The 144,179-nt window shown below is 40.7% G+C and overlaps 2 protein-coding genes across 8 annotated transcripts; one reads left to right on the top strand and one right to left on the bottom strand.

The window, feature by feature from the left end:
• The first annotated feature begins 52,170 nt into the window (after window positions 1-52,170).
• On the top strand, window positions 52,171-52,839 carry LOC142845771 (small ribosomal subunit protein eS7-like). The gene has a single exon (XM_075965109.1). It carries the CDS (start codon window positions 52,203-52,205, stop codon window positions 52,785-52,787), a length of 585 nt encoding a protein of 194 aa, XP_075821224.1. The 5' UTR covers window positions 52,171-52,202; the 3' UTR covers window positions 52,788-52,839.
• A 26,876-nt stretch (window positions 52,840-79,715) lies between these two features.
• Lca5 (lebercilin LCA5) lies at window positions 79,716-134,983 on the bottom strand. 7 transcript variants are annotated; one of them, XM_075965103.1, is made up of 9 exons: window positions 134,665-134,983; window positions 119,511-119,594; window positions 107,147-107,501; window positions 103,495-104,024; window positions 87,703-87,840; window positions 86,638-86,734; window positions 85,574-85,716; window positions 84,338-84,461; window positions 79,716-82,359 (listed from the first exon to the last, which is right to left on the bottom strand). In XM_075965103.1, the coding sequence occupies exons 3-9, from the start codon at window positions 107,343-107,345 to the stop codon at window positions 81,479-81,481; spliced, it is 2,112 nt and encodes a 703-aa protein (XP_075821218.1). In that variant the 5' UTR covers window positions 107,346-107,501; window positions 119,511-119,594; window positions 134,665-134,983; the 3' UTR covers window positions 79,716-81,478. The 7 variants fall into 7 exon arrangements, with proteins under 7 accessions (XP_075821218.1, XP_075821221.1, XP_075821217.1 ...); XM_075965106.1 differs by having other exon boundaries at window positions 134,763-134,983; XM_075965102.1 differs by lacking the exon at window positions 134,665-134,983 and adding an exon at window positions 130,874-131,152.
• Between the last annotated feature and the right edge of the window lie 9,196 nt (window positions 134,984-144,179).

Raw genomic sequence — 144,179 nt, 5'->3', positions numbered from 1 at the left:
TGAAAGGTTTGAAGAATATACATCTCTATACATCTAGAAAAATCTAACTAACGTGACTATAAGATTGAATATTATAGATGATTTTATCTATTAACCTGTATTTCTTAATTATACATTACGTTTTTTTTAACTGAGCTGGACAAACACAATACCTTAATGAGGATCAGAACTACATATGCACAGTAAAACAAATTTGACCTTAAATTTGTACTAATAGACCAAGATCCTACCAATGCAAATCTCTATAGCATATCCTCCTTTAAATGTAAACAAACATTTATAAACAATGTTTGGAAATTTGTTGTCTCTAAACTGCTTCCTACTTTTTATGGGCAAAGTAATTTTTGGGGGTGTTCATGGCAACCTTTCGGGGGGTCTTGGTCCATCAAGTCACATTAGTTGGGAAGAAATCTGTAGGTTCTCATCTTGTGTAGAAACAAAAGAAGAACTTCTTTTCCAAAACAACAAATCCTTAGAATCAAATTTTGAAGTCAAGAAATCTTTAAAACATATATGTTGGTTTAGCTTTGCAGCCCCCAGAATCAAATGTCTCTCTGTGGTCAAAAAATTCAAAGAAAACACAATAATGTACATAATTCAGACTCTCTGTGTATATTCCATTTATACATGGCTTACTTTTCTTTACTCCTTTTAATCTATGACTGTCTGTACTCTGTCTTTTTAAAGACTTTGTTTTACTTTTTAAAAAAATAGTTTACTTCTTTTCCAACTCTCTATACTCTTTTTTTTCTTTCTCCCAAGCCTATGTACATTTATCCAACACTGTGACCCATTTAGAGGTGTTTTTCACCTGAATTTGTCTTTATTAAGTATCTGTAATCCTTTTCTGACTAGAAGTGTTTCTTAAAAAGCTAAGCAACATTACTATGACTAAGGCTGCTTTGCTGTTTGGCTCCACCCAGTCCAACATGTCAGAGGCGGTCCATTCATTGCCTCTGAGAGCCATTCTCTCCACCCTAGATCCAGGGTTGGGTAGCAGCAGGACTGTGTTGCCATTAAACAAGTTGTAGCACTCTGCTCACAAACCCCATTTAAATGCTCAGCCTCCTGAAAGAGCTGAGTTCATGCTGGCAGCATGGCCCAGGTAGTCACCAATTCAAAACCTCATAGCTTTTTTTTTCTGCTACTGCTGAATCAGGAAAACCTCTCTTATAGGAGCCATGGTGTTAAGCCACGCTTAACTCTGTTTTTTTGTTTTGTTTTTTGTTTTGTTTTGTTTTTCTGGTGCCTAGAATTCTTTCTCAAACTCTCTCAGGTTTTAAGAGAATTTTAGTTGGCCGTGTTGGCACCAATTTGTTGTAGGAAAGTCACTTGTTTGTTCCCAGCTACTTAGCTCTGAAATAATCACACAGAAAGCATATTATTTGCAATACTTTTTGGCCAATAACTTGAGTTTGTTTCTGGCTAACACTTATATCCTAAACTAGCCCATCTCCATTAATCTGTGTATCGTCACGTGGCTGTGGCTTATTGGGTGAAATTCCAGTGTTTGTCTCTGGCAGTGGCTCCATGGCTTCTCTCTGACTCCACCTTCTTTTTCCCAACATTCAGATTAGTTTTCCCCACCTAGCTCTGTTCTACCCTATCAGGCCAAGCCATTTTCTTTATTAATCAACGGTATTCACATCATACAGAGGGGAATCCCACATCAGGCTGCAGCTTTGGACTGGAAGACCAAATTGTCTTAGAGACATTCAAGTCCCTGAGGCTTCCAAGGTTAGCATTAGATCTCCTGACTGAGTATGCCTGGAACAGCCAGCTTCAAGTGCATTTCCAGTCTAATTTTGACCTTGTGAGAAGGCAGAACAGTGATGGGAGAATTTGGAAAGAAATTTCTGAACAGAGAAGAGCCTGATTTTGGTGGAAGACCTGCTATGGCCATTTGGTTCTGCTCATTCCAAGGTCCCTAAACTGGAGCTCAGATCCCAGGGGAAATCATGCTGCTCTTTCAGTGGGTGTCTGGAGGGTGGAAAAGGGTGCCTGATTGAGGTAACTCTACTGAACTTCGTAAAGTGGAAGGATGATTACAGAACAATGATAAATTACTTGAAAGAGGGAAAAGACGTTCAGAGAGGGGAGGAAGAGAGAGAGAAGCATAAAACGAGGTTGGATTTTGAGACCTTTGTAGCTCTTTGTAATATTCTTGTACCCTATCACAGCCACCAGTATTTTCTTGACACTTTTTCTGTGCTGGAGTAAACAGGAGGTTAGAAAAGGCCGATGGTGGTTATAACCTACATAATGGATTTTGTTTCTTATGGGAAAAAAGTGAAAACAAAAAGGAATTTAACCCACTTATCACTGATTTATAAAAGAACTTTGAAATATGATCTAAGAAATTTTTTTGTACATAAACCACTGGGCCCATTTCTTTTGGTATTTACAGGCTCACAATTCATCTATCTGGCATTCCATGCAAACTACACCCCTGCAAAAAAAAAAAGTTAGGAAATTGAAACAAGCCTGCTCCACTCTCCTTCAGCAATAGGGTCAACTTCAGTGACCTTGGTGCTTCATTCTTTTGTCCCTTGATGCTCTTGGTGGACAGTCCTTGTCTCTCACTTTCTGCAGCAGAAGAATTTTACAAATACGGATAGGAAAAAGATTGTTGAGATAAAAAGTTGCCCCGGAGCACCTAGGAAATCCCAGTGTGATTGTCAAGGCTCCTGTGAGAGATAGAGGAAGGACAGGGCATCAGAGAAAGAACTGACCCTGGACACTGATGTCATGAGATGAAAGTTATCTGAGAAGGTAGAAAAAGAACACATTCTAAAATATGAGGATGATAGACTCCTAGGAGGTGGAAAAGGCAAGGAATGGGATCTCTTCTGGAATAAAGAATGCAAGCAAGCTTAGATCTTGAATTTTAGCTCTGCCAAACTCCTTCTAACTTCTGACCCCCAGAGCTGTAAGATAACCAGTTGATGCTGTTTAAGTGGATGTGTATGTGGTATTTTGTCGCTGCAGCTCAGGGATCTAGGTCAGTGCCGTGGCATCTCCCTGTGAAGAGCAGAAGACACCAGAGCTCCCAACAATGCTGTCAGTTGGCTGATGCCTGAAGGTTCATGAATCTAAACATGGCAGTTCATCTTGAGTCCGTGATGGAGCCATTTCTTTTGGAGCTTGAACGGCCTTGAGGCAGACTGCCAGGACATTCTGTTTCTGAGCCTGTGTGTCACTGCCACACATGAGTTTACATTCCCTCCCGGTATCTGCAGCAGCCTTCCAGGCGTGTGCTTCTATGCCATAGAGAAGCTGAGACAGCTCCTTGAGATATCACGAGTGGTATTTGCCTGGCAGCATTCTGAACTTGGTGATGTAAGTCTTTTATGTAGACTGTCTCTGAATTCTTGGAAAGATTATTCCTAAGAGGGATATGGTTACTCTGGTAACACTTTTTTTTTCATGACTATACAAAAACCAAGTAGGCCTCTTCATTTCTTTTCATAAAATATTGCCCAATCTAAAGATTTTGAATCTTGTCTTCTCTGCAGATATTTATAGGAAAAGTTTTGGCTGGTGAAAACCCACCTACAATCCCATATCAGGCTCTTCTTGCAGAAGCTGAAAGCAGCTAAACGTGAGTGTCCTCAGGATGACATTGTACACGACGGTAGAAGTGTATTTCTGAGCAAAGCACTGGCTTATTTTTTACACGGGTAGCTTAAAAAAAACCTCTTTGGGTATTTCTCACGGGTGGGAAATATTCAAAGCCATCATCCCAAAACATCTCTATGAATTATCATTCAATTTCTGTTCCACTAGAAAGGAAATGAAATTACAAAAGAACACGCGATTTACTCAATGTCATAAAATAAGTAAAGGACAGCGAGGGGATCAAGTGCAGGAACAGAACCTATAGCACTTGTTCTCCATTACCTTGGAACGAGTTGAATCCTAAAAGCATTGTAGAATCCCCTCCAACATACTTGCTGAATAAGTGAATTATGGAATAATTGAAAAATACACCTATTTGTAGATAGACTTCCAGTTAAAGTGTTGGCTCGTGTTGTTACTAATTTTAATTTGCACAGTGCTTTTTACTCTACTGTTTGGTGAGCCTTTGTGAATCGTTCTTCACCCTACACACCCAAAACTTATCTCTTTATTTCTTTAAAGTCTATAATTAAAATATTAAAGGAAGAAATAGTGTTTTTCACCCTCAATTCATGGCTTGAATGCTGCATTTATGCTCTAGAATTCTTAGGCATCTAACTTGCAAAATTCATGACTGTGTTTTGAGCAGCTGAGTGTTTTTTTTTTTATATTAAGAAATTCATCTTTAGGTAGCCCAGAGCTAAGTTGAATCTAAAATGATTAAAATAAATTTGATTTGCCTCCCCTTTTAAAAGAACTTCTTTGTTTGAGGAGTGGTTTGCCTTCACAATTTAGGATAAATATGTCCTTCATCCTCGGGATCTTAAAAAAAATCTCAGCGGTGTTATTTACCTGACCATGCAGTGATGCAAGGTGCGGGCAGGGGAAGGCTAGTCCTTGTAAAATCGAATCTCCCTTTACTGTCAGTACAACCAATGAGGCCAAAGGAACATCTGTCACAGGGCAGCGTTAAAATGAAAGCTTTCCTTTTTCCTGTAAAAGCTTAAGAAACCCAAGAAGTGGGAAGGCTGGTTCTGCGGCAAACTGCTTGTGCGCTAAGAATAAAAAGAGAAAGAAACAGAACAGTAATTGCAAATTGCTTTTTATATTGCAGTTGGAAGCACTTTCCTGTCCAATAATTTTAATAAAGAAATCCCCCCAGCCATCCTCCCGATCAGTGTGAACATAACTCAAGCATTATGCACATTGTTCCCATGGGTTTGTACCTTCGTGCTTCTAAATTGTATCTAGTATCATGCCAAGACCTAGACCATGTTTCCTACCATCTCACCACAATCAGGTATTTACAGTCAATGGCTGTTGTAGTTTTTCAACTCAATGCATCATTGGTAGAACCGTAGACTGGTTAAAATGATAGTGTTCAATGTAAGTTTATGTCATTCTCTTCTGTAAAGTCCATTTGCAACTTTTAATCTTGTTTCCTAGCCTATGGGATGTGGGCCTCTGAGGGGACAGTGATGTAATGAGTTCTCGGCTTCCTGGACTGGCTGTTCCCTGAAGACCTAAAATGTTACACAAATAAATGCACCAACAATTTCCAAATAAAATAAAACAAGCACAATAAATTTTAAAAGAAAAGGCCCACATGACTTAAAGTGGAGGCAGATATAAACTCAGGCAGATAGGCATGTCAAAGGTCACCTTCCAGTGTAGTCTACAATAGCATCAGCAAGCAAAGCAGCCCACCCCACAAACCACGGGAAAGAATGTCTCCCTGTTTCTTCCTGCTTATAGCGATAGCCTTGGGGAAAACCCGATATTGGAGAGGAATTTGAACAAAGCACAGGCTTGTTCTCTCTCTCTCTCTCTCTCTCTCTCTCTCTCTCTCTCTCTCTCTCTCGTGTGTGTGTCTCATGTGTGTGTGTGCGCGCGTGTGCACACCAGCATGCCAGGACGTGAGTGTGAAAGCTATCTTTGCTTGCAGAACAGAGTGCTGTTGCTTTGCACAGATGTGCACATGGGCAGAGCTATCTAGTGCTGAGGTCCTTACGTTCACTGCAAGCAAGGTTCTTTCATGCGCACACACAATTCGATGAATTGGAAGCAAACAAGAGGGTTTTGAAAACGGATTGAATGTGTATGAGCAGAGCTGGTGATTCAGCAGAAGGCCACACAGCAGCACTGGTGAGAACCAGCCCGGCCTAGTGCAGGCTGGAGCAGAGAAGAGCTGGGACACTTCCTGTGCTGCCACCAAGCTCTCTTCTTAAGGTATTTCTGACTCTTTCTGATTTTATCGGGAGGCAGAAACTGTTGCAAATACGTTGCCACCATTATTTTAATTAGATTTTGCAAAAGCCCTTTGGAAAGAACAGATCTCCGAGATTCTGAAAACTGGGGTCTTTGAGGTTACCTAGATAGAGACCCAGCATTAATCTCAAAGCTGGGGATTTCACAGGTATTGGTGACAAATTAATAACAATTAAGTCCTGGGAAGAGATGTGAAAGAAACCAGAATATGTCACTCCAAATATACCTCTGGAAGACAAAGTGTTTTTTAATTCAAGACAACAAAGGAGCAGCAGTAAAGTCTTTTGTCCCCTCTTTCTATTTAAAGATAGGATATAAATTCTCTACTATTGGAGACAGCTCCTCTCAGCTCAGAGACAGAACCCAGGAATGGGCAAGCAAAACTTATCCTGATAGGTTCTTCCCATGCTTCTTGCTGTTAGGTACCTCAAATTGTACAGAAATCCTATTGTTCTATTTTCTTTTGGCTGACACTAGCTGCTAGATGCTCTGAGCATCCTGGCCGTGAGTAATCAGATGCTGAAGAGGAAGAGGCAGGGGGATCATGAATTTGAGATCAACCTGGGGTACCCTGTGAACTGAGGGGCTAGCTCAGTTGGTAAAACGCTTGCTGACAATCAACAGGGACCTGAATTCATTTTCCTGTGCCTGTATCAGAAAGACAGACACAGTGGTGCACATTTGTAATCCCTGCACTAGGGAAACAGACATAAGAAGACCCCTGGACGTTGCTGGCCAGCCAGTCTAGGCAAATTGGTGAGTAGAGGCCAATAAGAGACCCTGTCTCAAAGGTGGTCAGAGGCATTCATGAAGATGACAGTCCATGTTTGTTCTCTGACCTCTGACACAGCTGCTAGATGCACAAACATGCAAACACATACACATAAACTCACACAAAATTAATCTGAGGACTATCTTGTATACAGTGAGATGATCATGATGTAACTGGAAGTTTTGTTTGATTGTTTGTTTGTTTTTACAGCAGTAGATTGGGTTCAGTAGCACCCCCTCCCAGAGCTAGGCTCAACAACCTGCTCCCAATATGCCAACTGGAGAGCTGAATAACGGTGGCAAACCGATTTATTTGAGGATCACATCAGGAATGGGAAAAATAAAGGGGGTCTCATGGCCCCCTCCTCCAGCCTGTCTTTATGGTATTGACATGCATTGTTTTAAGATTAAAATAGGAAGAACTGGATTGGAGACTACAGGGTTTCATGATTAAGCATTCCTAGCCAGGATGTGATCTGGCTGCCCACAGTCTCAGTTCTGGTTCTGTGTAGCAGCCCCCCAAAGCCCTTACCACCGTCTTCTTTTGAGGTGTCAGTCTGGTTCTCAGGAGATGGCTCCCTTCTGCTCCAGGGTGCAGTCTCACCATTATGGATCCTGCCCTCATCGAGAGGGGGAAGTCGAGTGAGGTTCCATCCTCTGGGTTCCGCTCTTCCCAGAATCCAAGGTTCAAGCAATGACTTATGTCTGTGCCTTCCGCCTTGGAGAGGAATGAGATACACATAGACTGACAGTCCATGAATGATTAACACGCAGTGAGTAGGTGACCCACAGTTAAGGAGCAGACACAGAATGAAGGCAGGGATGGCAGACTTTTGTTGTGTGTTTAGTTCTCTTCCAAACCCTAGTCTCACCAATGTACAAGGTCCTTAGGAACTGATGGAAATCAAGAGGAGCAGATGCTTGATGCCTCCTCTGATGTGGGAGTGTCTTATATCAATCTTTTGATTTCATTGGTTAAGCAATAAAGAAACTGCTTGGCCCTCATAGGTTAAACCATAGGTGGGTGGAGTAAACAGAACAGAATGCTGGGAGGAAGAGGAAGTGAGCTCAGACTAGACAGCTCTGCTCTCTGGAGCAGAGAACGCCATCCTCCCCTCTCCTGGGCAGACACACATGCCATGAAGCTCCGACCCAGGATGGATGTAGGCTAGAATCTTCCCGGTAAGCGCACCTCAGTGCTACACATATATTAGAAATGGGCTAGTCCAGGTGCGAGAATTAGCCTAGAAGAGGCTAGATAGAAATGGGCCAAGCAGTGTTTAAATGAATACAGTTTGTGTGTTGTTATTTTGGGCATAAGCTAGCCAAGTGGCTGGGGTGCTGGGGACGCAGCCCTGCCGCTCCTATTACAACACTCCTCCACTAGTATTTGTGGACAAAATGATAGTCAGTCGCAGCACTGTTAAGTGAATATTACATGCATCTGTCATTCATGTCTTTGAATATGCATGCAAAGAGTTGAACACTGTATGCATACATAGTCTTTGCCTCCCCCCGCCCCCACATCCCTGAGCTGTATCTCTGGATACCAGTTCACAGTAGGGCACGGTACTTTTGTGTGAGAAAACAAGCATGGTATCTGAAAGTTCTCAGGTGGTCACCACACGCCAATGGAGTCAGAACAGAAAGCTCTTTTGCTCGTTCAGCTGAATGCATCTTTCTCTGGAACTGCAGGGGCCATTTCAAAGAAAACTCAAGGAGCTCTCAGACTTCCATCAGGAAAGACAGAAGACTTCTAAAGTACGTCCCCACTCACGATTTGGCAGCTCTTTAAGCCCACTCTGAATCCGCTCTTGTTTCCCTGCAGTTGAAGATTTTTCTCAAGTTTTTAGTTACCACCGGTGGCCGCTCCCAAATCCCTGAACACACATAAGACATATTTGAATGAAAATGAAGGCACTCCCAACATTCCATTCTATGGGAGGGAGAGCTCTCGGGTGTGCTGAGTGGAAAACATACATTTCCTGCTTGCAAAGATTTCAGACAGCTGCAGGCAGGTAGAGATCACGATGTTACCACTGCATGCTGGGAAGAAAAGCTTCCCCACCCCCACACATCCAAGAGCACATTCCCACTTCGAATTCTTTTATTTGGTCTGTCGTCTTTGGAGAGAAGTTAAGATTGAACCATGCTGGAAATATTATACATTGAAGACAGGAAAGAATTCAGCTGTCAATAACAAGCGGGCTATTAATTTTGCAAGAAATACGTGCGGGCTCATTTGCCAGTGAATCTGGACTAGTTTTGCTTCATCCCAAAGCATTTATCTAGTGTATTGTCAGGTGCTTCTTTATTCATTTGTCAGGTTGAACATTTTCAGGATAGCCTGTGGATTTAATAAAATAAACTGACCCCTCCCCTTTTAACCACTTGAAGGAAGGAGAGACTTCGTTTACTGAATAATGAGTATGAAATAGCTTACTTAATTACTTTTCCAGACTCTCATCTTCTACATGAATCAAGTTTTTTTTGTAAGTATAATTAAAACATTTCCAAGTAGGCAGCAAAGGGAAAATTAGGATTGAGGAACGGGTAAGCCTTCCTGGCCATCCTAACAAGGTGGTCTACGCCAAGAAGCTTAAGTATTTAGGGGAATGTGGCATATGATCTATAATTTTAAAAACACTTCATCAGGCAGTATTGTATCAATATGACTTTATTTCACTCTAAACTGACCTTTGGGGTGGGTGATTATTCAAATTAGGAATTCATGCTCCAACAATTGCTATTGACAGCGTTTAACCAACTCACCAAATTCCAGCGTCAGCTTTAGGTGTCTAGCTGTGCTGTGTCTTTGAACCAGAGGTTTGGATGGTGTCGTGAATGTTAAGGAGGCTCTATTTATTTAACTCCAGCAATCAGAGATGTGTGGATTGGCAATAAATGCTTTAGAGGCCTTCTCATCGTCTCATGAACAAGATACAAAATCTGGTGAGGTCCTGTTGATTTCCTTGTAGCTGCGTGTCTAGGATAAGGTGAGGAAATCAGCTCCACATGGGGAGGCAGAGCAGAAGTGGTAGACTAGGTCCTAGGTGAGAGGGGGATGCCTGGTGTATATATTGTCTGTAGCCAGCCTGAAGCCCTCGAGGTTACCAGCAGCTAACAAGGCTAGCAACATTGAGACCGTGACTTACTAACCTAGCTCTCAGAACATGTGGTTGACCCCACAGTGGTCTTCTAATCCTTTATTCCCATTTCTAGGAAAGGGTCTGACTTCAAGACCTTGAGAGCCTTTTCTGTCTTCAAACTGGTATGGACATTCCTGCAAGGCAGGCCCAAGAAAGTCTCTTAAGACAAAGAATGGATTTTATCCTCTTGCCGAATGATGAGAGCTTATCTGGAGTAGGGCTTAGAAATTATCCCTGCTCATAATTGTCATTAATTAATATGTATAACCATGCATAACATATATTTTGATTGGCATATGAATGCTTTCGAAGTAGTGTCTCATAAAACTGAACCTTTACATTAGCAGATTTTTCTTTCTTAAAACAATAATGTACCAAATTTAAGCACTTAAAAGGGATAGCAATTAACAAAAAACAATGTCACGTCCTGTGTTAATGCCAAGGCAGAATTGTCAGTAAGGCCAGTGAGCTCAGATACTTTACCATAAAATTAACAGCACACAATGACATTTTACAGGGAAGGTAACACTAAGATATTACATAATTCCTGTGCTTATTGTAATAAGCACACAATGAACATTTTTTAACAAGCTACACTCAAAGGTGTTTGAAGAAACTGTAACTCAGTGGGTAGATGGATGGCTTAATTTTTTCTTATCTTTACAAATGCTCAAGGATATTCCAAAGGCCAATACTTGGTTGCATGAAACAACTCTGCTGCAGAAGATTGCTACTTGCAATCCAAGCAGTAAGTTGCTGTTGGTGATCATGCATAAACATTGCTGGTTTTTTTTCCACTCTGGGAGAGTAACCCATATATTTCAGAAGGAAAGGATGATCATGAAAAGGATAACCTCACTGCTTCACAAAATAGCTGGGATTCCTAGGGCACAGCCCTGTGCAGTCTCCCTGGGGAGTTATATGTCACAGGATAAATAGGATGTCAGAGATTAGGCAGAGTTGTGGGGATAGAGAAAATGAGATTAATAAAAGGTTCTCCGTGGATGCTCCTGTCTGGTTGCTATGTGTTTCACAAGGTTAAGGAAAGGTTGGACCAATGTAATAACCAAGAGGCCCCCAGCTTAGCAAACCACAGGACAAAGAGAATCTAGAAAATGTATGTTTGGAGCAAAACCAGAATGCACTTTGCCATATATCATTCATTAGGGCACTAAATTCATAGGCAGTGACATTTAAAAGAAGAATTCTAACTGTGGAAAACAGGTATTAGACATGCTATACAAATAGGTCCTCTGGGATTTGAACATTATTTATAGATCATGACTTTTGCACAAACTAAGTATGTCAGAGGCTGAAAAGTTGGCCCACTTATTAAAAGCACTTGCTGCTCTTGCAGAGAACCCAGGTTTGATTCCTGAGACCCACAAGTTGGGTCACACCAAATTCAAACTCCCGTTTCAGGAGATCCAACACCTTCTTCTGACCTCCAAGGACACAAGACATGTGGTGTGTATATATATATACATACAGGCAAGACACTCATGAAATCTAAAATAAAAATCAGAAACTAAATATGTCAAATGATACATTTTGGAAACTACCTGAAACACAGGAGCAGAGAGGCCATGGTGTTTGTCCCAGTGCACACACAACAGCTACAGTCAGCTGACCCCTTCTCTGATGTCACAGGAGACACTCACTTGAAAATAAATTATTCAGAGACCAGAAATGAACAGAACAATGCCACTAGAAGTGTGGACGATGCATCCCAATCAGCTCTCTAGCCGACTGTGTGAAGAAACTGCAGACAGTGTGCGTTATGAACTGTGATAGCAAGTTGACAAAGAAAGTTCTTGTTTGTTGTAATTATTAGTAGGAGACAAACGTCTAGGAGTTAGCTTTTAGTATATTTATAGAAATTTCCAATCACAGTTTGAAAACAGAATATAGTTCTTAGCTGTGGATATCTTGAGACATGTTAGAGTAGATCATGGCTTAACCCGTAAGGATTTTTGAAAATCCCATTTTCAGAGTTCAAGATCATCTGTTAACTCTTTTTTTTTTCCTCCCTCAAACAAAGATGTAGCAGCATCTGAGGGTTGTTGAGATCCATAATGAAATTCTGAGCTGAGCCCTCCAGGACAAGGAAGGATCTCATAGAAAGAAAGTTTTGTGAGTTGCTGATTGACTAATCCTAAATTCTAGAGTCGAAGATCTCTGTCTCCTCATGTCTCCTCTTGGTGGCTTGCTTTTACTTAACCCTCTTTAATCCTTTAATCCAGCCTGTCTTCTGATTCTTACTCTATAAAATCATTGCGGTGTCAGGTTCCAGGAAGAACATGTGGATTTCATTTTGTCAAAAAGCAACATTTAGCTTTCTCCTACTTGTAATCATTGAAATGCAGACTTGAAGATAGGGGGCGGAAATTCACTCTTGCAGTGAGATTTTGTCTTGTTTTGTTTTGTTTGGGGGAAGGGACTTGCTATGTAACTCAAGTTGGAATTTAATTCATGGTCCTTCTGCCTCAGTCTCCAAAGTACTGAAATTACAGATATGAGGCACCATGCCTGACTTTTAATGAGCTTTGGAAAACATTTTTCATACCTGTCAAAAATCATTCTTCTAGCTAATGTTATATAAAAGCTAAATTTAGCTGGCGTTTCTGAACCGAGTCCAATAGAAAGCTGTGTGGAGGACCTTGGAGATGCCCAATGGGTAAAACAATTTCCTGTGCAAACATGATGACCCCAGAGTGAACCGCAGGACCATCTTACACACACACATACACACACACACACACACACACACACACACACACACACACACACAAACACACACAGGGGGGGGGGGGGGAGGGAATAATAAAATATTTTTTAAAGTGCTTGTTTGGATTTTTTTTCTTTTTTAGTTGGCTTTTATTTCATTGAATTCTTAAGTGGGTTGTCTATAGGCTAGCACCAAACTGAAATCGGGCACACCCCTGTTTTTTAAATGATGCTAACAAAACCAGGGATGTGACTTCAGCCAAGTCAAGTGCTCGTGAATGAGAGGCAGAGAGCTGATCCTTAAAAGGACCCTTTTAAGTAGAGAAAAGAATAGTAAATGCTAATGGCATCATTAGCCAATAATTTAGAGAAACGTATGACTGCTAATAAAATAACTATAAATGGTAGCAGAGACTCTGCTGAGAAAATACATCTTGCAAAAAGATATTAATAGATTTGACTTTAGTAAACAATGCCTCAAAACTATTTTCGATTACAATTTAGAACAAGTATAAATTAAAAAAGAATATATGACAATGACTAGTTATATTTCTCACTGCTTTGAACAGATACCAACAAGAAGCAACTAAAGGGAGGAAGGATTTCTTCCTCTAGGGAAGCCCTGGGTAGCAGATTGTTCTGTAGCCACAAGAACACAAAACAGTTTGGGAGAGCTCAGGCTAGCCCTCAGGCTGTAACCCAGGATTTTCTCCTGCAGTCTCCACGTTCTGGAGATTCCAGGGTCTCTCAAAACAGCAGCACTGGCGGAAGTCTGAATGCTCAAGTATATGAGCCTGCGACAAAAGCTAGTGAGATAGAGCCAGCAAGGTGTTGGCTGCTAAGTCTGATGACCTGAGCTTGATGCCTGGGACCTTTGCAGTGGAAATAGAGAACAGACTACCACAAGCTGTTTTCTGAGCTCCATATGTGTGCCGTGTGTGACACACTTTGTGCCCCCAAATGAATGACTGAATGAATGAATAAATAAATAAATGTAATTTTAAAAAACAAAGAGACAGGTGTTTTACCTGTTATATATAGAAACACAAATGCTACAAAGGACAGACCAAGCATTATAGAAGAACTTTCTTTGGACTGCCAGCCCCCAAATAATGACACAGAGACCTACTATGAATTATGAAAGCGTGGCCTTTAGTGTAGGCTTGTTTCCAACTACCTCGTATATCTTAATCTGTTTCTATCAATCTACGTTCTGCTCTTTACCTCTCCTCCATTCTGTATGTTTGACTCCCTCCATGTCTTGCTGGTGTCTCCTGCCTCACCACATTCTAACCTTGAGTTCCTCTCTCTTCCCAGAAGTCCCACCTATTCTCTCCTGCTTAGCTATTGGCCATTCAGTACTTTATTAAACCAATCAGGAGCCTTAGGCAGGTGAGGCAAAACATAGACACGTCTTCACACAGTGTAAATAAATATCCCACAACAAAGGATAACTCACTGTATAAAAATGGTTTAAAGTCTATATGGAAAACAGTGGTGTGAATCGAGTTAAAGAAAACAGGAGAAAGTAGTCAAAAATGGCAGGTGGGGGAAGGAATGAATGGAAGAAGAGAGGAAGAAGCCAAACAGGCAGGCAAGAAGAAAAGAAAAATGAAGATTTTAAAAAATAAAGCAAAAGTCAGGTGTGGTGGTACACACCGAATGCCCCAGTAGTCAGGAGGCTGAGGCAGGAAGATTGCCACAGTATAGAGGTAAGCTTAAGCTATGTAGAAAGTGCTACAAGTGTAACCAGAGCTAGTAGCGAGACCCTGTCTCCAAAGGCAAAAAAAAAAAAAAATCACAAAATTAAACAAAAAGCAAGACCAGAAAGAAAGATTTTGGGGGTTTATTTTCTTCCACCAGAGTCAACGCTATTGAGATGTAATTTGTACTTAGTAAAGTATGCACAGCTTTAAGTACACAGCTTCAAATTTTAAGACCTATTTCAATGAGCATTTAAATTGCACATGCTAGTGGATTCACTGTGATACTTCTCTACACAGATGCAATATGCACTATTGGTGCCCGCCCCGCTTCCTACCAATCCTGCACATCTTGTCTTGAAACTTTTCTAGTTCGTAGTAATCCTTCTTTTACTTGAAGGGCAGCTTTAAAAAATAGTTTCTGTACATAACATAGATTGTGTGCTACTTGTCTTTTTGTATCTCCTTTATTTTTTGTTTTACTTTTTAAAATATATATTTATTTTTATGTGTATGAGTGTATTGCCAGCATTTATGCATGTGTGCACTACATACGTGCCCCATGGTCATGGGGACCAGAAGAGGGCATCAGATCCCTGGGACTGGATTTACAGATGGTTGTCAGCTACCATGTAGGTGCTAGGAACCAAACCCAGTTCCTCTGTAAGAACAAGTGCTCCTAATTGTGGCGCTATCTCTTCAGACCCTATGTCTCATTTATTTAGCTTAGCAGATATCCTTAGTTCCGTCCATTTTGTAGTACTTCGGTGACAGAACTTCAGTGTGTGTGTGTGTGTGTGTGTGTGTGTGTGTGTGTGTGTATGTGTGTGTGTGTGTCTACGTTTGTAAGCTTGTGTTTGTGCAGGTGCAGACACATATGTATGCATGCATATTAATGTCAAAACTCAATGGTGAGTGTGTTGTATTTAGTCCCTCTCCTCCTCATTCTTTGAGACACTGAACTTGGAGTTTACTGTTCATCTAAACTGGTTATCCGTTGGGCCTCAGGGATCCTGCTGTCTTTGCCTTCCCAGCTCTGTGGAGGAGAGACTCCCTCCCTCTTCTTACTGTGAAACTGGATGTGTTGTTTCCCTTTGACATCCAGGGTTCTCCCTTCATACATGACTTCATCATACACTGTGGGGAGTAAAGAAATGCTAGGTGTCTCTATCTGGTAATCCTTCTCCACCAACTTAATTCAAATGAATATATACACTAAAAAACTGGATGAAATGGTCAAAAAGAATCAGTAGTGCTATCTCTTATGACAGTCAGTTTTGAGTGTAGACTTGACACACTGTAGAGTTTCCTGGAAAGGAAGGCTCAATGAGGGATTGTCTAGATTAGGTTGACCCGTTGGCATACCTGTGAAAGCTTTTCCTAGTTAGTTTATTGATGTGGGAAGCCCCACTGTCTTAAGGTTTTTATTACTGCCAAGAGACACCATGACCATGGTAACTCTTACAAAGAAAACATTTAAGTGGGGTGGCTTGTCTACAGTTTCAGAGGTTCAGTCCATTATCATCATGACAGCAGCGTGGCAGCGAGCAGGCAGACGTGGTACTGGAGCAGAGAGTGCTACATCTTTCAGGAACCGGAAGTCAACTGAAAGTCACAGTGAGGGAAGCGTAAGCAAAAGAGACCTCTAAGCCCATAGAGACACACTTCCTCCAACTAGGCCACACCTCCTAATAGTGCTACTCCCTTTGAGAGCCCCCTTTTCTTTCAAACCACCACCCCACCCACCCACTGGGGGTAGCACCATTCCCCAGGGAGGGGTTTGACTGTTTACTAGTGGAGAAAGCAAATTGGATGTAACTTGTGCTCTAAGTTCTTGTCCCTTTGACTTCCTAGGACATTAGAGTGTAACCTGAAATGGTGAGCTAAAATAATTGCCCCTAACTTACTCTGGGGGGGGGGCATTTTATCACAGCAACAAAAACAAAGCATCTCTGTTCTGGTTTTTTTTTTTTTGATGGTAGTGGTGCTGGCGGTACGGTAATAGGTGTTTTGCTTTGTTTCTACACTTGTGATTTTTCCCCCTTGTTTGAATTTTATCTTCACTTATTAAAAAACAAAAACTTTGAAAATATTATTACTATATACAATATTACTAACATTATAGATGGCAACATGAAAGGCAGGTAGCCTTATATATCAAATGTAGGGGTATAAGTTGAAAAGGGTCTCATAGTGTGATATTTAAGGAAAATCTTGAAAGTTTTATGTGCTTATTCGTCTCAGAAATTGTGTTGCTTTTTTAAAAAATATAATTTTTTATTGATTCTTTGGAGATTTTATATCATGCACTCCAATTCTACTCAACTCCCAGTATCCCACGTCCTCCCCTCATGCCTGCCTCCTCCCTGCAGTGCCCCCAATAGAATTTTTTTAAAAAAAAATCAAACAAGACAAACCAAGCAAACAAACAAAAATAAGAACAAACCAAGCCAAAGCAAAAACAAAAAAGCAAAAAACCACTTTGCCTTTTCTTTCCTGCCTCTCTGACACCTCTTCATTGGTCCTGGTGGCATTGGGAGCAGTGTATCACATGGTATACCCTTTCATCCAATAGATTTACTAGCAATGTTCATGGCAACAAGTCACTGGTCTGGTTCCAGCACACCGTCATCACTGGATCCTCACCAAAACTCCTCTGGGATACCCCGACCACCCCAGCCACCCTGAGTCAGGGAGATCCTGCAGGTATTGTTTCAGAGGACCAGTCTGTTCATGAGCTCTGGCAGGTCCTAGACGGGGTAGATGTTAGGGTGCATCAACCCAAGGCCCAGCTGTGGGTCTGGGTGGTAGCTGAGCTGGTCAGTCCAGGTCACTGGGGCTGTCCCCCTCAGAAAAGGGAGCAAAGCCAGCTCCCCTAAACTCCTGGCATCAAGGTCAATCCATCCTTGTCTGTGGTGAGGGTTTGGGGCCATCTCTCTGGCATAAAGGGGCCAGCTCTCCCTTGAGGATCAAGGCCAGCTTCCCAGCTTTCCCTGGACCAGTGAGAGGTGGGGCCGGCTCATATGACCTTCTGATTTCGTCATGCATGGTTCCTATGGTCCCTTGAGGTGATACAGGCCACAGGTATCAACACAGACCCCAAGAGTACCTGAACCATGGACTCAGACGTGGCCCTTGACAGCAGCTTGGGCCCAGTTGTATTGCTTTTAAAAGCAACAATTTAAAATGAATGCTTATTCACTAATGCATGAATGTATTTTTGCTGGCAAACAGTGCTGTCAGACTGCAATTGGAACTGACTTCAATATTCCCGGTACAGTCAGTTTTAAAGAATGTCAGGTAACAGCAGCTTCCCCTCCACTCCTTGGGTATACAATCAGACTTTGTATCCCACCCTCCCTGAAATTAGACCCAAGGTCTGAGCGGAGTGATTGATGTTGTTTCTAACTTAAGACTTTCAAGTAGCAAGGACACCCTCTTCACACCCCCTCCCATTTTCAGACACTGATACAAGAAAGACGAAGTGTCTAGTGACTGGCAGCAGATGATAAAGACAAAGGACAGAGTGAACCTGGGTCCCTGAGTCACTGTGTGCATAAATATCCACCGCCACATAGGAAGACCTGCCTTGGTTTGTTAAGTGTTCAAGAAATAAAGTATTTTGCTTTTAAATCTGTTTATCTGTAGTGTAATCCAGTTTGATTGCAATGCCTTGAGTAACCTATGAACTGACTTGGTCATGAACTTAAGTTTTCTTTGCAAGTTAAGCATGGCTGTGGAACGTGCTTTCTTCCTGTAGCCTGGCTTGACAGTGGGGTCAGATGAGGCACCTCATTGAAAAGGAGCAGCGCCTGCGACGCCATTTGCTCTCTGTCTCTCTGCTGGGCATAAAACCCAGATCCTTGTGAATGCCAGATATACGCTCTCCGTTAAGTCTTAGCTCCTCAGTACAGCTTGTGATGGCGAACTTGCAGACATTTCAAATTTCTAGTTGATACTAAAATTCTTCTTCCTATCATCAGCCTGCTAAGGATTTCACAACATCATCAAAAATCTGTTTGCCCTCTATTGTTTTAGCTAGAATTCCCCTACTTTCCACTGTGTTCTGAATAAAGGCAGTGGTTTCAAATGAGTTCTTCAAAGAGACCGGCCTTGTTTCTACGCTTCTCATTTTTATGTTTTGACTTTCTTAGCCTCTAAAGCACGTAACCCGAAACTTCATTGCAATATTTTCTTTCACACTGGTGCAACTCTTAAAAATTACTTTATGCCTGGTGGTGCTGGCATATGCCTTTAAACCCATCATGGAGGAGGCAGAGAAAGGCAGATCTCTGTGAGTTCGAGGCCAGACTGGTCTACAAGAGTTAGTTCCAGGATAGGCTCCAAAACTATATGGAAACCCTGTCTTGAACCACCCCCCAGATTAATTTATTTACTAATTTATTAATTTTATTAAATAATTTTAATAAATTAAATTTATTAATTTATTTGTGTGTGTGTGTCTGTGCCTGTGTGTGCACACTCACAACTGCATGAGTTAGTCCTCTCCTCCATCCAGGTGGTCACCAGGAGCTGAACATGAGTCCTCAGGCTTGGCAGCAAGCGATGAATCTACTTCTCCAGCCCTTCAATATATAAACCCTTTGTCCTGTCCTCTTTTTACACGGCAGAGGGTTAGGGTTTGCTGTGGACATGATGTTCGTGCCTACTTTTCTTCAGAAACTACCATGGGGTATGTGTGTGCGGGGAGGGACTGCTAACGAGGTTGCAGTCTTTGGCCATTGGTATCTGAATATGGCAAAGTTATTTTTAGCTAAGCATCGAAAATTCCTAACTGGAGGTTGAAGGAGAAATTAAGTCTGCTCATAAATGCTAATATATTTCATTCAGTATCTTGAAAACCAGAGCAATAAGTGTGATATCCAAACCGAAGGTATTAAGCCTGTTTGAATTTCACAAGCTTCCCAGAGCATCAGGCTCACTGGGTGGGTGCTGATGCAGGTCACTGAGGAAGTCCCGCAGCACTTCCATGTGGCTTATGTGTTCCATAATAACGAAACCATCAAAATGATGCTGAAGAAAGCCTTGAATAACATAAAATATTTGTACGATTAATATTTCAATGAAAAAGCAAGGTATATGCACAGTATGATCCTATAATTGTAAACAAAAACACACGTGATGTGCTCAGTAAATAAGCACAAAGCCTCTTCTATGTGTATAGCAGATATTACAAATACTTGAGTGCGTATGTGCGTGTTCAAGCAGATTCTAATGTTATTTTACATTTTCCAATTTACAGTGAATATGTATTAATGCTCAACAAAACATCACTATTAGATTAAGGGTTTTTTTAATTATAAGAAAAGGCTAATGTCAAAATAATGAGGTTTCATAAAGTAAGCTGAGGAAGCATAAGTTATTCCGGCCCCATGTTCTGTCATGACTCACCAAATATGCCCTGCGCTGTTTATTTCTTTTCTCCTGTTCCACTATTAAAATGAACAGATGCATTTCCCATCACACGGAGCTCGTGGAAACATGCCAACCATTTTCTTAGCAACCGAACTCCTGTCTTGTGCACTGTGCTCGTTAACTAAAACAGCCTGTTGACGGCTTAAAATAAACCTGCCGTTTTCCATTTAGCATTTTATCAAATAGATGTAAGTTTGTTTGCCGATGAATTTAGTTCAGCTTCAAAGGGATTTTTTTTTCTTCTTCATGGGGAGGCTGGAGAATCGGAATTGTCATGCCAAAGAATGAAAAACAAGCCTAGGGAGAAAAGACAGGCTGACATTGATGTGGGTAATGTAAGAATATCTTCTCAATTTTACCCCTCCCTTTCCCTTGCCCCATTCCCCCGCCCACCGGCCCGGGTAGAATATTGATTTAACTTTAAATTCTCCTTTAGCCTTTGTGTTGTACTTTTTGGGCTGCTTGATTAAATGTGTGGATTTAAATGAATGCTCTGATGAACGCTTTGTTATTATGTGATGCTCTTGTCTTATTTTCCTCGTTTCTAACACATCCATATGCGTTAAATTATGCTCATGTCACTGCGTAGCAGACTTGTCCCTATGGTTCAGAAAAAAAAAAGACTGGACAATGCATACTTTGGCAAGGGAAAAAGGGAAGAGTTATCAGCAGGGTTAGGAGTTGGTGTTTTTAGATACAACTGACTCTGCAACTTGGAAACAAACAGAAATAAGTCTGCGTCTACATATACATGGTGTGCAATGTATACATATACATTGTGTGCAAAGACTATAGGAATATTTTCCTAGATAAGAAAACTCTAAAGTTGCTTTGAAGACTAACAGCATAACAAAACCATGTCTACTAAAAACTAGCAAAGACCTAACAAAGCAATGGAAGGAAGAGGGCTTAACTGAATGCATGAAGTCCAAGAAGATCCCCTTTCATCTCCCAAGCAGATCCCTTTCATCTCCCACTGTCTGCTCATTTGGAAGCAAACAGTTAAAAACTTGCACCGGTGGCAAGCTGCAGCACTATTGAGATTTCCACTTTCTTTTCCCCAGAGCAAATTCCTAAACGTTACCATCATCAAGCAATGAAAATTGATGACGTAGCTGTCTAGCTTTACATTCTCCCCCTGGAATTAAAGACACAACCAATGTGAAACACATTTCTGTTAAAGCCACTGCTTTCCGACTCTGTCTTTGTTTGTATTTTAGGAAATAAATAGTCTTCTTGTGTTATATTTAACATTAGGTACAAACCTGTATAGGATTGACAGGCATTTTACATTAAATATCATAAAAGGGCAAGCTGCTCCCACGGTTTGCCATTCTTTTATTGAGCGTCAGAATCCTTTGCTTATGCTAGTTTCCACACTGGTTAGCAGCTTTGGAAAATGTCATCACCTCTGTAGGCTTTGTGTTTTAAATAGTTAATGTATTTTCCAAACTGTCCCATTTGATTTTCTTTATGAGACAAGGTCCTACTTCATTCAGGTTGACCTTCAACTCACTAGGTAGCTCAGGTTGGCCTTGAACTCCTGACCCTCCAATATTCATATCCTCAATGCTGTAATTACAGGCATCCACCGTCATGCCTAGATCAATTTTCAACTCCAACTCAAACACCATACTCTATATATTTGCAGCTAAGCCTGTGAGGGCACTTCTATGAAAGGAAAAGTAATGGTTTGTACCCTCTCTGCTTCTAGCTGCATGAAAGACACCCAGCCCCACAGTAAGAGTTCCCTGTGTTGCTCACTGCTCTTCGGAAGGTGTCTTACCAGTTTTGTGACTTACACACAGGTGGGCTGAAGGTAAACTTAACTTGATCTTTAACTTAACCGTTTCATCATGTTATCTTTCTCAATAGAAACCTTCAAATCCTCCCATTTAGGGTGGTTATTTTGTGTCGATGTGTTTGTTATGGGTTCATCCCTACCGAATGGCCCTATTGTCAATTCCAAGAGCCCTCGTGCTTGTTAGCAACTATTGTTCTTCGGATAAAATTATCTCTGTATTTTAAAACTTAATAAGCATAATGATAATAATCATCTACTGGGAGTGTGTCCTTAGTGATTTTGTATTAAGGTCTAGAATGAATTGATTTTTAACATGGGCATTAGGAAGTAGAATCAGTTCTTCCTGGCGAAGTGGAGAAGGACATATCACAACAACATTTAGAAAGATTAAATGTCTTAATTAATTAGCAAGTGATGAGCAAGCCTCTTCAAGGCAGGCCAGTGCAGCGTGTGTTGGTGGAACTGTCCTAACCTCTCAACTTGAGAAGACCCACTGGGAAGGGCAAGTCTGTAGAAAGTAGAGTTAAGTTTTCTTTATAGAGTATCAGCCTTCAACCTCCCCAGATAATCATGACTTCACTACCTAGAATCACTACTTAGCAGGTTCTTTGTTCCTGCAGTTGCAAGAAAAACATCTTTACAGTGAGATGAAGCCTTTGAAAACTGAACGCAATTGCCTTAAGTACATGGTAAAACTGAAATACAGATTCAGCTTCAATTTAAGGGCCTGGGGAAACTAAACTTTGGTTGAAGAATTTAGGAGTCTGATTTCTAATATGAAATTGAAAACATAAAATATAGACTTGTTAATATGACATTGAAAGTTGTTAGGATAATGGAAGAATGGTTCTTTCTGAATGAAATGAACGGGCTTTTTGACTTACAGTTTGAGGATGTGTACTTTTGTACATAGGGAATATCCTGGGGGAAATGCTTTGCTCTAAGATTTTTCCCATACAACTAGACTTTAGCCCACTTAGAGTACCTGCTGTGAACCTGACATGGAACAGGGAATGCTTTCTTGGATCTACGATAGCATGACTGCCTGAATAGTTAAGGTAGGGCATTTCCATCCTTGCATACATGGGTAACATGATAGATACTGATACATAGACACATATACAAGCTTCTTATTTCCGTATAGAGTAACATAAACAGAAATTCAGTTATTAGAAAAAGATACTTTCCCTAAGACAAAATCTAAAGTATACTGTCTAATTCAGTAGCTACAGTAATATGCATTTAAATTTAACTATAAATTGAGAAGGTTCTTTGCCTTTTGAGATAGGTTCTCATGTATCCCAAGCTAGATCAGATTCCCTGTGTATCTGAGGATGACCTTGAATTTCTATTCCCCATCATTCACCTCTCTAGTGCTAGGATTAGGGGTGTTCACCATCATGACTCATTTTTACAGTACTGGGGGTTGAACCCAATACTTCAGGCACACTAAGCAAGCATTCTACCAGCTAAGCACAGCTTAGACCCCAGTAAACTTAAAGTTGATCATCTGCATGGTTTCTCTAGGCTTCTACTAGGTTTCAAATACCTAATAGCCATATATAGCTAGTGGCTATTAGAACAATAATAAAAATTTAGAATTCTTCCGTCATTAGAGGAAATTCTACTGAACAACGTTAATTCAGAAGTTAGAAAAATATGTTTAAATGTATTTAATTAGATGTTATTACTCTTGGTTTAGCTTTTATGTAACCCTGGCTGGCGTGGAATTTATTATTTAGATTAGGGTGACCTCAGGTTCACATATATTCACCTACCTCTGCCTTCCAAGTTCTAGGATCAAAGGTGTACATCATGTCTAGGCCTAGCTTATTACTCCTATTCCTGCCATAAACTTTCTCTAAACCAATTTCTGTTGCACATTACCAAAATCAGGCAGTTTTATCATGCTATTCACATAGTGATTTAATTTCTAATTAGAGGTTGATAGAATCCTTTCACACACTCAGTATCATTTGCACCCCATTTTCCAGACACATTAAGACATTGAATTATCTTGTAGAAGATCACAAAAGACGGGAATTACTCAACCATCTAAAAGAGTAAATATATATGAAGGATGTACATGGGTGTGTGCACTGTGTGAGCATGTCCGTGTATGCTTGTGTTTGTGTGTGTGTATGTTTATGTGGATTGCAAACTAAAGTTGAAGACCATGTGCTTTTGTGATATAGCACGAAATGCTGCAAGTACTCTGTTTCTATACATCATCTCATCAGCAAGAGGCCACTGAAGTCCAGTGCCCGTCACAAACTTCTGACCTTCATAAAGGAAACATTAGAGGGAACCCTTTAAGGAGCTCTGTTTGTCTGAGCACACTGCTCATGTTTCCTTGGGCAAATAAAGTTGCTTGACTAAACCTGCCACCGAGGAGATGGGGGAATATGAACCCTCACCAAGAGCAGCAAACACTGAGGTCAGTAATAAAAACTGTTACATACAAAGGCTTTCTAGCAGATTGCTATCTATATAGGGGTCTCCAGATGAACAGAACATGTAGGAACAGTAAATTTATAGAAATAGGTGTATTTAGGGAATTGTCCTATGTGGTGGTAGAGACTGAAAACAGCCAAATATTTCCTTTCAGCTAGAGCCCCAGGGTTTCCGGTGTGATGGTTGGGTGTTGCTTGAGGCCTGCTGTCTGAAGGCCTGAGACTTGAGAACTCTCGGAGAAACTTAAGATGAGAACGAGAGAAAGTTCCATCCTTTTGACTTTCCTGCTCTGTTGAGATCTTTAGTGGATTAGATGTGGCTGCTTAGTGAGAAATGCTCATCCCTTCCAGATGCATCGCTGAAGGACACTCACAGACACAGTGCCACCTGCACACTCCCATACACACTCACGCACACACATACGGCCTGACAGGCACACACACTTCCTCCTCACAGAAACTCACATACACACACACACACTCAATCCTCACAGAAACACCCTCACAGGCACACTAACACATACACACATACACACACACACACACTCAGTCTGCGCAGAAACTCCCTCACAGGTACACTAACACACATATACACATACACACACACACAGTCCTCACAGAAACTCACAGGCACACTCACACACACACACACAAACACACAAACACACAAACATACACACACACTCAATCCTCACAGAAACACCCTCACAGGCACACTAACACACATACACACATACACACACACACAGTCCTCATAGAAACTCACAGGCACACTCACACACACACACAAACACACAAACATATACACACACTCAATCCTCACAGAAACTCCCTCACAGGTACACTAACACACACACACCGTCCTCACAGAAACGCACACACACACACACACACACACACACGAGCACCTTATAGACACAACCTCATGGGTACCCCAAAAGTAGCCTTACTTTACCTCAGTCACACTGTGACATAAAATTAACTACCATGTAACTCTTTGGTGTATCCTATTATAATGCAGCTGCTTCCTAGACAGTATTTTTATCTCCGACTAGAAAAGGAAGTCTCATTTTTAGAACATCCGAGGTGTTTGGTTCTCCCACATTATCAGCAACACACTGCTGGGGTTTAGCATCTCGCACAAGCCTAGGTCAGCTGTGCGTGTTGCTCTGTTGATGTACCTAAATCTGTCAAATGGATAAAAATTAGGAAGACGTGGTTTCTAGCTCCACTTGTTCTGGTCATGCAGCAACCTGCCATGAGTGAGAAGTCTGTTTCATATTTTTTTGATAAGAGATTTTTTTTTTCCTGCCTTAGGGTTTAAAAAAGAAGAGTTAACACTGGGAATCTTTAAGTCATAATGATTCCCTTAGTTATTACAGGAGATTTCGGAGGAAGATCTCCTGGCTACTTTATTGCACAGATGTAAGTCGAGATGAGGTCATCTTTTAGAAGAAGCTTGTATGAGCTGACATGGCGCCCAGGAACCGCACCTGTCACACAGGTCTTTTTATCCCGTGGTATGTTTGCTAGCACAGCACACCAAGGTGAAACGGCCCGCTCCAGGTCTCACCAGCCAGGCTAGAGTGGAGGCTTGTCTTCTGTATTTCAATAACCAAAATTTCTTAGGTGATATTGCTATATTTGCCAGTCCACCTGCCAAAGACATTATATACACTCTTTCCAATATCCTTAAAATCACCCTGTGAAATAAGTGTTATCTCTCGCTGTCCTAGGACTGCAGAGGTAATGGACAGAGAAATAAATACGGCACGTGGGTTATTTTGCTAAGAAAGTGGTAGAGCCAGAATTTGAAGCCCCGATTCATACTCCTCGTCCTCCGTGTATCACTCCAGCACCAACATTTGAGGAGGCTTGAAATGGAGAGAGACAGTAAACCCAGGAAAGGAAACGAACTGACTTGTGAGCTGGTGCATGGCACTAGATAATGGTCTACATATTAAAATGAGAATTAGAAAAGAAAACCACTTACGCGCGAAATAAAAACGGACTCTTGTCCCAGCAGCTCGATTACTAATTTTGCTTTTCCGATCTAATTTTTGTCTTAAGCATGCTTATTTTGAATCTAATCCAGTTGAAGCAAGCTTATAATTAAAGTGGCATTTACTACGATGGACGTTTTTCATACTGATTAGATGGGGATGTCTAGAGCAGAGAAAGTCCTTGGGGATCCTGGTATACGGAGTGTCTTGATCACGTGGCAGAAATGGGCAGCTGAACCGGCCCTTGTGGGAAGATAGCACAGCCCCAGGGATTTTCGGAAGAATCACAGCAGAGATCAGGGGCGGAGTTCTCTAAGGGATATTTGTCGCCAGAAGGTTCTGTGTCACTAGCTTTTAATCAGGTGATCATGCAAAGAAACCAAGAAAAAGAATGAATGAAAAATCACACGGCAACTTTCGGTGATTCTAACACAGCTTGTGCGAAAGCATGGGATGTCTGACAAAGCAAGCACACAGGCAGTTGATATCAGCTGTGACTTCTAAGCTGTCATAGCTCATCGTTTTGTTTTTGTTTAAGAACTGCTGCACCCCAAGTGGTAGGTTATAAAAATTACGTCCTAATGACGTCAACTCTAATGTACGTTCATATATAATTTCTTACCATGGTTCCAGCGAGTAACTTACCAGCCTATGTAGCTGTTGTTCAAATAACCACTAACCGTGTTTAGACATCCTGTCTCCAGAGAAGTAGGATTCTCAACTCCTGTATTTCTAGTTTGGATCTGAAAAAATAATTCTGTGTCTTGCTAGTAATCATAATAAAAAATGTAAATGTTCTTAACATTGCTTGGCTGGGGATGTAGCAGAAAAAAACCAGTCACTTCTCTAAGATAAACAGCTCTGCCGACATCTAGCAATGTCAGCATTGCCAGGAGAATATGTTGCTGATGAAGCAGTTGGGGGCTTCTTTGTTCCAGATTTAAAGATGATCTTTTGTTGGCCATGAAGACCTAGAAAGTGCTATTTGAAAACAAACTTCCCAGGATATTCAGTATGTTCTATGAACTCTGCAAAAAAATGTGAAGGATTTAGACAAGAGAGAGAGAGACAGAGAGACAAAGAGACAGAGAGAGAGAATAGTCGCTCTCGTTTATTACTTCAAATTAGAATATCATGTAGGGAATTAAAGGATTTTCTGTAATCCTCATTCCTTTTTTATTCCAGTCTTGAAGCCTGATTATAAAACTTGGGATTCTGGGCCTATGGTGAGTCTAAATATGGATTAAACCATTAAGAATGTCCCTGCTGTAGTATACTACTACTTTATATAAAGCATGACCCCAATCATAGATTCTTACAGGTATTTAGAAGAGAATTTAAAACTACAGGGAAAGCAGTAATTTTGTCCCACCACAAACAAATCAATCTGTGATTTGTGAATTGAGACTTCCCCAGAGAGATTTAGGCAATTAAGACCTGGAAGCCCTTAATTAGAAGGAAAAAAAAAGACTTGGCTATGGTGGATGGAGAAGTGGATGAGTTCCAGAAGGGTGCTCCGTGCATTGTAAGAGTTGGGTAGATGAAGCAATGTAACTTCTAAAGCAGCGAGGAACAGCTCATTACCAAAAACTTTAACCATGCCCACATCTTCCCGGAGAGACTCCTCTTGGACTCTGATCACAGTGGCTGTGGTTAGGTGCATTCATGGAGGAAACGACCCTGCTTTCCCCCAGTGGCCCCAAAAAGTGCATATCAGATACAGCATCTTCCAGATCGTGCGCTGGGCTTGGCCAGAAAGATGGCTTTTACAATCCATCACACGTAAAGAGAAATGACTTCCACGCAGCTCTGCCAGACACGCTACATGAGCTTTCCCACTGTGACCGACGGCTTCTGTGCACATCATTCTATCTAGAATGGCCTCTAAATCCCAAATTCCTCCTGGTTTTAATATGGAGCTTGAACTTTTCCAAGAAAAATTTTAGCCTCCAGTTTGATTTTTAAAATGTAACTGTGAGTCCCTTGACTCCACACACAGTATGCACATAAAGCCCTCAATCAAGACGGAGTCACTGTGAGGCACATGAAATTAGTGGTTTGGATTTTAGAAAGCAAATATCTAAGAAAAAAGAAAAAACCAAACCAAAACAAAAAAGTGATACAACAATAGTAGGCATTTTAATGTGAAGACTTCAAATTAAAGACTGTATTTGGGGTACTCATAAAGTATTTAGTCATAATTATAAATATCACGGGCTAAAAACATCAAAACTCTGTGTGGTCTACAGGAGATAAAGGTGAGCTGACAGTTGGTTCCAGCTCTTGTACCGTATTAACATCCTCCTCAACCTGGCGGATGTGCACTCTGACAGCTTTTTAGACCTGCTCCTGGCTTTCCCAAGTTTATTTCTCTGATACTGTCATTTTATGTGTTACACTCAGGCATCTTGCCTACTTTCTCGCCTGCAGGGAATAATTTTTTCCTAAGTATCAACATTAGCGACTTGAGCATAGTATTTTTTGAATATTTTTATCCCCCTTTTTTTAAAAGGCCATCCATTACCTTGATTCTGGAGCCTGCACTGATGATTTGCATGCTGTTTGCAATAATTTCCAGAAGGCGAAAATCTCCCAGGCATACAGGGATGCTCCCCTGTAACAGAACTTCCAAAGACATTTTTCTTTTCTTGGAGCTCTTGCTGGGGTTTCAAAATGAGAATGTTCTACCCAGGAAAACGTGAAATGTGTGAATAGGACAGATTTTACCACTGTGGGTTGTTCAAATTTGCTCCAAATATTTTTTTCCTTTTCATTCTTTTCCTTCCATTTCATAAGAAATTGTTTATGTACTCAGATTTTCTTATTTTCCCTTATTGTTTCTTGCTGTCAGCTCACGTAAATATATGATTTCAGGATGTTTTCCGGTTGGACTCATGAGAGATGGCAACATCAAACAGGTTTATTTAGGCGAGTGCTAAGCACGACTGCGGGAAGCTGGCAAAGGCTGTTAGCAGAAGCCAAGAGGAAATCTTTAAAAACGCGATGAGCTATGTCACACTCACAGAGGACACAAAGAAATTGCATTTTGCACCTCCACAGATATCCTCAGTAGGTAACAGGATGTTGGGAAGCCAAGTGCTTAAGGAGGATCCATGCCGCGGCACAGGGGGATAGAGCTGAGGACGCCTGGGGTGCCCAGCGGGCATCACTGACTGAGCAAGATCACCGCCCCCAGCCTCAAACTGTTCCTGCAGCTCGGAAACTGCAAATCTGGGGGGGGGGGGTCTTGTTTTGTTTTTACTTTTATTTTATATTTTTAAAAATAAACTGAAGGGAGATGGCCCCTTTAGTGTACGGGTATTGTAGTCATTAGATCCAAAGACAAATTCGGCTGCTATTTAGAAAAAAAAAATGCTGCAGGGTTAGTGCTTCCCCCTGATGGCTGTTCACATTGATTTGCTGCATAGATTGATTGCTTTTGGCATTTGCACCCTTCCTGAACAACGGGAGGAAGAAAATCCAGTGTCCGGGCCAAATTCAGAAATGATGAATGACTGTGGAAGACACATTTGGTGTCGTGCTGAGTCGCGATGGATAACGGCACTTAAAAGTAGTAACAGCTGGATTTGAGTTTTTAAAATTAGGACTGTGTTATTAATGGGGGAATTGGGATGCTGGGAGTCTGCAAGGGAAATTAAAAGGGTATCTGAAATGAAGGGGCTTTATGTTCTGTCTTGGGATGGTGGCAGCCCGGTGGTAGTGAGGTGGGGCTCTGGCCCTTAGCGGATGACTCTGGTTCCCCTGAACCTCAGCTCTCTGTTGTGTCCTGCCACTGGGGCACGCCGACGGGAGCAGCACAAAATGGTTTTTGTATTTATTGTGGAGATTTTGTAAGTTTATTGTCTCATAAATCTCACACGGTCTTCTTCATGAAGATATCAAGGAGAAATTCCTCATAGATCTTAGGGAGGGGGAAAAGCTATGTTCTCCAGAGAATTGAGATGCTGCTTCTCCCTTATAGACTTGTGACTGGCAGGTTTTCTGCCTGCCTATCCGTAGTGGAGCAAGAGGTTGGACTTAAAGTTAGAATAAGACCTAAGACCTTCAGGGTGCATTGTGGTTAATATTTTTGCTGTTGGCTTAATTTTGCCATCCTATCCTTATTTCAGTTCTAGCTTTATGTCTTTTTAGCCTTTCATATGGATTGTATTTTGCAATGGATGCTATAGAAAAATTTTTATTTTTTTTATGGAATCTCAGGGTCTTACATATTCCAAACTATCCTCAAATTCTATAAGTAGCTGAGGATGACCTTGAACTCCTGATGCCTCCTCTATTTCTTTTAAGTGGTGAATTTTATTTAAAAGTTTACTCACACAGTATGTTGGTTATAAAGGACATTTGTTTTTTTTTTTTTTTTAAAGAGATGCACATTGAAACATAGATGGAAATACTATGGTGGAGGGCGTGATCTGCTTTCAAATATCTCCTGAACAAAACAAGCAAGTCAGGTGACAGCGGAAATCCATAGGGAATAGTAGAATCTCAGTGGGTTTTATTTTACCGTTTCACTAATTCATACATGCATTTGAATTTTAATTAGTGAGTACCTCCCTTCTTGAATTCCACTTTTGAGGTAGGGAGATGTTTCTTCGCTGGACAGTTCAGTTTCCATCAGAAAATACTTTATTTGGTGGTTGCTAATGTATTCTTCCGAACAAGGTTTGGCTATTTGCTTTTTCTCTCCTTGCCCTCTCAGTGGACACATCTGGTCATAAGCTTAGGACGGGATGGAAGCAGGAGGGCTGCCGCTGAAGGCTGTGTGAGGCGTCAAGCAGCAGGCGGAGGTCCCCACAAACACTCCAAAGCACGGCCCCCCATCTCCACTGCTAGCCACTTCCGCGCTTCCGTTGCTCTCCATCCGAGCCGGACTCGGGAGTTCAAGACTGATCTCTTCAAACGTGCACCCTTATATGTGTATCATAATTACCCCTTCCCGTTGCCATCAGTGCTCCTGAGCTCGGTTACCCTCTCTGACTCCAAGTGTTTCTAATGATTTCGCTCGTTCTATATTTGAAATTTGAGTGCTTAAAAAAAGAATGAGTCTTGGTAAAATTATAGAGTTTGCAATGTCTGTTGTGGGCACTAAGCTGTCTGCTATGAGAAACAGTTTCAGAGTATTGTGTGACAACTGGAGGAAACAGGAGCCATAAAATGACATCTGCGCCCTGCCCCTCTCACACTGATAAAATGGCTGAATAAGTGCGCTTCGCTTATGGCCGTGAAGAGCGCGGGGATTTCATTTCTCCAAGTGAGGTCGTGAAATGCTCAAGTTTTATTCTTCTGGTCCTGGTCTTTTACTTCGGCTCACCAGCTGCATCAGGAAGTGTCTACAAGGATTGTTTTTGAAAACTGTTTTAAAAATTCTGACTATGAACCTTAATTGTGGTGTGAACCCTTAGGTTATTGAAAAATGCTCGTGTTTTCAGTGTTATCCAAGACCGTCTACTTTCCGTTTCCACAGTCCACATTCTGGGTGAATGCTGACGGACACTCTGAATGAACTTTCTGACTGTGGTCCAAAAGGTAGCGTATCACTTACAGCCATTGGAGTGGCCGGGGGTCACACTGCGTTGGTGATACCGGCAGTTCACATACTACAGTTTTATCGGATGTTGTGATGCTGACACATTTTGTTTGTTTGTTTGTTCTACATATAAATCACTTTGTTATAATAAATTCACCCATAGAACATTACATAGTTTTAATAAACTCAGCCACTCAAACAAACGTTTGCCCAGCCTCCAACTCTTGTACCCCAGTGAACTTCTGTGCAGTTAGAAGAGCCATTCTGAGGCTGTGTCTCTTCTCTTGGGATTTACACTTTCACTATCAATTACTCTTTTACACACTCACACCTCTCCACAAACCATGAAAGAGCTGAAGCCAGAAAACCTCTTTATATTTCCTCTCACGGCTCAGGAGTCCTTTCTGCACATCCTGTTCTTCCTCATCACTTGACTTTTGCTCATTCATTTGGAGTTTAATTTTCTCAGTATACTTTTGGCTATTTGGATCCTTTTTTATTTCATAGAACTTATAGGATATTTTACTACTATGAAAGTGATTTTTTACTTCCCTGTTTGTTTAAATTTACTATTATGTATGTGTGTGCACACCATATGTGCTCGTAACTGCTGTCTCATCATGCCAGAGCCAGGCATATTTACGTGGATGGGAATTGGATTGACTCTCCATATTTCTTTGAGTATTGTGGTCATTTTTACAATACACTTAAATAATTTATTTTATTATTTTTATTTTCTGTGTGTGGTGGTGCTGAGTGCATGCATATACACCACAGATGTGCCCAAGGAGACAGGAAAGAGTGACAAGTCCCTTGAAAATGAAGTAACAGGTGGTTGTGAGCTGGCTGATGTGGTGCTGGGGACCAAATCGCTGTCCTCTGCAGTAGCAGTAGGTCCACAGCAGTGCTGAGCCATTTCTCCAGCCCTTCTCCACTGTGTTTATTCTTCTGATCCACAAACATCCAACATCCTTCCATTGTATGTCCTCCATCACGTCTTTAATCCATGTCCCATACTTTTCACTGTAGACATTTTATTGCTTTGGTTATTGTTATTTTTATAGCAATTGAGAGTGCGATTGCTTTCTTAGCTTCTTTTTGAGTCATTTTATTATTAGTATAAAAATGTTACTCTTTTTTTGCGTGTTGTATTTTGCCCAAATTTTGGACTCTTTTAAATATAGAAGCTTGTTATCTACAACTCAGATAATTAACATCTTCCTTTTCAATTTGGAATCACTTTATTTTTTTTCTTTTTCCTTGTTTCTGCTAAGACTTCCAGTACTATATATTAAACAAGAGTGGGGAAAATGGACACCCTTTCCTCGTTTTTAATCTAGTGGAAAGAGGAAAGCTTACACCTATCCCATAGGGCTGGCTTTTGTTTGTTTTGTTTTGTTTTTAATTCAACTTCAATATTTTGAGATATGTTCCTCGTATACTTGAGTTGTAGATTATAGAGATTATTATCCTGGCAGGAAGTCCAGTTCATGCTTTTTCTGTATTTATTGAATTGATTATATGGGGTTTTGCTTGATTTCTTTGATGTCTCTTGCTTTCTTTTGGTTTATGCTAAGTCATCCCACATTCCTGGTTAAGCCTTGTCAACTAGACCCAAGCCTAGACATATCAGGGGATTTCAAATGAGAGAATCGGACACTAGTTTTATCCCAGGAAGTTGGATTTTGAACTTCAAAAAGCTTAATAAACTTTAGTTATAATCGATTTATTTATATCAACTTTTTCCTTTAATTTTTGTCTCTCATGATCTGTTTACAGCATGCCTTAGCCTTCTGGTCCTGCACTCACCTGTCTGTATTACCAGTCCTTTATGTCAGGACTAACTCTTCATGTAAGTGCAGTCCTTATCTAAGAGCCTTTTCTCTACTCTTTATTCAGAATACACCGTGTCTATCTGACTTGACAGTACCATTCTGCCTTACTTCTCTTTAGAAAATTTAGAAATTGTGACTATTAAAAGAAGCCCAAGACACCGCACCTGAAACATAGAAAAAGAAGTATGTAATGTCTTAAGTATCAAACAGCTGTCAATACAGACAAAACAGGCTAACAGTTCCATATTTTCTTAACAAATTTAAATTAACTATTTGCTCAAGATTTAAGACTTCTTATAACAAATGCTTGGGAACTGTATTTTTTTTTTTAAAAAAATTTCTCATTTGGGTTCACGAGCCAACCAGAGTTAGGATAAAAATGAGGCATTTTTATTGTTCTGTTGTTGTTTGCCTTCATAGCAGCATGCTGGCTGTTTGGCAACTGTTTGCCTACGTTATGTTACCTTTCTTTAAAGGTATGAAAGCTCAGAGACAAACTGCCTCCCCAAATGCACTGTAAAAGATAAGTTACAGTTATGCTGCAATAAAACCCACTGAGATCATCAGTAAACCTCAAGATGCCTTTGTAAGCAATTAAACTGGTATACAGAAATGAACATTTTTTTCCCTCTTTAACTTCAAATTTTTAGAGTTGAATTTTGTCTCAGCTTGGTTAAAATAAGGAACTTGAAAAACACGCTTTTCCAAAAGTGGCTATAGTCATCAAAAATATCCTTAAAACACTTATATTCACACACGTGCACAAATTCATATACATATACACATCATACATATACATATGCACACATCTTAAAGTTAGGCATAGTGTTAAAGAACTTTTAATAAGCTCCATAAATAAAGTCATCACAGATTTTGTTGGTTCTTACTTGGAACACGAGATGACAAATAGGATGAGGGACTTGGAAACAATTACCATGAATAGACACAAAACAATAAAATAGAGGACGCACAGGAGAGAGGGACAGAGACAGAGATACACAGAGAGAGACAGAGAGACAAAGAAAGGACAATAGAGAGAAAAGAAGAGTGAGAAGGAAGACAGGGAAGAAGAAAGAGAAGAGAGGAAAGAAGGAAGAGAGAGAAGGGAAAGAAGGAAGAAAGAAAGGAAGAAAAAACTAAAGTAAAAAGTTTCAGTCTTCCTCTTTGAAACATGAGGTTTTGTGGCACAAAGGATCTGCAGATGTGATGGTTTGTAGAATTAGATTCCTGTGTTTCCCTGTTCAAGACATGACCAGAGTAGCCTTTATAAATGGGAAACTTTAACAAATGTATATTTAGTTCTTATATAAAGTCTGAAACCTTCTTATTAATTTCCCTCTATTGCGTGGAATGGTCTGTGGATGCCTATGAGGTCTCTCTGAGCTATAATAAGCTGTTTCTGTATTGGCTATCTGCTGGGATTACCTTCCCACTGAGATGCTGTATCCTCTCACTGTTATTGTTAGGAGAGTCCACCTCTCCCTTTAGGTTTAATATTTCCTTTAAATATCTGAGGGGTTCTGTTTTGAGTGCACAAATATTTATAGTCCTGAAATTTTCTTGCTAATTGATCCCTCTATCAGAAAATAATGTTACATGATGTTTCTTTGGACAGTTTATAATGCAAAGTCAACTTTATCTGATATGATAGGGCTATTTTTGTTCATGTCTAATTTCCATTTGTGTCACTTTTTATTCCTACCAGCCTGTGCATCTTGAAGTTTTGTCAAGTTGATGATGGAGATACCATTATAAAAGTACAGGGCAATTAGCTGTCATGCTAGTCTTCTGTGCTGGTTCCAACTGGTCTGAGGTGGTTTTTCAGTAATACAGTTCTTTGATTGCACCAACACCTAGCTGTTTGCATCTTATTTTTCCTTTCCCTTTCTCACCTGTATCAACTCTATAGAAAAATGAAGCATAACAGAGGTAAGAGTCAGAACTAGGCTGACCTCAGCTCTTTTCTTTAAATTGCAGTGATCATGCAAGTTCAAGGCACTGACATTTTGACCCACGTTACACATTTCAACATCTCATTCCTTTTTTTCTGTGTCTAATTCAGTGATATTAATGTAAAAAGGACCACTTGGGAAAACATTATTTCTGTCTCATGTAGCTTCTTTATGGACAAGCAGAAATGCTAATATTTAAGCCAAAATATTTTTAATGTGATGTCACAGTATTTTGAATGAGGGGTTGCAAGGCTGTCCTCTTCTGCTACAGAAGCAGATTGCTCTGTGCTCATGAGAATCTTTGCTAGAAAGCAATTTAAAATTTTCCTCCAATTTGATACAAATGCCTTTCTTAGATATAGCACAAGAAAAATAACCTTTCATAAAATTATATAGTTTCTAAAATATTTTAGATCAAGAAAGCCTGAGAAATTGGGTTTGATAAATGACACCTCTGATAGATAAACCTTCTACCTGGAAGGCTGAGGCAGGAGGAATACTGAGAGTTTGAGGTTAATCTGGGTTACAGAGTGAGACTCTGTCTCAAGTCAAACAAACAAAAGGTGTAAATTCAGCTGGTCATGGTGGTCCACAACTCTAGTGCCAGGAGTTGAGAGGTAGATGGAGAAAATCAGGCATTCAAGGCAGATTCAGACATAGCAAGATCCAGGCATTCTTGACCTACATGAGACCCTATCTCAACAGCAACACGGAAAGTTCATAAATCAAAAACAAACCAGAAGAGGCACAGAAAGAGAATGTCAACTGAGGAAAATTCTTAAAACTAATACTTGAAAATGTATAGATTGACATGATCAAACTGGGTAAGCTCTTTGTAACCGAACACTTGGTTTTAATAAAGCTTAAGACATTCAAGTGTGCAAAGAGGCATAAAGAGATGAAGTAAGATAAGTAAGATGAATTTGAATTCCCATCTCATTAAATCTCCCTGGGTAGAAATCACACAAAATATTCCTGGCTTCTAGGACAGAAATGAATGTGTCAGTGTGGCTCACACTACTCATATGGATAATCAAGTAAAGGACTTGTTCCCAAATAGACAACAATGAAGAATGGTATTGTTCAAACTGGGGTCTGTATGCACTAATGGACAAGCAGGTCTGTCCTAAACGACCCAGCGTGAACAGCTTTGAGATTTCTCACACCCATGATGTATTGATTGTCAGCTTGACAAGATCTACAATCATCCGAGAGACAAACCTCCAGATGTGTATATGAGGGACTTTCTAGATCAGGTTAATTAAAATGGGAAGACCCACCCTAAGTGTGAGTGATAAAAAGGAGAACTTGGGCACCAGCACTCATCTCTCCCTGATTTTTAACTCTGGATTTAATACGACCAGATGCCTCACATACCTGCCACCATGCCTTCCCCACCACACATTATTTTTTTAAAAAAAATTATTTATTCTATGTGTTTTTACATCATGTATCTTGATCCTATTCATTTCCCTATCCCTTCACATCTGCCTTCCGCTCCTGCATACACTCCTAAATAAAACAAAATTTAAGAGAAAAAAAAGGGAAAGGAATAAAAGAGAAGAAAAATTAAAAAGGGAAAAACATAAAAAATTTCATCACGAAAGCTGCAGTGTGACATAGTAAGTCATGCCGTGAACCCCTTTGTCTTAATTTGAAAGTGTTCAGTACAAAGAACCATTGGTCTGTTTTGAGACCTTTGGTTTCTACTACCCTACCGATGCTGGTCCCTTGCAAGGGCCCCTCCTGGATATCTTGTTGTCTTCATGTGTTGTGGAGATACAGCAGCTTTGGATCTGCAGGCCAGGCCACTTCACATGCTCCATCAGATCACAGATCAGGTGGATGATGGGGCAGGCCAAGTCATATCCTTGGGTCTGGGCAGCTGTAGGGATGGTGTGCCGGGGGTAACTCGCCCATGTTTACAACTTAGGGGCTGGCTCACCCACACTGCAATAATAGGACTGACTCTATTGTGCTGCCCTGGCAAGGTGCAGGGCCTGCTCTCCCAAGTGTTGCACCTGGTATAGGTCAGGGATAGCTCTCCCATTCTTATACCCGCAGGGCCAGCTTTCCCACCTGCCACAGAAAGACAGATGAGAAATGAGAACTCTCCCATGCTCACAACTGCGGAGCTGGGTCATCCACACACCTTCGCTAACAGGTCGGGTCATTTATGCTGCTCCGGTAAGGTGCAGGGCCTGCTCTCCTGAGTGTTACAGCTGGTGGGGGTCAGGAGGAGTTCTTTTGCTCTTATGATCACAGGATCAGTTCTACTACCTGCCCCAGACATTGATGCGTGCTTGTCCATTAATATATTTCAGTCCATTGCACTATAATATTCCACCGATGTTCACTTATGTTAATTTCCTTTTGTAAGCCCTTGTAATGGTTAAGGGCTGGATGTCTGCTCTTCTCTGCTGTTGCTCCACAACAAAACCCCGTACTTTTCAAAATACATCTTCTTAGCTATGAGTATCTGACAAAATATACTCAAGATGAAATCTAGGGTTTAATATCCTGATATTTAGAAATCTTGTTTATTTAATTAGGATTAGTTTCTTCCTCTCAGCTGTTGATATTTTAACACTGTCAAATGTGTAATCATAAACTTAATCACTTTCAAGCCTGAAATGAAAATGCTAAGCAATCCATATGTAATGATCCTTCAATGTCTGTCTGTAAAGCCATCTGCCATGTTCAGTATTGACATTGGCATTAATTGGATCTTTGTTCATGGATGTCAAGGAATAATTCCTGAAATTCTCAGTTCATGGGTAGTTTTCAAACCAGATCAGTTAAGATGCTTCTGTAAGAAAGATGCAGGTATAATGAACTGCTACTTAACTGGCAACCTCTCTCTTAAATGAGTGGACATGAGTGCATTTGTGTGTGTAAATGACAGCATGGACTTACTATAAAGCACACCCTCATCTTCTATGTTGTTTAAGACAAGGTCTCTTGTTTATTTGTACTTCATATACCAACCAGGCTAAGCAGCCCACATACTTCATTCTAGGACCTATGATACTTTGCTGTCTCCACTTCATAAGGTGGCTTTATTGGTTCATGGTTTCTACAGACCCTCATTCAAATTAAATACAGGAATCTAAAAATTCAAACTAGGATCTGCATTTGAGATAGAACATATGGTGTTTGTCTTCCTGGGCCTGAGTTACCTCACTCAGTATAGTATTTCCCAGTCCTATCCATTTTCTTGAAAATCTCATAGTCTCAGTCTTTAACAATGAAGTAGAATTCTACTTCTACATATGGACCACATTTTCAATATCCATTCATCAGTTTGTGGAAAGGATTTAGGCTGATTTCATTTCCCACCTCTGTTGTATCTAGAGCTGCAATGTACAAGAATGTGCAGGTATCACTGTTGCCCTGGAAACATATACATACAAGTAAAATTATATAATTGAGCAGTTTATATTTGCATACTTAGGAATACATAAATATATGTAATAGCAGTTAAAGAAAAATAGTTCTTGAAAGGTGCATTGGAAGATTTGGAGGGAGGAAAAGGGAAGGGGGAAATGATATATTATAATCTCAAAATACTGAGAAAACTTTAAAGCTAAAAATAGAACTTCCATATGCTCTAACTGTACCGTTCTTAGACATATACTCCAAAGACTCTAACCTACAACAGGGATCCTGTTCACAATGGCCTGTGAACCTTAAGTGCTGGCATTGCACTGCAGATATATCCATTGGGACTGAGATCCACACCTCTGCATCTTCAACGGCTGTAGCTTTCTCTGATGGTTTCCACCTGTTTCAGAGAGAAGTGGCCTCACTGAGGAGTGAAGATGACACTCATCTGTGGGTATAAGAACAAATATTTAGAGTGTAGTTAAGAGTTCTGTTGGTTTAGTAAAGGGGAGATTTGATGTTCTCTTCCAAGGTCCATGACTTCACTTTGTTGAAAGTGTTTATCAGTTGAAAGAGTTTTCTGGTAGAGTCTTTAGGGTTGCTTATGTATAAAGTCATGTCATCAGCCAATAAAGAAATTCTTACTTCTTCCTTTCCTTTTTCTATCCTTTTTTATTTTGTCTTCTTATTTATTATTCCAACTAAAACTTCAATAAATGTATTGAATAGGAGTGAAAATCCTTATCTGGTGTTTGATTTTAATGGAAATGTTTTCCTCATTTGTCATGGTAATAGCTACAGGCTTGTTATAAAAGTCTTCATTATACTGAGGCATGTTCCATCTATCCCTGTTACACTAAGGTATTTATCGTGAAAGGGCACTAGATTTTGTCTCAGAGTCTTTTTTCTTTTTATTTAGATGGTGGATTATATTAATTGATTTACATGTTCGAGCCGTCCTTGCATCTCTGGAATAAAGTCAGCTTGGTTGTGGTAGATGATCTTTTGTATGTGTTCTTGAAATTAGTTTGCTAATAGTCTATTGAAATTTTTTCTGTTTGTGTTCATCAAGGAGATTGCTTTGTGTGGTTTTTCATTGTTGTCTTTTTGTTTGGCTTGGGCATTGGTAGGATGGAAGCACCCCTTCCTCTTCTATTTCATGGTCTAACTTGAGGAGTATTGGTTTGGGTTCTTCTTTAAAGTTCAGGTGGAATTCAATAGTAAATTCATCTGGACCTGGGTTTATTTCATTCTAGAGGGCTTTAATATTTGTTTTTGTTTGTTGTTTTTACTGTGTCAATCTCATAGCTGTCTGTCAATCTTATGTCTTTTTGGTTTAGCTTTGGTAGGTCATAGCTATTTAGAAATTCATCCTTTAGTTTAGATTTTATTATTAAGAATGTAGGTTTTTGAGGTATGACTTTATGATCCTCTGGATTTTATTACTATCTTTTGTAATGTTTTCTTTTTTTGACAGTAATCTTATTAATTTGAGACTGAGTGTCTGTGTAGGGTACCGCAGGCACATAGGTGCCTAAGGAGATTAGAAGAGGGTGTAACCACCTCTGGAACTGGATTTACAGCAGTGGTGAGCTGTCCGAGGTGAGTGCTAGGAGCTGAACCCAAGTCCCTGGGAAATGAACTTGGTTCCTCTCGAAGAGCCACAAGTGCTCTTAAAAACCATCTCTCTAGCCCTTCTAAGAGACATGTAGGCTGCTGAAGAAAAGTCTGTGAAAATGGAGCTGAACTGTCAGCACACGGCCTTTCAAAGCTAGACTACAAAGGGTACAGAAGTAACAGACTCTCTAGTGTGTACACAGGAGCTCTGTACCATAGGCCTCTGCTATGATACTTTTCGGTTATTTTAGCCACCAGGTATGTGGTAGTGTTTATAGTCATTACAAAAAACTGGTGCAGAAATTCTAAAGTGAATCTAATATATTATGCCTACATTATTTTTTAATGTTTAGCCAGCTAGTCAAATCAAAAGGCTTTAAAATGTTTATATTACTATAAATAGATCAAATACAATTAGTCACTTTTAAAGAAAACACTCTGAAAATAGTTTTTTAATTGAATGATTTTATAGGTGGATAAATACAAGAAAGATAATCTTAACTTCATAATATTTTGAAGGCTATAAGATCCCTCTACAGATGTTTGACCAGATGTTCACAGTACAGATGGTAGTCTAATATGCTTCTTTCTGTGCTGCTGCATATAAACATATGCACAGATATGCACACATTCCGTTATACAGATATATCCGTCCTACCTCTGCCATGTTCGACGTCATAGCCAGTAAATAAGTGTGAACAGTGAGCACCTGAAATATGGTTTATGTGACTGAGGAATTGAATTTTAAACTGCGTCTCATTTCAATTCATTTAAATTTAGTTCCAGCACGCACAATGTCCTGTGTCCCATTCTCTCACACACTGACTTTTAGACTTTTCCTGGGAGTCAGCCATTGGGCAGGTATACTTCCAGTGCTTCTCTGTCACACAGACCTTGGAAAAATAAAAATCATTTAGTTTTTCTGAAGAGCAAAGAGGGAGCTGGAGAAAACTGTCTTGTTACTTCTCCTACAGTGGTGTCCCATGGTGAACATTGTCAACTCAACAACATATATAAAGTAATAAAATTTTAAAAAGGACAGTTATTAGTGAGCAGAGTGGAGGCAAGAGGCAGGCATCCTGACATTCAGCTATTAACCCTAAGAGCGATGGCTAGGTGACTCCCAGCCTAGAGACCACTTGTTCCCAGAGGACGCTTTACATTGCTCTGCCGCTAGAACCTAGCTTTTAACTTCCACTCCCTCCCCGCTCTGCCTCTCCCTCCTCTGTTCCTCCCCACACCCTTTTGCTCTTTCTCCTCCTTATTCTCAAACCCTCTCATCAAAGTACGTCTTACTGGCAGGATTAGTGTGACCAACCTGTTTGGAAAGAGCTGCTCTGCTGGCAGTGGGCAGGGAATCTGGAGCCTGCCTCCTGCCTCCTGAACCCTGCCTCCCTCCCGCCCCTGCCTCCTGTCCCCTGCCTCCTGTCCCCTGCTTGCTACATTCCTGATCTGTGCCTCAGAAATCTGAACAGACCAGTTTGACGGTTCCAGTGGGTGGTGTGGGCACGTGTGGGCATGCATCCCTGTGTAGAGATGGGATAAAGAAACGGTAATTTTATTGTTCTCTCTTTCTCTCTCTCTCTTTTTTTTCTTTTTGTAAACATGCTCAAAGCTCCTCCCCACTTTCTCCGGAAACCTCTGACTTTCTCTTCTGGGCTTCCTAGAACTGGACTTGAACTGTAAGCCAACAAACACTTCCAGTGCTTGCCAAGGCGCTTTCCTGCTGAGAACTCACAGCAGCCTCTGCCCCAAGAAAGCTGCAGCTGCCTGACTGCTGTTCTCTGAGAGGGACTGCAGACACACAGGTTTCCATCTCATTGCTTGCCTGAACTTCGACACAGTACTTTTCATTCCTGCTTGCCTCTTGGAGGAGGCTTGCCATGGCTCCGTTCTCATCCAAACTCCATACAATCACACCTAGATAAATGTCCTTTCTGCATTGTACCTGTTTGCATGCCCTTTCTGCAGCTGCACCTGTTTGCATGCTCTTTCTGCAGCTTCACCTGGAGGCATGCCTTTTCTGCAGCTGCACCTGGAGGCATGCCCTTTCTGCAGCTGCACCTGGAGGCAAGCCCTTTCTGCAGCTGCACCTGGAGGCAAGCCCTTTCTGCAGCTGCACCTGGAGGCAAGCCCTTTCTGCAGCTGCACCTGGAGGCATGCCCTTTCTGCAGCTGCAACTGTTTGCATGCTCTTTCTGCAGCTTCACCTGTAGGCATGCCTTTTCTGCAGCTGCACCTGGAGGCATGCCCTTTGTGCAGCTGCACTTAGGAGCATGTCTTTTTGTAGCCAAACTTTTTCTCTGTCCCACCCCTCAGCTCCCAAATAGTGACACAAAGACATCTTTGGGCCGCCAATCAGCTCCCAGATAAAATTCCAACTACACCCTTTCTTTAGCTGCACCTGAATGAATGCCATTTCTGCAGCTTCACTTGGAAGCTTGCCCTTTCTGCATTACACCTGGAAGTATGCTTTTTCTATAAATGCACCTGGATGCATGCTCTTTCTTCAGTCACAGCTGGATAAATGCCCTTTCTGCAGCTGCACCTAGAATCATGCCCTTTCTGAGTTTGTAACACCAATACAGCATTATTTGGTAAAAGAACAGCAGTGGTAGTCAGCAGAGACCACCAAGTGACAAAAATTATATAAACAGTTGTGGTGGCTTAGAGGCCTATTAATTATTTGGGGCTCATCACCAAGGAAGGACGCTGAGACCCTCCTGAAGTGAGCACATGCTTGTTATCTCAGACGCTCCTCAAACCGTGGCCCCTTCCATTAACAGACTTGATAAAAGAAGTGTTTCATAGAAAGTCGCCTTTAATTGTAAGTCAATATCCACATATTACATTAAGCCAAATTAAAAAAAAAAGTCTGCTTCAAAGATGGAAGAAAAAAGCGACCTTGATGGCTGTACTGAAATAAGGTATCACATACAGAAAATTTATTTACTATAATTTCTGGTTAATGACTGTGATTTCTGATGATGATTTTGAGCTCATTGTGTCTACTTTAAAAACAAGTCCGGCACAAACAGCTTTGTTGTGCTTGGCTTTGTTGTAGGGGACGCACAGGGTGCAGTCAGCAGCCATTGCTCTATTAGGAAAGCTTTGAACTGGCCCTGGAGTGGGCGGGGTGCTTTCCTCCCATTTCAAAAGGGGGCCGGGCTAGTGGCTGCCCTCACAGGGAGCTTACACTGAATGTCCTCCAAGGTTCTTTCCAACTAAGCATTTTTGGAGTATATGAATATAAGTTCATTTGGAGGTCAGGGAGGGAAGAAACAAAAATTAGAAGAAGTTCTAGCAGGGAATTTCAGAATGGAGGAAGTTAGAAGGGCTTGGTTCAAATGGAAGGGCTGTCAGGCTTTAGAGATTTGGCATGATGGTGCATCATTCCAGATGGGAATATATGTCGCAATCATGGAAGAGGAAGGGGACAGGGCATGCTAATGGAAGACTGAAAAATAGACCAGAAAGGGCCTCTGGAAAGACAGAAATTGAACTGTGTTGAGACAAAGGTGAGCTGAGCAAAAGCCTGACAGGTATTCACACATTATCTGATAAAGCTGACAGATGCCAAAGACATGTGAACTTCAGAGCATCTCAGAAACACAGGGAGGTGGGTGGGTGAACTATGCACTGAGTGCCCATTTCTTCCTGCAGAGGGACCAGGCTCTCCTAACTAAATACAGGGGCATGGCTGCAGATCTCAGCTGTCTGTGAATCCAGGGCAAAACTGCCTTCCTGTGTGACATGTCTCTCTTGTCTGTATGGAGCTGAAAAGGCATCATGGGAAAATCTGTAAACACGCTCTCGAGGCCAGAACCATGGAGTTTCGGAATTTTCATTTTACTACAGAGATTATGGAGAAATTGAAAGGTATCAGAAAGATCCTATGCTAGTGGACAAGTCAGTATGGCTGGAAAACCATTAAGAAGAAATTGAAACACCAGAAGCCAGCCAGATGTGGAGCTGTTTCCCAGGGAACTAAACTCAGTATCTATTTTGTAACTAGACCTTATAATTACACAGTAACATAAATTCCACTCTGTGCATACTAATAGATCACACTGTTAGAGGATGGCCTGGAGAAGGCATAGCAGGAGGTGATGATGTGCCTTCTGGACTAGGAAGGACTGGATCCTTACGTCACAGACCCCAGGTAAGCTGATCCCTGAGGATAGAGCTGTGAATAATAGAGCAGGAAAGAAGAATCAGGGCTCCCCAAAAGCACTCATTCAGGTAGTTTTACCTTTTTCTGTTTCAGCATTACTGGATTTAGAACTGTATATGTTTGTCTTTTCATTCTACTTCTTAAAGACATGCCACCAAGAGGGAGGACAAAGACAAAAATGCCTTCCGAAAGCCGAGACACCAGGCCCATCAAGACTCACAGAGTCCCCTGTGTGGATGGCTAGCCATGATTCTACCATATTTCCTCCTGTGTAGATGCCACTCTGGAAAGCCTCCTGTCTCACAACTGTCCTTGACACGTCTCTCTCCTCTCTCTCTCTCTCTTCCAAAATGTCCTTCAGGGAATTACAGTGGGAGGAGCCGGGCCAGAACACATGGCTTCTCATGGATAGAGACTGAGGGTGGTTAAGGAGGAATCTTTGGGTGGTACGATCTTAGAGTTGCATCACATGCGCGCACACACACACACACACACACATGTGCATGCGCACGCACAAGCACACACACACACATGTGCATGCACACACACAATTTCTTCTTTGCTCTTTCCTCCTTCCTTTCCATTCAGTACTTTCTCCCAACTATTTCAAGACCCAAAACTCTCTGTACCCAGAGGACCTCTTCTCGGCCACTGATGAGTCACTGGGTTCAGAGTGACCAGTCTGCCCAATGGACAGCAGGTCAGAGACACTGCTTCTGGACAGACTCCACAGAGCAGACTGGGAAGCTCCTGGACCCAGGAATCCAGACGATGCTGTGGGTGAAGATGACTCCACCTGAGATTTAAGAAGAAGAAATCAAATGCAATCCACCCTAAAGACTGAAGGCTGAAAGTCTGATTCCCAAGGCAGGAGAGAAAATGCCCCATCTTCTGAAAATGTAGAGTGACGAAAACTTCTTCTGGCCTGGGAGATCTATTGTCAAATAACAAGGCTCCCCAGAGTTTCATGTTATCCTAAAGCCATAAAGTGATCAAGGCACATACTACTGTCCCAAGTCCTACAACAGCTCCTACTGAAAATCCCCCAACAGTTCCTTTAAAAGTTCTGCCAGGTGACTTTTTTCTGTCCGTGAGAGAAAGCACTTGGTCACCCGGTTCCTTTACACAAACACCTTGGCAAGCTGTTCAGAAAATGGGAGATAACATATTCCTGGACGCTTGCCACCTCGCGTCATAGTGCACCTCAGTTGTCTTTGATTGACCATTTCTATAACTATCTCAATCATTTCTATAAGCATTGCCTGTCTTAAGATTAACAAACAAACAAACAATCAATCAAACAGCACCTTTTTAGAAAAAGCAGTCTGAATCCAGCCTTAGGGTTATGCCTATATTATCAATGCTAAAGGGTTTTATTTACAAATAAAGTCTTTCTACACACTTATGTCTGACCAAATCATAGGGCACAAAAATAAAAGGGTCTGAGTTGATAAGAGAGATGGTTATTTGTGTAAGGAAGTCATTTCAGAAGCATTCAAAACTACCCCCCCCCCATTCCTGTGATCTCTGATTTCAAAGCCTTCTTGATTTAAGCGTTTTGCTTTTAGTGCACTTCTAAGAATTGGGAAATAAAAGACATAAACAGCATTATTTTAAAATAATATATTTCTATCTGGTACAGTACTCTTAGTTATTATGTAGAACTATAATTTGAAATACTTCATATATCCTGTCTACATTTTCAAAAGTCACTGTTATATTTTATGTTGTTGCTACCATTGTTTACACTACTATGCTTGTGATCTGCTTCACATATTTAATTTAATGTTTTATATATTTCACTTATACACTGAGGTATTTTTAACAAGAAGGGGGTAATTTTATAAGTGGAAAAAAATACCCAACCTAACACATAAAATGTTGTGTTCTTTGCTATGTAGACATTTGAAAAACAGGATTTCTGCCTCAAAATGTTTTCAAACTAAGGAAAATTGATGCTTTTAAATTGTGAGGAATAAATTTGAACCATGTGTGGTGGCTCATGCCCATAGCCTGAGCATTTACTTGAGAGACTGGTGATTGCTACAAGCTCACAGCTAGCCTGGACTACATAGTAAATTCTGGGCCAGCCTGGACAACAGAGTGAGACTTAAAAACAAAGTCAAACAAACAAACAAAACTCAAAAAGAACGAGGTAGTTTTCTCGCTTGCTTTATTTTGGTTTTGTTTGATATTTTTGTCAATCTGTTCTTGTTAATAATTAGTCCATTTTTTCCCGAAGTCGCAGTGAAGGCTTCTGGCATGATTATTTACAGTCAGTAAAAAAAAAAAAAATAGAGGCGGGGCCACTGAGATGCTCAGGGGATAGAGGTGCCGACAGCCAAGCTGGATAGCCTGAGCTCCATTCCTATCCATGGGTGGAAGGATAAAACCAACTCTTGGAAGTTGTCCTGTGAATTCCACATACATGCTGCACCACAAGCATTCAAACACACATATGCACACTGAACAAATGTTGAAAGAAAGAAAGAAAGAAAGAAAGAAAGGAAGGAAGGAAGGAAGGAAGGAAGGAGACAGCATGTCTCAAAATAGGGAGCTAGAGAATCTATGCTATATGACCTATAAAAAGTTTATAGAAATTATTTAATGATATAGAAAATGTCTGCTACCTTGCATGAAAAAGTCATATTCAATATGGCATACAAGAGGATACTAAGAAAAATTATGTAAACTCTGAATAAATAACATGTGTAAATTTGTTTGAAGACTACTGAAAATCTATTTATATCAGATTAATAGTGGTTTTCTTTACAACAGTTAAATGAGTTTCAAAGTTCATAAATCATTAATTCTTAGATTTGAAGGACCTTTGAGATCGCTTGATTCAGCTGCTCATTAATTCACCAGATAATGCATTCCATTTATAGACTGATCCAAACATTTGGGAGTTCTTTCTTAAATGGAATTTACCTGCCCCTTCTGGTTTTGACTAGTTGCTTTGAGCCTGCCCCTGGGAGACAGGAGTAATGCCTAATTCCTAAAATAGACAGCCCTTCATAACTTTGAGTTCTAAAGCCATAGACTCAACTAACCTCAAGCCAAAATCCTTTCAAAGAATTATCGCCGTACTGAACATGTACAGACCTTTGCCGCAGTTCCTGAAACACTACAGTTTGGCACTGTTTGCCTAGCATAGCATTTACATTAGCTGGTACAGCTGATCTAGAGATGACGGCACACGTGGCAGGGTGGATATAAGCTGTGTGTGAATACTGTCATGCTGTGTAGTGGGTTTGAGCAAGCAGCCATTGCTTCTGCTGCTTAAAGAAAGTGCCCAGTTCCCCCCAAATTTTCTTTATCTCACAGTGACCCTCAGCTTCTTCCATCTCTTACTCCTCCCGTGGTCCTGCCATTCTTCCCGGAGGAGCTTGTGTCCTTGTCCACTGACTCCTGCAGCACAGAGCCTGCTCTAAGATGCGCTCAGAGGACCCAGATACCAGGTGATCGTTTGTTCCTCAGTCTCTAGAGAGCAGAGGTGGGGCCAGAAATCAAGTAAAACTCCCCAGGAAACTTCGGCACACAGGCGTCACTGTTTAGAGCTGTCTGTCCCTGCCTGAGTTTCCTCTATTAATTCTCAGATCACAGCGCAGGGTCTATAACAATCTTGGATTCAGCGTCTGGCCTTTATATTAATTCTTACTAAGCTGCATCGTTTCATTTTGCTCATATCCCAATCTGTCAAGCTCATGCTGAATCACAAGTCTATCCAGCGATATACTGCACTTCTGTTTTCTCTTCCTCGTATTGATTAATAAGACTTCTCTACACTTCCTCACCTCAGAAAACCATCTGAAGGTCAAGAGTTAGAAAGCGGTCTTTTGTTCCTGATGTCCCAACCCTGTCTTTTCACAGAAGAGTTTAATACACCAGATCCTACCACTCATCGTCATTTCTGTGAGGTGAATATTTAAGTGCCTATGAGGAGAGATAGGACAGAAGGAACTCAAAAACAAAACAAAACAAAACCCTACGCTTGAGTTCTAGCACATGCCCTAGTTAAATGTATGAAGAAGGCCAAGGGGAGAAGACCCACAGAAAGAGAGGGGCTATTTCCAAAAGAAAAGAGGCCTGAGGGAAAAATGTCTTAACATCAGTCAGTGGCTCCACAGAACTGACAACCTGGAAGTAAGCAGAATGGCAAGCCGGCATTCAATTTAGTGGCCCCCACAAATGCATGACCCATTTCCTTAGGATGTGGCTTCCAGAAAAATCTGGGACCAGAGAACCAAGCTCCTGGGGAAACTGGGCAACCAGGTGTTTTGTAGACTATGCCTGTTTTTATCACACAGTGTTTGACATGGCCTCAGTCTCTGCACCTACAACCTAAGGGGGATTAACTGGTGACAGGAGTATCTTCCTCTCTTCGATAGTCTTGAAGCAATGAGATGATACATTGTTTAGAACTGTTAACAATGTGTTTCAAACCAAACCACGACACTCAGAACTGGTCATTCAGGAACCTCTGTCTTGTTCGATGTCACCTTCATTTACAGCAAATCAAACCTGCTCTGCCCACCTTCCTCAGACTCCACAGGCTCTGAGATCCACAAGCTCCATGCTGTTCTGGGCACATCCCTGCAGTCTAGCATAACGGCACAGTTCCTGTAGGTTTCTATTCTGGAACTGGGTTCCGTGCCACTCTTAGAATTCAGTGGGAACCATGCTTCCTGAAGCTATTCAGCCTATAAAGCTGGGCTGGGAAAGCAGTATCAGGACTTGGAAGTAAAGGGTCATTACCACCATGGCGCTGGGTGTTAGCGCTTCACTGCAGGGTCCACTCCCGCTGTGCCTTTGAGCTCTTCTCTTCCTGTGGCGCAGGCTCTGTTCACTTATTCTATTTCTTGAGTTAGCAATAGTTCTCCTTCAGGCTGCTTGCTTATGCTCACTCTTCCCCATCCAAAATTTAAAAAACAAATAGAACAAATTAAGCTACATTTTTAAAGATATTTTTCATGCATAATCTCATTCAAGTGAGAAACTATTAGATATATCATATAAGGTCAGAATAACAATTTAAAATAAGACATGATAAAGAGCACATGTGTTCCAGAGTGCTTGCTTTCCATGTTCAGTTGGGTTTTCTCTGTCTGTCTCTCTATGTCTGTCTCTCTCTCTCTGTCTCTGTCTCTGTCTCTGTCTCTCTTCCTTAGATATGGTCTTACTATGTAACCCTGGCTGGCCTCAAACTCTCTATCATCCCACGATACCATAATCTCTTTCAGTTATAGGATACGCACATGTACCAATTCTCCTAGCTCCTTTCACTTTGGTTTTTTCATATATGTGTATGTGGTGTGGTTGTGTGTGTGTCTTTGTGTGTGTACTGTTTGTGTGGTGTTTATGTGTGTGTGGTGTGCATGTGTGTGGAGAGACAGTGTGTGTTCTCACATGTGTGGATGTACAGTTGATCCTGTAAATGTCCATGCTTGTGTGTGGAGGCCCAAGGTTGATATTGGGAATCTTTCTCCAGTTCTCTTCCTTATTCATTGCCTTCCTTATTTTTCTTCGAGGCGGGGTATCTCAAACCTAGAGCTCTTGAATATGGCTAGTCTGACCACCAAACTTTCCCTGGAGAATTACCTGTCTCTAAGGCTGGAATTATAGGCAGGTTTTATTTAAGCTACTTGGATCAAAGACTAGGATGCCTATAGTTTGCATGGGTTCAGGAGATCCAAACTCTCACCCTTTAGCTTGCCTTGGAAACATTTAACTGCTGAGCAATCTCCCCATTAATCATATCTATGCATTGGGAGGTTTTTGTTCTTCTGGACATTCCAGAGGTCGTGTTAACCTGTGTTTAGCCTGTTGTACTAACAACAAATCAGAAATAATCCCCCACTCTCTTCGGTACCCTTAATTGACCTTATTTCTGTCTCCTTTGCCCATCTGCCCCACCCTCCAGTGGAATTCATTCCATTCTTCTGAAAACTTGTCATATTACACTCCATGAGTGATTAAGAACATGTGGTGTTTGTCCTGGGTCTGGCTTACTTCACTTAACATAATGACATCCAGTTCTATCATGTCTCCACACGTGACAGGACTTTGGTAATTTTTATGGCAGAATAAAATAGGCCGTGTTTTCTTTGTAGCTTCATCTTCTCAAGGGCTTCTGGCCTTTGGATAGCCCTTCAATAAAATAGGAGTGCATGATCCCTTTTGGTAAAATTATTTCATCTCCTTTGCTGGGCTTGCGTGACAGATCTACCTCTAGTATGGGGTGGGTGGCGGCCCTGTGCTGATCTCCATAAGGATTGCACTAACATATTCCCTGTTGCATAAGGGTCCCTGTTTCTCTGCGCCTTCGCCGATTGTTGCTATTTTTGCTTTGGGAGGACAGCCATTCTAATGAAAGCAAGATGACATCTCATTATCGTCTGGTTTACATTCCACCGATGATTCGCCAACTGAGCATGACATGAAGCTAAGGCCCGTTATTAAAGATGCTGGCTTTCCATACTGCCTCAGCCTCCCAAGCCTGTCCATGTTTCTATTACAGTCATAAATCACCAGAGGAGAGCAGCAGGAGGAGCAGCAGCAGTCTTTACATTACTTGTGCTTTTCATTACACGCTCACAGTGCCTAGCACTAATTAATTGTTTGACAAACAGTTATTGAGTGCCTACTATGTGCCAGACATGTTCTGGATGTTAGCAATGAAGTAATCAGTGGGGAAAAAGGGGAAAAAAAGACACTGGCTTCCCTTCAATGTGGGTTATTAGTGTGTTTGTTTAAAAAAGGAGTTAGGATTTCTAGGGAAGATGGCTGTCTCTGTGTGAGCCCATCAAAGAGGCCAAATAAGTACAAATAGAGTTTATCTCAAAGAGAGAAATAGAGGAAGGTTTTTAGAAATCCATGCAAGAAACTGAAAAATACCTAGAACAACAGAGGGGAAAAATAGGACTCTGGGGGCAAAGAAGAGATGGCGGCCTTGGCCTCTGGTGAAAAGAGCACTGGCGGGCATCAGGTTCGTGTCCAAACGGACTCCCAGAAAACCATAGTAAAGTTCCGTCCACAAGCTCCTCTGACCCCTCCATTCATATAACGAACCGCCTCCAATCCTGCAGGACCCAGGAAGAGCTGCTCCAACACCTCAGCCTTTTCTTTTCTTCCCATGTGTTTACTTTCCTCCTATATATATAGCATGTTTTTAATGTCATTGCATTAAATTTTTGTGTGTTTTCATTTGTTATTCTCCTTTATATATTTATCTAATTCTGTTTACACAGAATTAGATGGAATGTTTTTCCATTTGGAAGCAATATTTTTTCCTTACTTTCTTTTTACTTTTTTTCCTTTCTCCCCATCCCCAGCCCATGTTTTTCCTCTTTTTCTCCTCTGTCTATTTTTTTTTTACATCTTGTTGGGGCTGGAGAGATGGCTCAGAGGTTAAGAGCACAAGCTGCTCTTCCAGAGTGCTGTTTGCTGTACCTATAGCTTGCTTGCTCAGCCTACTTTCTTATAGAATCCAGCCCCACTACTCAGGTTATCTCCCAGGTACACTAGGCTGACCCCTCCCACATCAATTGCCAAGTTAGAAATTGCCCTCCACTTTTGACTACAACCTAATCTTATGGAGGCATTTTCTCAATGGAGGCTCTCTCTTCTGCAATGACTGTAGCTTGTGTCAAGTTGACATAAAACTAGCTAGCACAGAGACATGCACACCCAGATGTGCAATCACAACATAGAAATGCAGAAGACAGCTCTTTCCAAGCCGGCACTCCGTAAGGGCGAGCCATGTTCAGCTCGAGCGCCAAGATCATCAAGCCCAGTGGCGAGAAGCCGGACGAGTTCGAGTCCGGCATCTCTCAGGCGCTGCTCGAGCTGAAGATGAACTCGGATCTCAAGGCGCAGCTGCGGGAGCTCAACATTACTGCGGCCAAGGAAATTGAAGTTGGTGGTGGCCGGAAAGTCATCATAATTTTTGTACCAGTTCCTCAGCTGAAATCCTTCCAAAAAATCCGAGTCCGGCTGGTTCGTGAATTGGAGAAAAAGTTCAGCGGGAAACACGTAGTCTTCATTGCTCAGAGGAGGATTCTGCCCAAGCCAACTCGGAAAAGCCGTACGAAAAATAAGCAGAAGCGCCCCAGAAGCCGCACACTCACTGCAGTGCACGACGCCATCCTTGAGGACTTGGTCTTCCCAAGTGAGATTGTGGGCAAGAGGATCCGAGTGAAACTGGACGGCAGCAGGCTCATAAAGGTTCATTTAGACAAAGCACAGCAGAACAATGTGGAGCACAAGGTGGAAACTTTTTCTGGTGTGTATAAGAAGCTCACGGGCAAGGATGTTTATTTTGAATTCCCAGAGTTTCAGTTGTAAAGAAAATGACTGAATAAAGTGTCATTCGTAAAAAAAAAAAAAAAAAAAGAAATGCAGAAGACAAAAACTTAAGGCAACAATTTTCAAAAATCATAATTGTAAACTACTAAACTCAAAGATAATAGGTAAGATGCCAGGTGAAGACTCCAAAGCTTTTCCGATAAAAATGATCAATTACTTAAAAGAAAACACAAATGAACAGATGGATTCAATCTAGAATCCAGCAGGGAAAACCCGCAGCATGGGGAGGGAACAATGTCAATACAATTGATAATAATACAGCAAGATAAATGAAAAGGTCATCAAGGAAATTGAGATTTTTTTTAAGAAAAAATCATACTCGATAAGTAGAAATGCTAGAAATTAATTAACATTTAACAATTAAATGATTTAATAAAATCAGGTGAAGAACATTAAAATCAACCAAATGATCATGTAGAAGAAAGAATATCATAGGATTAGAGATGAACAAGGTTGAAAAAACACTACATTAAGACAGCAGCGAGGACAAAGAAGTGAATATGGCAACAACGCCCAAGAACTCTTAGAGATTATCAAGAGACCAAACCTAAGAAATCCATAGGATGGAAGAGAGACTGAGATTAGACAGTTAAGGAATTTATTAAATGAAATTATAGGAGAAAAATATCTGTTCTAGAAAAAAATAGATATCTAAAACATGAGTCAGTTAAAGCTCCAAGTTCTCACAGACAGTCAAGTTTATATAGATTTCAAAAGCATAAAACAAAGTAACAATAGTAAAGGCTCAAAGGAAAAATACCAACATACTTACAAAGGCAAAAATATCAGTAAAACATCAGATCCCTTATCAGCAAACAACAACAACAAAAAAAAACCAAGAAATTTCAAGTTCTGAAAGTAACTGCCAACCAAGATTGAAAAGTCATTTAAGATTGCTGATGAAATAAGAAAGGTCAAGGCAAGCACAAACTAAGATAGTTCATGACCACGAAGCTAGCATTGCAAAAGGCAGTCAGGGAAATAATATACACAGACAATGGAGTAAGAGCCTCAACCATGAAACCACAGGAGATAAAAATGAGTAGGTGAATGAAGAAAGCAAGAGTGAATTCTTCATGTCCAATGTAGTAAATCATCAAATTCCTGATATGATTTGGGATGAAATTGATATGAATGGGGTAGAAAGAAAAGAATAAGCACTAATCCAATAAGAAAAAAGTGATGAAGTTATGGGGATGAGTAAATATTGCTCAATAACAGCATTAAATATAAATGACTTCTATTCACCAATAAAAAGTTACAGACTGACTGACTGGATTAAAAAGCTAGATCTAACTGACTGACTGTTTTTCCCTAAAGAACATACTCCACTGGTAAAGAATGCAAAATCATTTATTAAGCGAATAGAAACACAAAACAAGCTGGTATAGATAATATGATATCTGATAAATAAGGCTCAAACCAAAATTAGTCAGACAAGATAAAGAAAACCACTCTATACAACATGTGAATTAAGAGATACAACAATTGTAAAGATGTGCAAATAATAAAACTTCAAATCTCATAAAAACAATCATTAATGGGCATAAAAATTCTGTTATGTCCTGTTATAAGAATAATAGTTGATTTTAGTACTCCTCTCTCATTTTTAAGTAGATTATCAAAAAAGTTTGAATGATACAGAGATTAGTATGGTGCCTGGTATGCAAATTTGTAAAGCATTCATATTTTAAAAAATCAGAAAGATCTCAGATAAATAACATATTTTCAAGATCTTTATAGGAAACAAGATCATCAGGCTGGAGAGATGGCTCAGAGGTTAGGAGAATGAGTTGCTCTTCCAGAGGTCCTGAGTTCAATTCCCAGCAACCACATGGTGGCTCACAACCAACTATAATGAGATCTGGTGCCCTCTTCTGGCCTGCAGGCATACATAAAGGCAGAACACTGCATACGTAATAAATAAATAAACCTTAAAAAAAACAACCAAGACCATTTCAAACTCCAAAGCAGTAGACAGCAGGAAATGATAATTAAAGCAGAAATAAATGGAGCAGAGACTAAAAGAACAGTAAATAGACTTCACCAAAAAGCAGTTTCTTTGAAGAGATAAACAATTGGCAATCCCCTATTAAAGCCAAAAGAAAGAGAGCAAGGCCAAAAATTAATAAAATTAGAAATGAAAACACAAATGCTACTGTAGATTCCTGTGAAATCTAGAGAATCATTAGGGGCTGCTTTGAAAAATTACATTCCACACAACTGAAAAGTTTAGAAGAAATTGGTAAAACGTGTCTTGGCCACTTTTATGTCAACTTTGATAAATTAGAGTTATCTAGGAAGGAGAAAATCAACTGAGAAAATGTCTTCATCGTATTGCATGTAGGCAAATCTGTAGGGCATTTTCTTGATTAATGATTAATGTAGAATGGCCCATCCCACTGGGAGTGGTGCCATCCATGGTTAGGTGGTTCTGAATTGTATAAGAAAATTTGACAAAGCCATGAGGATCAAAACAGTAAGCAGCATTTCTCCATGGCTACTGCTTCAGATTCTGCCTCCAGCTTCCTGCCTTGAGTTCCTGGCATGATGTCATTCGATGATGAACTCTAATTTGGAAGTGTAAGCAAAATAAACTCTTTCCTCTCCCTGCTGCTTTTCACCATAGTCTCTAACACAGCGTTAGAAAAGTAACTAAAACATCCTGGAAACACATGATCTTCCAAAACTAAATCAGGGAGATGAACAACTTCAAAAATCTACATCAATAATATTGAAGCAGTAGTCAAAAATAATCCAACAAAGAAAATTCATAATCACATGGATTCACTCCCAAATTGTACCAAACATTTAGAACTCAGTTAATATCAGTGTTTCTAAGGGAATAATCTCACTTTATGAAGTCAACATTGTCCTGATTTCAAACCAGAATATGGACACAAGAAAAACAAACAAACAAACAAAAAAACAAGTTTCCTGATGAACATATCTATAAGAATTGCTAAGAAAATTCTTGAACTTCTTAAATCAAATTTAAGAACAGATTAGGAATATCATACACCATGAACACATTTACTTCATTGCAGCAACACAAGGTTGGTTCAATATACACAAATCAATAAGTGTAATTCAGCACATAAGTAGTCATATGTCCAGTAATAGCAAGTATCTCATTTAATGCAGAAAGGCTCTTGAAAGAGTACAGTATCTTTTCATGATAAAAGCCTCATAGAAACATGGAATAGAAGGAACATACCTCAATACAGTGATGCCCATACATGACAAAACTACAGCCAGCAATATATCAGTGCCCAAAACTGAATTTTAGAGTATTATTTAGAACTATTGGACTTATATTCATGGGGTACAGGACAACATTCACATATGGCTCAGATGTACTTTGCCAGATGAGGTGTGTTTCTTGTTTGCAGCAAATAGTTGGGTCTTGTGTTTTGGTGTGTGTGTGCATGTGTGCTCTATGTCTTTTATTTGGTACATTTGATCTATAATTTGCATTCAATATTATTAGTGATAAATAAGATTCCTACTTTCTTTTTAATTGTATTCTGCTTGTTTTGTATATTTTTCTCTCATTTCACCTCTTTTACTGTTTCTATTATTTAGTGGTTATCTGTTGTGCTGAGGTTTGACTCTTTCTCTTTTGTATATTTGTTCTTCTACTAAGTTTTGTACAATTCATGTTCTGCAATAACAGTTATCCTTTCATTTATAATGTAAGACTTCCTTAAGTATTTTTTCTGATAAAAATATCTTGTTATTATTGTGTGTGCGCATGATATGTATATGGGGTCATCATAGTACAGACATGGAGTTCAGAGGTCAACTTTCAGAATTTGACTTTCTCCTTCTGGTGTAAGTTCTTTGAAGGAAACTCATGCTATTAGGTTTGCACAGCATCTCAACATGCCTGCCTGCCTTAAATGTCTATTATAAAGCTGAATGGGTGGCAATCCCCTTAGTTTATCTTTATCTGAGAAAGACAATTTATTTTACTTTCAGTGTTTAAAAGTAATTTTGTTGGACATAGTATGCTTGTTTTTTATTTGTGGGGAAAAACTTATGCTAGAATGCACATACATGGAAGACAAAATGGGGTATCAGATCTCTTGGAGCTGAAATTACAAGCATTTTAGGGACATCCAGATTATTACATGGTGCTGGGATCTAAATCGTGGTCTTTAAGATGTATGTGTGAGCACCCCTAACCAATGAGCAATGTCTCCAACCTCCATATAGTAAGTTATTTTTTCCAGCAAGATGTACTGTATTCCTAACTAGCCTTCTCTTAAGAGTGACTTGATACTTCTTGCTGTTTTTAGGGGCTTCTGCTAAATCTTTAGACATTTTTGACTATAATATGCTTCACTGAGGATTTGTTTGGGTCTAATTGAAGACTTTTGAGATGCTTTCTCTGAAGATTTCTGAAGTTTATGAAACTTTTCGGATTTTTTTCAGATTTTCATTACCTGTTATAATGTTCATAGTATAAACAATTTTTGCTGAATTATATTCTGAAGTTTTTATAAACTTTATTCTTGTTTTATTTTCTAGTCATTTTGCCTTAATGAGTCTGTTGAACTACTTGTATTTTTAAGTAGAAAAGTATAATAGAGAACTTCCATAACAACCAAGATTAAGAAATTCTTTCTTCTGATTTTCCTAGTTTTTTATGTAAATGCTCTATTTTTTCATTTTAAAGGTTCTATTATTATTAATTTATGTGTACTTAAGTTTTGCCTGCTTGTGCATGTGTGCTATGTGCATGCAGTGCCTACAGAGACCAGAAGAGGGCATCAATTCCTCTTGACCTAGAGTTACAGATGGTTATAAGCCCCCATGTGGATGCTGGAAATTGAACTTGGACCATCTAGAAGAATACTCTTAAATAGTAAACTATCTCTCCAGTTCACTATTATTCTTTTAATTTAATTGATTGAAGTATTTTAGTTCCAAGACATCACATTGGATCTTGTGTGTGTGTGTGTGTGTGGCAATATTTTTTATTCCATATTTTAATTTTTCTAAGTTCTCTTACACCTCATCGAATTCCCTTAGACCCACTAATTTTGAATTATTTTTCAGGTATTTCATAGGCTACTTTCAACTTCATATCTATTTTTTGAAGAGTTACTGTACTCTTAAGGCATGCCTTTAAGCTTCACGGGGTTGATCCCTGATGCCACTTGTTCTTTTGGCAATATCTGATACATCTTGGTGGTGTAGGGTGTGTAAAGGGCTGTCCTCAGGGCCCTTAGGGTATGCACAGTTGGTGCCCAGGGTTTTGGCATCAGCAACCACAGTTCTAGTAGCACAGGCTAGGAAGAAGATCTTGTCCAGGACTCTCAGGATAAATGTGGAAGATTTTTGGATTTAGCATCATCAGACAGTTCTTACATCACATAAGGGCCTTTTCCAGATCCTGCCAGACAGGCACTTTTGCTTCTGCAGTCTATGGCACTAGAAATATTGGATTTAAGGTTTTTGGATACAAAGGATACCTCCTTCAGTTCCATGGGAAGACTGACATTAGTTCCAAGAATTGTAGAGCTCTTAACATCTTCCATGGAGCTAGGGAATCCAGATGATTCATTCTCCTGGTTTCAGGGAACAAATGAAAGAGGTTCTAGGGTATTGGGCACCAACAGTTGTGGTCTGATATCCATGAGTTTCTGAGATGTTCCCTAGGTTATTCATAGCATGTACAAGTAAGTAGCATTTTGAATAATAGAAGTAGCATCTATACTTCTTGTGACATAGGATGTGGTGAAGACCTCCACTAGATATATGGACTGAATACCAAGAATTCTGAAGCTTTTGGTTTTAGCATATGAGGTCTTGCACCTGCGGAGCATGGGTAGGAGTGTCCCATAAGTCAGGGTTAGGGAAGATCTGGCAATGATGAATCTTATGGCATTGGTAGTCACAACCCAGGGCATGAGTGATAATAATGGGCTCTTGCCCTAGGCTCCATGGAGAAGACTGAGTTCTGTCAGGACTTTTGTACCAGCAGACACAGTCCCAAGGCCATCAGTTAGGAAATAGACCTTCCCTGTGCCTCACCAGTTAAATGTAGGTGTTGATCGAAATGGAAGCTACTGAGAAATCTTGCAAAGGTGAATACAAGGTTCGATGACTTGGACTGAAAAGGAAACATTTCCTAGATACTTCCAGGTGAATGCAGAAATTGGTGAGGCTTAAAGCCAAACTACATTCGTGTTGCTGGAGCTGTGAAGCTAGCCAGAAGCAGAAAAGCTAAATGCACAGCTCAGTGTGATTAAAACTCACAACAAGTGGCTCCAGTTCCAAAGCAGTGAGCATTGTCTTAGAGGTCCAGAGAGGACTTCCTTAAGTTAGTAGCATTCAAAATGCTGAAAAGATGTATTGAATGTCTATGTTTATATTTCTGGGGATATGAGCCTAACAATACTTGGGGTATCACTTTCTGGAAGCTTAGATTACTAGTAGAGGAATCTGAGGCTAGAGGGCAGGCACTGAGCATTCTATGAAAAGTTCCAAGAGCTGATGTGAGGAATTCATATTGAACTCATTAGATAATGCAAATTTGTTGTTTTGTTAGACCTTTGGACATAATGGCATTTTCATATGTTTGTTTACAAAACATCTGTGAGATTATTGTCTTTTCTTGATATAGACCATTGGTAATTCAGTAAGAAGTTACTGTACAAGATGCATGTTGGATCAATAGTTTGTGATATAAAATTGAGGCAGATTTTTATGGATGATAATATGAAAGCATTTGTAGCCACAATATTGTGCTTTGAGCACTGGAATGTTTGGGATTTTCCTTTATTTTAGTTAGACTAAAAGCTGCAGCAAACAAACCTTTCAATATGTTTCTTTTTACTTAGAAGGAAAAAAGGAAAAATACTCTTTTGTAATTTATCAAGGTTCAATGAATTAGCAGATTCTATAAGACACAAAATATTAAAAACAAAATTTTATACATTGTCTGCATTGTCTTAATGAATTTCTGAATGATAATACTACAAACATGGTATCTCCCAAAAACATGTTACCTATTTCTACAATGAAATAATGGATTCTAAGGGTGTGGCTGTTTATTTTTACTAAGTGAAAAGACTGGATTATTGAAGTTAATTTTATATCAAGTTACAACAGTAAATTCTCATTTGAAGGGTTTTTAAAGGCAAACCCATTGGTGTTACCAACTACAGAATTGTGTGTATTGCTTTGATGTCTTAACAGTTAGCATTCTAAATTAGCTTCTGAACTGCTGTTAATGGACAACATATTCCAAGTGCTGGACTGGAGATCTATGTTAACTTCCTTCTGAGTAGACGTGAAACCCAGCAAGATTGCAAGTTTGGCCAACCATACCAGTGGAAGTGAAGAAAGGTTCCCATGGTTTCAAAGAATCAATAGTGCCCTCTAAAGGAAATTCATGTGATGTGCACTAAATATCCAGGTTTAAGTCAGGCCCAATGTTGTGTAGCTGCAATATATGACATGTATTTAAAATTATGGAAGGAAGTCAAGATAATTCTTATCGTGGGTCAATACCAACCTTGGGTCGCATGGTAGAGCCATTTTAGCTATACTCACTTCTGTTCAGTGTGAACTCCATCTTTGTGGAAAGTTCCCGGAGATGGGAGAAAATGGTTTCTGAGTAATTGATGGATCATGAGAAACAGCAAATCCTTATAGATAGCTTGGGAAAATATGCTTCTTTGAAGGGCAAATGTGTAGGAAAAAGTGCTGAGAAGGCCTTGTCAGCTTTTGTCCCAGGCAAACTAAACAACCGTGCCCTGGGCAAACAGTCAAAAATGCTGAATTAGGAGGGGCCTGCACAGAACTGTGAACAAACATGAAAACTGAAAGATAAAAGCATTGTGAAGTATTTATGGACTTGTTCATTTGTCCAATGCTGTGGTTTATTCTTGTATTTTCTCCATTCATGATATACCGAGGACTATTTAAAACTTGCTTGATATTGTTGTAAGAAATATTTGGTAAAAGTTCCCAGGGTACCTTCCTGAGAGTAGTAATGGCTTAGAAACATACATTGATGAATGCAGATGTTAGTGCTAGAAATAAATGGTTGTAGCAGTTAGTGTCACAGTGAGACACTAACTTTCTTTTGTATCAAAGCCATATCTATAGAACACTATGAATATTCTTACGGCTTTTCCTAGGAGTTCAGGTCCAGGGTCCTGTAAGATGGCTCAGAGGGTAAAGAATTTGCTGATTAAGCCTGCGAGCCTGAGTTAAGATTCCCCAGAGTTCATGTAAAGCTGGGTGCCCTAACACATCTCTAATCCAGACTCTCTTGCATGAGATGGGAGGTGGAGACACAGCAGAGTCTTTGGGAGCTCACAGCCCAGATAGCCTAGCATATGCAGCAATAAATAAGACACTCTGTCTCAAATAAGAGAGATGAGCATCAATATACAATGTACCTGCATTCACTCACACAAACATGCACACACATGCACACACACATACATGCACATAGACAAGATTTTTAAATTGAAATCCAGACTTATTGGCAATAGAATGAAGATTTTAGATTGATACTTGGTGCACACACTTCTATTGTGCTCAGCATCTTTCCCTGCACAGTCCCCTGTGAGGTCAACAGAGCAACTTCTAACTGCAGAGCAAGAAAATCTTCACCTGGAACCCAGGTAAGATTGTATGGGAAGATGAGCTTTCCGGTCATCATCTTCTTACCAATTGTAGAAATGTTAAATCACCCAGTGCTACAACAGGTTAAATATTAATGGAAACAAAAATATTGTTCCCCAGATTGGGGACAATCAAGGGCACACGTCAGCAGAAGCAGCTGCTGTTGGTAAAACAAGCTGGTCACTGCGTCACCTTAATTAGATGTGACATGTTGTTCTGAAGAAATCCAAAAGTTAACGTAATGGGAGTCATTTTTTCAATGGCCTCCTCAAAATAGGACCAAAGCTAAAAGGCATGTGAACACAGCAGCAGGGAAGGGGAGCTGCTGAGTGGAGGGCTCTGATACCCCATGACCTCACACCAATCACAAGCCTACGAGGCTGCATTTTGAGACCTGCAAGCTAGAACAGAAAGGGACTTTAAATGTTCGTTTTGGTTTTCCTTCCATCTGTTCATACAAAAGGCAGATCCCCAACAGTATACAGTCCTAAATCTCCTGGGTGGCATGTGGCACTAACCCCTCCTCCTATTATCCATACTTTTTAAGTAAGAGGCTACTTGAAGTGGATGACAAAGATATGCTTCTGAGTCTGTCACCATTGTGAGCAATCACGTAGCTACTTGGACATGGGTTTTAATGAACCTTAGTTCCCCCCATGGGTGGTGGGACATATGTGGCCTCCCATTAGTAATAGAGTTATTAAGACTGTATTAAATGAACACAAATCTCTTCCTGAACCAAGGTCCTGTTTAGAAAAAAAAGATAATGGGTCTTGGGAACTTGCGGTGTATAGGGAACTCTAGAATTCACAAGCAAATAGCCTGGCCAATATAGGACCTCAGTGTAACCATCAGAGAAGCCATCTGCCTCCTTCAGTGTTTGTCACTTACAATGTGTGCACCTTCACAGTGCGCCAGAATCACGGGGCTCCAGTGGATTCTCAGGAGGGGCACTACTGTCACAGTTTAGTTCTGTCTGTCCTATGAGGTATTCTTACATGGCACTGTCTGTCATCCGTGTGAGCGCACACATGCGGCCCTGCATCTCTATGGCACTGATTGGGAGGGCTTCCTCACCTCACTTGGCTGGTAGGAAAGTGGAGGGAAAGGTGAATGCTGGGCCAGAGGACACTCCACTAGCTGAAATTCCTAGTCTTTCTTTGTATCACTTACCCTTGTGGTCTTTTGGTCCTCATGGACCTTCACTATGTTTCGATAATAAAATAAATAAAATAATAAATAACAATGCACCAGGCTGTCAATTGAAAGGACTTCCCCTTGGCATCATTTTCAAAGTCTTCCTGGAGATAATAGCTTAAGATGGTCACTGTCTTGGTAAAAGTTTTAGGCTAGCAAAGGAAAGAAACTTCTTGTGGCTTTTAGGGGCAGATCTTCCAGTTACTCAGCTATGGAGCCATAGAGGCATCTCTTGTGAACCAAGATGCAAGGAGTCTCACAGATTTTACTAGATTTTAGGGACATTTGGGGGATCAGAACAGGAGGAACCATGGAGAAGGCTGGAAGTATTGTTGCGACAACACAAACAGAGAAAAGCCAACAGTCTGAGAGATGGCTTCACTAGCAAAGGGATTGCCACACAAGCCTAAGGAGCTGAGTTTGCATCTCTGGTACCCGGATAAAACAGGATATGACAATGATGGCCTAGAATTCCAGCAGTGCAGGGATAGGAGGATCTTCAGAGCTCCATGCTACCAATTTAGCTCTATAGTGAGCTTCAGATTCAGTGAGACATCCTGTGTCAAAAAATAAAGGGAGAAACAAACAGAAGCTGGATGGGTGGGGAGGTGGGAAGGGAGGGAGGATCTGGGAGGAGATGGAGGAACAGAAATTATGATCAGACTATATTGTATAAATTTTCAATTAAAAATAATAAACATAAAGGTGGAGGGGAGTGGTGGTCGGTCTGGAAAGGAAGCAGACACGGATTCCTTTCATGTGTATTATGACGTAAGAGTCTCAAGGCCTCATCATAGCCCTGATGTTAGGCATTAGACAGAAACAGCACAATATATGGAGACGTAAACATGATGGAATCTTAAAAGAAAGGAGAGGCTTCCTTTTAAAACCCGGAGAGAAGCTTAAGAGTAAGAAAGAGCGGCTGAGAGAGAGAAACTCTACGTGAGAGTGGAAGAGGAGCCTCTGCAGAGAGCAGGCTTCAGAGAAAATTCCCTGAGCAAAGAACTGGCTTCATACAACCTTTTAAGGGTGGCAGGAAGCTGCACCTCTGATGATTTAGTTCAGAAAAGTGTACTTGATAAAGAGCATGGAGGAGCCAGGCATCGTAAGTTGAGAGCTGTCACCAAAAAGACTGCTTCTTAGCTCTCTGCCTGGGGGAGAGGAGAAGGGGTGGGGCATGGCCTGAATCAGGCTGTGAGATCTGGCCTAAGGGTGCAGGTCAATGTTCTAACAGAGGATGATAAAGGATGACATCCAATATCGATCTCTGGTCTCCACATACACATGGTGACCAGTATGATGCTTACACACAGACACGCATGTACATTACACACAGAATCAATAGAGTCAATAAGAATCTACTGCACGGAGCATCCGTGGTTAAGAACAGTTTACCAGATGTTCTGATAACCAGAGAGAAACCGAATCTTGAAGATTATGGAGTTCACTCTTTGGTGGATGCAAAGCTCATGGGCACAACTAGAAAATACCAGGGCAAGGAAAGCTCATTGCTTTTAGCAAAGAAAAGGAGCACTGTATATAATCCCAAAGCAGGGTGCACCCCTGAACAGGGAAGACAAGGGGCTGTAACCAGGTACAGTCATAGACATTCATGCAGGAAGTCCCATCACCACACACAAATGTGGGCTCACCATGCTGTGTGAAGTCACACATTACATGTTCAAAAATTGGCGGATTCAAGTGTCCACAGGGTACAGAATTTAATGTTTTAATGAACAAGGTGTATTCTGGTCACCCAATAGGAGGGATTTGCTCTGGCACCTTGTGTAACTCTCTGGAGATCCTTATTGCGAGAAAAAGAAAACCTGGAAACCTGCTGGTGGTCCTTAGTGAAGGACAGCAGCAGTTGATCCTGAGGACTTGAGTGACAGGTGATGCAACCTTGTCTCCGATTGCTTCTGTGGCATATGAACTGTCACTACTGCCCGTGTGGAAGAAAAAGTTGGTGACCCCTGAGAGGAGGTTTGAACATCCAAGGTTCTGATGGATGACAAACCCTAGACCTTGAAGTGATGCTCAACCTTGACTAGAGAAGTCATCCACACACCAAGTGTCCATCTAGGAGTTCATTTGCTATTATGGGCACAAAAGACTAGAAACCTGAGACTGATATTTGGACAGAGAATTTGTTTTGACCTAGGGATCTGGAAGACATCCTCCCTCCATTTAGGATATTTTTGTACTGAGGATCAAAACTGTAGAGAACCCCAAATACAATTTCTGGCTGCTAGGTGGACAACCTCTGTGTTCCATATTTGGAGTGGCAGTGACTTTCTAATTGCACCTCATGACCCATCCTCTGTAGCTGTGGTGATGTGTTCCTGGAGTCAGGTGACCTCCTGAGTTGGCAGGGGGCATGCTTCAGCCCTCCAGTGTTCTGCTTGTTCACCCCAGCCACCCCAGAACAGAAATAATCACACAGAAACTATTAATTAAATCACTACTTGGCCCATTAGCTCTAGCTTCTTATTGGCTAACTCTTACATCTTAATTTAGCCCATATCCATTAATCTGTGTATCGCCACATCGCAGTGGCTTACTGGGTAAAGTTCCCTCTGGCTCTGGTGGGGCTACATGGCTTCTCTCTAACTCCTTTTTCTTTCTCCCAGCATTTAGTTTAGTTTTCCCCGCCTGCCTTTATTCTACCTTATCAACAGGCCAAGAAAGTTACTTTATTAACCAATGAAATTCACAGCATACAGAGGAGAATCCCATATCAGGGAACCATTTCCATAAGCTCACTCTACCAAGTCCTCCAGTTCTGTCTTCACAAGCTCTAGGGTTCCTTTGTCAAATTCTTTCTGTGGAATGTATGAAGAGTGGATTTTGTTTCACATACCAAACTCCATCTGAAACAGTGTACCAAGTCAAACAAGAGGCCTGTTGTAAATGAATCCCAGAGATGCTTTTACTTCCCTTGCAAATGAGATCTAGATAAACAAACAAGTTACTAAAATAAAGAGCGTGATTACAACTGTTCTCCATAACACTCAATGACAAGAGAATTGGATCAGTTCAAGTTTGGGAAGCGATGCATGTCTCTAAGATTCATAATCCATAATTACATAATACGGACTCACAGAAGCTTGCAATGAAGAAGTGTGTTGAGAGTTGTTTACCCTACTGTTTGCCAGATTGTTTCAGAATAGCAGTCAGTATTTGACAAATGTTAGTCTCTTTAGTTTTGAGGAGGAAAGTATACTGTCTATATAACTTGCTAAGAAAATACATGCTAAGAAAACAAACTATCAAAATTTTAAAGGAGAAGACAATATAGAATAAAATTCTATAAGCAATAAAACCAATACAATTCAGCTTAAATCTAGTTGCTAATATAGTTATTAGATTTATGGACATTAAGCAAAAGTCTTGAAAGGTAAAATACTGACTGCAAAAATGTAAAATCTGTAATATTTTAGGTTGGGGAGATGGCTCAGTTGGTAAAGTGCTTAGATTACAAGCATGAGAGCCTGGCTCCTAGAACCTACATTGAAAACTTCAGGTAAGGTGGTGCCTACTTGACGCCCCAGTCCTGGGGAAGTAGAGACAGGAGGAACCCTGGAGTTTGCTTTCCAGCCTTGCTTCAATGGCGAACTCCATGCCAATGAGAGACAAAGGAGACGGACAGTACTTCTGACGATGGTAGCGTTGTTTGCCTCCCAGCTTCAAATGCTTGTACATACACATGGACATGCACCCTGCACACACATGTGCGTGCACACACACACAAAACGGAAAAAAGTATCAAATTAGTAGTTTCCACTCATGAACAAAAAGAAAACCCAAACAGCAGTAATAAATTGGGAGGCGAATGACTATTGTTCAGCAAAAGCCAGGAGTGAAAACTGTGTAAAGACAAGGACACAAGAACACATATATTGGATATTTATTTATTTATTTATTTAGTTAGTTAGTTACAGTATTTCTCTGTGGAGCCCTGGCTGTCCTGGAACTCACCCTATAAAAGAGGCTGGCCTCAAACTCAGAGATCTGTCTCCCAAGTGCTAGGATTAAAGGCATGCACCACCATCACGTGGTCACTGGATTTTGAAAAAAATACAAGTGTATTTCTTTATAGGAGTCTATCCAAAATTTAAAAAAAAACTTACATAAAGTATAAATCGAGGGACGCACAAAAATAGAAAAGAAATGCAAGCTGGCCAAGCAGGGGACCAGGCTGTCAGGACTAAAGCAAATGGGAAGTTTTTACGTTGGTAAAAAATCACGTAGTAATGGTAAGGAGAGAGACGCAGACCCCTCCACCCAGAAGCTCCCAGCACAGCTCCTAGAACTGCTGTGTTTGCTCTCATGGCCATACTTTTACTTCAGGTCATGATGAGCCAAGCATTGCTGCACCATCCTGGACTGCACCCTTTGCCACACTCTTAGAACAACCTACGGGAAAAGAACATGGAGACTCCTGCATGTCACCAAGTGGTAGTATTAGTGTCTGGGTTTGGAGGAAGCCCTTGCTACCACACTACTTGAAAGGCCAGCAAAGTCATATGCTTCTGGCTCTGGCTTCAGTATATCTTCCTAGCACGCACTTCCCAGCTTGTTGCTCTACTCTCACTCCTTAGAAATCCCGGGCCAGGGCAACTGCCCAGTCAAATATTCCACCCCTGACTAGTTAACGTGGGTTAACAGGAGAAAGTCTGACTTATCTAGAAATCCAGATGGCGTCTCCTAATCCAGTTTTGCATGCAGTGAAGGTGATATTTCATGCCAGTCTGATGTCTCAGTATCTTTCTCAAATGGTTTATGAGCTGAAAAGGACAGAACTAAAAGTAACATCCTCCAGACTCTAAAACAGGAGCCACTAACTTTAGTGAAAATACATCAAAGCAATGTATATGAAGAAACTGACGAAAATCACATTCTGAAAGACGGACTTGCCAGATGTGATGGTGTCTTTGATCCCAGCACTCCAGAGGCAGAGGCAGGTGGATCCCTATGAGTTTGGGGCAGCCTGGCTTACATCAGCAGTTCTCAACCTGTGGGTCAGAACCCCTTTGAGGGTTGAATGACACTTTCACAGGGAACACCTAAGACCATCGGAAAACACAAATACTTATATTATGATTCATAACAGTAACAAAATTACAGCTATGTAAGTAGCAATGAAAGTGATTTTATGATTGGTGTCACCATGACGTGAGGACCTGTAGAAAAGGGTCTCAGCATTAGGAAGGTTGAGAACCACTGGTTTATGTACTAAGTTTTGACCAGAGCTATGTACAAAGAGAACTGAATATGGAGGATTTGAACAAATAAAAATTTAAACGACAATAACATTGAAATTTGTGCTCTACAAATAAAGCACATGTATTTACGGAAAACCTACAGATTTTGAGGCTATGTTAAGTCTTAAAATAGAATCCCTATAAATTCCTCAAAATGACAATTCTGTTGTATATATGACAGTTAAGTAAAATAGAAAATTAGCAACGCACAACAGCAGTGAGCTAAAAGTTAAAATTAATCAGAGTATCAAATAATTCTAACCCCCTAGACAAAGACAGACAAAGGTGGTTACACTGTATCCAACGCTTCTTGTATACCATCTCACATCCCCTTTTCACCTGGTCCCAGCTACCTTCCCTGTGGCATGTCCTTCCATGTAGACTACAGTCTGTTTCTGCAGGCAGCAGCCCACCTGAGTGGTGAGTTGGACTTGGTGCTCATACATCCTCCATCTAGAAGAGTAAGAAAGCTAACACCTTCAACCAATTAGCATGGTGACCAGAGAACAGAATTCTTCCCTCTGTCAGTTCCAAGAAACATTTAATACAATCTTTAGAATATCCCCATGACACCAAGAGCCATTTAATCCCATGAATATCAATTCACTAATGCACGGATGTTTTGGAGCTCTCTTTTCCCACTTATCCTCCACGGTGTCTCATCTCCACTTTCTGGAAGCCCTTCCATGAGGTCTTGTGTGGAGCTCACTTTTCCTATATCCCAGAAACATAAATGGTCAAGATAGTCCTAGAAAGCTGACCCTCTGCATTCTATCTAGAGCCTAATTCTGGAGTCAAAAGGCGATGAGGATTCTAGTGTGGGCAAGTGAACCTCCTCCAGCAACCGCAAGAGAACAGGGGCAGTGGCGCAGAAGGATGTCTTCTGAACGCCAAAGTATTTCACAGAAGAGCAGTACCATTGCAGAGCACGTGTCAAGACAGAACACAGCTGTTTCTACACCCTGACAGCATAGACATCACAAAATGAAAAGTTGGAAAGAGAAGAAATTCACAGCCTCATTTACAAAGTTTAAAGTTGAAAGACATCACTTAAAATTGATGAACTAAGTAGCAGAAATATAATAATATTCAATAAAACAAAGAATCAGAAAGATAATGCCAATCAAAACCTTTTGTTGGTGAAGAGCAAACAGGGAAAAGAATCATGCCAATTGTTAACACCCTGGTTATGGAACTATATATGACTACCCAAAAGAAAGGGAATTAGACACTGAAAAAAAAAAAAACCTTTCTTAATACCAAAAGGTACATATATAGGCAAAGAAAATTCCACATAATGGAAAAATATTTTTTCAAACTGCTGACACAAGAGTACATAAAATAGCAGTATAGAACAAAAATCAAACTTATCTGAATAGCAATAAATGTCAAGTAATTTATACATTGAAAGTGATTTTGAGGCTGGATCACAAAACAAGGCTAAAAATAAATGGATGCAAATATACTTCATAATAAAAACAGGAGCAAGATCTTAATAGGAAAGGTGAAATTCAACCCTCAAAGCATAAATGATCCATAAAAATAAAGATGTTCTTAAAGCTAATGGCCCAATTCACAGTGAGGATGTAATTATAAATCTTTTCTGCATCAAATAACACTTCAGCATATTGAGTAAAGTAAATCTACAGTGGCTACAATAGAAATAGAAACATCTCTTATTAAAACAATCCACCACATTAGTCCTGAATGAACAAGTGCATAATTGCCTTGCTAACCACAAAAAAAGCACTTGAAAAACAACTGGACAAGTGCTCTTGGTTAAAATTCTTAAGTAAAATGAGAAAATATATGTATTGTTTAATGTGAAGAAAACTAAATCTACCTCAGACTCAAAGTCAGAGCCACATTTAAAGGGAAACCAATGAATGCATCCCTAAACTATGCATGATTCAGTTCTATGTAGCATTGTGTTCAGTTGCGGGAGGAAGATGCTGATGTCATCACCAAGAGAAGCAAAGGTGATGATATACAGGAGTGAGGAGACAGAAACCTCATTATCAAAATGTTTATATGCCCCCAAACCTCAAAAAATAATTTTTACATATACAAACTGTAGTCATATAAAAGATCCTATGGAAGAAAATGATTTCAAACGAAAACAAAAATGGGCCTGGAAATACAGTTTAGTGGTAGAGCACTCAGTATTCAAAAGACCCTGGGACTCAACCTCAGAAGCCCTTAGCACAAGCTTACCAAGAAATATGTAAGGACTACGCAAAAATAGTCCAACAAAACCTTAAAACACTATTGAAGTTTATAGAACTAAACAGAACACAGACCACAGTCTCAGATACACAGGGTAACACTACAGAAGTATCACCATTGTTTTAATAAACATACCCCAGGAGCTGGAAAGATGGCTGAGCAGGTAAGAGCACTGGGTGCATCTTCCAGATGGGTTCCATTTGCAGCACCCACATGGTGGCACACAACCCGTTGTAACTCAAGTTCCACGGGATCTGATACCCTCTCCTGGCCTCTATGGGCATTGCACACACGTGGTGCACAGACATAATATGAAGATAAAACACCCACACACGTGCACAAAAAATTTAATTATAATTTAAAAATATCTCTAAAGTCTTTTTTTTTAAGCTAAACACTTTTTTCTAAGCCTGGGATGTAACTGAGCTTGATTGTCTGACTAGCATGTACAAGGGCCCGGCTTTTGATTACCAGCTGCAGAAGGCAATGCATAAATGTTCGCCTAGGTATACCACAATGTGCAAAACATGCTGTCTTTTATTTACTAAAGACAAAAATCCATATTGCCTCCATTTGCTTATGTTATGGAAGGATTCCTAGGAAATCAACAGGAAGACTTTTATTGTGGATAGGGGCATTTCCGACTCAGATTGGGGACTGTGGAGAAGAGCAAGAACTGACTGTGTCTTTCCATGTCCTCTTGACTTACACACCATAGACTACACTACCTTGGCAAATAGGGTTTTTTAAGAAGGTGAAATAGTGATGTCTGTGATTGTTGACATGGGGAAGGGGATCATCAGACAAGTTACAAAGCCAGGAAATAAACAGCCGTGGACCCTCAGAACGGTTCTTCAGATGGGCTGGCAGAACTAAAGGTTGATATCATCTTATTTGTCTATTTGCCAATGGCGGGCTTCTGTGGTAGCTACAGGGAAACTATTTCAATTGTCTTCAATCCCATTTGTAAAATTTAACACAGGCAAGCAATTAGAAATCAAAGCCCTTTCAGAATAAAAAAAAATGCCTTTTCTTCCTAAAAAATCTTCAAAAAAATCAAGCTCCTCTCCTATGAATAGATGGGAAATGGGACGGGGATGACTTCATTAACTATAATTCAGATACCTTTGAAACTTCGAGTAAAAATGAGAAACTCTTTGTAAGGAAACCCTTTCAAAGGTAGAAGCTAATGGGCAGAATGATCTCAGTGTTATTACAGCCCTGTTTCATTCAACTCACATGTTTTACACACTAGGCAACCTTGTGTGTATATATCCCCGAGTATAAACGTCATCCGTGTGTAACAAAGCCCTAAATCAACATCTCTGCTGTAGACTTGCCTTCTGTTTGTTGCTCTCATATGTCTGTATGCATGTTCAGCAACTCAACACACTTAAGAAAGAGCTAGAAGAAGCCAGGCATAGTGGCACATGATGTCAGCACAAAGAGTCAGGGGAAGAGGGTCAAGAGTTCAAGACCAGCTTCAGCCACTTGAAAGATCTTGACTTAAACAAAACAAAATGGACAAAAAAAAAAAACCCACCAAAAAACAGACAAACAATCAAACAAAAAAACGGTGAATTAAAATGAAGCTTCCTGTCTTTTCCTCTCAAATCTATTCTTATAGGCCTGATGGCAGCTCCTGCCACTGCCACCTCCTCAGTTCCTGCAGGCTTCTCTCTCCCTCTCCCTCCTTCAATTGATTACCGAAAGCTGTCAATGCTGTCTCATAAATAACTCCACGATTCATTTGTGGAGTGGATTCCCACTGACTCTTTCATTACATCTTATCTGCAATTTCTGAGTTGTGCAATCCATCTTCTGCATTAGTATGGAACTGATGGCTCCAAAATGAAAATCGATGTCATAGTCACATTTAAAATTCCTCCTACGGCTTCTAGCTATCGCATTATATACGATAGAATCCCTGAAAGCACTTGTTAAACGAATAAACACATTAACAGATGTATCATAGGCAGGGACCAGACACAGACACTTACATTTTCATATTAATTAGCCATAAAATAATTGTTAGAACACCATCCAAATTAAGTTATTTACCAGTCCTTAACCTCAAAATAAAATAAAATAAAAACTGGTCATATGAAATCAATTACAATAGAAGAATTTCTACTCTTCAAGCTTCTTGATTTTATTTTACTAAATCAGCCAGGGACCGTGACTGCAATTTGTTTGAAATTTTGGAATCAAATACAACAGTAAATAATAACAATCATAATAACCGCAGTGGGATTTCTGCAGCGCTACACACACAATGGAGATAGAGTCTCCCGGTGGTTATTTAAATTCAGAATTCTTTCAGCTTCAAATCCATGGACACTGAGCTCTCCCTAAAATAGACGACTAATTCTCAACCACTAAATTATTATTCCAGACACAATCTTTGTGCGCATACCTAAATACATCTCTGTGATGCTGAAAGCACCCGGAGTTGGATGGCACTCATCTTGCTGTAAATTCAAATGCAACCTGACCTGTATTTCTATGAATGATAAAAATGCTACTTGGGCAATCTAGCTTGTGCAGTTAATCAAGAGAATTGTGTCTTTAAGAGTATCCTAGCAACATGCCTGCAGCTAAGAAACACCCAACTGACACAACATGGATTTAATTATGCCACTGGACTCCATCAAACTTTCTAGTTAATCAAAAGGATACTTAAAAACAGAAACAGAAATTAAGCTACGTCCGAAATGAGAATGGCTGGGGAAGAGAAGGAGGAGAACAGCAAGAGTCAACAAGGTCACCAGAACGTGTTTCTGAGCAGACAGAACAGCAAGAGGGGGGACAAAGTTCCGAGTCTGGTGACGGGACTAGAACTAATGTATTATTACTAAAGAGACTGCTAGTCCCCAGGCAAAAATTGTACTGGGGTAATCACAGCTTAGAAATATGTTCCAAACTTGGAACTGTATTACAGTTTCACTGGCCTGCCCAATATACATTTTCTGGAGCCTGTGACGGGAGAAAAACCTTGGGACACATCAGAAACCTCCAGGAGGAATCATTGCCACTATTGCCACACCTCATCTTTTTTGTCAGTGGTTTGTTTAACACAGCTCCATATTTGGTACAGTAACAAATCCCATGTAAACATATTTTACAAAAACAGTTCTGTTGAAAATGAAATGGTTTGTTTGGTTGGTTTTGTAGTAAGCTAGGATGCCAATGAAAGACATGGATATTTGCATTGCAAACAAAATCTTAACTCATCAAAACCTAATGGACAGTGACCATAAATAACAAACGTATTATTCCCAGGTACTGAAGAATGCATAAGAATTCAAGTACTTAGCTCTGTTTAATTTTTACTTAAACCACCTCCTTTAGATAACTTTAGTATGTAAGACTCATTCACAAGTTTTTAGTTGGATCATTAAACACACGTACACACACACACACACACACACACACACACACACACACATACACACCAGCTTTCTAAGCTTTCTAAAAACTTAAAATTTTAAGAGACCAGTTACTAAAGTAACTGTATGTTCACACAGAATGTCAAACTTAAGTCACTGATTAGTCCTTTTTGAGAGAATACTATACATTTTCAAGTTTTTTTTTTCTGGAAATCTGGGATCATAGGATATAAGAGAAATGTCATAAGAACTGCCCAGTTGTTCTGATATTGGATGTTTTAATAAAAATCTTCTTTCCTTCCTTCCTTCCTTCCTTCCTTCCTTCCTTCCTTCCTTCCTTCCTTCCTTTCTTTTCTTCTCTCTCTCTCTCTCTCTCTCTCTCTCTCTCTCTCTCTCTCTCCTTTCTTTAACTAGTTCACATTTTCTGACCCATTAGCCAGAAGACTGACATTAACAGACCACAACTAGCTGAAGCCATTACAAAGATAATAACATCTGGGCTGGGGAGAGAGCTCAGCAGGTAAAAACCTTGCTATACACACCTGGTGATCTGAGTTTGGATCCCTAGAACCCACATAAAGTCTGGATGCAGCAATGTGAGTGTCTGTGATCTTGGGGTACGGAAACAGAGAAAAGGGAATCTCCAGAAGCTACCAGGTCAGATAGCATGGCTAACCTCAGCAAAGAGACTATGTCTCAAAAGTCAGGACCATTACCCTAAGTATATTAGCATAGGTGTGTCCTTATCTACAACCATGAACGTCACCTTCACACACACACACACACACACACACACACACACACACAATTTAAGATAGTTTATTTCTAGGGAACATGTAAGCAGAGATTGCTCTTTTGTTCCTGGCTACCCAGATCCGAATAATCACACAGAAACTATATTAATTTCAACACTACTTGGCCTACTAGCTCAGGCTTATTAAGTAACTCTTACATCTTAAGTTAACCCATTTCTACTAATCTATGTATCACTATGAGACTGTGGCCTACTGGTAAGATTCTGGTGGTATTCTTCTCCTTTGGCAGCTACATGTTGTCTCCCTGACTCTGCCTTCTCTCTATATATATCCATTCCAGTTTGGCTATATTCTGTCCTGTCATAGGCCAAGGCATCTTTCTTTCATTAACCAATAAAAGCAACACATAAAGAGAAGGATATCCCACATCAGGAACATGTAGTATGAGGTACAGACTCCACGTCTCCCTTTGTACCCTGAGATTACCAGCTCCAAGCACTAGATTGGAGTCTGCAACACACTATGGTCATTCCTGTACACAAAACACCCCCTTTCCCTTTGTTTCCCCTAAAAAGGGGGTTCTCAAACTCCAGCAGTATCAGGATGCCCTGGAGTACTCATATAATCCAGATGAACTCCGAGGCTATCTCTACACAGTGGGTTTGTAACAGATCTATCAACAGGTATCTTCACTAGTTTCCAAGCGCTGCAGCAGTTCTGGGGGAGTGGGACATACTTTGAAAATTACTCCCTTCAAGTACTTCAAGCATAAAGCAGATGAATTTAAATGTTGCTCAGTTTGTCCAAGAGGTAAACAATGGTCCTGTCGTGAGAAATAATGTCCTACCTAGGATGAGGGATGCACTGTGCCTACAGTAAACTAGACTTGAGGCTCATGGACCTCACTGTTCTACACAAATGCCCTGGTCACTGTTTTCCTGGCCAGTGCTTTTTGGATCTATTAATTCTACATATGAGGGTTTGAACTCATTATTTGAAGGAGTCATGTCCCACTACCACCACCATGACCAGCAACAACTTCTTAGGAGAGTAAATATTACCCATATCATATAGATTAGAGGCTCATAATGTAGTTAAGATTTTTTAGAAGAAATTATAAAGAAGGAAAAAATGTTTCTAGACAAAGCCGCTTCCATGCTTGTATATGAACTCTGATTCCCTATATCAGGGTAAAAATTGGACATTAACAACATCCTGTTACACGGATTATATGAAAAACATGCCTAGCCAAAATCAACTGGTGAAGACACACAGTTCTCTTCAGCCCTGGAATTCAGGGCATCCCAAACACTGCTGGCTGGCTGGCTTTCTCTAGAACCTTTGTCCTCTGAGAGCATACAGAGTCTTGGTTCCAGGTTTCTCCATGAGTTCAGCAGTAAAGCAAAGCTCTGTGCAAACTTGCTTTTGACTGGCTGCTGCTTCACAGAAACAGCAAATGTGCTCTGTGGAGAACTGCAGCCTCTGCATGCATCGCGGAAGAGGAGAGTCATTGCAGCTGAAGATGGCCACGAACACGTCTAGCTTCTTAAATGTCCATAATGACACATCTCTACTGTTTAGTTACTGTGTACTTACATGTGCATGTGTGTATGTGTGTGCATGTGTCTGTGTAAGCCAGAGGTTGACATAAAGTGGCTTCCTTGACCATTCTCAGACTTAACTCCTGAAGCAAGGTTTTTGTCTGAACCTGAGCTCATCCATTTGATTTGGCTCACCTAGCAAGCTTGCCCCAGTGGCCACTTCTCCCCACCTCCTGAGCACAGAGGTGACAGACAGACAACCACTTTATTTTATCTGTTTAGACATCTCTCCAGCCCAAAGCAGACAACACTACCCTCCTTAGGATAATGCTTTATCCTATTATTTTCTTCTCTTAAAAATGTACTACTTCAGATTCCTGAAACATGTAAACCCATGATCAGTCCCATTTCACATATGAGGGGCTTAAAAGACAGATTATTTAATGAAAATTATAATTTGTAAGCACTCAAGTCTAACCTATTTCCTGTCCTCAAAGGAAAATGTTTTTTCTCCTGTTTTGACTTCTAATTTTTATTTTGTGTTAGAAACAGACTGAATATATTCATGTATATAGAGGTGCACATCAGAAATAAACCATTAAAAATTTTCAAATAAAAAGGTTTTTTATTCTTGAATAATGTAATACAAGGTATTTTGATCACATTCGTCCTTCCACTCCCTCCCAACTCTTCTCAGATCCACCCCCTCCCAACTTCATTTCTAGAAAATGTTAACTTCAGTCCATATACTCATGGGTGTCGGGTTAGGCCAACCACTGGATCAGACTCAACCTACCAGAGGCCACACTGTGAAAAACAAACAAGCAAGCAAGCAAGCAAGCAAGCAAGCAAGCAACTCTCTCCCCAGCTGCCACCCACTGTCTAAACTTCCTTCATCAGTGGAAGCATGCCTTCCCATTCATGCAAACCTGACATTTTCTGACCAGAGCAAGTACAGGGAGTCCATCCCTCCCTGCACAGGGCAACCAGCACAGAGGGTGGGCATAGTGTAGCATAACATGGGCCAGTGACACTTCTGCCTGTTCGTAGGAGATTTAGGGAGATACTGCCAGCTTGGAGTGATCATGAAAGCTTGAAGCTCCCAACTCAATATTCTTACTGAAAGATTACCTGAGAACAAGAGACAGTAAAAGCAATCGGTTTTGTGTAAGCTATTTGTGTAGAGCACAGACACACTAGTGCACAACTGGATTTTTTTGTTTGTTTGGTTTGGTTTGGTTTCTTATGTTGTGAGTATTGAGTGCAATATTCCACCTTTGAAATTTGGGTATATGTTATAACATGTGTTATATTTTCCTTGATTCTAGAAAAGGGAGCAATGATCGATAAAGTACCAGCTTCTCAGGAAAAAGTTCTCGGGGGAAATAACAAGGCAAAGGCAACAAAAGCAGTAACCACCATCTCTGGCATTTAAAAAACATGCTCATCTTACCAAAAGCAATCTACAGATTCAATAAAATGCCCAGAAAAATTCTTCATAGACCTCAAAAGAACAATACTGAATTTCATATTGAAAAGCAAAAAACCCAGGATAGCCCAAACAATCCTGTACAATAAAAGAACTTCTGGACATCACAGTACCTGACGTCAAACTCTACTACAGAGCTACAGTACTGAAAACAGCCTGATATTGGCATAAAAACAAACAGAAGGACCAATGGAAATGAATCAAAGTTCCAGATATCAATCCACACACCTACAAACACCTGATTTTCAACAAAGAAGTAAAAAATAGAAAATAGAAAAAAGAAAGCATATTCAGCAAATGGTGCTGGCATAACTGGATATCAACATCTAGAAGAATGAAAATAGATCCATTTCTATCACCATGCAGAAAACTCAAGTCCAAACGGATCAAAGACCTCATGAAGTCAACCACACTGAACCTCATAGAAGAGAAAGTAGGAAGTACACTTGAATGCATTGGCACAGGATACCAATTCCTAAATATAACCCCAATAGCATAGACACTGAGAGAAATAACTAATAAATGGGACCACCTGAAACTGAGACGCTTCTGTAAAGCAAAGGACATGGTCAACAAGACAAAATGGCAGCCTACAGAATGGGAAAAGATCTTCTTCACCAACCCCACATAGGACAGAGGTCTGATCTCCAAAATATACAAAGAACTCAAGAAACTAGTCATCAAAAGAACAAATAATCCAATAAAAAAAAATGGAGCACAGACCTAAACAAAGAACTCTCAACAGAGGAATCGAAAATGGCTGAAAGACACTTAAGGAAATGTTCAACATCCTTAGTCATCAGAGAAATGCAAATCAAAACAACTCTAAGATTCCATCTTATACCTGTAAAAATGGCCAAGATCAAAAACACTGATGACAACTTATGCAGGAAAAGTTGTGGAGTAAAGGGAACACTCCTGCATTACTGGTAGGAATGCAATCTGGTACAGCCCCTTTGGATGTCAGTGTGGCGATTTCTCAGAAAATCAGGAAACAACCTTCCTCAGGACCCAGTTATACCACTTTTGGGTATACACCCAAAGGATGCTCAATCATGCCACAAAGACATGTGCTCGACTATGTTCATAGCAGCATTGTTTGTCATAGCCAGAAACTAGAAACAACCTAAATGCCCATAGACCAAAAAACAGATAAGGAAAATGTGGTACATTTACACAATGGAGTACTACACAGCAGAAAAAAATAATGACATCTTGAAATTGACAGGCAAATGAATGGATCTAGAAAACATCATTTTGAGTGAGGTAACCCAGACCCAGAAAGACAATTATTGCATGTACTCACTCAGAAGTAGTTTATAAACATAAAGAAAACCAGCCCACAAATTACAATCCCAAAGAACCTAGACAACAATGAAGGCCCTACGAGACACATACATAGATCTAATCTACATGGGAAGTAGAAAAAGACAAGATCTCCTGAGTAAATTGGGAGCATGGGGACCATGGGAGAGGGTTGAAGGGGAGAGGAGAGATAGGGAGGGGAACAGAGAAAAATGTAGAGCTCAATAAAAATTAAAAAAAAAAGAATGGCTAATATCAAAAACACTGATGACAACTTATGCTGGAGAGGATGTGGGGTAAAGGGAACACTCCTGCATTGCTGGTGGGAATGCAAACTTCAATTATTCCATAAAACTCATAAATAGCTATGATAACAACAGCTGTTTATCAAGCGCTGATAATGTGCTGGGCACTTGGCAGAGCATCAGCTCCAGGATTTTACTCACCTGTACCCACCACAAGGACCACAGCAGACTACTAAGAGCTGAGGAAGTCACAGTACACCACACAAGGAGCCAGATAAGGGCAGTGTCTGTGGGTGAGTCTCTACTCACCTAATACAGGCAGGACACCCTCAGTGAGCACTTTTGATTCTTTTTTAGACGGACTTTAATGCGAGAAGGTATGCACTGTGAAGCTGAGACAAAGGTTCCACAGGTATTCTCTGTTGCCAAGTTACGGTGATTCCTTTACTTCTAAAGCATTTGCATCATCACTAGGAGGCACATTTCCCTTCCCTGTGTCCTGGCCAGCCAGGGACACCAGTTTAAACTACTAAATGAAGATGATCAGGAAGCACCGGGTCAGCCAGGAAAGAGGCCCGTGTTTACGATTCAATTTAACCCTCCCTGCCTGCATGCCTCTGTATTACCATGTGAAATGTGTGTCATTGCAACAGCTATTAAGGTGGAAAAAATTAATTGGAACTACAATTATCTGATGAGACGGGAACACTGTCTATCCTGAATTAGTTCAAATTCTGGGCTTCAACCAAAACCGCTAAATAACGTAACAGGTGGATGAGGGGTCCCAATCCTGCTTCCACTGAATACCTCCTAACTATAAAATGTCGTTCAAATAAAGAGTCATGGAGTGTTTTAAATGTTTATTAGTAAGAGTTCTGAGTACAAAGAAATTTAACCTGACATTTGGAAAAAACTGATTGGCTGTCCATGTTTCGCACATTTTAGTATCTAGTTCTAACACTAAACATCAGAATGCTTTTAAACTTTTAACTTAATTTGTCTTAATTTTAATAATCCTTTGCTCATTGGGTTAAATAGACTTTCAGGACATAAATCTAATTAAAGTAATGAATAAAATTTTTCTGAAAAAGTTTTTTAAAAACTATAAAATTAGAATTCTTCAGTAGAAAACTTACAGCCACAAACAAAATTAACATTACATAATGTTTGATCAAGAACTGTATCACAAATAACACGTTTACATATATTACAGTGATTTGCAATATAGTAAATGCTTACTCACAGAAGATCTAAAATCCTCCTTGAGAGAAGCTTTAACATATTATGTAGTACTTTAAAAAGAGTCTGTTCCCAATAAATGACGAGAAGCTGGTCCAGGAGGTGACAGGCAGTGCAGCCAGGAATGAGAGGTCTAACCAGGTAAAGACTTACCAAATATCAAGCAGCATTCCCAAGTCAGCATTCAGAAGAACCCCAGATACCATGGGAACTCCCGCCCCTAGTCAGCATGAATGCCTGGACAACCATACGACCCACGCCATGAACAAATGGTCACACTGCTCCGTCCCTAAACACAGTGTTTCTCCTTGGCTGATCTAGCGCTGCTGCAGCAGAGCAGGCCTGTTCAGCATCCGCCTCTGCATGTGTCTTGAACTGAGGGTAAGGAAACCGCACCTTTCTACAGAAGATTATCGCGTCCACTCTGCGTGGCGGGTGCCCCGATGCTAAACACTTCTACCCACGGTGGCATCAACATCAGTCCTGTAAACCCAAGACTATCACACTTCTGTCTGCTGAGTTTGAGGACAAGTTCAAATCTTAAAATTATTTATTAAAATTTCCCAAACCAGGACTCTGGAAACATAATTAAACTGAAAATCATTCTGTGTTGTACTGACATTTCTTCTCCTTCCTGTGTTTGCTAGGGAATCTGCCAGCAGCCACCAGAGGTCAGAGTGTACAAAAGGAGAGGAGTAACAGTGTGCCTAAGCCTCCTGGAGCCACACAGGGCACCGCGTAGGGGAAAAAAATGCCTTCCGTGACCCACCTAAGTGGCCAGCCAGCCAAAAGCACTGAGTGTTCTAGGCTCCCCAGTGTATACCTCGGTAAATACCCCAAATTCCAGAGGAAGTCCCAAGGTTGTTGCCACCACCACTTGGGAGTAGCTTGGCTTTGTCACCTCAAACTAGGATACAGCTCCCAAGTCCCATTGCTCTTTGCTAACTGGGGTCTTCACTGGAGACCCTTAATTTCCATTCAACCATCAGTGGAAAGACAATACTTAGGCTCAGCGAGATTCGATCAAAAATCAACAGAGGTAAAAGTAGGAAATGAGAAAGATTCTAGTGAAGTAAAACTTCCCACAGGGCCAGTTCAGTAAGTGAGACCAGTTGTAAAAACAGAAAAAAAAAGGAAGCAGCAACTCTCCTTTCAGTTCATTTCAAAACAAAAACAGCATTCTTAGCAACATGGTCACGTGGTATGGCGCTATTTGTTCAAGTGTGCTGTATTTAGTTGCTAAGACCTACTCCCTAGTAAGTCTATTTTACCATTAGAAATTTAAGTTTTTATAATAAATACTGTATTAAAATACTTTAATATTTACAATTTAAAAAATATATACACATATACTGTGTGCACTCCAGTCAGTCATCTGAGTGTGACCTCTTCAATGTCCTCGTCAACAGAGTCAACAGCTGTGACCGTTGGCTTATTGCTTGTGTGCTTCAGCCGCTGTCTGCTGGGATTAAAACTTCTTCCTTCACTGAGGAAAAAGTCTTCATCTTCATCATCAGGCCCCTGGACTCTGTTGCTTTTGTCCCCAGAGGGGACATTAAGAGGGTCCAAGTCTCCTCTGCTGGCAGCCAGAAAATGTGTCTCACTGCTCTTGGAAGAAACGGTGGTGGTGCTAGTGCTGGGGCCAAACAGCTCCTCCATTAGGTTCGCTTTTTTCTCCCTTCTCAAAATTAAATCTACACTGTTTTTACCTAGGCTTTCTAAACTGTTATTTTGAAAATCTAAAAGGTTACTTTTTTGGCTAAGTGGATTTGACTTCCCTGACATTTTTGCAAATGAAGGCACATAGCCACCAAATGCAAACTCATCTGGAGGGGCTGGACTTCGAATTAGTCCTGGACTCCGGATCGGTCCTGGACTCCGGCCTTCTCCTCTGGGAGTTAAAAAACTCATGTCTGACAAGTGATGTCCATTGAATGATCTGTCTGAAGACTCGGAGAATGTGTATGATTTGGGGCTTCTGTCTGGAGAATGCAATTTTGATTCAAAGTTAGGTAGCAATGGCAAAGGGGGCCGGTTGAGGTTCTGAGGTTCTTGGAGTTCTCTGTTGATCTCGTTCAGTTTGGCAAGAAGCATTTCTGTCTTTATTCTTTCTGCCTCGTCTTCGAGTTTATCAGCATTCTGAATTTGATACGTTTCTCCTTGAAACCTTCCAGTCTCCAGCGCTGGCTTCTCTGTTTTTCCTAGTAAAGATGTCTTACCTTTCATTTTATCAAATTCTTCTCTTTCCCATTCTGTATAAAATGAAATTTAAAGACAAGAATTTTATAGCAGTTAGTATTTCTAAATAGGAGAACTTGGCTACAATCTTTTGCAAACGTCTTTTAATCTACATTTGGCATGCTAAGATAGGAGAATGGACATCATAATATTTTGTTTCTACACTTGGCATTCTGGATTCGAAGTAGTTCACATGGATTGGACCCTGACCTTCAGTGTGGCAGTAGGAAGGTTCTCCACGCAGGACTGTACAACTCATGGTGTGCGGGAGACAGGAAGAGCAAGGAGCTCAACATAAATTCTTGGCTGTCCTGAGAAAGCAGCCCTTACACAGAACTCAGACAGCAACTGCACTAGCTCAAATCAAGAGAAAATTTCAGTTACATCTCAAAAGAACATTCTATTTTTTAAAAAAGGTGTGTAACTATCAAAAGTATTAATTGCATAGACTAAAAAATCATAAGCAAAAATACTTCACAGTAAACATGACCCTAGAGGTGAGAATTAAGCACAATTTATGATCAAGTTCTGAGGGAAGAAAATGCCTCAAGGAACAATCTCGTGTCTACCAATGAAACTGCAATATGACCACAGACTAGCTAAAGGTGTCAGAGTTAAAGCTCCCGAAGCGTGGGGAGGATGCCAGAGAGCTTTAAGGTGAGATCTGTGCCTGCGGGACACACATGCCATGTTCTTAAGGTACAGACATGAGGTGTGGAATTCATTTGAAAAACTTTGTTTTCTTCGGGCCATTCATGGCAGTTTCCTATAATTTTGAAATCATTTTCTAGTGAAAGAATTAAAAGTATAAAAATATCATAATTTCAGTAAAGGGCGTACATTCTGATATCAGATCACCCATATGGAACATTCCCATCCAGTACACATGCTAACATTCCCATCCAGTACACATGCTAACATTCCCATCCAGTACACATGCGAACATTCCCATCCAGTACACATGCTAACATTCCCATCCAGTACACATGCGAACATTCCCATCCAGTACACATGCTAACATTCCTATCCAGTACACATGCGAACATTCCCATCCAGTACACATGCTAACATTCCCATCCAGTATACATAACATTCCCATCCAGTACACATGCTAACATTCCCATCCAGTACACATGCGAACATTCCCATTCAGTACGCATGCTAACATTCCCATCCAGTACACATAACATTCCCATCCAGTACACATAACATTCCCATCCAGTACACATGCTAACATTCCCATCCAGTACACATGCGAACATTCCCATTCAGTACGCATGCTAACATTCCCATCCAGTACGCATGCTAACATTCCCATCCAGTACACATAACATTCCCATCCAGTACACATGCTGTTCCATGAATTTAAGCTCAAAACAAATAAGATTTCTCGGTAAACAACTACCATGGAACTAAGGGGGCATGGAAGTCAGTCTGGACTCTTGGTACCCAAACCTCTAACACATTCTATACAGATAGAAATGAACTTGATTTAAATAAATAAAACTAACATCCTATATAAAATTGTGATGAGGTAAGCTGTAAAAGTAGCTTTGGTCTGTGTATTTTTATAACAATGAACTTCATTTCCATCATCTAAACTATGCGAACTGTTTCTCTGAACTTATAGGAAATGTTATAAATATTTACAAATTAAAGTAAAAAAATTATAGGAATACTCAGGGCCTTGTAGATGACTGATTTTTGTGTTGCACTTACTCCATGACCTAGAGATCAAGGCCAACACAGCAGAGGGCTCTCGCTCAGTTCACTCCTCATGGGGTTACAGGAATAGTTCCCCTCTTTGATTAAACATTGTTTCATCTAAATTCTCTGAAGTTAATTTATTCATAATTCCCAAGCCCCTTCCAGCCTTCCTTTTCTTCCTTTTGTGACTCCATCCCATTGTTCTGACTCCTGTGTGCCACCGCTGCTGCTGCCTCCACCTCTTCTCTGTCCCTGCAGCCACGCAAAGCTTACACAATCTCTTACCCCTCTCAGGCTTCCCCGCCTCCTGTTTGCCAGAGTATCCTTCCTGATCTTCACTGCATCTTTCTTCTTTTTCCGAGTTTAGAATCTCTGCCCCACGCTCATTTCGCTCTTGGTATTCCAGGTACTATCATGCATTTCAAAAATACAAATTCATATAAAAAGGGGGAAATAGTCTTTAAACATGACAAATCATCCATTAAGCATGATTACCAAGTTAGAAATTAAATAAAATCTTCACGTAATAAGTCAAGTTACTATGTTTTGAAAGATGCTTCAAAAACAATTCTTAATTGAGCTAAATTTTTTAAAGAAAAAAATTACAAGATATACAGAACCAATCCAAATAATGAAAACAAAATCAACAACCATGTGATGAGGTAAGCTGTAAGAGTAGCTTTGGTCTGTGTATTTTATAGTAAAATCTGATTAATCTAACCAGAAATGGCCATTAACCAGCTGAGGTAGCCAACTAAGATGGTGTTTAATTGCAGAACACAGGCATTGACAGCCACACTGAATCTTGCAAATCTACTTTATGTCTAAATTTCTAATTAAAAATTATGTAGCATTGAAATTGAATAATGTCATGAACTTTTTTGCTGGTCCCCAAGATGGTTCACTTTCATTGTCAGCTTAGAATCAGTTGTCTAGGAGATAAAGATCTCAGTGTTACCCTAAGAACTGAGTTCGGGGCTGGAGAGATAACTCAGTGGAAAGGCAGTGGCTGCTCTTCCAGAGGTCCTGAGTTCAATTCCAAGCAACCACATGGTGGCTCACAACCATCTGTAATGGGATCTGATGGCCTCTTCTAGCATAAAGGTGTACATGCAGGTAGAGTACATTAAATAAATAAATCTTAAAAGCAAAAGAACCTGAGGAGGAAGGCCCTCGGTAAATGTGTGTGGTCCTGCCCTCATGGCTGGCGACTGAAGAGGAAAGCAGAGAGCCACCTGAGCAGCCACACTCACCTCTGCTTCCTGACTAGCTGTGATATGACTGGCTGTCTCACATTCCTCACCATGAGAGACGGCATCCCCTAAGTCAAGAGTCAGAATGAGCCCTTCCTTTCTTGGGATGCATCTTATGAGGTATTTGGTCTAGAAACAAGAAAGGTAACTAGCACTCTTCCCCAGAGGATACAGAACGGGGGTTGGGGGGCCAGCTTGTGAGAACTTCGGCCACAGTTGTGAAAACAGATTTCCTGCGGTTGGGCTCTAGCCACCGTGCTAAACTCACCGAAGAAAGAGATTCTGGTCTGTCCCATTTGTTCTCATAACACAGGACAGTCTGTGGTGTGACAGGGAATTCCTCCAGCTCAGAGTCTTCAGAGGTCTGCACCTCCTTTGTGCACAGGTCGGTAAAGTCACTCTGGCATGATACTACCAAGAAAACCATAAACAAGTTTTCTAACCCCACTGAATAACGTTAACATATATTCAACCGGCAATATTCATCTAAGTGAGAGGACACACTTCGTTCACGAAGGGCTAACTAGCAATTATGTGATCTGAGGGCAATTATACTACAAATGATAATCATCTTTTGCAAAGTGAATAAAATTTCTCTAATTCATAGGAGAATTATGCTTTTGTTTAGGAAAAGGAAAATTGCACAATAATACAAAGTATAAGTGAAGTGACATAGTATCTGGATTTGGTTTAAAATACACTAGAAAGTGGAAGGAATGGATGAAATAGCAGCAAGAAAGATACAACTGTTAAAGCTAGGTACTTAGTACTTGGAAATAATTATATATTTTATGCTATCAAAATTACAGTAAGGTTTTTAACATTTTATTAAAATTAAGTTTAATGAGAACATAAAAGCTGTACATTAACACATTTTGGGATGCTTCAACACAGGAACACATAGACATTTTTTAAAAGGCTGCATAAAACGTATTTTTTTTAATTTTGTAAAATTTTTTTTTAATGTATGTGCATGGGGTCTCTCTGTGTCTGTGTGCCATGAATGTGTGTGTGCTCAAGAAGCCCAGAAGAGGGCATCAGATGTCCTGGAGCTGGAGTTGCAGGTCAATGTGAGCCACCTTTACATAAGTGTTCTGGAAGATCAGCAAGCGCTCTTAACCCCTACCCCCACCCCAGTCATCTCTCCATCCCCCTAAGACAGGATTTTAATAACTTCTCCTTAGAAAGACAAAAGTTAAAAAACTGTGATTACTAGCAACGTTGATCTGTAAAAATCAGATCAAATATACCCCCAAGGCTCTGCCCCTTCACTCTCATGACTCAAGAGCCCACACATCACAGGGCTCCAGTTTTAGCAGTAATCTACCATACCATTTTTTCTTGCAACAATTTCTTTTTCTTTCTTTGGAGACGACTTCGGCAGACGATTAGAGTATATATTTTTTATATCCAATTCCCTCTCCTTTTCCTGAAAATAAACCCAATACAAGAAAGGAAGATAATCAGTTTGAAATTAAAGAAACACCTGCAGCGTAAGAACTAACACCTTCTCTATAAAACTGAAGCATCTCTGGTCAGCTCTCCAGTGTAACTGTCAAACTAGAGAAAGAGTATCTCTGAGGAGGGGAAAGAGGAGGATGGGGGCGGGGAGGAATGAAGGGGAAGAAGGGGAAGGGAAGGGGAGAAGGGGGAGGAAATGGGGAGAAGGGGAGGGAAAGGGAAAAGGGGGGATGGGGAGAGGGGGAGGGAATGGGGAAAAGGGAGAGGGAAGCAAGCTCCACTTCCTCCCCCACAGAGAGAGTAATGCCTGTCTGTGATCCAGGCTCAGCCACAGAGACAAAAGTGGAATCTTTCTTAAGAATGTGTTTTGGGTTATTACTGACTTAAAAATTAAATCATGTTTTCAACCCAAGGGACCTTGACAATATGGGAGTAATGCCTTTTTTTCTGAGAAGTTGCGCATCAAAGAGAAAACTCTATAAGGTTAGGCATAATTTTGTAGAATTCTGAACAAACTTTCAACCCATCAATGACCTCCATAAAATAAAAATATGCTTAATACAATTAATTAATGTAAATTGGTTTCCTCTAAACAAAATGAAGGCAGCATCAACTTGAAAAGCAAGCAGTCCTGGGTCATGTGAAGAATACTGGGTCTTTTAAGAATGTGACGCACATGCTCATTCCCATGGTTCTCTCCCAGAATTTTGTAAAATTTATTTCATTTACATTGTTGCTACTGGCATATACAGTACTTTACTTTGTTATAGCAATTATATTAACAATGCTTTTCTTTCTAAGTGACAGATATAATACTAGAATTTTGTAAATTACATAGTAACAAATATGAATAGTGACCACTTTTTTAAAAAATACTAGGTTTTCATGTAATTTATAGGACAGGAGAAATAATGGGATCTAAAAAGACATGCCTACCTTCAGCTTGTGATAGAGCCGCTGCAGCTCCTTTTGAAGAAGTTTATTTTCATCATAAGCCTCAATCGCCCTTTTCCTTTCTGCAAGCAACTGCCGCTGGAAACTGTTGGTGCTTAGTTCGAGGTTTTTTGATAGTTCCTTTGTGTAACAAAAACACAACCAATAGTCAAACGCAGGACTCAGGAGTGCCAGGCGACATCTTGGAAGCACTGATGAGACTTAAAAACCAGGCATCCCACAAGCCAGGAACAGGCTCCCTACCCATTAGTGCGATGCCTCACTTGGCAATCCCTCCTTGCTTTTCCTGAAATGGGTAATTCATCCTTACACATTTGCCTACAGCACAAGTCACTTGTGGAACCAAAAGACAGAAGTGATAACAGAGGAGCTTCCAGAAGTCCGTGCTGGGAAGTAAATACCAAAAGCAAACAGCACAGGAGCTAGTGTGCGCACCCAACACCCTCTCAGGAAACTGTGGGCTGTTCCAATAGTCTCTGAACATGCAACACCGAGGTTATGAAGAACTTAAAAATATTAAAACATTTCTTTTCCAAGTAATTAGTTATTTGCCTACCTTCTAGACAGAAAGAAGTTTTCTAAACATAACATAAAACCACATAGAAGAAAGGAAAATATAAGGTAGTTACGATTTCACTATTCAGTAATCACCATCGTCAACATCTCAGTGCACAACCTGGAACTCCGATGTGTTCCTGCTCACTAGCATAAAAACCTAAAGCAATGGACTTTAGTCCCTCTGCCCTTTAAGATGGGGCCATTCCATTTCTAGATCAGCATAATTTAAGTAGATTCTGCTGTCCCAGTTTTTCTGTGCTTTCAGTTTTTCCCTAGTGTATGTCCTAAAATAAATAACTTTAAACATAAATTGATTATCCCCAGGGCTATGTTAAGAAATGAAGTTTCTTGGATTTTACTGAAATTAAGAACGCCTGTCTTTGATATAAGAAGCCATTATATCACTATAACAGTGTGTGTGTATATATATATATATATATATGTGTATATACAACATGTATGTATACAGACATATATGTAGTCACATATGTATAATATATATATATATAATCACAAAATTAAAAGAAACTAAACAGCTCAATAAAAATAGAGGGCATATTTGAGCAGGTGATTTACCAAAGAAGAAAAAGACAAATAAGCACCAAGCATGAGGCTCCTGTATCGTTAGCTGTGAAGAAAATGAAACACAAACTGCAGGCACAGAAAACATAATCACTGAAATTACAGCGAAAAAAAAGGTCTCTAAATCAAGGGAGAATAACAGACATCTAAGGTCAAGAGGCATTTAGAACTCTAAACAGATGTGACCAGAAAAGCATGTCTCCAGGGCACATTACAGATAAAATGTCAACAAAGGAGACTCGGAAAGCCACAAAAAATAAGTAACTTGGGAGACAGACTCATCCACGTCACATCAGACCTTTCTGCAGAAAGCCCAATGCCAGGAAAACATGGAGAAACGCAAACAACCGCATGATAACATTACCATACAGACCAAAGAATCCTTTAGTATAACGGAGATGCTTTCCAAGATAAGCACAAACTAAAGCAATTCTCGACTACCAAACTAGCATCACAGAAGGTATCTTACAACAGAAATAGAAGAAGAAGGAATGAAACAAGAACATTTAACTCAGCATTTGGCAAATTCCTAAAGTAAATAAGGAAGACAGAAAAGAACAAATGGTGCACAGATAGATAAACCAAGAAAAATCACAGAAGATATTTTACAACAGGAATAGAAGAAGAAGGAATGAAACAAGCACATTTAACTCAGCATTTGGCAAATTCCTAAAGTAAATAAGGAAGACAGAAAAGAACAAACCGTATACAAATAAACCAAGAAAAAAATCCAATAAAATTACAGTAACAAGTAACTCTCAATATTGACCCAGAACCTAAGTAAGTGGTTGTTAGCTCTCCAACTAAAAACTGCAGCCTAGCGTATGAGAGGACAAAATCCAGTCTCACTGGCAGAGATACACACACTGAGATGAAAAGGCTGGAAAGGGATTTATCCAGCATGCAGAAGCTGCAAACAAGCAGGAACAGGTGGACTGATGGGTAATAGACATCAAGCTAGAATGAGAGGAGACGAAGAAGAGCATCATCCATTAACAAAAGAAACAATCCATCAGGAGGATTCTATGGGTGAAAATATATACTGCACATTGTTACACACTCAATTTCACAAAACAAGTGCTACAGGTCCAGATAAAACAACGGTGAACCCAACACACCAACTCTCACCAATGAACATGCTATCAAGACAGAAAAGCTTCAAAGTCAAGCTGGACCACACGGAACAGACTTAACAGATGTCTGTAGAATGTGCATGACAGCTGCGAAGACACTGTCCTCCAAAACAGATCATTGAAGCCGTAAAAGAAACCTTATCAAATATTTAAAAACTGAAATATTTTCTTATTTCTTCCATCATAATGGACTAAAACTAAAACTCAATAGAAAAGCAAAGAAAGAATATATTGAAATATAAGCTGAAGGAATTTGGAGGGAAGGGATGGGGGTCGATATGGTCAAGATGTATTTCACACATGCATGAAATTTTCAAATAAACATGGTAAAAGGAAAACATGAAAACACCGGGAGATTGAGCAATAAACTGTTGAGTGATCATTGAATCATTGAAGAAAACAGAGAAAATGCTTAGAATCAAATGAAAGTAAAAACACTACTTACTGGGTAGTTCTAAGGGAGGCATGTACTCCAATATGTGCCTACATTAAGAAGTCATAAATAAGTAGCCTACTGATACACATCAAGGTCTCAGAAAAACAAAGCAATCCAAACCTCAAATGAGCAGATGGAGAGAAATAATGAGTACCAGAGGAAAAAAATGAACAATACTAAAGAAATCAGTGAGATGAAGTTAGCTATCTGGAAAGATAAACATTATCAAGAATACAGAGAAGTTCTTAGCCATGGTGCATAGGAGAGAGCAGAGAGAAGGAGAAAGGGGTGGAGGAGGAAAAGAAGAGTGAGAGAGAACATGATAACCCAAATTAATAAAATTAGACATGAAGAAAGAATATGACAACAGATAGCAATGAAATACAAAGGATCTTTAGTTAATGTTTTAAAAACTTTTGTTCTTGGAGGTTGGAAGCTAAAAGAAACAGTTCAATATCTATACTTGTAAGATCTACAGTAATTAATACAGGTGATACTCACAACTTAAACAGATCCAGAATAAACACAGAGCAGTAATAAGGAAGGCCAGTGTTGATGCCATCACTGAAGTCCCAATGACTTCCCTTGTTCCTGTGACAGCACACCTGACAGAAGCAACTTAACAAAGGGAGGAGGGTGTAGTCCATCCTGACGGGGAAGGCAGGGCAGACACTGTGACCCAGCTGGTCACGTGCACCCACAGTAGAGAGACAAATGCTGGCGTGCCCTTATTTCTCCTTTCTATTCAGTCTAAGCCTCCAGACCAGAGAGTTAACCTCAGTTAACTCAATCTCATAAGTGACAGAAGATCCTGTCAAGTTGAAAATCAATATTGACATGGCAAAATGTAAATTAGTCCAGCCACTGTGGAAATGGAGGGTCCTAAAGAAACTAAAAATAGAACTACCATATGATCCAACTGTTGTTACTTTTGAGTGAATATCCTAAAGAAATTAAGTCAGCACACCAAAGAGATACCATGGCACTATTCTGAACAGTAAGAATTGGACTAGTTAAAAAGAAAAAAGAATTGGCCTATTGCTCAAGTGATAAAAATATAAAGGAAACAACATACATACACACATATCATATACACACATATGCATATACCATATACACACATCATATATACACACATGCATGTTTTAAAAACTTTTGTTCTTGGAGGTTATAAAATTTATTTTAAAGTAGTGCATTCCATATACACACATACTATAGACACACATACACATATACCATATACACACATACCCACATACCATATAAACACATATCATATACACACATACCATAAAATATTACTTAGCTGAACAGAATAAGGTCCTATCATTTTCAGAAAATTCAATAGAATTGAAAGTCATCATGTTCAACAAAATAAGCCAGACAGGGAATGATACAGGTGCAGGAGAGAGTGGAAGAAGCGCAGATAGCCATAGCGATACATGTTGTATGCCTATATGGAAATACCACAGTGAATCCTACTGACGTGTACACTTATATGTACTATAAAAATAGGTATTTACTTAATGATGAAAATATAAAACCTAAGATAAAATGAACAAATATAAATTACTCTAAGGAACTAAAACTGGAATAGAGGTCTATATATGTCTATAAGTAGTAAGACAAATATATAATCAGGAAAAACAGAAAGACAAATACAGACTGAGAACTAAGTATGCAATCCAAAGGCTGAGAGGTGAAATATAGAGAGTACAAGGAGGAAACCCCTTACGCATCACTCTAGAAGTTTATAGACTTGAGTTTTATGAACTACGCAAGGGCAGCCTAGAATCAAAAAAATTGTATGTGAACACTAATGTAAATTCCTTGGTATTAGCATAAAGAATCAAGCAATACATAAAACTCCATCGAGCAAAATAGCATTAACCCCTAATATATCTAAATGCATCACACTAATGAAGCAAGAATGCATTAATCATCCTGTTGATACAGCAAAAGCATCTGGTGAGATCCAGCTCATTATTTACAACAGAAGCCCAGGACCATGTTTCCTATTATATATTATTTTTCCCTCCCAGAGAAAGATCCAGAAGGGTGCTAAAAGCTGTGATCTCTGGGTGGTAAGAATATTTAGTTTTCATAGATTTTTTTTCCTCTTTTTGAAAGTGAATAAGAAAAAATGCATTAAAAATTAAAAGACCAACTCTAAAGATATGTTTGAAAATGAAATGTCGAAGTAGGAGACGCTCCTAATAGCTTCAGCACGGTAAGGCCTGAGGAAGGTGGCCACAGGGAACTTGAACAACATTGTCTCCTTTTTCACAGTCAGACCAAAGGCGAAAGCAGGACTCCATAAGGACATGAATGTTTTAGACATTCTCTTCTGTTATACATTATTACACAAGGAAAAATTGCCTTCAAAATTGAAGAAATTAAATGGAAAAAAACCTTAGGAATAGTAACTTGACCTTAGTAGGACAATGGAGACTTTCCCCACTACTTTAAAATAAATTTTATAATATCTTTAAAGAAACATTTTAATGAAACAAAAACTTAAACCCTTAACTTTTCCCAAAATGAAGTCTCTTTTAAGAGACAGACAGGGGGTGGCCATGGCTTAACAGCTGTGCAAACACACTCACAGCAGCGGATTTTACTTCCACTTATTCCCTCTTCCTAGTTAAGATGAATATCACTGAACACCGAGCTTGTTTAGATGGCTCTGCTCGTGTTCTCTTAACCACTATTCAGTGGAGCTCAGTTCTCAAGACTTCAGCCTTGTCGCTCACCTCGCTCACCTCGCCAGCCCACCTTACAGGAGTCACTTAGGGGTTTCTGGCAGATGAACTCAGTCTCTACTAAAGTTCTTCCAGGGACAGAAAGCTCAGCAATCACAGGATACTGAGTTCACGACAGGCAATTCAGTGATTGGGAAGTTCTTTACAAATGAGTAGAAACCAGTTTCTATGTAATGTTCATCAGGACTATATTACTCCAAGAACACCAAAAAAAAAAAAGTATTTCCTGTCTTCCAAGCCTCAGCCCTTTAAAAAATGAAGGGACATTTTTCCTTAGTCTAGTCCATGTGCTACGGGACTGTATTCTGTCAATTATATTTTAAATAAACACTGATTGGCCAGTAGCCAGGCAGGAAACACAAGTGAGATAACTAAACAGGAAGTAGAGGCGGGGCAATGAAAACAGAAGACTTCTGGGAAGGAGGAAGCCCATTCCTCCCCAGTCCTGCCCAGACACAGTAGAAGGAAGATGTGACCTACCCCACTGAAAAAGGTACTGAGCCATGTGGCTAATATATACCAGAATAATGGGTTAGTATAAGTTATGAGTTAGTAAGAAGCCTGAGCTAATGGGCCAATGGGTTTTATAATTTACGTTTTAAAAATGTGGGATTCTTTGGGACCTAATAACTGTGGGAACTAGACAGGACAGAAACCCCAACAAGCAGGCCCTCATGTAACATCCATGCCTCCATATTTATTCTACTTATTTTAAGAACATTTTATTACACTTAGTGTGTGTATGTTTGTGTGCATGTGTGTGTGTGCACGCATGCTTGTGTGTACACATGCACCTGTGCCACAGAACACATGTGGCAGTCAGAGGATAACTCGAGGGAGTCAGTGCTCTCCTTCCACCAAGTGGGTCCCTGGACTGGAACTCAGGTCCCCAGACTGGGCTGTAAGCATCCTTACCTGCTCAGCCATCTGAAGACCAGCTCTGTTTCAGCGTGTCTGACATGGCAGGTTTGTTGCTGCTGTTTTTGCTTCCTAGCTATCCCATTTGCTCTCTACACGTCAGCTTGTTAATATTTCGCAGTCTGAGCAGTAAAATTAGAGTTAGAAATACCTTCTACACACGGTGTTAACGTCTCTGAATAACTCTTTCACTGTGTTAGCACTTTAGGCAGCAATTCAGCCTTAACAACTAAAAATATGTTCTTTTTTAGAACGTCAACCGTTCAGCCAGAGGTCCACAATAGATACCTACAAAGCCAACTTTTTGCTTTTATTTTGTTTTTCAAAACAGAGTTTCTCGGTGTATAGCCTTGGCTGTCCTGGAACTCTGTAGACCAGTCTAGCCTCAAATTCACAGAGATCTGCCTGCCTCTGATGGGATCAAAGGCATGTGCCATCACCATCTGGCTCAAGTCAACATTTTTAAAACATAAAGTTAATCAAGTTTTATGAGCTTGTCTGGAGGAAAATTTTGAGCCTAGGACGATAGATTCCATTTTGATCTTGTCATCATCGGAGTAGCCGCCCTCCACATTTGTGAACCTGTCACAAATGCCTCATCAATCCATTTATTCATTCATTCTTTTCAGAAACATTAATTCTATTCCAGACAGCACATTAGTATTGTGAGTGCAAAATCAAATTAGGTTGGTTCCTGACCTTTAGGAATCCAGTCAGTTGAAAGCTAACAGGGGCGAGGCCACCATGACATTCAAAGCACCACCTAGAAACTTCTCCATGGCCACACCAGCTTGTCTGCACCAAGCTTGGGTACAGTAAAGCTTCCTAACTTTATTTTCAATTAGTTCATGTCTCTTCAATGAAACAACAAACGTTATGGGATGGGGAAATGGCTCAATCTGTACAGTGCTTGCTGCACAAGCATGAGGACCCGGGTTTGAATCCCCAGCACTCTAAACACACGTTTCAGTTACCGTACACTCCTGTCTGTGGTAAGGGGTATCAAATGACACTGACACACTGCCAGGGCCTGCAAGGCAAAGACTACTTCCGAAGAAGGACTGGTTCTTAGGAGCTGCCTAAACCCAGACTGAGGGAATCTTACCTCACTGCAAACCTCTTCAAAGCGCTAAAGCCCCTCCCCACGCTTCTGTTAGTTCTTCAGTACAAAATTCTTATGAAAACATTAATACAAAGCTAAAATAATTGTACTATAAAATGAGAGGTTTCTAAGGACCCTCTAAACATAACTACTGAAGCCATGAAGTATTAAAATACACTAATATTTAATTGTATTAACATGTATGTGGTCTAGCCACTTTTAGGACTGGTTTACAATAAAAACTAGCAGGGACTTCATGATTTCAGCATTAGGAATATTTTATCTCTGTAACAATTGATAATATATATAAGAACTTAATTCGGAGTTGGAGGTCCTGGAGAGATGGCTCAACGGTTAAGGGCACCTCCTGCTCTCACAAAAATCTAGAGTTCAATTTGCAGTACCTGCATTGGAAGGTTCACCACTGCCTGACACTCCAGCTCTGTGGGATCCCATGCCTTCCCTCTTCTGGATTCTGCAGGCACTTGCATTTACATATATATGCACACAAGTAAAAGTAAAATCTTTTTTTAAAAAAAAAAAACAAAAAAACCCAAAGAAACCATAACTTTGGCCAGAGGAAACGAATGGTTTCCCAAAGCTAAAAATACTTTAGGCACATGAAAGGTTTAAACAAGTTGATTTCGAAGCCAGTGAGATAGCTAAGAATTCAACTTCTGGGGTCCATGTGGAAGAAGGAGAGAACTCAAACCCACATGCTGTCCTCTGATTTCCACTAGCATGTCATGACCTTGCAAGCCACTACACAGATAAAGACATAGACAGAGACGCATAGGTATGCAAACACACACTCTCTCTCTCTCTCACACACACACACACACACATACACACACACTCACACTTGAGTGTACACACATACATAATAGATGGACAGATGAATGATAGACAGGTAGATAATGTGACAATAAAAACTTTAAGTCTGACTTAGGCCCACCAGAGTTCAGAGTTTAAGGGCACCTCAGGAGCCCTAGCATTTAATCCCTCAGATGTGTCAGCTGAAGCCAGGGGATTTAGAGAGAGCACCAAACACAAGGACAAGAACAGAAATAACCTGTTGCTCTGACATCCATTATGGTCTTAATTCGCTTCTTGTGTTAGAAATAGCACCGAAGGGGCCAAGGCAATGGCAGAGCTTCTGGATTTGGGGTTCAGAAGACAGAAAAGCTCTAAGAACAGAGGCACTAGAGGACTGTGGCAGGGAGAGAAAAACAGTTCCCCTCAATTTAGTCTGTTTCTAAAGACTGTTTACTTGAGATGCACCATGATTTTAACAAGAAGAAGCACACCCCTGCTTGAGGGCAGTCCTGGACTCTTATAGGAAAATCTACCAAGAGAAGCATCCACCCAAGCATCCACTCATCTACAGCAATATACCCTGAGCTCCGCAACAACAAACTGTTTCCTGAAGCTTCACCATTGCTGAGAGATAGAGGAAGTCTCGAGAGTTTCATCAGGTGTTCCCGACAAAGTAACTTATTCTTTGCCAATATGACGCCACGAGTAGTTGGACTTTCATACACGAAAGGCACATCTACAGCCTGCTGCAGGTCTTTAAAGAGAAAACAACTTACGTACGTGTACAGTAATGGTTTTATCTTTTCATAAAGGCTGGAAGACAATTTTCTGTTTGATGACTGTGGACTCCTATGATGGCTACAATCCCTGACATCTGCTTTGGGGCACAATGCTATGATTAACCTGCTCCTGTAGCCTTGGTTAGGAAGGCCCCAAAGTCTGGAGAACACAATGTAAGTTTTAGAATCACATTAAAGGATACCTACTGGCTTAACATGCTATTTAAATATGCCTCTGTTTTCCAATTACTGTAAACATCTGCGTGAGGTTGACTGTCTACATGTTTATCAATCACAACATGTTGAGTGTGAAGCAGATATAGAACCCAGCTGTCCTTTCTGAGTCTGACATAAAGATATTTACAAATATATAAAACAAACCACTTTCATCCTGATTTACTTCAATTTCTGAAAAAATACTATTAAAAGACATTTTTTTAAAAAAAGGTGTAATTATTTTTATTTTATGTGTCTAAGTGCTTGTCCGCACATCTGCATGTGTGGCTCACATATGTACCCGGTACCTGTGGAGGCCAGAATAAGAGCTACAGATGACTGTGAGCTGCCACGTGGGTCAGTTCTCTGCAACAGCAGCCAGTGCTCTTAACCACTCAGTAATCATTTATACTGAATTTTTTTATATAATGCAATGTCACCGGTTATTTAAATGTTCTCAGCGTTTAATTTCTAACGTGGCAAACATCAGCAGGCAAAACCACTATCAAAAGCTTTGTTAGGGAAGAGTTGTTGATAATTTTTAGAAGTTTGAAAACCTCTGCATCCTATAACTAAAGCATGCGTCTCTCTACTTTAAAAATCAGCTTTTAAGTACTAAAATCAGGTTTTCAGTACTAAAACTTGTATTAATGTATTAAAGAACATACATTAAAATACAACTGCTATTTTAATGACTACTCAATGAATTGCTACTGTGTGCTGTGACACTGTACAGTGACTAAAAAAGGTAAGAAAGAGCTGTCACTCAGAGGGATGGCTACAGCCAACAAGAGCTGTCATGTAGAAAAATGATCACAGACAACAGTGTGCTATTCCTTTGAATGGTAACTTTAGACAACTATGTGCTATATATTTGAAAATTTTTTTAAGTTTTCTGTAGGAAAGAATTTTGGAAGTCACCATGCAATACATATATAGAACCCAAAATAAAGGTGTACAGTAATTTTAAATAAGGGTTAAACATGTGGTCTGATTTAGGTGCTGGAACTTTTACAGTGTTAGCTAGACTAACTCCACCAAGCAGTCCACCCTGGTATGCCCTGGGCCAAGAGCAAGCACTGCTATAGGTGAGCTGATTCCTAAAGGGAGAGGACAACTATCAGGGTAGTTGACGCCACTGAAATCTTTCACTATTTATCTCTTTAACCACATGCCCATTTCAAAACTCTTGACTGCACTCCAAAACTACTGAGCTCCCATGCACCTTGTCACTCACATCAAATAACAAAACAAGCCAGCAGCCCAATTCAAGGCTGATTAACACGGGGAGAGGCCATTGACATTAGACTAGTTAAACTAGTGATGAGAGGGGTAAAAGCTGTGCCCGACATCCTTATGAATATAAATATACCTTCCCAAGTTCCAGTCTATAATCTACATTGAAATAAAACTAAAATCAATCCCACACAAATGAAAATAATACCCTTAAGTTCACACAGAACCACAAAAGACCCAGAAAACCAAAGCAATCCTGAGAAAAGAAATGATGCTGGAGGTTCAAACTATGTTACAGAGCTATAGTGACACAAATGGCATGGCACTGGCCCAAAAACAGACATGGAGATTAAAGGAGCAAAGCAGGAGATCCAAAGACGAGTACATGTAACTACAACCACCTCGCATTTGATGCCAAAAACACACACTGGAGAAAAGATACCATCTTCAACAAATGATGCTGAGGAACCTGATGTCCTTATGTAGAAGAATGAAACCAGACCCTTATCAACCTGCATAAAAATTAACTCCAAACGGATCAAGGATCTCAATGTGAAACCAGAAATGGCGAACTGCTTGAAGAAAAGACAGGCTAACTTACAACATACAGATCTAAGGAAAACTTTCTGGACAGGACTCCATTTGCTCAGGAATAAGGCCAACTACTGACAAGTGGGACCTATAAAATTAAAAAGCTTCTGTATAGGAGAGGAAGTTCGTCGAGTGGGAGAAAATCTTTATCATCTACATATCTGACAAAAAACTAATATTTAGAATATCAAAGAAACCAAAAACAGAGTTAAGAAAACAAAAGACCCAATTGAAAAATGGTCTAAGGAATCTGAACAGAGAGTTCTCAAAAGAAGAAATAAAACTAACATAATTATCACTAGAAATTAGAGAAATGCAAATTAAAACTTTTTTTTAAGATTTTTGAGGTTCCAACTTACCCCAGTCAGAATGTCTAAAATCAACAATAACAACAAAATGATATCAATGCTGGAGAGAATGTGGGGAAAGAGAACCCTCATTCCTTGATGATAGATAGTCAATGCTGGAGAGAATGTGGGGAAAGAGAACCCTCATTCCTTGCTGTTGACTTTTCAAACTGGTCCAATCATTATTGAAATCAGTGTTGAAATCCCTCAAAAAGCTAAATCCACCATGTGACCCAGCTATACCACTGCTCAGCATATGCCCATTCACTGCTGCTCTATTCTCAATAGCTAGGAAATGGAAACAACCTATATGTCCTAAAAGTGACAAATGGATAATAAAAATGTGGTATATATACACTATGGACCAGGTCATCTGCTCCAAGATTCCATATTCTATATGACAGGGAGTTGCACCCATGAAATATGAAACAATATGGTCTCCTAAACAAGACCCAAAGAATGACAGTACCAGCTGACATACTAACACAGGTGTGGGAAATCCCTTGATGAAGAGCTGCAAGCAATTAGTGCCTCTGAGAGAGGGATGAGCCCCCGACAGATTATCCAATTCCAAATGGTCATCCCTAAACATACAAATGTATGAGCAAGATAAATCGACTCTGCAGGTTGTAGTTACATAACAGTAAGTTAAAGAAGCCGTGCAGTTGAGAGGGCGTGGAAGGGGGCACACGGGAAGAGTCGGAGGGAAGAGAACATGTGGAATAAATGATATAAATACAGTACTCATGTGTGCAAATCTCAAAAATTAGAAAATGAATATAAAAATAATCTCAAAAGTGTCAAAGGTGTGATATACAATATGAAAACCAGGTGAATCAGTGTAATATGTGCAAGATTTTAATTAAATGAATACATGTTAACTACTCAGATCACAGAGAAGAAATATATGCAACTGCTTGAGATGATGGATATTTTATTATGATAACCATTTTAGTATATGTATCATGTTTTGTAGGTTAAATATACATAATAAAACTCATTTAAAGTAAAATTTAAGAAAGTCAAGTAATACAAGCTGAAAGATATAAAATCTTTGTTTTGAAGGTACAAATTTGGTTCAAGCACAGATAACACATATTAAAAAAAAAAACCACTAAAACAAACAAGCGAAATGTCCTCTGCACCACAGAGCCAGTCAGCCTTAGGGAACAGTGCTCAACTGCTGGAACACTGAAGGGAGGGGACAACAATTGCCAGGCACAGCCAGGCCTCTGCCCTTGGGTTTTAGTGAGTTTGCAAAACGCAACATCACAATCAAGCTCTTCACCGACTCCTGAGCAATTACAGACCTTTAACCATCACCAACTGATCTGGGGTAGGGGTGGGGGAATGAAGTTAGAGTGGATCAGGCAAACCTTAAGAAGCTGAACGAGACATAAAAAAAAAAGCTTCACTCATAACCAAATTAAAAACCCACCAACAAATAGTTTAAGTTCTGTGATTAGTGAGATTATAAAGGAAATAATTCTATATACTGAATTGGATGTCAAAAGTGTTGGGAAGGATAAAGAATAAACTAAAAGGTGAGAATGATTCTCCTGAGGGGCTTCACCACTCAGAAGAGAGCTAGTAAGGTGTAGCAGCAGATGTGACATTACCAAAGTAGCACTAGAAGGTCCCCCTGACTGATTATCAAACACTGACCCAACACAATTTTAATTACACAGAAGCAGCTTGGTTCAGATCTCAGACTTGGAGACTCAGAGCTTGTACCTCAACTCTCCTGAACCTGGGTCACTTCTAACACCACGTTGCTCCTTTCTGTGCCTAAAACATTCAATTAAAACTCTATTTTTTTACAACAGCAACAAGCTTCGAAATTCAAGAAAATAACTTTAGAAGTGATCTGAGAAGAAACCGGAGACTACTGAGAAGTCAAAGATGAGTCAAATGACTGGAGACACCTTGCACTTGGTCAGGAAACAACAGGTAAGGTGGCAGTCACTGCAAACTGACCTGTGCATAAAGCAGTTCTTATCAATGCCCTAGGATGTGTTTACACACACACACACACACACACACACACACACACACACACACCTTTTAATAACACATGGAGGGCCTGGAGTGATGCTTTAGCAGTTAAAAGGGCTTGCTGCTCTTCCAAAAAAACCTGAGTTGGGTTCCTAGCATCCAAATCAGATAATGCACACGTAAAAATAAACTAAATCTTTTAAAACAGGCAGAAGATCTAATGCAGATTAAAAAGAATTTCAGAGCTTGTAAGAAACCACTGTCACGCTGTGTTAAGGATCAAGAGTATTTGGGAACAGGAGAGACTTAAGCCAGCAAGACAGATTAGCTAGAAAGAAGCCCTCAAAAAATATGTCCAACTGATTTTTTTAAAAAGATGTCCAAGCAACTTGATGTGATGGAAGAAGAGTCACCTTTTCTCACGGCACCTGAGTAACTGAGACCCAATACTTGGGGGGAAAAAAACCTCAAAATGAACCACGGGTTTAACTATAAAATATAAAACATAAGTATTCATAAAACTTTGAGCTATACACCTTAAATATACACATTTTTGTCACTGATTCCTCAAAAGAAACATCCCAGAGAAACAAAAGTCACATCCATACAGAAATTCTATACATGAATGGTCTCAGCAGCTTTACCTGCTAGTACAAAAACTAAAGGGTAATATCCTCCAAGTGGCTATACTATGATCCTCTGTGACCACACTGTCAAGTACTACTCTGAAATCAAAAGCTGTTGATTCATTCAACAACTGCCATTAGCTTGTAAGTGATGTATGTCAACATTAAGCCTATACAGTAAGCAACTCTAGTTACACAGCATCTTTGAAATTACAGAATTAGAGAGATGCCCATCAGAGAATGTCTCAGGTTAGAGAGGGAAGGATCATGGTCACAAAAGCCATGCATGTAATTAAACAGTATATCACAATACACATGAGCACAGATAAAAGCCTGGGAAAGATGAGGAGTTTGCTGGATCGTTTCACTGTATTAGAGCCAACTCCCTGACACTAATATTATGTGACGATTATAAAATATGGGGAAAAACCAGGTAAAGAGAGTATAGGATCTTTCTGTGTCATTTTCTTATTAATGCATCTGCATCTACAATGATCTCAAAATAGAAAGAAGCCAGTACCCTTATTTTTCAGAGAGAGAGTCTTGTTATATAGTCAAGGCTGGCTTTGAACTCACAGTTCTTCCTCAGCTTCCCCAATGCCCAGATTACAAGCACATGCCACCACATCAGGCCTATCTCTGCCTCACCCCACCTCACACAGACTGTTGTTCATGCAGGTTTCTTATACAAAGGGCCCCAAACAGGTTCCCTAAAACCATTTCATTTATGGGCCACCCTACTTCCTTCTCATTTGCTCCCCTACTCCACTGTCTCCCATGTCTCTTAAGCCATGTGATTCTTTGCCCCCTGACAGTCCCCTTCCTGCTTTGCTTCTTTATCATGATATCCCAAGACCTTCTTTTTACCCCTTTATGATTGTTCTCCTCTCTCGTGAAGAAGGGGAGTTTTGTACAGGGTAGGTAACTACACATCAAAGACAAACAGCCAGACACAATGTTTCCAGAAATTACTAAGATTCAAATTTCCCTATCAGCATATGGCTTACTAATAATGTATACAAGCCTTGATATCTAGCTCTTCAATATGTCATCTCTTGTGTAAATGAAGGTATGCATACATGTATGTGTATGTTTGGAGGCCAGAGAACAACCTTGGGTTTGCTCCTAGCAGCTGTCCACCTTGGTCTTTCACTGGTACCTGGATCTCACCAAGTAGACCAGGCTAGCTGCTCGGTGAGCCCCATGGACTTGACTATCTGCACCTCCCCTCCCTGCACTGAAATTATAAGTGCTCAGGCCACCTCCTACACCCAGCCATTTTTATATAAGTCTTGGGGTGGAACTCGGGTCCTCATGTTTGCGGAACAAGTCCTTTACAGACTAAGCCTGGAATACATGCATTCTTAATTGCCCTTAATTTCTTTTGTGGTTTTATTGTTGTTTGAGACAAGAGTATCACTAGGAAGCACTGGCTGGTCTAGAAAGTAGGCCAGGCTGGTCTCACACTCACCAAGATGCCCTGGCACTTTGAACGTTAGGGCTAAAAGCCTGCACCACAAGCCTGGCTCTGTCTTTGATTTCTAGCTCAGAAAAATAGTATTAAAATTCACTTTCAGGTCTAAGAGAAGGCCAAAGTGCAACGGGCTGCTTAATCAGAGCCCCCAAAATGTCCCGTGAGCACCAACCACAGAACAGCATTGAGGCGGACAATTTTACCTTAATTTTTCTCTCGGTGTCATCCAATTTTAACTCGGCCGTAACCAGTTTCTTGGCCAGATCATCTCGTTCTGGGAGGTGTCTAGCCTCGGAGATCTTTTTCAGTTTCTGTAAGGAAAACTTGGTCCTAAATAGTTCCCCTTCTGTGTCTTTCACCCTTTTCTCTGTCGCCCGTTCTTTATCCTGAGATTTTCTCAGGCGTTCCTTGAGCGCAGTGATCTCATTGTTATGACGCTGTATAAGCTGAGAGATTTCACTCTCTGCATCTTCAAACTTATTCAACGCCTTCTCCTGACGAAACTGGAGACTTTTCAAAGCCTTGTTTTCTTTGAGCAGCTGGGATAGCTTGACCTGAAGTTCAGACACTTCGTTCTGAAGCTCATTGATTTTCAGAAGCCTCGCAGAAAGGACCCGCTTTGTCACGATATCCGGATCTCTCCGAAGCGTCTCTCTGTTGAGGCTTTGGGACCGAAATCCCACTCGGGTTCCCTTTTTGCTGGGTACAGCCTTAGGGCTAATTTTCCTAAGGGCTAAAAACGAAACGGTGATAATATGAGTGAAGGCCACACCCACGTTACTATTCATCCATCCAGAAAAAGTGCAGCAACAACAGCCTTTAACCCTAGCAATCAGGAGGCAAAGATCTCTCTGAGTTTGAGGCCAGCCTGGTCTACAGAGTGAGTTCCAGGACAGGCTTCCAAAGCTACAGAGAAACCCTGTCTCAAAAAAAGATTTTATAGGCTAGGTGTGGTGGCACGTGCCTTTAACAACAGCATTTGAGAGGCATTTGGGATCTCTGAGTTCAAGACCAGCCTGGTATACACAGCAAGTTCCTGGACTATACAAAAATTAAATACCAGGGTTTCTTTAAGGTCTTGATACATTTCTCTTAGGAGGTTTTGGGGTAATCTACAAAGTGTTTGTCATACAAGCACAAGGACCCAAGTTTGCTCTCCACAATCCACATAAAAAAAGCTAGCCACTGTAAAGTCAGGTGTGGTGATGTGAGCTTGAAATCCCAGTACCGTGAGCGTGAGAACAGAAAGATCCCTGTGGCTCACACAGGCCAGCCAGTCTAGTCTACTTGGGCAAGCTGCAAATCCAGAAGTTACTGTCTCAAAATCCACAGTAGGTAGGTCTAGAGAGATGACAGCCAAGGTTGTCCTCCACCCTCCACATACACATACACACAAGACACACACAGAGAAGCATACACAAAGACATACAGACATATAAATAAAATAATTATAATTTTAAAGCACATAAAGCACATTAAAGCACATAAAAGTATACACATTAAATTTCTCAAAATTTTTAAAATGTTTTCATTAAAATTTATTGAGTTTAAGCCTCAGGATATATATACACCTACTCTTTAAAAGAGGGATCTAAAAGCTTATCAAAAGGTTAAAATACAAAAACAAACAAACTACCTCCAAGTCAAAAGCCCACACCAGGTCATCTCATTCTCTGCCTGCTGCCCATGGATCAGAAGGTAAAGCTCTCTGCTAACTTCTCCAGCACCATGCCTGCCTAAGTTCCCCACAGTCCTACCATGATGAGAGGCTAACCCTCTGAAACTGTAAGCAAGCCCCCAGTCAAATGCTTTCTCCCATGACAGTTGCTTTGGTCATGCTATCTCATCACAGTAAAAGAACAGGAACCATGACAGCAGCTGGTATCAGGAGCAGGAGTGTGGTGGTCTTACCAAAACGGTCCCCACGGCCTCACATCTTTGAAAGCTTGGTCCCCAGTTAGCAGAACTGTTTGGGAAGTATAGGGAGGGGTGGCCTTGTTGGAGGAGGTGAGTCACCAGACCCAGTCTCTAGTGCTTTACCTCTCCCTGCCTGCCTGCCACCATACTCCCTGCCATGATAATCATTGTCTAATCCTCTAAAACTGGAAGCAAGTCCCCATTATATGTTTTCTTTTATAAGATTGTGTGGTCATAGTGTCTCCTTAGCAATAGAACAGTAACTAAGACAGGAAATTAATTCATTGGGTCCTGTTGCTTGGACTAGGGTAGACAAGTGACCTCAGACTTCAATTGAAAGCATCACAGAGCAGAAAGCCAGGCAAGCCAGAGGGGAGATTTTCTGACTGCTGCTGGAACTGTTTTTCACTGATCTGATTCTCAGCAATCTTCTCAAATAAGGTAAGGCTCACACAGTTCCAACTCCTTAATGGGGAGTTTCAGGGAGAGGAACAGAAAATTAACACACTTCTTGCCAACAATACCCTACATATGTAAATTATCCTTAAGAATACCAGGCATTGTCTAAGGTTCAACTTGACAAGAGATGTGTGTTATATAGAAACTTGAGACCATGCTCCCAGCTAATTGTAAGACTCAGATTCAGAGGAAAGTTAAAAATCAAGATGATATGTAGAAAGAGAAAAAAAAGAAAGAAACAAAAAGAAGTCAAAAAGGAATGGCAATCAAACAAGAGAAGCACTTGTCAACAGATGGACATCCTGAGACGCTGGTCTGGGTGCATAAAAATGTCGCTCTCATGCTGATACTCATTCTTTGCCATTTTCTTCATTATTATTATTATATTGCAGGGGACGTGTGCACATTTGTAGATCAAAGGGCAGAGTTGGATTTCGTGGAGTTGGGTTTCTCCTTCCTCCATGGTTTCTGAGTCAAACTCACATCATCAGGCGTGAGGAACAAATCCCTTTTATCCGTTGCTAAGACACCTCTTTGTAGTTTTTAATGTGTAAACATTACTTTTGAAAGCAATTATTAATGCAAATTTAATTATACCCTTTCTTAAACAGTCCAACAGCTGTCACCTACAAAAATAATGAATATGGTCTATTACCATCAGATGTGGGTATTTCATTATATGGTTTCTGTTTTCTTCTCAGCCCCCAACTTCCTGCTCCCTCGCTGGCAGCAGCAAGTCTCAATAAGCTGCAGTGTTGTCATAACTTGGTACATGGATCAATGTGTCATGATTACCTCGCCTGATGTAACGTATTGTTCTACGCCACTTTTATAGACTAGAGACTTTGTGCATTCTGTTGCTCCATGAAGTGGGATTTTCCTGTCCCAGAGATTTATTAAAATGAAGAGATTTATATAACAGTGCGTAGCTCTGCATGCTCCAGAGTAGTAACATTCTAATAATAAAATTGTGTTTGATAATAATCTGGTCTCCTTTGAGTCGGTGAAAGGCAAACAAACTGAACGGTGATCCAGGGTCCTAAGGCATCCCTAGCCTAAGTTGCTTGTTTCCAGAGAGCACTGTGCTAACCACCTAAGGTCAACAGCGCGGTCAACGAAAATGCCTCACGACCAGTTTATGTCCCTGCTTTCAGTGACTGTAAAAAACGACACAGAAGGCACAATTGTTTTGCAGGTTTTGCCTTTACAGTAAGTGCCTCTGAGATCACAAGAAAGAGGAAAAATGAGCAGTCTTCTGGAACATTCCTCTGTGTGATTCAGACATAACAATGTTACTATATAACAATGTATACATGTAAGCAATGCAACAGTTATGGAAACAAAGCCCACGTGAAAGGGAGATCAACCCACTCGTGCACACAGCAACATACACGCCAGGAGTAAAGCTTCATTCACACGGGGTTTGCCGTGCTGCCCCGGAGGTCCCGGTGCCTGGGAGCATTCACAGCAGACACTTACCTGGGTGATATACCGGGTTGTCTGAAAATTGTCTTTTGGGATTCTTCCCCTTGGTAGCTGGACAAGGCGGCGGGTTGACAGGTGATGAATGGCCAGAAGACTGTGGTGAGGACCCAAAGTCAGACGAATAGCGAGAGTAACTGTGCTTGCCAGCTTTTCTCTCTTGATCACTGTCTGAACTTCTGGCTCTCTCCCCCATTGTTGGGAAAAGTGACCTCCAGTCACATAATTTTACAGGTTCATGAAAATATGGAAGAGTATTCTCGTAGCCTTGGTATTCTGGTACTATTTACGAGCTTGTTTTCTTCACAAGCATCTGCAGTCCGCATCAGTAGACACAGCTATACTTTATTCCCTATGTTGAGAAAAGAGAAAGAAACAGACTCGTCGAAGGGTCATGAAATCATTTCTCTAATCAAAACAAGAGTGACTAAAGGCAAAACAATCTACAGCAACCCAGGATAAGGAAGAAGCTGTCATTTATGCTTTTATACATTAATATACATATTTGAAATAAGATACTTTCTCATGACCTAGAAAATAACATTCCTTCTGAATAAGGTCAACTAATTTTGATTTGTATTTAATTCTGATAATTAGAAACACAATCCTGAAAATTTACAAGACAATAATGATCAAACTGCCAGTATTTTCCTATGTGGGGTGTGGCAAAAACCAACCAACCAACCAAACAAACCCTAATAAGAAAAATAACTAGCCAGGTGGTGCTGGCACATACTTTCAATCCTAGGATTTAGAAAGCAGAGGCAGGTGAATCTCTGGAGTTCGAGACCAGCCTGGTATACAGAGTAACTTCCAGGACAATCAGGGCTACACAGAGAAACTCTGTCTCAAAAAACAAGAACAAAAACAAAAAGAAAAAAAAGAAAAATTCCCAAGATTAACTATAAAACTGTTAAACAAAAGAATGTTTTAAAAGTTTAAAACATATTTGATGGAAAAAAAAATCGACCTTGGCACATAAGTACCTCATAGAACCCCTTAAAAACAAGGTAAAAAATTAAATGATAAAAATAGATAATATTCCCAAAAGGGTAACACACATTTTAAAGCTATTATATAACCAAAGATGCTTCATTATAGTAACAATGTGGCCAGAGATACCATAAAAAGATTTTGAGAGGAGAAATTTTATATTTAATTTATTTATGGCTTCTAGAAATTGGATTTTTGAGAAAAGTTTGTAACCAAAGATGGCCTTGAACTCATGGCAAGCCTCCTGCTTCCACCTTTAACTGCTGGATTACAGGCAAAAAACATCATGACCATTTTATCTATGCTTGTGATAGTTAATTTAATAACTGCATTTCTGGGTCCCCCCCAAAAAAACTAAATATGAGGAAAAGTAAAAATGCTTCATGTAGTAGTATTCATGCAGCTTTTGGGTTGAGGGTGCTTGTTTTGGCTTCTGAGATGGGGCCTCACTGTAACCTTGGCTAGCCAGGATGTTCTCAAACTAAGAGACGCACTGGCATTGGCCTCTGCCTCCCAGTGCTCCCAAGTCTGGATTAAAGTGTGTGCTACCATGCCCAGTTTACAACGCAACTTTTTAATCTAGAAGTAACCTAAATAAACAAATGCCTAATTTATCACAGATTAAGAAAAGGACTGTAAAGGGGTTAAATCAGCTCCCTTTAGAGGGCGGGGTTTGCCTCAGGCGAATCCCTGCCAATAAAGAGTGCGCGGAGAGGCGGCTCGGCCCTTTTGTTCCTCGCTACCTGTGCTACGCTGGAACTTTGGTTCAGTAAGTTTAACAATAAACTGGTAAATATTCTTTGATATCTGCATTGCCTTTATTTTGTGCCAGTACATCTGGCGCCTCCCCCGTGGGGCTTTGCCGAGAACCGGCCCCGAACGGAGTCTCTTGCACCCCGGGGTCGCTGCGGCGGTCTCTCTGGGCGCGCGCGGAAGAAGTAGAGATTCTGAGCAGTCTCTCTGGGTGCGCGCTGAAACAGCTGAGATTCTGAGCGACTCGATTTTCCCTGCTGCTTGTTAGAGTATCAAGCAGTGAGTTTGATTCGACAGAGCCTTTTTAACAGCGCCTAAGCCTCTGTTCCGAGCCGCCCCGGCCAGATTTCCCGTGCGCAACCGCCCGCCGGCGCGCGCGCGCTGCCTGTGTCTGCTCCCCCTCCCACCACCCCCACCGCCGCCAGCGCTCAGGTCACGTGACAGCGGCTTGAGAGCCCCGGCAAAAAATACTTATCAGCCTGGTGTCTGTTTCAATTTTGTTTTTGAGTCCTTTTATTTCAGATTTAGGACACGTGGATTCAACTGGGCTCTTTCGCCACCACTGGCAGGAACCAGTTATTACAGGTAAGAGAACTTTTTCTTTTCTAAATAATGTCTGACAACGTGACCGCAGCCTATTTCAATAGTTCTCTTGAATGCACCATTTGGGAGATCTTACAAGAGGTGTCTACCACACCACATATATGGATATTCCTGGGATTCTTAATTTTCCTTAGCACTATTTGGTTTGATAATAGGAAAATGATCAAATCTCTTAAGGCAGAGGTTGAACGTTTAAAAACTATTGAGAGTGACAACAATCTTCTCAAGAATCAGTTTGAAGTTCTCCAGGAAGAAAACAAATCTTTGTTTAACATGACTCGGTTAACTGAGCAAAATCTAAAAAAAGTACAGGTTGATGTTAAGGAGAAATTCATTACTATGGAAGAAGGAACAGCTGAATTAGATCGTAAGTTTCAGCAGTCCCTTTCTGATGTTAAGGAGAAATTCATTACTATGGAAGAAGGAACAGCTGAATTAGATCGTAAGTTTCAGCAGTCCCTTTCTGTAGGAACTGAAACGTTAACTGAGAGAATCAAAACTGCTGAATGTGACAATCGAATTTTGTCTAAAGCTTATGACAGATTGGCGGAAAGATTGTCAATACAAGAAGGCACGGTTTATGCCATAAAAATTATGTCCAAAGATGACAAGTTATCTCTACTGGACAAATTTCATACTCTAGAATCCTCAATGAAGGCTTTAGAACATAATTCTGGGCAGGAGATTCAGACATTACAAAAAGCAATGGTGAATAGAATTGAAAAGATTGAGGAATTTCTAAATTCTGAAGAAGAAGAGCAAAGGGTAGAAAGGCAAATTTTAACTACATCTGTGGATAAATCCCTCCGGGACAATTTTCACAAAGCTCTACCTACAGCTCTACATGCCTTTCCTGTAATAACAACAGAAAAGGTGGTTGGTTCCAGAAACCCTAGGGTCATCAAGGAAGATACATGGGAGCCTGTCCGTATGAATGATCTCAAAGAAATTAAACAGGCCATCATGTCTTTTGGGATGCACTCCCCTTTTGTTAAAGAGATGCTAAAATCTTGGGCCACAACAAGCAAAGCAACCCCCTTGGACTGGCTCCAGCTGAGCTCCGCGGTCCTTGAGAGTGGACCGCACTTAAAATGGAAATGCTTATTCAGGCAAGAGGCTAGACTTTTAGAACAGCAGGAAAAGGCGAAGGGAATTGACGTTTCCCTAGATAAAATTCTAGGTGAAGGGCTCTTTTCAGACCCTCAGGAACAAGCTAATTTGGATGAAAACATACTTTCTATGTGTACTACAGCAGCCTTAAGGGCTTGGGACAGAGTACAAGACCCAGGACAGAGAATGGAATCATTTGTCACAGTTAAACAGGGTCAGAGAGAACCCTTCAGTGACTTTTTACAAAGATTAACTAAGGCTGTACAAATGGGGATACCTGACCCAGAAGCAAGACGTATAATAATTGAGTCTTTGGCTTACGAAAATGCTAATGTGGAATGCAAAAGGATCTTGAGGCCTTTAATGTTCAGATCAGCGTCCTTGGAAGAATGGGTCTTGCATACACTAGATGTTGACACATTTGACTATGGCACTGAAGCATGGGTAGAAGAAGCAATTTCCAATGGTAAAAGGAGACACCAGAATACCAAATGTTTTAATTGTGGCAAAATGGGTCATATGAAAAGGAATTGTAAACAACGGGTTTTCAGAAATAATAATAATGCGTCTTCTAGAAATAACAGGAATAGAAGGAATCAGCCTTCAGGTTTATGTAGAAGATGTGGGAAGGGCAGACATTGGACGAATGAATGCAGGTCTACAAGAGATAGACAAGGCAACCTGATACAGACGGGAAACGTGAGAGGGGGGGCCTCTCAGGCCCCCATGGCAAACATGGTTCAGACATTCCCAGTTTCTGCAGAGAACATGCCTCGTCAGGACAATTAGAAAGCCACATGCCTACTGTTACAAGCAATAGTAATCAGAAAGATGAGTTACGTGTGTTTTGGCAAACTTCTATAAATGATCAAAGACCTAAGCTGAGAGTGTGTGTAAATGGCATTTTTATTACTGGCCTACTGGACACAGGTGCTGATGTAAGTATCATTACCCCAGAATCTTGGCATCCATATTGGCCTCTTCAGAATGTAAATGTTCAGCTCCTGGGAATTGGAACCCTATCTCGAGTAAGGCAGAGCACGAGATGGGTTGAATGTATAGGGCCTGAGGGACAAATAGGAAAATTAAGGCCTTATGTAGCCAATATTGCAATGAATTTATGGGGTCGTGACCTATTACAACAATGGAATACTCAAATTAACATTCCTGCTACTTCTAGAGCCCATATTTCTGAAAGGAATATTAAAAGTTATTACAAAAGGACAAAACCGGCCATTAGGGCTGTGCAGGAACAAGCAATTGATGTCCCTTCAGAAATACCAACAGCCTTGCCTCTAAAATGGTTGACTGAGAAACCAATATGGACAAAGCAATGGCCTTTAGCTGAGGAAAAGCTACAGGCTTTAGAACAGCTGGTACAAGAGCAACTAGATGCTGGACATATAGAAGAATCTACCAGCCCTTGGAATTCTCCTGTATTTGTGGTTAAGAAAAAATCAGGTAAATGGAGAATGGTGACAGATCTCAGGGCCATCAACAAGGTTATTCAACCTATGGGCCCTCTGTAATCTGGAATTCCGTTGCCCTCTTTATTACCAAAAGGATGGCCTCTCATAGTTATTGATTTGAAGGATTGTTTTTTCACTATACCTTTGCAAAAAGAAGATAGAGAAAAATTTGCCTTCACAGTGCCTACTTATAACAATTCTCAACCTTCGAGGAGGTACCACTGGACCGTCCTCCCCCAGGGTATGTTAAATAGCCCCTCCCTGTGCCAATATTTTGTGAACCAACCATTGCAAATAATACGCAAGAAATTTCCCAAATCTATTGTATACCATTACATGGACGACATATTGTTATCTGATTCAAACATAGATACCTTGAACAGGCTGTTTGAAGAAATACAGATACTGTTACCTAAATGGGGATTGCAAATTGCTCCTGAAAAGATTCAGAAGGGAGATTCTATTAATTATTTAGGTTATAGAATAGGTTTGCAAAAAATTAAGACACAGAAGGCACAAATTCGGAGAGATCGCTTACGGACTCTTAATGACTTTCAAAGACTGTTAGGAGACATTTCCAGTTTACGACCAACTATTGGGATAACACCTGATCTAATAATTCATTTGAACAAGACCTTGGATGGTGATAAAGATTTAAACAGTCCCAGAGAATTAACAGCTGAAGCAGAAAAGGAACTGACAATGATTGAGGAGAAATTACAACAGGCACATGTGGACAGAGTGAATCCAGAGCTCGATTGTATTCTCGTCATATTACCATCGAAAATTTCTCCTACAGGAATTTTAATGCAGAGAGATGATATTATCTTGGAATGGATCTTTTTACCACATAAACCAAGTAAGAAACTGAAAACTTATGTGGAAAAAGTCTCTGAGTTAATTATAAAAGGCAAGCTGAGACTTCGTCAACTAGCAGGCATAGACCCAGCAGAAATTATAGTGCCTTTCACTGCTGATGAACTAAAGAAATTATGGGAAGATAATGAACCATGGCAAAGAGCTTGTGCTAATTTTTTGGGAGACATTAATAACAACTATCCAAAAAGCAAGCGGCTCAACTTCATAAAGAGAACTTCTTGGATCCTTCCTCGAATAGTCCGTGATGCTCCAATAACTGGAGCCCGTACATTCTATACTGATGCCAATAAATCAGGGAAGGCAGGTTACAAATCAGAAGACTTGGGTAAGGTGGAACAAAGTCCTTATGATTCTGTCCAGAAGGCAGAATTATATGCCATTCTTATGGTACTAAGAGATTTTAAAGAACCTATTAATATAGTTACTGATTCACAATATGCAGAAAGAGTTATTTTACATATTGAAACTGCTGAATTTATACCTGATGATACAGAACTAACCTCATTGTTTATCCAGGTTCAAGATTTGATCAGGAACAGGCTTTGCCCTATGTACATAACACACATCCGATCCCATACGGGTCTGCCAGGTCCTCTAGCACAAGGTAATGCAGAAATTGATCAATTATTGATTGGTAGTGTGCTTCAAGCCTCTGAATTTCATAAAAAACATCATGTTAATAGCAAAGGTTTGAAGAAAGAGTTTTCTATTACATGGCAACAAGCTAAGGAGATTGTGAAGAAATGCCCTACCTGCTCTTTCTATAACCAAACGCCACTGCCAGCAGGAGTTAATCCAAAGGGCACTCATAGAAATGAAATCTGGCAGATGGATGTGTTCCACTTTGCAGAATTTGGCAAATTGAAATATGTTCATCACACCATCGACACTTATTCAGGCTTTCAGTGGGCAACTGCTTTAAGTTCAGAAAAAGCTGATTCAGTAATCACTCATTTATTAGAAGTCATGGCTATCATGGGTATACCTACACAAATAAAGACAGATAATGTTCCTGCTTATGTCTCTAGAAAGATGAAACGGTTTTTTGATCATTACAATATCAAGCATGTTACAGGTATACCATACAATCCTACAGGTCAAGCAGTCATAGAAAGATCAAATCGAACTATAAAGGATATGTTGAACAAACAGAAAGGGGTGGAAAACACCCCTAGAAATAGGTTACATAATGCTTTGTTAACCTTGAATTTTCTCAACGCTAACGAGAAGGGAACGACGGCTGCAGAAAGACATTGGATAATGGAAAAGTCTGCTGAACTAAATCAACCAGTTTATTTCAAGGATGTACTGACCTCACAATGGAAGCCAGGAGATGTGCTGCGTTGGGGAAGGGGTTTTGCTCTTATCTCCACAGGTGAGGAAAAATTATGGATACCGTCAAAATTAATAAAGGTTCGGTTTGAGGAAGAGAAGTCACTTGGAAAAGATAAATAACAATTCATTCACAAGGATGACCGACATACAGATGGTAAGGATTACTAATAGGATGGGGGCAGGGTTCTTTTCTTATCTCCACAGGAAAATATTCACCTCCAAAGAATTTGAGGGACCCTGAATATTTAATTACTGATGGATGGAAAATAGATACGACCCATTAAACATCAACAATAAAATTCTATACGTATCGTAAGTATTGGTTTTATATATATTTATCTATATTTATATGTTTTATTGAACACTTCTTTATAAATGTGTAGAGCTGGTTTTGGAGTTGGACTATGGCTCAGTCCTTCTTCAATTCCAAGCCTGTTGATAAGAGATATTTCAAAGTTTCTGTCTCAGGTCAGGAGCCATGAAATGGGACAGAATAAGAATAATTTTATACTTGATAAACTTTCTTTGCCTTCCCTCACATCTGTGTCTTTCTTTATATGTCAGTATAAGTCCTTGTTGTTAATGTTTAAATTTCCCATAACAAGCAACATATTTTCCTACAGTAATTTTTGAAGTTTCCAGGATGAAGATGGGGCCCCACAACATCAACTCAATCTGGTTTTTATGACGTCATGAATTTTTTTTTAAGCACTAATTTTGGATCTGTTTTTTGGTACCAATTGCAAGAGACAATTTCATATGATGCACATTTTTGACGACGCTCTGGCCGGACCTTCTCGAAACACACAGAGACTAGTTATAGTCTTCTTAAGTCAAAGGTTAATTTGGGAATTTTACCATCGTTTGCTTTCACAGGGGCCCCTAAGAAGAACGTCGCCCCCATGTCAGCTAGAAGCAATCTAAGAGGACGACGTCCCCTCTCCCAACAGAGTTTGCCCACAGGGTTAGGGACATCTTTTAGTGGTTGGTTTAGGGGTGAGGGGACGGGGAGATATTGTATGGAATTAGGGATATATATAAAAAAAAAAAAAAAGAGGGGGATTAACTGGGTTGATGGGATGATTGGTATTTGTGACTTACTGTTTTTAGAAAATTATGTTGGTACTGTTTTTTGTATATTGATATATTGAATATTGAATGTGAGTGTTCCTACCTCTATTTTGGTATAAGACTATGCTTATATTGTATGGATACATCTATCATATCACAATGTACATTTCTACCTCTGGTCCTATTTATGTAATAACATTGTTTACATTTGATAAGTAATGACATTGTTTACAAGTGAAGATCATTGTCTTCATACATTGCACAATTGTTTATTCCCTTAGTTTTCAAATTAGATAGGTATTGAGAATTACATGTTTGTCATATTATTTTTAGGTTAATCAGGTCTTTTAGATACATAGAGATTATTTTCAATATAGATAGTATAATCTTCAGCTTCTTTGAAGAGCTGTAGAAAATGGCCTTTAATCTAACCTAGAATTCTGTGCCATCGAGACACAATTTACTCCTGGCAACACCACTTTACTCCCGAGAGAACGTTGAGCACCAAAGACACTCCACTGGGAGCTTGTCTTCCTGGCAGAACTGGCCTTTGGGTTAAGAAAAACCCATACCTCAACTACTGACTAAGATATAAACAGGATTGTCTTATCTTGCCAAGACAGGGTAGGATAATCCTAAGAAAGTTCCTTGCATTTGAGAATGGTATGTCAGTTATGTTAGGCCTTAGCCAAAGTTGGTTGACTCAACATTGCAAACGAGATTTTGGGTGATTGCCCAGGCAGTCAGTTGTCTCTGTCATTTGTTGCACATTTTGGATATCTCTTTTTTGTTAAGTAATATTTACTCCCTTCTCAGATCTTTGATGGAGTTGAAGATTATTTAATTGTAGTTACTCTTTAGCAAAACTTTTGCTCTCAATATTGTTTGTTATATTTATCATTTGTTATTATTGTTATAGTTATATTTGGTTTAGTTGTGTCTTATTTAGACAAAAGGGGGAGATAAAGGGGTTAAATCAGCTCCCTTTAGAGGGCGGGGTGCGCGGAGAGGCGGCTCGGCCCTTTTGTTCCTCGCTACCTGTGCTACGCTGGAACTTTGGTTCAGTAAGTTTAACAATAAACTGGTAAATATTCTTTGATATCTGCATTGCCTTTATTTTGTGCCGGTACAGGACTGGAAAATCAATACCACACACATCCTTGGGAACATATAAAATTGTTGTGTTCAAGGAAACCTCTAACTAGTGCACACCACATATCTCAAATGCACACATCCATTTGGAAAGACGTGAAAATACTGAGTACTCTTCCCATCCAAACTCAAGAACTCAAAACAATCTGAAAAGCAAGGAATGAATCAGCACCCAAACAGAGCCTGCTGAGCAAATGAACTGTAGATTCATTCTCTCCCCCGCCCCTCTCTCTGTCTCTCATTTGTTTTGCTAATGCAATGGAAAAGGGCTACTTCTATAATGAGAATAATTCTTCTCTTCATATATGAAGATGGGGCCTATTGATAAAGTTACTGTTAAAGTAGAGTGCTTCCTAATACATGACAAGATGTGTGCACAAGGCAGTCACTGATACTCAAGAACATGATAGATAGATGACATGACCAGAATGCCACCAGGAAGGCACTGGCCTTCTAACAGACTGTAAGCTACTGGGGTAGTGAGGATGATCGCGACTCTCTCTATATCCTAGGAAAATATCTAGGAGATACTAAGAAATGGACGGAGTGAGGGCATCACACAGAAGCGCACCACTGGCCTAGCATGAACAGCATGTGTAAAGTCATGGCGTACAGAGGAAAGAGCCAACAGATAACGGCACGCAAACCACAGGAAGTCTGCAGTACGGGATAAATACAGTTTGGAAGCTTTGTCCCAAAGCTCAGGTTGATGGTGGCTTTAAGAGACCAGATTTATACAAAGTAATTAGGTCAGGAGAGTATTACCCTTGAGAGGAATTAACCCTGGTCTCCCACGATGAGTTCTTGAGATGGTGTGTCGTTTATACAACACCAAGCCTAGACCAAGTAGGATTCCACACAGCTGTTATCTGAGCTACCAGAAAGAAGATCATGAATTCCAGAGTAGCCTGAGCAAGTGGGCAAGGCTCATTCTCAAAGTAGAATAAAGGGGTGGGATCCAACTCAATAAAGGGATGGTCAAGAGCTTCTCTACCACAGAAAACAGAGACGTATATTCATGTGGGGGCCATGGATCAGGTCCAGCCCCTGAATTCCATGGCTTCTTGTCTCACCGTGTGATCTCCACCACCAAGGGCTTCCATCATCTGCCATGAGGTCCTCACAGAAGACCAAAGAAGAGCAGCTGCCCAATCTTGGGCTCCCAATCTCTAAACTGTGAGCAAATAAACCTTTCTTCTTTGTAAGAACTCAGCTTAGGGTATTATGTGACATGACAGGAAAAATATATAACCTTTTACTTAAAAAAAAAAGTACGAGGCTAAAGCAAATGTTTAAAGAAGCGCGTTCTCTAGGGGTAGGCGGGGCAGTGGAATTCTCAGCCACGCCAGCAGAGTTCTACAGTCTGCTCTATGAGGTCAACGGCTCCCTGTAACAGCACGTAAAATGTCACTGGCGTGACGAGAGAAAAGGTGTATTTAGTCTTAACGCGTTTAAATTTTAAAAGCAACATGTGCAGGTGGTTTTCTTACTGAAAAAGAGCTACTGGGAAAGGGGGGCAGAATTCAGGGTCAGTAGTGGACACTGCCTCTGTTTACCTGTTTACAAACTGGACTTCAGAAAGGATGATTTGGGGGAACTTAGATATTTAAAACAAATCCTATAAAGCAGGAGAAATTAAATAAATGAGGTAAACTGAGGTAAAATGACAAAAACATAAAGTAACTAGTTGAAATTACTTTAAAACACAACTTGAAGGGTAGAACGCAAGGACTGACATGTGAGGTTATCCTCTGATCACTCACACTCCCACCCCCACACACATACACATACACATACACACACACGCATATATACATACACACACACACTCACATACACTCATACACACACCTACTCACACACACACACACTCATACAGACATATATACACACACATACACACACACACTCACATAGACATACACACACACATACACACACAGTAAAATGTTTTAAATATGTAACAAAATCAAATAACAACAATGTGGAAGGCTGGTCAGGCAATCTTTGTTGGTTCTCTTACCCCCAGACTAACACGTGTAGCAGGGACAAAGCAAGTGGGAAGCTGTTGTACTACTTGGGCATTGGAATTTCCAATATGGAAAAAACAAAATAAAAACAAAAATCTGCTTATATGAGCTCTAACATTCTTTTTTGTTTTGTTTTGTTTTTTAGACAGGGTTTCTCTGTGTGGCCTTGGCTGCCCTGAGACTTGCTCTATAAACCAGGCTGGTCTTGACCTCTGAGATCCGCCTGACTCTGCCTCCTGAGCGCTGGGATTAAATGTGTGTGCCACCACTGCTCAGCTGAGCTCTAACATTTTTAAGTACAAAATCCGAGACAGAAGCATCAACATGAATGTATTGTAACTTTTATCTTTTAAGTTTTTTTTTAAAAAAAACTATTTAATATCTATATCCACTGAGAAATCCTAGAAACAAGAAAAAAGCTAGGCCAACACACCCACACATTGTATCTAAATATCCCTGCCTTGTCAGCTGTCTCATACCGTGTCTGAAGGAGGCACATAAGCTGAACTGAAGAATCCAGAGGTTTGAGTATTTTAGAAAGCAAAGACGTCATGAGATGATGCTGAGAGATTCTGAAAGGGCTTATGTGCCACCTTGAAGAAGTTCTTAGTGGTCAAAGACTGAACACTTTCATCATTTATAAAGATTATATAAGCAAGGAATTTTTAATACAAGAAATATATTGGCCCACAAATTCATGAGACACTAAATAAATCTCCAAACAACCTTTGCAAGTCCCTCCGGGGGAACCAGGCATTTACCTTGCCTATGCTGCCAAAGCTGTCCCTCAAACTAACAAGAAATAAAACATTTCTTTATAAAATCATTTTTGGCAAATAATGGAAAAGGAAATATTAAAATCAAGATTAGAAGTCTGACATTTTACAACCACTAATAAAACAAGGAAACAAAGCGATGACCATTAATGGTGAGAACACCACAGGAAAGAAACACGCAGATACACACCTCCTGAGAGGACACTCTCAAGTCGTCTGTCCTCCTGCCTGGTGTTCAGTCTGAATCCGGCCGAGCTTCCAAATACAGTGCAATCTATGGGAAATGCAGGCTATGTCAATGTACAATACAATACCGTCACGAACAAACTGCAAGGAGAACAAACTGCGAAGAGGCTGCCTATGTAGTGAGTCTAAAGCAACAACAACAGATCGCAACCTGTGCACGCCGTCTCAGCTTCTATAAGCGAACGTAAGACAACTGAGCAAAAAAACACGGATTGTGTACTAATGTTAAGGAATTACTGTGGGCTTTGGGGGAAATGCATTCGTGCCATTTGTATTTGGTATGAACTTTATGAATCTTCACCTTTTAAAGAAATTTGTTTAAATACTTCAAAATAAAATTAAGCGATGTCGGAGGTTTGCTTCAGAATAGCCCAGAGAAGCACAGAGATGGAAGGTCACCAAGAGTTGGCAACTGTGTGAACAAGGTGGTGAAGGAAACATCTTCATTTTCCTGCGACCACTGCTCCTCTGAATGTATAGGGAGCAGGAGAGTGAGGAATGGAGACAATGCTGGCCCTTGGCACATGTTAAGTACATTTTCTACCGCTGACCTATAGCTCCACTAATACTTTGATCTTAGTCTGATGTATTAGTGCCTGCCAATCTCAGGCTGTTAAAAATTCATTAATGGATCTGAAATCAACAATTCTAATGGCAAAATAGAAAAACAAAACACAAATCAAGTCTGGAAAGAGGACTGAGTCAGAAAAGCGTTTTCCATGCAAAGTCTTATGACCTGAGTTTGGGTCCTAGCTCCCATTTTAAGAGCTGGTTTCAGTAGCACATACCAGCATTCCCAGTGTCTACCTCTCCAACTGGCTAAAATGAGACAAACTAAAGCTTCATCCAATAGCCAGCTTTATTCAGAGCACCAGACAATTTATACTCCGAGGGTGAAAAGACTCACGTAAGTATACAATCACAAGGACAAGCTGCACGTGGTAAAAACATTTTTTCATAAGCCACAGACACAATAGCAAATTGCAATAAATAATCCGAAGTAAACTCACTGTCTGCTACACCTGGGGGAGCACAAAAGCACATTCCAAAAACAATTCTGTGTTTTGAAGAAACTGAGGTCACAATACTCGTGTCTTTTTTTCTTGGAGTTTTATCACAAGTACTTAGAATTCTCCTCTCACAGAACCATTCTTGGACCATTTCAACATCCCAACACTGGAGCCGCAGAGGCAGGAGGATCCCTGAGGCCTATTAGGCAGTCAGTATAGCCCAAACGGTGAGCTCCAGGTTCTCAAACAGTAAGGTAAAGAGCAACTGAGGAACACACAATGGCAACCTCTGGTCCCTCATATGCACACATACACACAGCAAAAATAATTACCAGCCTCATTTCTCCCTCTGCCATCCACACAGTGAGTCTGTTAATAGCAAGTGCTAAAGAACTGTTTTAAGTTACTATCACATCAATAATTACCTTCCATTTAAATGTCAATAGTGTTAAAGTTGATTATGTAAGATGAAGATGCATTCTATTTTTTATCTGCATACCAGAAGCAGCTCCCTGGCCTCACTCATCTAGAACATCAGGGTGCCAGTCAGCCATTCTTGGCAAAGGGGAAGAATACACCAAAGCGCATTCTTCCCTTCTCCCAAGTACTTTCAGTTAAACCACACGGACTTCCTACATCCCATTATCCAGCTCCCACTCCCCATAACAAGTATTTTAAAGGGTTATACTTTTATGCTTAGTCTCCCTTCATCCATGGTCAACTGGGTCCAAAATTATTAAATGGGAGATTGCAGATAGAACGCACAACTTCTAAACTGCACACTGTTCATAGCACCACAGTAAGGTCTGTCATTCCACTCTGTGCAGCTTGGGACGTAAATCACCTGTCTACCCAGAGTATCCACACTGCACATGCTACCTGATCACTACTCATGTAATGTCTGGCTTGGTAATCAGGTCAGCCCCACTGAACCACAATGCTTATGTTTAGGCAACCTGTACTGTATTTAGCAATGGCCCACTAACAGTGACGTTGCACTCTGGATATATAAAAAGATGCCAATCTGCTGTTAAGTGGAAAAGTTGAAAAGTTCTTTTGTTTTAATTATTTAATTTTATTTGATATGCATTGGTGTAAGGGTGTGAGACTCCCTGGAAATGGAGTTACAGACAGTTGTGAGCTGCCATGTGAGTGCTGGGAATTGAACCCGAGTCCTCTGGAAAAGCAACCAGTGCTCTCTTAACTGCTGAGCCATCTCTCAAGCCCAAAAAAGAAAAAAGAAAAAGAAAAAAGAGACTAAAACCCATCATACAAGATACTTCAAGAAAAAGACATCTACATAATTTTATTATAATATTTTGTAATTGTTCTAGTTAATACTGTTATTCATAATGACTAGCTCATTAGGTATATTTTAGCCTAGGCATATAAACTAGGCAAAAACATAGTACAGAGTTTTTCACTATCCTCAATTTCAGGTATCTGATGAGGGTTGAAGAACATATTCCCAAAGGACAAAAGGAGCTACTGTATACTATTCCCTGAATTACTATCTTTGAACCATGAGGATTAACTCACTCTTTATTTTAGAAAATGGCCTCAACATTCAGCTATGTGCTAATTTTACAGCCTTTTATTTTAGAGCATTTAATTGGCTTTTTCTTGCTGAGAGTTTTGAAAATGCATGATTGTTACTACATGTGTAACAAATACCAGCTTTTATGCTAACAATAGACTGAATCCACACCATTCTTCTTCTGGCATTATCCTTGTGTTTCCTACCCTGATGTAACCCGGTTACGTTCCAACCTGAGAACACTTCTGTTCTAATGGCACCATCAGTCCTGACCACACTAGATCTTCCAGTTCATGGGGTCATCTTTATTAGTTCCAGTAATCATATACTGGTCATATCCTTAAGAGGGCTGTACAGTTTAGCAAGGAGAAGCTCTATGTATGAAGTTCTATGTAAAGCTTGGGGAGAGGATGCTCTATTTATGTTAGAGAGGAAATGCTCTATGTGCCGCTTAGGGAAGGGGAGCCCAAAGTCCTTTTCTGTCCTCATACTTGACACTTTCAGAGGTTCTGAATTCCAAGTCAAGTCACTTTCTCTAGAACTCTTGGAACACTGCTCCTCTGGTTTTTACTTTCAGTGTGGCCTGGGAGTCACTTGTGATGGTCATTCTCTTATTAAAAATATCTCAGCTTCTATGGAAAATAAAACTCCCCCCTGTGTAGAATTAGCCTTCTAGCATAGCTATCGGTTCCATTCCTGTTACCTGCAAGATGTAGGACACTCGGCTATTTCTCCAGCACCACATCTGCCTGCACACCACCATGCTCCCACCAAGATGATAATGGACGGAACCTCTGAATCGTAAGCGAGCCACCACAATTAAATATTTTCTTTATAAGAGTTGCCATGGTCATGGTGCCTCTTTGCAGCAATAGTAACCCTAACTAAGATAAGCAGTCATCATCCTAATCCAACAGCTAATTTCTATGCCATTCCACTGAACCTATGGCATTACTGCCCCCTTTCAAAAGCATTCTCTTTTCTACCTGATGCCCAAATGTTTGAACACTCAGTGTTCCAGCCACATTGGCTTTCTTCCCTTTATCTTGACTCCCCACTTAGGTCATTTTTAAGTCTGACTTTCAGACTCAAATATCCCCTCTTTCTATTCGACAGGTCCTTTCAAATTCGCATTGCTAATCTAAATTAGACAAATGTTGTTTAAGCTTAACTTAAGCTAAAACTGAACATATCAAAAATGTTGATCCTTTATGAGGCAATTGGCAGTTAACTTGCTAGTAGTTTAGCAAATTAACTACAACTTACCAATTTTAGTTAAAAGCAAGAAGGTTAGACATATTTTTAAACTGGTCTTTGTAAGCCTGAATAGACCTTAAGTAAGGAGAGAGCTTTTGTTAGACTATTCAGGCATCATAAAATAGGAATATCTTGGTTTCTGGTGTTCTGTTGTGGCCCTAGACAGAGCATAATCATAGTCTGGTGATGGGACTTTCCAGCTCGAGGCCCCAATCAAAACCCTGCCCTCAGTATACCAAGCAGCAGTTCCCTGGAGCTGCCCTCTCCAGACCCTGCCCAAATAAAGCCTGCTAAGCAGTGGTCCCACCCCCAGAGGTATTTAAAGTCTGGCCCATAGATGTCCCCTCATGGTTTCCCCTCATGGCTTCTTTTTCTTGGGCTCACCCACTAATGTTTTGCTTAGATTAAAACTGAATTTATTAATTTGTTCTGATCTAACTATTGCATTGGTGGAGTTATGTAGACAGAAGTTTCTGTCTTGCCTGGTCCTGCAGTTGTTCAGTCCCAAAGAAACACACAGAGGCTTATATTAATTATAAACTGTTTGGCCTCTTCACTTAGGCTTATTATTAACTAGCTCTTACAACTTAAATTAACCCATAATTCTTGTCTATGTTTAGCCACGTGGCTTGGTATCTTTTCTCAGTAAGGCATTCTCATCTTGCTTCCTCTGTGTGGCTCTCTGCCTTTCTTCTTTCCAGAACTCTCCTAGTCTGGTAGCCCTACCTATACTTCCTGCCTGACTACTGGCAAATCAACATTTTATTAAACCAATGCGAGTGACTCATCTTTACAGCATTCTCCCACAGCAGCGTTACTCACTACCCTGGGAGCTCTACTTATCACACATGTTCAAAATTAAAGTGGCTTCATCACACCCCTGACTCTTTCCTATTTTGCTGATCTCATTACGGTGACTCCTTTCTACTAAATGTCTCAAGTTACAAATCTAAGATCATCCTAGATCCTTCTCTCTGTACATGCCTAAGTCATCTTAAAAACCGGACAGTTTAACCTCCAAACTCTGTGGTGTAGATCTGCCTGCTCCTTCCTGGGGTAGATCTGCCTGCTCCTTCCTGGGGTAGATCCGCCTGCTCCTTCCTGGGGTAGATCCGCCTGCTCCTTCCTGGGGTAGATCCGCCTTGCTCCTTCTTGGGGTAGATCCGCCTGCTCCTTCCTGGGGTAGATCCGCCTGCTCCTTCCTGGGGTAGATCTGCCTGCTCCTTCCTGGGGTAGATCTGCCTGCTCCTTCCTGGGGTAGATCCGCCTGCTCCTTCCTGGGGTAGATCCGCCTGCTCCTTCTGTCTGCAGGCCTACTGTCCCATCTGCATCACCTCTTCTCTCAGCTGGACTGCTGCACTCACTGCTGACAGCCTACTTTCATTCCCACAGCTAATTCTTCATGCAGCAGCCAGAAATAGCAGCCGAGAGCAGAGATTACACAGTGGGGCCTCCCTGCTCAATCCACTTCAAAGACTTCCTAAGGCCATCAGATTCCTTAAAGTCAAACCTGCCCAAGATTTGGTGCTCTGCTTCCTGCCCCAGCCTGGTCAAGGCACAGCTCTCATCTCTTCCCCAGGCTAAACAGCCTTCTGTGTTCCCCACCTGCCAAACCTCACACTGCCTTCATTCTCCATCTAGAACTTTCTAACAGAAGCTCCCTCACCCTGGCTTCAGTACAAAGACCACCTTCTCAAAAACACTTCAAATGAAGTCTATTACAGTGGGCCCAGTCACTCTATTCTACTGGTCTGTTTTACCCTCTATATAGGCCTATTAGCACTGGAAATACTATTCTATTTCAGCAATTTTTATGGCTTTATTTGAAATAACTGAGAAATCTAATAAAGCTTTACACAAAGAAAAGTTCACCTGCATTTACATCTTTAATTTGTACATGACTAATACTGTTGGCTTGGAGACAGGGTCTTGGGTAGCCCAGGCTAATGAGAAACTCACTGTGCAGGTAACGATGCCTTCATCCCTACTACTGCCTCCCAAGCAATGGGGTTACAAGTGTGACCCACACGGCTGGCTTAGACATATTGTTAAATGAATGGATTGCTGCTTCTCTTAAAAGAGAAAATAAAAGATGTATAACTTAAAGAATCATAGCAACAAAATGACTCCTAATGATATTCTGCTACCCACAGAGCAATGTCTCACTCAGCCATTATCAGAGAAGCTTATTCCTGCAGGAGATGGGAACAAACACAGAGACCCAGAGACAATGTGCAGAGAGTGGGAGACCTCGAAACACTCAGTTCGAAATGGGACATCTCCATTAGATACTCTTACCCGAGCCCACCCTACCCCATGGCTCAGGGAGCACTGTGGAAGAGGAGGCAGATGGGGGTGGAGGACAATGAAGCAAGGCCATCTAAACCCAGCAGGACCAAAGCATAGATGAACTCATAGAGACTGTGGCAGCATGTACAGGCCTGAACAGGTCTGGGCCTGACCGGGTCCCAGCACCGACAGGGTAAGCCAACACAGCCCCATCCCTAGCCCAGAAGCTATCTCCAATTGAAAACTGCTCGCAAAGGAAACCTCAGTTCTCCAACAGAGTTTCACTGTGTCTACAAACCACTCTGGAGGGCAGGCCCCATGCCCAGCAGCAGATGACAATTCTGGAGTCCTCTGTATCATTGTGCTTTGTCAGCACTTTTGGTTAGTTTGTTTGTCTTACGGGTCTTTGTGTATACCTTATTTTTTTCCTGTTGTGTTTTTATGCGCTTTGTCTGTGTGTGAATGTGGGTGTCTCTGCAGCTATGCGTCTTGTGCTTTTATTGGCTCTTTATCTTCTATTCATTTTGTCCTATTCTTGTTTGTTTTATATGATTTTGATTATATGACTTTGTTTTATTTTACTTCGTATTATTATTAGATACCTGTTCATTTTCTTATAAGAGAGAGAAAGAATGGGAGGGGAGGAAAGAATGGGAAAGGGGAAAACATAGTCAGAATATATTGTATGAAATATATTCTTTTTCTTTTACATTAAAGAAAAAAAGATGTATAACTTAACAGAACCCTGAAGATTTATGTTCTATGTGTATGTTTCATCCTCATTTAAACTAGTCATTGTGGTCAGGAATAAATCAGTTTTCAGATGTTTTATCTGTTTCTGCTGTCAATGAGGGGTGGGGTAGAGTGGTTTATGTAGTTTATTATATAAAAAGCCAGCTAAAAGCAATGTGTGTGTGTGTGTGTGTCTTGCTAATTCAATCTCTAATAGTTACCTTCCTAACAATGGCCAAAAACACTACTATAGCAATGCCAAGAAACTATCAATTTCATTTAGTATCTGAAAGTAAATTTCTTTAAGAAGAATCCCCAACAGTACAGGTTATATATTCCTAACTGGTCAGGAGATAACATGCCAAGGACTCCTTCAGTGCTGGAATGCCTTCCTTATGACCAGGTCTCATGGATCGTAAAGCAGCTGAGATCTGCAGAGACACTGTGTACAGGCATTATTATCACAGTGATCACCGGGCTCATGCGAGCCTATGAACCAAGTGTATAAAACCAAAGTGTTGCTAATCCCCCAACAAAAGCCTGCGCTGAGTTTCTATGTATAAAGCATCGCTCCCTGGTTACTCTTGCTGCTGGTAGGCAACAGGACAAAAGAAAAACCCGAAATAAACTAAGAGTGACATCGGGAATTAAGGAGCTCTGTCTCTCAAGAACGACGAGATGACGGGAAAGAGCCACAGTGCTGCCTTCACGCTACAACTGCAAATTCTATAAAGAACTTCAAAAGATTAAAAAGAAAATGAAAACCCATACTTTCCTCGTTCTATTTACATGCTTCTGCATATAAAAAAACTTATTTCAGTTTCACAGAATCCTCTCTTCCTTAAATATCAAACTATGGTTTTTTTAAAATAAAATTTTAAAATACTAAGAACTTTTAAACTATGTTGGATTTTTAAGAATGATTTTAATATGATCAGTCAGACCATAGCAAATGCTAGCCTTCTCATCTCTGGCACAATCAGCTTCTTTTTATAAATAAATAAGCAAGCAAGCATTTTAAAATAGCCAAATGAAAGCATAACTGTAGTATGTATTCCCAAAATTTAGTCAGACAGATGAAAATACCACGAATGTTTCATTCATTCATCAGACACTTGTTCATCACCCACCAAATGCTGGGCATTGTACACTGAGTAAGTTACAAATGAAAAATGAGGAAGAGACCACATTCCCTCACATTAATGAACTCTGAGCCAACAGGAAGAAAAATAATGCAAAAGAATTCAGCTGCTGAGAGAAAAAGGAAGTCGAGGCGATGAAATGAGATCCAAGATTAGTGCCAGCAGGGCACTGGGGGGTTTCCACAGGAGACACGCTCGGTTTCTGTTTTCAGGTATTACTAGAGGTTAAGCACAGTATAATTGGGGGGAGGGGAGAGACTGGAGGGGCAGCAGCAAATTCTGTTACTAAAAGCAGGCAGCTGGTGAAGAAGGGCTTCTTCCAAGAGAAACAGCAGCACCTGTAAAAATAAAAAGGGTAGCAAGGGCTGGGCACAGTGGCCATGCTTTCAACCCCAGAACCCAGCAGCCTGGACCCTATACCAAGTCATCAAGGGCCAAATAACAAAAATATAGCATACCCTCAAATTTTAAATAGTACAAAGCATGTGAAATGCAGATCATCAGAACTGAGATATATGACAGCTGGAATATGTCGGTGGGACTTCGGTGTTTACCACTACCCCACTCTCTTAGCCATGATACGGATCAGCCTAGAGGTCCACCAGCAGAAAAAGTCATAAAGAAAATAAGGCAGATTACACAGCGGAAATGCATTCACCTGCAAGTATGATATTGCAGGAAAGTGGATGGAACTGGATTGTTCGGTGTTATTTCAATAAGCTGCACACAGAAAGACAGATACTTCGTGTTATCACATATGTAGAATCTAGGTATAAATTTATACATGATGAGAATGTAGGAACAGGTCTAAAGGAAGTGAGGCGGAACAAAGAGAGGGCAATGAAAGTCATTCTCATTGTATAGTAACCAAAACTCTTACACATACCACATGAGCTTTCGAAAATTTATTACACACGCACAAAAAAAAAACAAAAAAACCCTTTAATAATCTTTTCTATATTGGTTATGTGTTGAAACAATATTTTTGGATTATTAGGTTACCATATCTTAAAATTAGCTTTACTTGCTTATATTTTTATATGCTTACTGAAAATAAATGTGCTTCACATTATATTAATATTGGGCAATCTGGTTGGAAGAGAATGCACTGGCTGTAAGCACCAGTAAGTGATGGGGAGACTGCAACCACAGGAAGACTTCTTATGGAAACAAAGGATCCCCAGGGAGAGTAAAGCCCTCAGACATGACCTTTCCAAAGGCCATCCTAACCCAAGAAAAGGAGATTTGTGCTACAGTAGCATACAGGGCTTCAAACTGATGCCAGAGATATTTAGCAAATCAAATAAATTAGAGTTGATGAAGGATTGAATGTGGACTATAAGAAGAACCTGAATGAATTTCAAGTTTTTGACTTGTAAAACTGGATGCAAATGATACCACCCAGTTGCAAGGGGTTTGTCAGGAAAAGGTAACCGTTCAGTTACCAGACATATTGAGTCTAAACTAAGGTGCCTGTGACCAGGTTAATCTGAGTGGAAATACCTAAATCTGCCTACATAGGAGTTGCAGAGATGGAAAACTGGGGTGTGCTAATAAGTTATAGATGGTAGAAGCCGAAATGCAGGAGCTAGCCAAGAAAAGGATGGAATGGGGGAAAAGGGTAGATTAAGTTGTGGTGGGTGTCCTCCAGAGTTGGCAACAGAAAGGAGACCTAGGAAGGCACCGCTTGAGTCTTCTAGCAAGTCTTATGGAATTAGTTCTGTCATGTTAAAGAGGCAGAATCAGCAGATTTTTGACATCTGAATGACAGTTTATCAGCTTAAAGACTCCAAGAAAACTAGCCTTTCCTGTCACACATCCGAATGGACTCCGTAATCAATATGCAACCAAACCCAGGATAAAATACTGTAAATGATAATATAAAACAGAAGTGCATTAAGAGACTAGAAAGAAGAATACAGGCCGGGCGATGGTGGCGCACGCCTTTAATCCCAGCACTCGGGAGGCAGAGGCAAGCGGATCTCTGAGTTCGAGACCAGCTGTGATCTACAGAGCTAGTTCCAGGTCAGGCTCCAAAGCCACAAAGAAACCCTGTCTCGAAAAACAAAAAGAAGAAGAAGGAGAAGGAGGAGGAGGAGGAGGGGGAGGGGGAGGGGGAGGGGGAGGGGGGAGGGGGAGGGGGAGGGGGAGGGGGAGGGGAAGGGGAAGGGGAAGAAGAAGAAGAAGAAGAGGAGGAGGAGGAGGAGGAGGAGGAGGAGAAGGAGGAGGGGGAGGAGAATACACGGGCAAAATGAAACCTCCATTTCCCTTTTTTCCTAGATGCCTGTTACTGATTTATTTATTACTATGTGTATGGGTGTTTTGCCTGAGCGTACGCTGTGCCCCATGTACATCCGATGCCCAAGACCAGAAGAAAGCGTTGGATTTCTTGGAACTGGAGTTACAGACAGTTGCAACCTGTCATGTGGCTGCTGGACATCAAACCTGAGTCCTCTGGAAGAGTAGTCAGTGTTCTTAACTGCTGAACTAAATGACGACTTTTGACCCCAAAGACATCTAACCCTAAATGCACGATTGGGCATAAATAAACATTAAAGTGGTCAAGCGTACTCTACTTGGGTGATGGATGAGCTTGGACCCTCAAACTTCGGGGTGGAGATGAGGGGCTGGTTCGTGACAGAAAAGACACAAAATCAATCTGAAAAGAAAATCTACTCTCATAAAACCTTCCTCCACATCCCTCACCCATTTACCCAAACATTGGTACAATACCTCAATAAAATTAATCCTCGCCATGAATCTGCTATTCACCGCACCCCTCCCCTTCGGGGGTGGAGAGGGCACACTGCCTCTTGTAACTTGTGACCAAGAGATGCCATTACTTTTCAAGCCCACGAAGTGAGGTGAACTGGCTCAGTCCTCCACACTGAGAAACACTGTCCCCTTGTTCACGCCACGCGGAGCAAAGCGTCTACCCCAACCCAGCGCAGCTATGTCAACAGGTAGGTTTTGCTAACTACCTTTATTCGTCTCATTCCATCCCTCAAGGATGAATAAAAGTAATTCACAGCCTGGGAAAAAGTGCCTTGCCCACTTAAAGACAGTGTAATAATAATAATACCCTGTTCCAGAGCCTCTGAAAGGCTCCACGCCCACCGTCCGGATCTCCACCAGCCTCCAGAGAGTTCGTTCTAGGAACTCTGGATCCGCCAGCACCGCACTTTCCCCCTGCTTTTCGGGGCTAACAAACCCCCACGCTCCTAACTTTCTTCTGCTCCGCCCCAGTGCCGCATCAGCCGCCCCACCCCACCCCACCCCATCCCCATCGTGTCCATCCCCCAGCCGCAGACCTCTTCTTTGGCCTCGGCCCGCCCCTTACCCTCCAAGCCGGCGCTGCCTGCTCCTGTCTGGATTACCCACCCGATCCCCGAGCCCGACCGACAGCTGCGGCCCGAGGAGAGGAACAGACGGACGCTGCCGACTTGCGGCTGCGACTGGGGAGTTTGAACTCAATCACTATTTGGGACCTCGGCTGTGGGCGGCGGCTCGGCGGCCTCGGCTCCCGGGCAACGGAGCGGAGGCCCAGCTTGCACCGCGGGAGGCTAGGCCGCCGCCTCTCCCAGTTCCCATTGGCTGCTGACTCCATGAGCCCATTCTTATTGGCTAGTATGCCGCCAAAAGGCGGGATGACCGGGTGAAAGGCATCAGCCATTGGTCGGCCGCAGAGCCGAGGGCTGAGAGCCGCGAGGACAGTTGCTGCCCTGAGCCCGGCGCCCACGGCGGACGGAAAGGATGCCAACCTTCCCGAGGAGGGACACCGGCTCTGGTCGGGATCGGTGTAAACTGGCTGCTGGACAAAATCCTTGGAAACTGCCTGATTTCTTTCTGAATATTTTGGGTTTCACTATAAAGAAATTATAATGTACTTTTCAGGCTCCGTTGAAATTGATCTGTAGAAGGGTGTGAACTTAATACATTGATGATGCTCCTGCCGCGGGATCTGGGCCTTCGTGGACGCGCCGTGAAAATGTTTTGAGCATGATTTTTAGGTTCTGAGCGAATTTGAAGATAAAGGATAATCAGAACACATTTGCACAGATTTTTTTTTAAGGAATATTCCAAAGTGCATGCCAATGAGCTAAGAGCGACTGGATGGCAAATTTTCTTTTTAACGTTGACAGTGCACACTAAACAGCATTAATTGCGGTAGGCAAAGAAGCTAAAAGGAAAATAATCTTTTCACGGGGGCTTGGGAGCTCTCTGAGCCTTGTCATCCAGATGGTTTAAGGCTACGCAGTTCCTGACTGAAGACTGTTAGTGTCTCTCTGGATTTCAGCCTCCATGTGCAGAGAATTGAATTCTTGGACACAAATATGTGCCCATGAAAGATCATCGTTCCCAAAAGTTAGGTTTTTCATCAAATACCATTCTTTTAAAAAGTTATGTGTGACAGATACCTAAAATTCCAACATTTGTAGGACTCAGGAGTATCTCAACTTCCATCGTTGGGTGTATACGGAGCAAGATCATGTCTTAAAACACACACACACAAACCATAGAACCATCACCACTTTTATGTTTTTATCTAAATATATGATAAATAACAAAGTTTGACAATTAAAATCTGGAACTTCCTGTTGGTATTGCTTTAAATCTATTTATCAATTTCTTTGTGTCCTGGATAGATAGGTTGTTAACATATAACGTTAAGTTTTAACGAACATCTATATTTTAAAGAAACTAAATGGCTTAAGAAAAAAACAGAATTCAGAGTAAGGGTCAAAGCAACTGAAGACCGTGAAGGTGGGCTGCTCTTACAGAGCAAACAGTCCAATCTGGTTATCATTTTCCATCTTCGAGGTACTTGGTGCTGCTGATTATTACAGTGTACAAAGGATAAATTGTTAAATACTGGGTGACATGAGTGATTTGCTGTGTTAGTGGGAGAGGAGACTGAGCCACGTAGATATTCACTAGTATCTTTCTTTCAAATCAGAGGGTGAATCACTGATAGCATCTGAATATGGTAGAATTTATTCCAGTTGGGCGGTGGGCTTTGCATCTGTGTTAATTTTAAAAAAACATGCCCACATCAAAAGCCGAATATAACATTTTTATAGAGCAATCTGGTGGAATTCCTTTTAAATTTAAGACGATCACATAATTAGAAGTTTTGCAGTCTGAAAAACCAGAAAATTCAACTAATTTTTTTTAATCCTTTGATACATCTTAATTGGGAACAGCCTCATATCTTAAGTATTCAGTTTGCGCCCGCCATAGTACCTCAGGGGTTGGCACATCCTGGACCTTCACACAGAGCTGTCAGAGGAAGGAATGATGGGTAGCCAGCTTCTGAAACTGAAAATGATGCGGGGAGCGGACATCCTTATTCCAAATCTGACCTTGCCTCTTACCCGCTGTTTGGGCAGTGACAAAGTTTTCTTTACAGTTTACTATCTTTTTGTTTGTTTGTTAGTTTTTTCATTTTTCCCCTATTTGTGGAAAGCCAGAGACTACGTCAGTTACCACCACTCTCCTGAAATGAAAGCTGCATATTGAAAACACAGGAAGCAGATTCCTACCAAGGAACTGCTTTCTGTGCAAGGGCAGGGGTGGCGCTGGCAGGGAGGGCTGGGTACCTGTGGATTGAACTTCTGTGCCCTTCTGCACTTGTTCTCTCTCCCCCCTCTCTCCCTTTCCCCTCCCCCTCCTCACATACACACCTTCCAAGGGGGTTCCAATGAATTTGCATAGCATATCTGAAAATGGAAGAAACCATGTCTAAGGTCCTTCTCATTTTAAACAGGGCCGTGGTTACATGCACACACCTCCATTCAGACAGACACACTTGTCTTTTTTGAGCCAGGATTAGTATCTAATCAAGAACAAGAAAGAACTCTGAGTTCAGTGCTGTCCATAGACTCATATGCTGGTGTTTGGTCTACATTTATGGTTTCACAGCATTGTCAGGTTTTCATAAATGAAAATGAACAGATAAGTTCAGCCATTCAGATGGTCTCTAATGTCATCTTTTCCTCGATACTAGACCTTTGTCTTCAAACAATATCTTGTACAGGATTCTGAAGCTGAAATCAGGACTGCCCTGCTTGGTTGGTTTGGGACTCTCTCCCCCTCCCTCCCTTCTCACCCCCCCCCCCTCTCTCTCTCTCTCTCTGTGTGTGTGTGTGTGTGTGTGTGTGTGTGTGTGTGTGTGTTTACTTTTGCTAGTTTGGTTTGTATTTTGAGACAGAATTTCACTCTGAAGTCCAGGCTGGCCTCTGACCCGCCGCAATCTCCCTTTCTCAGCCTCCTGAGTACTGAAATTCCAGTCCTGTATAAATAACCAGGCCTTCCTTGCCCTACAAAACTGCGGTGGGAAAAGTGAAGCCCCTAGCCATGCAGCATCTCCCCAATATGGTGGCTCTCAATTCTCTCAATCACTTAGCAAATCCACGTGCAAAGAGCAGGTCCGACCCAACCATCACCTCAGAGAGATGCTCAAATCCACCTGCAGTCGGCATGGGAACCGGCATGGGTGCGGCACCCAGTACCACTGCTCGTGGTACTGGCTCCCCAAGGTGCATTGCTGACCTGGCATCAATTTGATAAAGCAATTGACCTCACACTGCTCTGCTCCCAGAGAGACACGGTGAAGATGTTCATGCCACAGAAACGAGAAAATTGCCACAAATCAGAGTTTTTCCCAGAGCCAATTGTGAACCCTTATTAGCACACAGCTTAATCCGGGGATCCCAGAGTCCGCTCGTCCTACTCCCGCAGTAGCCTGAGGAAGGACGCGCTGCATTTTGATACGAAACAAAAAATTAAGTTAATAAATTAAAAAGTAAAGCCCAATAGAACTGTGCTGTTCATGAATTAGAACTTCCTAGTCCCGCAAAAGCATTTTTCCCCCAGAGGTATATGCCATTTCCTATTGTCCAGTGGGTGACCGATTCCTCTGATTCAAAGCCATCACTTAAAGTAGAGGATGGTTTTGAGGATTAATTTTTAATAATATGCAATCTAGTTAAGTAAAAGCTCTAAGGGCTAATTTTTAAATGTTTAAGATCATACACGTTTCGAGTGACTTCAAACTAAAGCCCGAGCATTAAACTCGAAATTAAACTGACTGTCGAAAGTGCCGCCCGCGGAGCAAGCGGTTTGGTCTACCTTCTCCCCGTCTCCCCGGGGTTCTATTTGAGGTTCAGAAGGTGATGGAAAGGACGCTGACCACGATGCCGAGGTCGCCGCGGCCGAGGGTCTCCCACCAGCACCTCTGATTCATCTGAGCCGCCACGGTGACGCCGCCTTTCCTCCTCCTCCCTCCATCGCTGCGGCTCTTTGTGGCGCAGCGCCGCGCTGGGCTCAGGGCCTGGCCATGCCTGTGATGCCGGATGCAGCAGCCGCCCTGCCCTGCCCGTCCGCGGCCTCGGAGGAAAGGCGAGCGGTCTTGCAGCGTTTGGACTTCAATCCATTAAAACGATGCATGATTTAGTTCTCAGGTGGCTTCCAACCAGAACGTTCAGATGAGTGAAATCTGGAAATAAATCAACTTCAATTTCCCCCTTTTCTTCGGTTTTTAACTGTTGGGCTGCCTTACTAAATATAACTGATTTTTTTCCCCCAGCACCTGAAATTTTTTCTTGCTAATTAAAACAATAGGAAAACAGTTTTTGGAAATAAGATTCCATAGGAACACAAACTATGAAAGACATTTTCAGTTCTCATACACGTACTCAAGTAACTATTGACCAGTGACCCACATCATAGAATGAAAAAAATGTGCCCAGACTGTAAAGATGCTTTGGAGAAGGGTTGCCCCAGACATTGGTCCTTTAACGACAGTAGTTCTGAGGTTCTTTTGTGGTCAGCGAATGCAGTGTTAAATAACTGGCTGCAGATCTTTCTCTATCCGAAGGGCAAACCAGCCTACAGCCTCAGCCCATTTTACCACTTGCTGGTATTGTCTTGAGTTAGGTTTTTTGTTTTTTGTTATAGTGTGTGTGTGTGTGTGTGTGTGTGTGTGTGTGTGTGTGCGCGCACGCACGTGCATACACATGAGCTCTAGTGTATACATGCATGTATGTTTGAGACATTCTCTACTTCAAGCTAACCTTGAATTCTTTAGTAGCTGACAATGACCTTGAACTTCTGGTCCTTATGCCTTTACTAATCAAGTGCTAAGATCAGAGGCCTGTGCCACCACCCTGGTTGATGCAAGACTAGGCATGGAAGCCAGGGCCTCGGCTTCCATGCTAGGCTAGCAGTTTGTCCCCGGAGCCACATCCCCAGACATTTGCTGATACAGTGTTATTGGAAAACAACCAAGGGGCAGGCAGGCTTTTTGTACAGAACCTTTGTAAGCAGTGGTTTTCGGCAAAGCCGGCCTGTTCTGTCAGTGTCCACTTCAGAGGGACTGACTTTTCAGGAATCAAAGAAGCAGGTCATGATACCTCTCTCAGAGAAAATTTCTGTATCTTGACCCCAGCCTGGAACACCAATTAGTAACTGGGACATGAATCCAACATATTTAGAGAAACTAAACCTTTTACCCCAATAATACCAATTAAAAAAGACAAATAGTGAGAGAAATTACCCCATCTTCACTTCCCACCTGCCAAGCAGAGTGTTGGTTGGAATATTTCCACCCGGCTTCCCTGAAGTTGTAACCAGTACCCTCAGATAAACCATACATAATTAGGACTCACACCTTCCTCAGGACTACCAACAGGTATCAGATCCCACCCTGGAAAATGCCTCTCCGCACATCAGCAGAAGAGGCCTGACTTTGGGAGAGGAGGAAAGAAATTGAAGTTGCTTTTATACAGAAGACTTAGGGTTGTTTGTTTGTTTTCCTTTCTGGAGCCCACTGGGTGGAAATGCGAGGTGGAAATCCAAGCAAACACAGAATCTGTATATAGTATAAAAGAAGGTGTTAACTCCTCATGGCTGCTACATGACAACCTCTTGTTTTTAGTGCTTTGGTGTTGTCCTTGGGATAGAGTTTTGTGGTTTTATTTTGGGAGGAGAGTTGTTGGTTTGTGTGTGTGTGTGTGTGTGTGTGTGTGTGTGTGTGTGTGTGTGTGTTTAGTTGTTATTTGTTTGGGGGCTGGTTGGTTGGTTTTGTTGTTTTGTTTTTGTTTTTTGGGTTTTTTTTTTTTTTTGAGACGGAGGTTTTCTTTGTAGCCCTGGCTGACTTGGAACTCCCTCTGTAGACCAGGCTGGCCTTGAACTCTTAGAGATCCTCCTGCCTCAGCCTCTTGAGTGCTGGGATTAATGGCATTGTTAGGAGAGTTTCCCATTGGTGAGAGGAGAATTCCTGAATACTAAAGTATATTTTCAGTCTAGAAATACCTGAAACTGGAACCAAAATGACCCTGGCTAGAAAGGCTTTATGATATACAGGCTTAGATGAAAATGAGGGCCTAGATTTAACTAAATGGGTTTAGTTCACCATGTAAAAAGACATGGCACATGCCACTGAGGTTTCTTGATTGTGTGTGAGGGAAGGAGATGCATAGGAGGGGTAGTCAGAGGTGCAGTTAGGAGAGTGAATACAGGTAACTCTGAGGGGAAGTCTTCCTCAAAGACAGGGGCCTTGGTAAGACTGGGCCCTTGGCCAAGGCAACCACACTTTGACTCCTTGGTGACATCAAGGCCTCTGGATCAGGGTCTCAGCTCAATACATCCTCCTGTCCTCAATGGTGCCCCCCAAAACTGTACCCAGCGGTGCCCCTAACAGTGCCCCCTTAGGTAAAAAGCCGATGCCAGCCCTCTCCTCCCCAGATCTGTAGCACACCCTTTCCCTTGCTCCTCAACTTGGTCATATTTGTGGTTCTCCATCCTGGTGTGTGGGGAAAGGGAAGAGCTGACGTGAGGAGCAAGAGTGTTTTACAGCTAGTCTCTGTTCCAATTACCACATCATCAGAATGCTAGGGGGTCTGTCCAAGATGTGATAGTGCTGGAGACCTAGGCAGTTTTAGTAATACCTGTCCTTGAGCCTGCTAGTTATACACACCCTTAGTCCCAGCGCTCAGGAGGCAGAGGCAGGAGGATCTCTATGAGTTAGAGACCAACTTGGTCTACAGAGGGAGTTCTAAGACAGCCAGGGTTACACGGGGGAATCCTGTGTCAAACACTGCCCCCCACAAAACCTGTTTTTGATACTTTTCTATTGCTGTGAAGAGGCACTATGACCAAAGCGATTTATAGAAGAGAGAATTTACTTGGAGTTTACCTTTTCTTCTGGCCATCAAGGTAGGGAGCATGGCAGCAAGCAGGCAGACCAGCAGGGCTCTGAAGCAGTAGCCGAGAACTTACTTTCTGATCCCAACACTAGCCAGAGAGAGAAATCACTGAATGACCTATGTTTTTGAAACCTCCAAGCCCAATGACAGTGATGTACCTCCTCCAACAAGGCCACGCCTGCTAATTCTTCCCAAACAGTTCCACCAATCGGAGCCCAGCATTTAAATATATAAGCCCATGGGAGCCATTCATATTCAAACCACCATAATACCCCACTGAGACAACCATTTTATTATCAGTTTGAAGAATATTTTTAAAAATATTTAGTTTTACATTTTTTGCTTTATAGCTATGCCCATTTTTAAAGTTTTGTTATATTGGAAGACATTGGTGTTGTTTTAAAACAATTTTTACACTGCTGGAAATGGAACCCAGAAATCTTCACATATGTAAATCCTCTACAGCTGAGCTACAAGCCAGCCCTGATTTTAAGTGTTAGCATTTGAATTATTAGTGTTTGTTTGTTCTTTAAATATTATAGTTATTATTATTAAATATCTACCATCCTTGGGCATGAACTCTGAATTCTAAGTCTTAAGAAGATAATTTGGAATGTTGCTGAGCTAGCTGATGTGCCCCAAACCATGCTTTTAGCCACATGGAAGAACTCAAACAGGGTGTTGCTATATGACATCCTAACCTGTACCATCTAGGCTTTGCCTCCCACAATTCCAGGGAAAATTTTAAGAAGCTGTCAATTAATTAAATGTTTAAAAGATTGAAGGATGTTAATGGAAAGAAGCATAGAATGAGTTTGAGAAAATTCCTGAAAAAATAGAAATAAAAGAGAACCACACTAAGGGATTAAATGAAATAACAGTGACAACCCCAAACTTCAGAGGTGACAGGAATCCTTTCCAAAGGACACAGAGGGAAATTCCAAGTTCAGAGTCAATGTCTTCAAAAGTTTTCAAGAAGGAGCCATTATCAGCAAGATTAAAGTGCTAGGCCATCAAACTGCATCCTCCTTCCCATACTCACCCTCCTTCCCATCTTTCCCTGGAGTTGACATTTCCATATGAAGTCCATAAACACAGCACCAACGAGATATTTATAGCCAGGAAACTAACATTAGCATTACAAATTTCAATAACCAAAAAAATCCCCAAACCCAGCAAATGAGGAATGTAGGCAGTGTCTATACAACTAAGACATCCTATCTTTCAGAAGACTAGATAGATATGGTCCGAAATTAGTAAGTCAAGAACTGGACAGAAACATTATTACAGTTTATGCGTATCCACCAAATTGGGTGTTGGTGGCACACGCCTTTAATCCCATAAACTCAGGAGGCAGAGGCAGGTGGATCTCTGTGAGTTCAAGGCCAGCCTGGTCTACAAAGCAAGTTTCAGAATATCTGGGGCTACACAGAGATACCCTGTATCAAACAAACAAACAAAAAGAGTAGCCACCAACACAAACAAGGATGCTTTAAGACCCTTCAGTCAGGCAGTAGTGATGCACTTCTACCCTGGCACTCGGGAAGCAGAGACAGGCAGATATGTAATTTCGAGGCTAGCCTGGTCTACAGAGCAAATTCCAGGACAGCCAGAGCTACACAGAGAAACTCTGTCTTGAAAAACCAAAATTAAAAACGGGGTATGTGTGTGTGTGTGTGTGTGTGTGTGTGTGTGTGTGTGTGTGTTCAGTAGTCATAGTGATGGTAGGAGGTGGGAAGTGGAAATGGACATGTCATATAGACATGTGTGTATGTTTTGAAACATTTTCTGTTTTCATATGACTTTTACAAAAACAAATGGACTTTTAAATGACGAGTGAAAGAGAAATGTAAGGAAATGCACTCACATGTCGATAGTATTTTTTAAATTAGGATTATGGAAGAGGAAGCGCTTTGATTGTTTTCTAAAAGTCTACGTTTTCCGAGTCCCTTATCTCCATGTTGTATGTTGATGTCACAAGTGTGAGCTTGCTGTCAAGCATCACACATATAAAGGAAGGATTTAAAACAATATTTAGTTTCCTAAAGAGAAGAGAATGGAAGCAGATAAAAGGAAAGGCTGGGCATTGTGCCTGCTGCTAACAAAATTACCAAAGAGATATGAACTCAGGAGACCAGAAAGGGGCATGGGATCCTCTGAAACTGGAGCTGGATGGTTCTGAACTCCCATGTGGGTGCTGGGAACTGAACCTAGGTTCTCTGGAAGAGCAGTCAGTGCTCTTAACCACTGAACTGCCTCTCAAGCCTCCACCTTGTCTTTTGTAATGGGGTCTCCCCTGAACCTGGAAACTCACTGATTTGTCAAGAGTGGCTGGCAGCATAGCTCAGAGGCCTTTCTGTCTGTGCCTCTCAGCATTAGCCTAACAGGTACACGCCACCTTGTTTGGCTTTTTCCATAGGCCATGGGCATCTGAATCCATTCTCCAGCAAGCACTTCACTAACTGAGCTGTCTCCCCAGTCCCCAAAGTGCTGGTTTTTGAAGAGTATTTTTTTTATTAGATCTTTAAAGGATCTTTTTAGTTCCTCTCCTGGGATTTTTCCAATGCAGGCTATAAAAAACATTTTAAAGAATATCCAAAGCCTCATCATTAATGTAAAGAATGGAACAAGAAAATATACTGGAACGTTCAGGGAGCCAAGCATGTGTGTGCACTTCCCATACAAAAGCCAGCTGGAAGCAGAGTGTGCAAGTTCAGGCTTGTAATCCTAGCTCTGAGGGCCAGAGACAGGAGGATGGGCATGGTTATGTAGTAAGATGCTGTGCAGTAAAAGAAAGTTCATAAATAAGAGAGAAGAAAAGTCTCCTGAGGTCTTTTCAACTGAAGTTTTACCTCTCAAAATAGAATCTGCAAAGGAGCAATGTCCATCTAACAGTAGATGATCATGCCCCAATCCAGATCTCCTAGAAAATTAGGATCATCATTTCTGTCAATTCATACACTCAGAGAACTTTGAAAAGCACTGATTTAAGAGAATCTAAACTAGCCAGGCAGTGGTGGTGCAGGCCTTTAGTCCTAGAACTCTGGAGGCAGAGGCAGGAAGATCTCTATGAGTGTAAGGCCAACCTGGTCTACAGAGCAAGTTCTAGGACAAGCTCCAAAGCGACACAGAAAAACCCTGTCTCGAAAAACCATAAAAGAGAGTGAGAAAGTTGGGGGGGGGAGTCTAAACTTGCATTGGGAAAATTCTCAACAATTAAAATAGGCTCCCTGGGGCCAGCAAGACAGCTCAGCTAAGAAAGAGTGTGGAACACAAGCCTGCAACCTGAGTCCTAACCCTGGAAGCACAGGAAGCTGAAAGGAGACAATGACTCCACAAAGTTGTCCTCCGACCATCTCTCCAGCCCTGGAGTCTTTTCATTATAAGAAATCTGAGGCATAGGAAAACATGACTTTTAAGTCACAAAATTTGTGTTTAAGGACATAATATATTAAAAAATAGTAACAGACCTTTCTGATTTCTCTCTTGACAAATACCACTGACGATCGTTTAAGGGTTCTTGTTTCAGAAGTAGTCTTTAAAATTCAATAGAAGCTTTATTGAGAAGTCTGCAAGATGAAATAAAGAATGCTGATTTAAAATTTGTAATTCAAATGTATGTTTCTCCAAATCCTAAAGTTCTGTCAATTGGAATATAAGTTAAAGATATAAGATTCAATAGCTCTTTACACTTCAGAGTAGTGTAGTGAAGAGATTTGAAGTTATAAGTCAGAAGGATCTGGCTGTCACTCAGTGGCTGCAAACTGCTACCAGCTATTTAAAGTTCCCTCAATCACTTTTTTGTGTGTGAGCCTCACCTTTAACAGATGAGCCATCTCTCCAACCACATCCCTTGTCTAGAATGGAAAACATAGCATCTACTTCGCTGGATATTTTGAACATTAAATTAGGTAATTTCTCAGTATACTCATCTTTTCATGCACTTGACCGTAGCTAAAGAATGTGAGCCAGAGGCTATCGTAAGGTAAACATTGCTTTACAGAAACTTAGCAGCATCTGTGTAGACGGCACAATAAAAAGAGACATCTTTGTACAGTAGGTACATCCTGTGACCCACATAAGCAAAAACCTGAAAATATTTTATTTTCTTAGAAAGGAAAATTGAATCAAGAGGTCAGATAACCTCAAATTGATTTATAAGCTAATTTATGTTGCAAAAAACCATTGCTTTAAATAGTTCCAAAAATATCATGAAACAAAATTTAATCACATAGCTATACATTGTACTTTTATTTCCTTTTCTAAATAATTTTGTGAGAATTTTATGTTTGAATATTATATTCTTTTAAACAAAAAAGAAGAATCTAGGCAGGGGTGGCACAGGCCTTTAAATTCCAGCACTTGGGAGGCAGTGGCAGGCGGATCTCTGAGTGTGGGGCCAGTCCGGTCTACAGAGTTCCAGGACAGCAAGACTATACAGAAAAATCCTGCTGTTGGTGGAGAGAAGGTCCCTTTGTTTGTCCCGGCCACCCAGCTAGCTTACACCCAAAATAACCACACAGAAACTGTATTAAATAAAACACTGCTTGGCCATTAGCTCTAGCCTTCTATTGGCTAACTCTCACATCTTGATTTAACCCATTTTTATTAATCTGAGTTTACCATGAGGTTGTGGCTTACTGGGAAAGATTTAGCATGTCTGACCTGGCATCTCTATGGCAGCTCTCTGACTATGCTTTCTTCCTCTCAACATTCACTTCTGTCTTCTCCACCTACCGTAGTTCTGACCTATCAAAAGGCTAAGACCGTTTCTTTATTCAACCAATGAAAGAAACACATAGACAGAATGACCTCCTACACCACCCTGCCTCAAATAACTAACTAACTAACTAACTAACTAACTAACTAACTAAACAAACAAACACCTTTGAGGACAAAAATTATAAAAATGGAATGACTGCAATGCAGGACACATTGGTTTTAAGGCTTTTTGATAAACTAGAAACAAAAGGATTTATCCGATTTCTATGCCAAAAGAATATGAGAATGATTATTCCTTTAAATTTGTACCAACATTCAGTATTTTCACTCCTGAATTATGAAATGGTGTAACAAAAGAGGAACTTGCTTGCATCTCGTACTGATAAGCTTTTAAAGTCACATAATGATGTTAGACTTTTTTTGAGGCAGGGTTTTTCTGTGGCTTTGGAGCCTGTCCTGGGACTTACTCTTGTAAACCAGGTTGGCTTCGAACTCACAGAGATCCACCTGCTTCTGCTTCACAAGTGCTCAGATTAAAGGCATGTGCCACAACCACCCTGATGTAGACTCTTATTAATATGTGTTAATGTCTGTGTAAGTAATCCTCTTCCAATTTTATTAAGGCATTTTTATGGCACTACAATATCAAAATCAACTTATGTTTCAAGTTAATATTTAATAGTTTTATATTAAATATTTAATAGTATTTAACAGTAGGTCTGTTTTCCTCAGTTTGATGTTTGTCTTTTGAATATGACTGTAGTTTTGGAATAAGAGAAACTAATTATTTTTGGTCCTGGGAATTGAAGTCAAGCTTCATGCATGTTAGGCAAGTCTACCATTTCCAGGAAAGAAATTGTAATTTTTGAGGATCAAATTTATCAGGTCTTTTGTTGTGCATGAACCATTTTACTGATTCAGTTTTAGAATATTTTTATCTTGCCAAACATTTTTATTACTTTAAATTCACTTTTTTATGTTTGGAATTTTTCTACTTAGTTTTTAGGTTCATATAACATGCAACTTGATGAAAGGATGGGAGGTGTCGGATGTGAGCACCGACTGCTTTAGACACAGGAGACACTTTCTGGAATCACGGGGTGAGTAATCCCTACCATGTACTTTTCAAAGTAATGTTTTTAAATTTCTCCAAACTATATTTTAATGTTTGGTGTGTTATATCTTTTCTCATAATTACTTTTCATTTTAAAAACCTATTTTTTTCTGTTTATTCACCTAGTTTGGGGAAAACGTTAAAGACATAAATGTATAATGACATAGAAAACTAAATATAACAATGTCTGTAAAAATAAATTTGAACATAAGAGTTTGAACATGTGCAAAAACATATACTCTCTCTTTGGATAAAAAAAAAACTATGATTTTTTTTTCATTTTTCTTTTACGGTACATGTCCTGATTCATAAGCATGTTTTATGACTAAAAAAGAGCAACTTGGAAAACGCAGAAAGAAATGTGTTCTGACTTCTACATGATTCTTCTTTTTTGCCCATGTGAAGGCTCTGAAGAATAGTGATAGCCATTTTACAACCCTTCCCTGGCCACCTGCGCAGAATAAGACCCCTAGATGTGGAGTCAATAGCATCACATACCCATCAACAAATCCTGATGGAAACACGTAAAGGTTTGGGGGTTTTAACCAGGCGTTTAAAAATGTGTCTGCGACTTCTCTTCGCGTAGCATTTCATAGATCATT

The sequence above is a fragment of the Microtus pennsylvanicus genome, chromosome 3 (assembly GCF_037038515.1).
Source record: "Microtus pennsylvanicus isolate mMicPen1 chromosome 3, mMicPen1.hap1, whole genome shotgun sequence".
Taxonomy (NCBI): domain Eukaryota; kingdom Metazoa; phylum Chordata; class Mammalia; order Rodentia; family Cricetidae; genus Microtus; species Microtus pennsylvanicus.
Note: the sequence above shows the minus strand (reverse complement) of the source record. Positions and strands in the feature narration are given on the sequence as shown.

Bases quoted from the DNA above. Each gene is read 5' to 3' on its own strand.
- LOC142845771 (XM_075965109.1), top strand. From the start codon at position 52,203: ATGTTCAGCTCGAGCGCCAAGATCATCAAGCCCAGTGGCGAGAAGCCG.
- Lca5 (XM_075965103.1), bottom strand. From the start codon at position 107,345: ATGGGGGAGAGAGCCAGAAGTTCAGACAGTGATCAAGAGAGAAAAGCT. The intron at 104,025-107,146 runs GTAAGTGTCTGC...TTTCGTTTTTAG, and splicing joins CAACCCGGTATATCACCCAG to CCCTTAGGAAAATTAGCCCT. The intron at 84,462-85,573 runs GTGAGTTTAGCA...AATGCATGATAG, and splicing joins GACCAGAATCTCTTTCTTCG to TACCTGGAATACCAAGAGCG.